The 144,179-nt window shown below is 41.4% G+C and overlaps 1 protein-coding gene and 1 long non-coding RNA gene across 5 annotated transcripts; both read left to right on the top strand.

Moving 5' to 3' along the window:
• Positions 1 to 24,970: 24,970 nt before the first annotated feature.
• On the top strand, positions 24,971 to 138,281 carry LOC116042167 (palmitoyltransferase ZDHHC3-like). Of its 4 annotated transcripts, none has more exons than XM_031288288.2 (7): positions 24,971 to 25,080; positions 37,189 to 37,601; positions 37,790 to 37,914; positions 70,967 to 71,063; positions 83,705 to 83,786; positions 111,526 to 111,656; positions 137,624 to 138,281. In XM_031288288.2, the coding sequence occupies exons 2-7, from the start codon at positions 37,266 to 37,268 to the stop codon at positions 137,825 to 137,827; spliced, it is 975 nt and encodes a 324-aa protein (XP_031144148.1). In that variant the 5' UTR covers positions 24,971 to 25,080; positions 37,189 to 37,265; the 3' UTR covers positions 137,828 to 138,281. The 4 variants fall into 4 exon arrangements, with proteins under 4 accessions (XP_031144148.1, XP_031144151.1, XP_031144150.1 ...); XM_031288291.2 differs by lacking the exon at positions 137,624 to 138,281 and adding an exon at positions 124,074 to 127,232; XM_031288289.2 differs by having other exon boundaries at positions 25,042 to 25,160.
• LOC118496050 lies at positions 39,666 to 49,544 on the top strand. Its single transcript, XR_004898521.1, has 3 exons — positions 39,666 to 39,675; positions 40,963 to 40,968; positions 49,414 to 49,544. It is a non-coding gene; the product is annotated as an uncharacterized LOC118496050 (long non-coding RNA).
• Positions 138,282 to 144,179: the final 5,898 nt, after the last annotated feature.

The following is a 144,179-nucleotide window of genomic DNA, read 5'->3' as shown; positions in this document are numbered from 1 at the left end:
CTGATAAAACTGCTGCCGTTATTGGAAGGTTTTTGGCTTCTTCTATTACATGAAATAGTCTGCGTACATTGTCTGCAGCATGACGCTTGGGTATAAAACCTGATTGGTCGGGGTGGACCAAGGTTATTATAGTTTTGGATTTTTCATTAGTTTTTATTTTTATTTCGTTTTGACTTTTTGTTTTCAAATTCAGTTTAGTTTTAATTAGTTTTTAAAGCGGGTTTGCTAGTTTAGTTTAGTTTTTGTTTTTTGAAAATGCTTAGTTTTAGTTTAGTTTTTATTAGTTTTAGTCTTAGTTTTAGTCTTTTTTTGTAATATGGGTTATTTGTTGGGGGATTCAAAAAGATCAGAAAAAGTATTGTGTAATAATAACTCAACAAAAACATCATACAATTTTAGAAATATGTATTTACAATGTATTCAACATAACACCAGTACATAAAATGTAGCCTACATATGGTCATAAATATGTAAACAGTCTACACAAGATGCAGTATGTGCAAAATGTGACGTATTCCAGGAAAAAAACCTAAATAGCCAACAGACTAAAGAACACATATATGAACAAGTGTTTTCAACTTTGGTTCGAGTAAAGTGGCGAACTTTTTGAAGTCAATCGAGTCACACAGTTGTGTAGACATCCAAGTATCAATCCACATATTAACCCACGCTTCCTCCCGCTTTTGGTGTTCCTGCGTATTCACTAATCAGCAGCTATCAGCTCTGTCCTGCTGTTGTCTCTGTCATGCTGCCTGGCCCTGTATCCATACATCATATACATGTTTTTTCCCACCTAGTTTTCGTTATTTCGTTCATTTTCGTTAACGATTATAACCTTGGGGTGGACTAGCTTCTCGATAAAGCGGAGAGCCAGGACTTTGGAATAAAGCTTAATATCAGTCCCGATGAGGCTGATGGGCCTGTAATTTGAGCAATCCGTAGGATCTTTACCCTTCTTTGGCATAACGGAAATCAGCACGGTGTTGGTTTGTTGGTGGAAAGTACCCTTTTATGGCTGAAGTTAAAGCTTGTAAAATGGTAGGTCCTAATATGTCAAAATACTGTAGAAGAAGTTCTGATGGAATTCTATCCTACCCTGGTGTTTTCCCTTTTTTAACTGTTTTTTAATGCTGATTTAAGTTCCTGATTTAAGTTCCTAAGGTTATCAGTTGACCCAGTTCTTCTTCCTCTTCTGGGTCAAGAAGAGGCAGGTTTAGTTCTCTTAGAAACTTCTGGCACTGTGTCGGATCTGGGTTGTAGGAGGACTCATACAACTTTGAGTAAAAGGATTAAAAAGTGGTGCTGATATCCTTGGTCTGTGCGGATGCTGTTGATAGTAGCCCTGGATTCGCGTTTTAATTTCAGAACAAGCAATTTGCTTGGTTTACAGCCGTTAAACAGTGTTGGGAGTAACGCGTTACAAAAGTAACGCAATTACAGTAATGTATTCCTTTTTGCTGTAACGCAGTAATATAACGCATTACTACTTAAATTTCGGTAATATTATACTCGTTACAGTCTCAGTAACGCAAGTTACAACGCATTTTAACGCAACATTTAGTGGTGCATTGGTTTTTTTAAGAATTCACCAACACCGCAACACATTTCTTCACAGGAAAAAGAAAAGCCGTATTATTTTCCTGTTCCTGTATTCGATGGTTGAGATGACTGCAGAGACAGATACATTTGCGAGATGGATATTATTTTCAGGAGTTATTACGCTGCGTTGAAGTGATGTCCTGTCCTGTTTCTGTTCCCGTGGTCAGAACCAGAGACGGTACGGACAGCATGTATGTCCCAACAGGTAACGGTACGGACAGCATGTATGTCCCAACAGGTGATGGTACGTCAGCGGCTGACAGATATAAACATGTCGGGAATTAATGTTGAGGCTTGCTACACGTAAATATCATAGCATTTTATCAGCGGTGGAAAGTAACTATTCCTGTAGTGTAATGGCTTCGAAAGACGACCAAAAACGCTTGTCTTTTACTGTGACCATTTACTGTTCAATATGTTGCAGTTTTACAAACAAGAAAGTGAACAACTTGAGCCTGACGGACATGTTGCATCCATAGACTGTATAATATTAATATAGTCTATGGTTGCATCTCAGTAAGCTAGCAAGAGTAGCTACACAACAGACAACTTCCGTGTAGCTTACTTCAAAATAAAAGCACTTCCTGTGACGGTTCGCAGTAATACTAAATTACTGTTAAATAAGGTTGTGTAGGCTACCTTTTCACAAATCAGCTGTAAATCAAGTACTGTAAATAATGTTAATAGTGAGTTTTAATCACACTATAATTGAACATTTCCTTTAGAGTGTTTTAAACTAAACAACATGAATTTCTTATTCAAGTGCTATGAACAAACATTTTACAACAATGCCGTACTTTTAATTGAGTATTTTCATTTTCTCCTACTTGCCTATTATACATTTTACTTATCTATTTTTTATAGCTTTAGTTACTTTGCATATTTATATTAATTATACAAAATATGAATAATCTATGAAGTATTAAAGTGGATAAAGAGGAGACTTTATTGATCCAGTGGTGAAAATAACAAGCTAGCTGCCAAATCAAACTTCCCCTGTTATTATGGTGAAAGTAACTCAAAAGTAATGCAAAAGTAGTGTAACGCATTACAATTCAGAGACAGTAATATTGTAATATAACTAATTACTCTCAAATGACAGTAACTAGTAATCTATAATGTATTACATTTTGGAAGTAACTTGCCCAACACTGCCGTTAAAATAGTAATTTTGCCTCACTCTGTGCATTATGAACTCAGCTCTCCTTCTTAGCAGATAATTCAGCTCTGTTCGACTTGTGACTAGAAGAGTTTGTGTAGATTTAGAAAAACAAGTCTTAAGAGATTGCTCTAACGATTTACAGCGTTTTTCCAACTCCGCTATCCTTGCCTCTCTTTTCCTCTTCAAATTGACCGTGAAGGAGGATGTGAAATCTCTAATAAATCCTTTAGTTGCTTGCCATATATATGCAGGGTCAGAAACTGAGTCGGTATTAATTTATATAAATTCAGCCAGTTTGGTTCTAAATTCTGTATCAAAAGCTGTGTTAGGGAATTGAGACCATTCAGCAAAGGACACTGGGAAATAACAAATTCAACACTGGTTGCTATGGACTCGTCACTAGGCTTCCTCAGTCATTGTATATTTTAGCACATAGGTAAAGCTACCGAAGCTGAACATTATAATTCCAGAACATATATGTTTATTTTTAAAGCAAATTTTATATTACATTGTAACAATTTAACAATTCGCCCTTATGAAATCCAAGACGGCTGTCTTGGAATGCAATAGACAGATGGTGGCGGAATGCCCCGCCACTTAAATTCAAATAAAATGTAACAGTGAACAATCAGTGTTCAACCTACAGTCTGTTGAAATGCCTCTCCAAACACAGAAACGAAGCGCAGTCACACCATAAAACGTTAAGACGTTAAAAAGATCCGTATTTTGCCATAATCTAATGAAAAAAAAGTAATCCACAGCGATCAGTAGATCCACAAAAAGGGTCACGGTGTATCCAGCAAGGCCTATACAAGCGTCACATTCACCAGCCAGCTCCAAACAGGTGAACGAGGCCTCTCCACATCGCCGTTTAAACAAAGTGGAATAAACGTATACAAGTCCAAATCTACACAAAAGCTACAATCGATTAGTAAGCTGACATCACATTTATATACATGGCATTTAGGAAACCTTTATTGCAAGGTTGGTACGGCAAGATGTCCAGACTAGTGCAACAGTAATTTTAGTTTTTTGCATCCTGCTGCTCCCATCAGTATATGAAATCAGTATATGAAATCTGATGTATTACCTACCCCCATTTAGTTGTTTTGTGTTATTTAAGATATTTATAAAATATCTGGTCATGCCAGATGTAATTATTCCACTCATTTTTTAAACAATGCAATTATCTGTTTCAGCCACCAGGGGACAGTGCTCCCCCTGCCCCCCAGCAAACTCACGGGTCAGAGCCATCTGGTAGCGAAGGAGGGCCGAGACTGAGAGCTACATGAAAAAAGCCACCACTCCATTAGGCTGGTTACACACTGGATGCGTTGCGTGAGCGTGTTAGCTGCGTGGCGTGTCCATTTATATTTCAGCTCCCATGGTAACAGGTTAGAGCTTACACACTGCCTGCGTGACACGTGCGTCTCAGGCCGAAAACGCGTGCCTGCTAGAAATAGAACCGACGCCTATTTTTCACGCGACACGCAAGCGTGATGGAAGCGTTTCCAGGCAAAATAGAATAGGAAAAGATGTTTATATGTCGTTTAGACATGAATACATTTAATAAATGACATGTTGATGTTTGAAAGTCTCTAGGTTTTGATACAAATACAGATATAAATGTAATAAAAAAAAAAAAAAAAAAGATTTTCTAATATTGCACCTGTCAATACAAAACGAAATATTCTGTAGACTATTTTGCCGTCAATACTGCCAACGTTGTCTTTGCTGTAATCAGATCAGTATATATTTATGTTTAACATGGTATTTCATTTTATCAATGGGAAACATACATGTGTCCAGACAAGGCTAGCAGCAGCAGCGCAGCGTCAGACACGTTTCTGGTGTGTAAAGACATAGAAAAATCCACACAGCCGCCATGCAGCTGACACGCAACAGAAACGCCACGCTCATGCCACGCAGGCAGTGTATGAGGCACGTATGAGGAGCCGCCACCTCATCCAAGTAACCCTGACCTAAAGTGAGATGATAAGTCTCCCTACTTTCAGCACCAGTGATGGTTAGCTAAACTGTGATGTCTGTCTACCATTGCACACACTCTACCATAGCACCTTGTCATGGTCAATGTAGGCTCAGTCCCTACCAGGCCTTTGTAATCACCTCACAAGCTCTGGTTGTATAAGCTACTGGATACATAAATTCCCCCCCTGGGATGAATAAAGTATCTAATATTCTCTCTTTTTGTTTTACAGTGGTCCGGATAAATACAGACCAGCTGATGGCCCTGTTCACCATTTGCCCTGCCTATTGTGGCGAATCTAACGGTAGGGTGGTGCAGCAGGGAGGCACATTTATCAAAATGAAGCAGGTAAGAACATGTTTAAAAAATGATATAGATTTAACCCTTTATAATTTCACGAATGTTTGGATTTTAGTGTTTTCCACAGTGTCCTGATGGGTGTGCTGATAATTTCTATTTTCTGCATATGGTAGGTCTGTGCAACATGTGGCTTCCAGCGGTTCTGGCAAAGCCAGCCAATTTTGCACAGAAACATGCCAGCCTGCAACCTACTTCTAAGTGGGGCAATTCATATTTCAGGATGTCTGGCCACTCAAACTCTGAGAATGCTGACATTATTTGGTCTACAGTGCATCAGCACAAATACATTCTTCCGCCACCAGTGTTACTACACCATCCCCATCGTCATTCAGGCCTGGCAGATAAAGTAAAGTAAAGCCTGGTTCACACGGCAGGATAATTAGGCTGATTTTAGCCCTGATTCACCCCTTCTGACAATCTTAAGGATGCTCCGATTATCGTAAAATAATCTGATCAGATATTCTTGCCGTGTGTGGTGTGTTAAGACTGCTCTCGTCTGCTCGGAAGGACGTCGGGACCGCTCCGATCTCAAATCGGGGATATCCAACATGATATCCAACATGCTGTGGCGTGTAGCCAATCAGAAAGCGAGGTGACGAGGCGGCGAGGAAAGCACCGGGAAACAAAATCAAAACAGCCGGCGGCATGGCGCACCAGAAAGTCCGGTGGACGTCGGAAATAAGTATAGCAAGTATAGTCCATGCTCGCGTTGTCTCCACTTCTTTGACCATCGCCTTTTCTTTTGATAACGTTTTTTTTTCGGTTAAAAACAAACTACAAACTATCGCCACTGCATCCTCTTCGTCCGCCATGATTGTTTACTCTGAAGTCACGTTTGATCTCGAGGGATTTTGCGAGATTTCCCGTCTGACCTGGGAATGCTCGGGAGTCAAATCGGTTCGTGTGTGATGTGTTGATTTTGCCGTGTGCTGCGCACCACACACTGTACGACCAAAACTGTTAGACCCGTGATTTTTTATTGCCGTGTGTGGGGTCTCTCAGGATTGGAAAATCGTCCCGTGTGAACCAGGCTTAACCATAATAGGCGAATTGAAGGAGATGGGGGGTGGCCTGATTGTAGCAGGGGACTGCAGGTAATGCACAATTTGCCTGATGTTAATCTGAGAAATGTTTACAAATTACATGGTCTGATGTGCTATGTTGTGTCTTTAACATAATTACAATTTATAAATCATACCCAGGTCCGACTCTCCTGGACATTGCGTGAAATATGGGACCTACTCGCTGATTGAGGAGAGAATAAACAAGGTTGTCGACCTTCAGCTTGTCCAGGTAAGTGTGATGTTATCAGACAAAGAAATAAGCTTTGTGCACTTTCACCACTTACACTGATTGTGTCATGTTGCAGTGCTCAGAGGTCCCGAATAGCAACTGGTGCGAGTTAGAGGGTTTGAAGAGGAGCATAACCCTCCTCAGGGGGCAGGATCTTCAAGTGTCGAAACCTCATCACCGACAGGCATCGCCAGGTAAATACAAAGAAGATATAGAATATAGATGTATAAATTTTCTCCTCAATTACTGAGTGGTTTCAGTTCTTGCCATAATGTCAAGAGACTCCTGAGACCTGGGAATAAGTAAGTATAACGCTGACAAAGCATATCAGAGCATGTAAATAGTGCATTAACTACAGTCACCTGCAACAATTAGGTCACCACCCATCCCCCTGAGGTCATTGCTTACCACAGCCTGTTCATCCTGCCAGGCCTGAATGATGACAGGGATGGTATAATTACACTGATGCCAGAAGAATGTACTCATGCTGATGCACTGATGGCAAGATAGTGCAAGCTTTCTAAAAGTTTGTGTATTTCTTTTAAGGTTGGCATGTCAGGAAAGGTATGTATCCCGATGTTGGAAGCTTTGAGGTAATTCTTGAAATTACATTTCCATCAATATAATACTTTCCATTTGTTGTAAACAAGGTCTCAGCAAGGCTTTGGATATGGTGGCTAAGGAAAATTACTGCGAGGACCTGAAGTTGTGGAGGCCTGCGATTATAAACCACCTCTACTGGACTGCAGCCTCCACTCCTGATGGCAACCCAGAGGTCATGGAGGCCAAGTGGAAGAGCATGGTGAATCACATACAGGACGTCCATGAGCATGACACTACTGCTTTTCCCTGTTGTGCTCATCTATCTCTGGAGGGGGAGCAACGGAAAAAGGAGTAGCTAGAACCAGGTATACAACATGAAATATGTGTACTCTATGGTTTTATGATGATGTGACCTGAGAGATTTTTTGCTGGAACCTGTGTTTTAATACATTTTAATCAGGGTAAAACAATGTTTTGTTTAGGACTTATTTTTTACCCTATAGGCTCAACGGTTGCCGTAAAACTGGAGGGTGCTGTGACAAAGGCATCCTTGCTGAAGGATGTGAAGCAGTTGTCTCCACAGCACCAAACCTTTTCCCTTGAGGCGTTTCACTCCCTCATCCTGCTCTTCGCTCCCTAACATACCAGGTTTTCTTACCTTGGGATGTACAGTAGGTCAGTGTTGCGCAATGGAGTAACTACATGTCATGTTATTATATCATACAGACACCTGATATTTCTAGCTTAAAATCTGCCTTCATTATGTGATTTTCTATAGACTTCTGTTGGCAGCTCTACACTACAACCATAATGGCAGCTGCGAAGTTGTGCAAACAAGTGATGGCGCTGCAATATATGGCGTGCAATACCCGAGGTTCCGGAAAGGTGAACATGTAGTCCAGCCAATTAAACAGAAGGCCTCATATGGTAAGCAGTTTCAGGCAGTTTCCATCATATTTGGATATGTATGCATGACACCTCGGTAATCAGTGAATGTGACCTACATGTTTTTCATTTCCCCAGGTTATGCATCAGCACTCATTCGATCTTTGTGAGAAGGCTACACCAGATCACCTAAGGCTCTCCGAGAATCTAGTGCTTCCTTGAATAGCAATGCACATGCCCCCATCTCCAAATCATTTAAAGGTCCCATGGCATGGAAATTTCACTTTATGAGGTTTTTTTTAACATTAATATGCATTCCTCCAGCCTGCCTATGGTCCCCCAGTGGCTAGAAATGGCGATAGGTATAAACCGAGCCCTGGGTATCCTGCTCTGCCTTTGAGAAAATGAAAGCTCAGATGGGCCGATCTGGAATCTTGCTCCTTATGAGCTCATAAGGAGCAAGGTTACCTCCCCTTTTTCTGCTTTGCCCGCCCAGAGAATTTGGCCTACCCATGAGAGAGAGACATCATGGCTTTCAAACGAGCAAAGTGGCAGTTGGTCAAGACCACACCCCAACTCTCTACCTTGCCCCCCCTCTCTCCTCCTCAATAGCTACAGACACAGAAATGGCACATACTAAGGAAATCTCATTGTGGGACTGGCTCTAGTGGCTGTAATTCTGCAACAAGGCTGAATTTCGGGAAAGAGACTTCAGATACAGTATTAGGGAACCACTAAGGTCTATATAAAAGCATCCAAAGAGCACCATGTCATGGGACCTTTAATCAAATTCCAAAACAGGAAGCAGTTAACTTTTATCTAACACAGAAATCACGTTTCATTAAAAGCTTAATTTAGAACACGTTTCAAACTCAAGGCCCACGGGCCAAATCCAAGTGTCTTTGCGCACCTACGCCCATCTGTGCACCCATGGGCGTGCTGGTCTTACAGGGAGGTGTGTTCAGGTGAATTGTTGGCGTGTTGCTATCTTGAGGCAGCGGAAAGTGGTCGCGCCATTGACCAACAAAAACCTGGTCTAAAGTCAGTAACGCAGCATTTCATTGTTATTTAACAGCGCAAATATTTTAGGCTTGTGCACAGCGCGCTCACACTATGCTTGTTACACACACGCAGCAGCACACACACATGCAAAAGATTAAAAAAATAAAAAATATTACAATGTGAAATAGTTTTGGCGGCATAGTGCTCATGCCATATATGAGCAGATCAGTTTCTTCTGAAAAATCTCTCCTTCCTGCTTAGCAAATCCGCCATCAATAGCAAGGTACAAAGCGCCTGGCTTTTAAAGGGAATGGGAGATGACACTCTGATTGGTTTATTGCATGCTACGCCCAAAACACACCTGTGAAATAATGAAGACACTAAGTACAACCCTTTTGAACCATGCGCACTGACCATTGTTTACGCCGTTAAACTGGATTTGTGTCAAACATGTCTGACCCTTGATGCAATTCTCATTTCCCAATATGGCCCTTAGTGGAGCTGAGTTTGACACCCCTGATTTAGAATCTTGTAGTGGTTGGTTGTTGGTTGCGCCTTCTCCTTCTCTGTTTGTTCTGTAATTATACTTGGTGGTGGAATCCTGTCACGGACGGATGACTGTCCTGTCATCAGTGGTGGAGGAAGTACTGAATCTCAGTACTTAAATAAAAGTACAAATAAACAGAGATATATTTACTTTAGTAAAAGTAGAAGTACAACAATGACAACCCTACTTAAGTAAAAATAAAAAGTACCTGATTTTAAATGTACTTTAATTATTAAAAGTAAAAGTACTTGCATAACGATTTTTCTCTTAATGTCTATATTCTAATAATTTAAAAAAAAATCAGTATGGGCTGTGGCATTTTAATTAAGTTAGTTTTAGGTTAATGCAATTGTGCTTACCATCTGTGGCCCAGTTTACATTCTGACTTACAATTCTGGTTATCTATCAGGGTGATCTGCATGAAGCTCGACTTTGCATTTTTTTCCCACGGGACAGTGAATGCTGCACACATTTATTTAGCGAGAACACATGGGCTTGGACAACAAGTACGTGGCTTCACAGCTGAGGAGGACTGGGAGTGTTTTTAAGATAAATATACGGGTTGTATATTAACCCTATTTGAATTGATGCTTCACATATGACCAAGCAGAGTATCGGGAGCAGCAGCAGTAATAGTAACAGGAGCAGCGATAGTACGCGTCTGGCCAATAAACGCTATTGAAGGGCGTGGCCATAGTGGGATTCGTAATATCGCGAGCGGCACCGGGAGCTGGACGGCCTCTGCTGAAGGCTTCCCTGCGGACTGCAAACGTGTGACGGTCAGGAAGATGTTTTGGCAGGGGGAAAAACCATAGACATATATAAAATGGACCAACAGATCCCGTTGCTCTGGACGGAGACCAGTGAAGACCGTTAGAAGCACTTTTCCGGTGATGGCTGAGCGTTACTGCGCAGCCTCCAACTGAGAGAGACGACGTAAACAGTGATGCCGGGTAACGCGTTACTTGTAACGCGTTACTCTAATCTGACCACTTTTTTCAGTAACGAGTAATCTAACGCGTTACTATTTCCAAACCAGTAATCAGATTAAAGTTACTTATCCAAGTCACTGTGCGTTACTATTTTTGTCATTTTCCTTAGTAAAAATATATATTTTCCTTTTGCTTTCTTCTTGTGTCTCGGGGAGTGAAGTCACGTATGCGACGACAAGTCACGTTTTCAGCATGTGGACAGTTAACATGTACCACGCAGCGACACAAACGTAAACAACAATGGAGGGAGAAGAGAGATGCGTGTTTTCTAGCTGGAAATACAGTCACTATTTTGAGTTTGTGTCAGCTAAAGATGGCAATATTAAGGTTCGTTGTACTGGTGGCGACAAAGTGCTATCTAGCTACAAAAATACTACGTCAAATTTGAAGAAACATTTGGAGTCGCAGCACCGCACAGTCAAATTTACAGAGCAAGTCCCGCCAGGTGGTGCAAAGCAGAGAGCAGAAGGTCCCCCACCACCCAAACAACGAAAGCTGGACTTCGGTGCAAAACCAGTAAGTGGGGGAGAGTTGAAGAAGTTGGTCGGGCAGTATGTTGTAGAGGAAATGCTGCCCTTAAACATGGTTGACTCGCCTTTGTTTTGTGCGATAATAAACAAGATCCCTACTACTGTCAATGCCGAGTTGCCTCACAGAACAGCTTTGTCACGGTTGTCATTTTTACGTTGAGGCGGCGGGGTGTTGTCAGCAGCTACTGAATGTAACTAAGAAAGTAACTTGTAATCTAACTTAGTTACTTTTAAAATCAAGTAATCTGTAAAGTAACTAAATTACTTTTAAAATCAAGTAATCTGTAAAGTAACTAAGTTACTTTTTCAAAGTAACTGTGGCAACACTGGACGTAAATGTGCCGTGAGCAATGTGTCTGAAAGTTGTAAGTCTTCTGGTAGCTGTGCCAAGAGAAATCTCAATCATTCAGAATATTGCAGAGACGGAGAGCGTAGGTATATGTAAGGAGATAACATAGGCACAGGCTAATTATTGCTAACTAAAATGCTAGTTAACATTAGTAATTACACTTAAACAGCTAATGTGAGACGAAACTGCCTGCGCGCTTCTCCTGAACTATATGGTATCGCGGTCCGAGGAGACGCTTACCCCCTTGAGAAAAACCAAGGGGGTAAGCGTCTCCTCTCAACCCGAACCTCCTATGGCGCCATTTTGATGCTACCAAGCCATCACCTCCCGTTAGCATTCCATTGACTGCCATTCATTTTGGCGCCACTTTGACAGCGAATAACTTTACATCTGAAGCGTTTAAAGACTATATTTGTCCATTGTTTATTTCTAAAGAAACACGACAGTGTATAAAAGGCTCCATTACCTTGTACATCACGTTATGGCTCCGCAGCAGACGTTTTTGTAAAAATAGGCTAACGATTGTGTCATATCCACGCAACTTACTGTCGCACAGTAGAGAAATTACCTTACAGTACAGGAGAAGCGCGCAGGCAGTTTCGTCTCACATTAGGTGTTTAAGTGTAATTACTAATGTTAACTAGCATTTTAGTAGGCAATAATTAGCCCGTGCCTATGTTATCTCCTTACATATATCTACGTTCTCCGTCTCTGCAAGATTCGGAATGATTGAGATTTCTCTTGGCACAGCTACCAGAAGACTCCTCACAACCTGAACCTCCTATGTCGCCATTTTGATGCTAATAAGCCATCACCCCCCGTTAGCATTCCATTGACTGCCATTCATTTTGGTGCCACTTTGACAGTGAATAACTTTACATCTGAAGCGTTTCAAGACTATATTTGTCCATTGTTTATTTCTAAAGAAACACGACAATGTATAAAAGGCTCTATTACCTTGTACCTCGCGTTATGGCTCCATAGCAGACGTTTTTGTAAAAATAGGCTAACGATTGTGTCATAACCACGCGACTTACTGTCTCATAGTAGAGGAATTACCGTATAGTACAGGAGAAGCTCACATTTCAACTCACATTAGCTGTTTAAGTTTAATTACTAATGTTAACTAGCATTTTAGTTAGCAATAATTAGCCTGTGTCCATGTTATCTCCTTACATATACCTGCGCTCTCCGTCTCTGCAAGATTGGGAATGATTGAGATTTCTCTTGGCAGGTTGCTCACGTCACATTTACATCGTCTCTCTCAGTTGGAGGCTGCGCAGTAACGCTCAACCATCACTGGAAAAGTGCTTCTAATGGCCTTCACTGGTCTCCGTCCAGAGCAACGGGATCTGTTGGTCCATTCTTATATACTGTCTATGGGAAAAACCAAGCCCCCAGGAAGAGCGCCATATCTAAAAGCCACCATGGGCTTAGCGAATAATGGTGGTACTGCACCCCATGGCCCAGAAAGACTTTTCACATAGACTTTGCATGACGAAAGAAATGTCTATATTTCAGCGGATAATTATTTTTGGGGTACCAGCCCGAACAATTAAAGGGTCCTTGTTTAAAACGTCACGTTTTTAACATTTTTAACATTCACTAGTAGCCGAATCCAGAGTTATTAAACTAGGTATGACGAACGTGCATAATGAACGCGAGCAGACCCGCGGGACTGCGCTCGCCCACTTACATGACTGTTCTCCCGAGGTCCTGTAGCTGTAATAATGGATATAGCTAATGGTTGTAATTCACCATATATTCTGTTAATACGTCCATGGTATTATCTTATGATACACCTGAGGGATGTATGTATGCTGTAAAGCCTGTAACGTGGATGTAACGTCATGTATGAAGCGTTTCCCAAACTGGCGGGGCTATCGGCTAGTAGCTATTAGCGGTAAGAAAACGGTAATACCATAATTAGCTATATGCCTACATAACGTTACTACAGACATAGTTAGTGATTACATCACCTTGGTTCTCTCTTATGATACATCCGAGGGCTGTATGCTGTAAAGCTTGTAACGTGGATGAGGGATGAAGCCATTGATGAGCTCTGTTCAAGAAACTGCAGGCTAACCTTAATAGCTAGCGCTAGCTAGTAGCTAGTAGCTAGTAGCACGACATAATGATTAAATCTCCTTGGTTGTCTAAATACATCCATTGTTTATTTAGATAAGCATGTAAACGATCAGGAACAACAAAAACACAATGTTTAACGTTAGTGAATATTTTAGACAATAAAACGGCGAGTTCATGAGTTCGCCACTTGTAAAAGACACGAGAGAGGAGCTCATGAACGAGCATGTTGCTACCGGTTGCTATGACAACACAACCAAACTGTTGCTGGTGCGCATGTCCATCGTGACGTCATGGGCCAGTCAACGCGGAAGAGCCGAGCTCCATGTTTGCTTTATGCACTTTTGAGCACTCTTATTGGAATATACGGGGCTTCCCGCCGAACACTGTATCCAGTTCTCTTAATACATCGTGATTTATCAACTATAACTCCTCCTAGACCGTGTGACCGATTGGCATGAAACTTGGCAGGTAGCATCTCCAGATGGGCCTGACAAAAAGTTAATAAAAAGAATTTTGATAGGATAAAAATTGCGTATATTACGCACAAACAAATTTGTGTAGCTAACTATGAAAACACCAACTTTGCCATATCTTGGCCAAACTAAATGCCATCAACGCCAACCTTTAGATTATTGTTTGCCATGACCCTTTGAAGGTCCTCCACGCGCTTTACAAAAATTGGTCACTAGGGGGCGCTACAAGTACAAAAAGTTTATATCTCATAAATGGCTCATCCGATTTTTACGAAATTTGATGGGTACCATCAAATGAGGCCAACCCTAGAGTGGGGTACTGAGGGGTCAAAGTGGGCATGGCCTATGGGACCCAAGTCTAAATTTACTACTTATACTAATGTGAACAACTTTAAATTTAGAGAGTAGATAGACAATGGGTCATGGACCACACCTACCAAAAATTACACGTTACTACAGACACTAGGTGGCGCTATAATGTTTTTTTGCCTTTAACTCCCACGTTACACATTGCACATTAGAAAACCTTACATCCACATCTTCCTTGAATCAAACTGAATCACATGATGTTTTTTCGCAATATCGCGCAATGCCCAAAACCAACTTTTTCGAACTCGTCCTAGGCCGTGCGACCGATCTGCACGAAACCTGGCAGATAGCATCTCCAGATTGACCTGACCAAAAGTTACTCAAAGAATTTTGCTACGTTAAAGTATGTGCATTTGATGACCAAACTAATTTTCCTAGCTAGCTACTAAACACTAATGTAACGCTAGTTATTGTTAGCATTAACTATTAAGTCGTCGTTATTAAATATAAGTACTTTCGGGCCGTGGGTAGAGTAAGAGCACGGAGACCGCTTCGACTGTGTAACTGGTCCACTTTAATGACACTCTTCAAGTGTAGGACAACTCAAGACTCAACAAAACATGCTTCATTATCTCAACATCATATCCCTCTGCCAACATAACTGTTACTGAATTACAGGCAGGGTATAACATGTTAGATAGCTCCTTTGTTAACTCAAGGAACAGAATACACTACGAAGCTACAATTACTGGAAATATATGACTTATTTCAGTAACCCTAAAAAACAGGTCTGTTAACTAAATAGTCACAAAATAAATCTCATCTTACATTCTTCCCTTTCTTCAGATGAAATGTCCCTATTTCAATAAATCTCATCTCACAACTTAAACAATCAGAAAATCAGCACTCTACAAATGCTAGAAAAATTACAATAACATGCACCTGCGTGGAGTGAAAACATTGTGCTTATTCTGCTATACATTGACTAGAATATTTTATAGGTAGTACTGATTTACCAAAATACTCCACTATGTCAACGTCCAACCAGTGAAATACCTTTATAACGAAACCATAAAACTCATTCACTGTATATTGAGTGTCACAATTTTTTTTTTTTACAAAATCAACATAAATGGCAAATGTAAACTTCCATAAACAGTCCCTTTTCAGTTATATAAGTGGGAGGGGGTTGCTCACAGCACGAGCCGCTGTGGTCTCTGAACAACCCGTCCCGAACGAGTGGTATGACATATGTCCCAACAGGTACTGTGGAAGCAGCGGCAGGTAGTTGGTTCTGCTGTGGCTGGACTCGTGAGACCCGTCCTGACGGTCTCCGCAGCAGGGGAACAGAGGGGCAGGCAGGAGCAGAAGCCTGTCCAGGGTCTAGTGGTAAAGAGTACATGGGGAGTGAACCAGACAATGATGTGTACCTGGGGAGAGTGTTCATATGCTGCTGAGGTACAAGTTGTTTCACTGGCAGCGAAGATGTTTCCAAACTAGACCAATAAGGCTTCAATCGATCATAGTGAACAACTTTTGGTCCAGCCTGAGAAATCCAAGAGTTTGTATATGACTCCTTTGTCATCTGATGAGATGACTTTGTAAGGTCCAGTCCAGTTAGGGTCAAGTTTCTTTCTTTGTGTAGTGGGATCGTCCATCCATACCAGATCTCCACATTGATAAGGTTTGAACTTCACATGTTTATTGAAGTAGTACTCACGCTTTAGTCTCTGCTCCTCACAATGAGCGAACAGCCTGAAAAACTGTGTCAAGCCGTTTCACCAATTCTGAGCCATAGTTCTGTGGAGTCTGTGGTAGTATCGGCATAGAGAGTGTCACACTAGCAGGAACACGAGGCTCTCTACCATGAGCCAGAAAATAAGGTGAGTATCCAGTACTAGAATGTGAAGTAGAGTTGAAGGAGAGAACCACTGCTGGCAAATAGTGGTCCCATTCACCGCCATTATCATGAATGAGTTTAGCCAACTGTCCCTTTAGAGTCCTGTTAAATCTCTCAACCATCCCATTTCCACGGGGGTGGTATGGTGAGGTTCTTTTCTTGTTGATGTTCAGTCTCTGACATATTGTTTGAATTATTTCAGATTCATATTGTCGTCCCTGATCTGAAAACAGTTCTTCCGGGACACCATGTTCAGGAATGTATCTTTCACAAAGTAATTGTGCTACTGTAGTTGCTTTCTGATCTGACATAGGAAAAGCATTAACATACTTCGTAAAATGATCTTGCACTACAAGCACATACTTATGTCCCTGGGAAGTGAGTGGGAGCTCAGTAATATCTGTGCATACAAACTGGAAAGGTCTTACTGCTTGTATGGATTGTAGGGGAGCTCTGTGTCGTGGGACAGGTTTTCTGTATGCTTCACATGTATGACACCTATCACAAAAATCATCTATATCCAACCTCATGCTCGGCCAATAGCACATGGTTAGAGCTTTCTTGAATGTGCGATCAGCGCTATAATGACCAGAGCAGGGTGTGCCATGGAGAATGTTCATTGTCTCTGTAATAAGTGTGGTGGGAATCAACACTTGATACACAACTGGCTGTCCTGGTGCGATGTGAGCTTTACGACAGAGCATGTCATGACACAGTACGAGTTTAGGGAATTGCCACCTGAGTTTTCTTTGGATTTTCCCTTTTACCTGTCTAAGGTAAGGACGTTTGTGTTGCTGTACCCATTTGTACACTTCTGAGAGAATGGGGTCAGACAGTTGATTAGCTACTATGTCATTACCTTGACCAGAAAGTGTGTGTTATAACAATTCCATACCTACATTGGTTGTCTGAACAATAGCAGAATCTAGTTCCGCACAGCAAACCTGATCCGTGGTGCTGATCATAGAAGAAGGCTGCACTGGCAGACTGTTCAACTGTGGAGTAGGAGAAGGAGTGTCTAGTTTGACAGGAGAGGAGCGGCGTTCCTGGGAAGGAGTCGCTGTATCCTTTGAGACCACTGGGTCCTGTGAGAGGGGAATCCGTGACATAGCGTCAGCATTAGTGTGTTTCTTTCTCTCCTTGTGTAGTATAGTCCACTGATACGGATCCAACTCCAAAGCCCAACAACCTCGTCGTCCTGTGGGGTCATGTGTGACATCCAGTTTCCGTAGAGTGAGGAGTGGACGGTGATCCGTGATGATTGTAAATGGATTAGAGCTCAAATAGTGTCTAAAGTGTCTAACAGACCAGACAACAGCCCATAGTTCTTTGTCATATGTGGACCATTTTTTCTCTGTGCGGGTCAAAACATGACTTGCATATGCTATAACCCGTTCATTACCATTTTGAACCTGTGAGAGCACTGCGCCCACTGCATAGTTAGATGCATCTGTACTGAGAACGAATGGCTGATGAAAGTTGGGAAATGCCATTATTGGAGGGGATGTGAGTGCATCTTTTAATGTCTGAAAAGCAGTTGAGCACTCGTCGGTCCATTCAGATGGCACATGCTTTTGAGTGAGTCTGTGAAGAGGATGAGCAATGAATGCATACTTGTGTACAAAACGTCTATAATATGAGCACAATCCCAGAAATGCTCGTACCTCTGTGGGTGATCTTGGGACAGGCCACTCACCTACACGGTGGCTGTTGACTGGATCCAGTGTAAGTCCATCACGTGACACCACATGTCCCATATACTTGACTGTAGATTTGCAAAAGTCACATTTCCTTGGATTTAGTTTCAAACCTGCTTGTTCGGAATCTGGTGAGAATGTCTGTCAGGTTTTGAAGATGATCGTCAAAGTCCCGCCCCATACAGATGATGTCATCGAGATAAATGACACATGTTGTCCAGTGGAGACCTCTCAAAACAAGCTCCATTAGTCTCTGAAAAGTTGGTGGCGAGTTTTTCAGACCCATGGGCATTACTTTGAATTGGTAGAGACCATCAACTGTTGTAAATGCTGTTTTGGGCCTGTCTCTGGAATGCATCTCAACTTGCCAGTATCCACTTGACATGTCCATGGTGGAGAAAAACTGAGAGCCGGACAGTGCATCCAGACTATCATCGACCCTCGGGAGAGGATGTGCATCGGTGATGGTGACCGAGTTCAGTTTCCGAAAATCAACACAAAATCTGTATGTGCCATCTTTCTTTTTCACCATGACCACTGGGCTGGTCCAGGGGCTTGTACTGTCTTCAATCAGATCCTGAGCTTTAAGCTCTTCCACCTGACGGCGGATCTCTGCTTTCATTGAAGGAGAGGTACAATAGGCCCTTTGTGAGATGGGAGTGTCACAGGTAGTTGTGATTTTGTGTGTGACTAGGTTTGTCCTTCCAAAGTCAAATGGTTGCTGACTGAACACATCTGAGAATGAGATCAGGGTGTGAAATATCAGGCAGTACAGGTGGCTCGGACAGTGCACGTATCTGAATGTTGACATTACAGACAGAGCTTTCCATTACTGTGTATTCATCTTTGCTGCCGTCAGATGCGGCATGAAATGTGCCTATTTGAGTGCCACCATGTAACATGACTTCCTCACTGGAGGGATTAGCCACTTTCACATAAAGGGAACCTTGATCAGCTTTTGCCACAGTCCATGCAAAACCAACCATTGACTGATTAGTGTAGTGTGGTTCAAATACACCTACATAGTCATGAGGTATCAGTCCCTTAAGCGGTACATCAAGCTTAGCCGAAATTACCATCTCCGACAATTTAGGGACATACTGGTGTGGGCTAACCAGTGGTACTACTTTGTCATCTACCATGAGGGACATGTTTCTGGTGTTTACAATAATGCTATTAGCAACCAGAAAATCCCAGCCCAAAATCAGTGGTTTAGTACAGTTCCTGACAACTTGAAGGGCATGTGTCATCGGCTTGTGAGCAATATTTAAATTGACTGTAATTGAGCCAACAGAGTCCAAAGGGTCACCCGTGACACCAGTGAGAGGAACAAACTGTTTTTCAATGGGCTTTTTGTGGAGAGCATTTGTAGACATCTTAAAATCCTCACTGATAACTGAAATGTCCGCTCCAACAGTGTCCTCAATCACAACTGACACATATCTTTTTGACGCATCCACCACACATAAACTGTCTCTGGTAAAGTCAGTGGGTGGGACATTACTGTCTCTATGGGCCTGGGGAAAGTTAGTAGCTGGCAATTGGCCCCCATTGTCAACTACTGGTAGTTTACCTTGTTTGAGCTGGTGTGAGAGGGAGAATGAAACCGTGCATGTCCAGGACTTTGAGAGCGGTTAGAGGGATGTCTATCCTCATGACGGTCTGGAGAGCAGCCACGCTGTGTGTAGTCTCTGGGTGAAGGGCTGTAGCCACGTGCATGGCGCTCAGATGATCCAGAATGATTGTGTGAATCCCTTCTGTCATACCAGTCTCTTTCATGTCTTGAAGGTCTGTAGCTATCATGGGCTGAGTGTCGGTCACAGGAAGAATCTCTATAGTTGTTTCTGTCTGAGGAATAGTATCGGCTGCGGCCTCGTCCACCGTCAGGAGTAGGGCTTCGCTGATGAGGTCTGTAGTCTGATGAGCCACGCCGTGTGTCTTGTCGCTGGCGTTGAACCTCCAGTTGTAACTGTTCAACTCTTTCTGAAAGTGTCTCCAGTGTTCTCTGCATCCTCCGGAGATCATCTGAGGTGGCAGAGTGGACACCGAGAGCAGTGGAAGAGACAGGCAGGTGAGAGGGTGCCAAGGGAGGGACAGGAGGTGAGACTGTAGGTGTCTGAGAAAAATGTTGCAGAGTGTTTGGAGATGAAAAAACCCTGCTAGCATGATGAGCAGTCTCAATCTGTATTGCAAACTGAAGAGCAGCTTCCAGGGTCTTTACTCCGTGCTCATGGCAACGCAGCTGAAGATATGGCTCAATACCAGCAATGAAACGTCTGAATTTTTCTCCATCTTTAGCATTTTGTCCATATGTAGGAAAAGCTTCCTCTACCAGTCGGCAAATGTCAGCAGCAAACACTGGCACCAGGCAGGCGAGTGTGTGCATTGATGTAACTTTGAAATGTAGCCAGATAAGCAGTCTGTCCAAAAACAGCTTTCAATTTGTCTTTAACTGCAGTATAGTCAGATTTTGTTGCGTCAGATAAGCTATCCCAGTAACTAAAAGCAGCACCACCCAGGCGTGTGGGCAGTAGTTTAGCCAAACTGTCTTCATCATGAGTGGGAATAGCCTCTACCGACACTTCAAAACGTCGGCACCATTTTGAAAAGTCCTCTTTTCCATCTCCCATGAAAACATGAGGAAAATCTCCTTTACAATTATACTGGGGCCTAGCCTGAGTGAAGTTAGAGCCAGAAGGAAAGGGCAGTTCGTTCCAAAACTTATCACTGGCCATAGTTAGTCATATCACATTAAACATGGAAAAACACGATTCTTGAAAAGTAACGTTACGTACAAAGTTCAGGATTCAGATGTGGTTCCACAACTTAACTGTCTTAGCTTAGTGAGCTAACGTCAGGCAAGTCCGTGTTGAGGTTGTAGTATCCAGAGTAGGATGTGAACAACTTTTCCAGGCGCCGTCACACACAGACAGGTGCACAAGCAGAATTCCGGCATGAAAATCCACGGAGAGCAGAAAAATAATATGTCCACTTCACCAGTCTCTGTTACTCACAAGTGTTGTCCGTTGTTGTTATCTTGATGATTAAATGTCCGATAGAGTCCGCCTTTTGTTGCACTCCACCAGCACACCGGCCAAGCGGCTAGCTTAACCTTGTTAGCTTTTAGCGGGAGCAGCCCATGGCAAGGAGAAAAAAAAAAAAACAACGTGCCGTCGTAGAACAGTTACCTTGACAATCCCTGGCAAAGAAACTTGCTAACCACAAACCCGCTGCCACCAGTGTAACGCTAGTTATTGTTAGCGTTAACTATTAAGTCGTCGTTATTAAATATAAGTACTTTCGGCCGTGGGAAGAGTAAGAGCACGGAGACCGCTTCGACTGTGTAACTTGGTCCACTTTAATGACACTCTTCAAGCGTAAGACAACTCAAGACTCAACAAAACATGCTTCATCATCTCAACATCATATCCCTCTGCCAACATAACTGTTACTGAATTACAGGCAGGGTATAACATGTTAGATAGCTCCTTTGTTAACTCAAGGAACAGAATACACTACGAAGCTACAATTACTGGAAATATATGACTTATTTCAGTAACCCTAAAAAACAGGTCTGTTAACTAAATAGTCACAAAATAAATCTCATCTTACACTAACTTTATCATATATCTGCCAAATTAAATGTTATCAGCAAAGGACTGGAGATCCTTGTTCAACATCCCACTACGATGCTCTGTACCAAAGTTGGCCTTTAGGGGGCGCTATAAGCAACGTTTATTTGTTTTGGCCAATAACTCAATGCATTTAAATGGGAAATTGCAATTGCAATATCTCTGCCACAGTAAATGCAATCAACACGGGACTTGTGGTGCTCGTTCGGCATGCCGCTCTGAGGCTCTGTACCAAATATGGCAAAGATTGGCCATTAGGGGGCGCTATAATCAACGTAGACGAGTTTTGGCCCTTTTACTCGATCAATGTTGATGCCATATTTGCAGTGGGAATGTACCACAGACCTTGCAGCTCACACTTCTCAATATTTACTGATGTTTGCCTCCTACCGTTACGTTTTGGTTTTTGCTTTTGCGTGCTCCCCTAGTTTTTTACAATAAACAAACTTCTTAACCCACCTGACAAAGTTTCTACAACCTTCACAGTGGACAAATGCAACTCTTTTCTCTCACTTTTTTCAATCCAAAATCAACACCATTCATAGGTGCCGATACCGTTGGTGCTCCGGAGTTCGAGCACCCACGTAAAATACTGACCACCCACATATGCCAGACTGCCAGTAGGCTACATTCATTAAACATTGCAGTTTGTGCTAAGTGGAGCGTCTGTCATAGTGTGATTGGTTATGTTGGTGGCATTGATTCATAATTTCCCACTAAGCTGATCGTGGTTACGTGTCAGTTGAACTTTTCATCTCCAATCCTATCTGTGTTTGTGAGAAGTGGCGCTGTCCTGAGTTGAAAGCCTACTATACAGCTTTATTATCGAGTTAATAGGCGTGTGTGTTCGCGCCGGCTGCTGTCCATTTCCTAAGGTTCTGAAAAAGGCCGTGCGTCTGTGAGCACCCACGGAGGAAAATATAAATCAGTGCCTATGACACCATTTACAACAACCTGACCACCTCCCCTGCTCCTTCAACCACCACACCTGCCTCCCCCCTCCACCCTTTCAGTCACTCTCTCATTTCTCTCTGCTGTCCCCTGTGGTCAGGGGGGTTAAGAAGTTTGTTTATTGTAGAGCATTGTTAAAGGTAGTCTGTATATGCATGGAGATGAACTGTTAACCGCTACATTTGCAACGGCATTGTACCGCAGACGTCGCGGCTCATACCTCTCGATATTTACCAACGTTTGCCTCCCCACCGCCAGGCTTCGGGTTCCGCTTTCGCGCGCTCCCTGGGGCATCGGGGGCGACTGGCATGGGTGGCTTGGGGCCCGTCATAACTGCTTGCAGTTCTAGTTATTTTTTATTTTTTTTGCTGCTTGGCAACAAACGGGCTTTAGGTCACCAACTGGAATGGAGGGTGCATTATCTTGGTAATTTAGGAGCAATGATTTGCCAAACCTGCTTTTTTCCAGTGTTAACAAATTTGTTCTGATTTTATTTTGTAGTAACGAGTAACTAAGATGCTTAGGGGAAATGTAGTGGAGTAAAAGAAATATAAATAATGAAGTAAAGTACAGATACGTAAAAATTCTACTTAAGTACAGTAGCGAAGTATTTGTACTTCGTTCCATTACAACACTGCATGTTAGTGTTGCTTTGTCTTTTGTTTGCTTGTAATCTTACCTGTTGGGAGCTTTTAGTTGTGATTTTGTGCATGTGTGAGTAACCAATAAACTCATTTTATTGAAATGAAATTCATGTCTTCTGTCTACTGTTTTTTTAAATTCAGTGATTTATTTCATTGAGGGGGTTGGGGATGTAAGCTCCCAACAAAACAAACCACTAAACTGGTAATTAAACTAATCTTCATCCAAACAAGGCCATTCAAATCCTTTGTAGGCACCTTCTTGGAAGTGATGTCGGATGGCTGAAACCAGGCAGGACGATATCGGCTTCCGTATGTGCCTCCCCAGAATACCATATGCCCAACGTACAACCTGCCTGTAAGCTGTATACCTGTATTGCCTAGGGATAGGGATATAGCAGAAAAGTTATATGTTTTATTAGATTAAAAAGTGATGAATGAAATAACTCAATTGTAAACATACTCGTGTGTGCTGGCTTCAAGAGGACCGTGATCCTGCCTGAAATGAGAGTATGCTATTTGCAAAACAAACGGGTTCAGGCAACATGCCTCAAAACCAGGATGCTGCGTGAGGCACGTCAGATCTGCCGGTCACGGGTCGAGCTGTTTCCACTAAACTCCAAAACGCGTTCACCTCACAGCAGCACATACTCTCCACTGCTGATTCCATTGGGTGGCATAGCCCACACAAACACCTGTCAAACACAGCCATAGGGACATCGACCTCTCTTTTTCTTTCTGACAATGAGCATAGTTGTCACTAGTTGCGTTTTAGCACAGGCAATATCGCGTTCTGTCAGCAGATGCCGGCAAAGTGCCATTGTGCCTGTACAGTGTGTGCATCTCTACAGCTCTGATTAGGACTACTAACACCATGTAAGTAAATAATGTCTTCAGTCGTTGTCCCTCCTTGCTATTCTACATGACGGCAAGATTTTGAAAAGACTTTGGCTTGTTCCCTAATGTTATCCGGGTTAAGTTAGCCTAGACTAGCTCTAGCTACTCACCAGGACACCTGGCCAACCCTCCACTCATTTTCCTCACACCAAGCATTTATAACTCTTTGAGGGCCATGATTTCTGGCAATTTCTTCCCCTCTCCAGTTTCTTCTCTAACCAGTTAGGCTGTGGTCCATCAATAATTTAATGGTTTCCCACCTCCTCAGTCTCCCAGTCGTTCTCCATAGTGTAGCCATAGACAGTAGGAATTAAGCGGAGTATAGGTTGCTATGGGTTGCTATTCCCTCATATGACGTCATCACCCAGTTACCGTAAAAAACATGTTACCTTTGCAGAAACCCCAATAAATGTTATTTTAACGCATTTTAAGACAGAAATGTTTAAATATATACATATTGAGCACTAATTGGTTATGGTGGTTAACCTGCACTTTACACTTTAAATATGACCCTGTAGGCTATAATAATGTGTCATAGCGTGGAATGATCGATGTCTGTGACAGTGTATAAGGGTGGGATACCCGCTATCACAATGCTGTGGTCATTTTTTATTTAAAGGGAATATTACGGTGTACAGGAGCATACATACTATAATCCATTTTTCTTATTTGTTTTAAAGGAAAAACATCGGGTTTCAATAAACTTGTGAAGGGAGACAGCCATGTTGGCCTTGGACCTTGGGCAGCAGGCCAGGCTGACATATTTAAAAGGCAGCAAAACTTCCTATGGGTTTCCTGCAACCCACCCATTATACAGCCCTGGAAGTACAGTAGTTTTTTAGATGTTTAGTTAGTTTTTTATTGTTGATATGCAAAATACACACACAAATATGTATGAGGAATATAAACCTCAAATATTCAAAATATCCTATAAAAATATTTGAATAAAGGGATAGCCTAATACATGCAATCGCTTATTTTTTTATTTGTTATTTCTAGCCTTAGACATTTAGACAAGTTTGTAGATATCCATTTATTGACAAGAAAATTATTTTTGTTTGATCAGTTTCAGATTGACTTAAAGTCATGATATTACACACTCCGGTACAGTAGGTGGCGGCATTCACCTTAACGTTGGTTTGTAGCTCGCCAATAAACTAAAGAAGAAGAAGAAGAAGAAGAAGAAGAAGAAATAATCAAGCAGCAACATCCGAGAAAGCCACCAAAGATGCTCGTCTTTCAGGTGAGATTGAGCTAATGATAATTAATATGAAGTGAAGGCAGAGAGACGTCCCCCTAACGTCTACAACGTTACAGTTTAAGGTAAGGACACTGACAGAAATGTGCTAACGGGTCATGCTAACAGGTCAGTAAATGGCTGTTAGCGTAAGCTGAAATGGACTGACGTTAGCTAACGTAGCTAAATAACGTTATTTGTCCTGCTTTTAGATACATTACCTAACAGAAAAGCAACAGCCGACACTCAGATCTTCGTGGTCAAATCAGCCGACGCAGAAATTGTAGTGCACTCCTATACTAGTAGCCTACTTTTGGTAAATGCATTTAACCCCCAATTTCCACAGGTTGCGGAACGCCTCCGGTGTTATAGCCCTACTGGTTTCCACACTAACTGGTTTCCGTATGTTGCGTTTACCTAACAGCTACCGATGTGGTCCGCCTCTGTCATCAGATTCGTCACACAATCACAAACATATTACTTGCGATTTTCAAATCGTTTCCCAGATCTACTGCTGCAAAAATGTTTGTCTAAGTAATCACCACATCCCAGCCACCTTCAAAAAAAAAAGAAAAGATCTAAACACAATATAATCATTTTAGTTCGGGTCGAGCTCGTTTCGATCTTGTTGCATAAATATAATAGCTAACACCTGAGTCCGCAGCTCTACGCAGTGAGCTATCGAAGCTCTATATGAAACCGCTTCCAGTCACATATTTATCAACTACGTCAGCAACCTGGGGCCTGTTTCACAAAAGCAGAATATATAAATCCACGATAACTGATAAAGCGAGGCTTGAGCTAGTCTAATCTGTGGAGCCTGGCTTGGTGCGTTACACGAAGGCCAAGCCAGGCTGAGGAGGAGAGACTAGGTGGAGCCAGACTGAAGTAATTCAGATAGATGCTGGTTCAGTGAACTAAGACTATAATTGGGAGGATTGTACAATTAGGATATGTTCTTTAAATTGTACAATCCTCCCAAATTATAGTCCCAGTTTACTGGACAACACAATTTGTGTGCTAAGAATGCCAAATACAATGCACATGATCCTTTATTGTTAAAGAATTAAAAAAAATTAATCAACTAAAATAATTCAAGGTGCATTGGTCAACTATAGAAATGTACAGCATTGTATGTATCGCCCTTAGTAACAGACTTCATTTAAAACACATTTGAAATGTTATCAGCCTTTTCTACTTATCTCAACAACTGTCATAATATATTCATCAAACTTCTAACAACAATATGAACAGCAGTCTTCATACAGCAATATAACAGTAACAATGACTGTCACATGAATAATTATTAAAAAAAAATATGGTCCAACTTTAAATAATAACAGTACTTAAATGGACGGCAATATGCACTTGTTGTATTTTAATCCAGGCTGATAACAATAGGGTAAAACCACTGCTGGGTGATCAGAAAAGGCTCCAGGATTAATAAATCCTGACTGTTAGCCTGGTCAGGAGCAGGCTAGCTGCACAGAATAAATCTCCATGGTGATTTATGTGCCTCCACTTTCGTGAAACCGAGTCAAGGCTTAAATCATCCAGGACAACTGATAAATCCCGGCTTAATCCCTTATCTTGGTTCTGTGAAACAGGCCCCTGGTAACAATTTGTTTTGAGCTGATCTAAAACAATTGGTTACCTGGGCTTAGTTGAGGAAAACCCAATGATAGTTTTCACGTTTCTTTCCTCGCATCTACGGGCATATGGACTACTACTACTTCATCACAGCCACCTACTAAGCTACACATTGTGACTGATACATATTTTTTAACAGTAACGATAACTCGTGGTCTAATATTGACGATATACACAAGTGTTAACACCGAGTCACAGAAAAGTGGTAATACACTACTCAGTTTGAATGCATGGTCTTCATGATTTACAGTCATTGTCTCTCCTTTTGTGTAGCCTATATGGTAGGCTATGGGATATAGCAATATATACCTCAGAATTTGCAAAACAACGGCTTGTAATACAGTGTTAACCTACTTGAGTTTGGCTGCGAATTAACTAAGCATTGTAATGTGTCTCTAATCGAATCATTCCATCCAAACTGATCTAAAGTTGTTCTGAAATCTAACTCCGACACAGCAAAGTAGCTATTGATATTTTTTAATGAGCTTATTCATATTTAGTGATATGAGTTTCTCTCTGGGTTTAACCAAGTGCGCCCCTTGTGGACAAAATAAAACACCAGCATATTACAACATGAGAAACATCACATTCATAGCCTTAATTATTACAAGCCACTTCCAAAAACTAATATAGGCTACATACTGTGATTGTGGACATTAAGCTATAGCCTACATTTAAAACGTGTTGATAGAGAAATCACAATAGATATGTCGGGTATTTTTCTAAGATATGCCGAAGGGAGGCTACAATATTACAATAGACGCGAGGAAATTATATAGGCCTATTATTGTTTCAGATCAACCCAAAACAAAATGTTGCTTTGATGTTAGCAACACTGTGAGGCGATTAAGGCATATACAGATCAACTTTCTTTTTCGCCTTTCTTGCAATTGTACTAATTCGTTATGAATGCGTTTTTGGAAGTGGCTTGTAATAAAACACAAGATCGAAACCAGCTCGACCCGAACTTGAATGATTATATTGTTTTTAGATTGTTTTTTTTTTGTAGGTGGCTGTGATGTGGTAATTACTTAGACAAACATTTTTGTGACAGTAGATCTGGGAAACGATTTGAAAATTGCCAGTAATATGTTTGTGATTGTGTGATGAATCTGGTGACAGAGGCGGACCACAACGGCAGCTGTTAGGTAAACGCAACATACGGAAACCAGTTAGTGTGGAAACCAGTAGGGCTTCAACACCGGAACGGCGGCGGTGTCAATAGGTTTCCATTAAAGTCAATATGTCTATTTCCACTGACTGCCGAACGGCTGCATTCCGACTGCGTCCCAGCTCCGGTATTATGTCCCTACTGGTTTCCACACTAACTGGTTTCCGTATATTGTGTTTACGTAACAGCAGCAGTTGTTGCTGCCTCTCTCGCCAGATTCGTCACACAATCACAAACACATTACTGGCGATTTTGAAATTTCTTCCCAGATCTACTGCGGTGAATATGATGGAATAAGTGAGCACTACATCACAGCCACATACAAAAAAGAAATTTAAGAAAATATAATGATTGCAAGATTGTGTCGAGGTGGTTTCGATCTCAAATGGGCAAAAACATATATCACTTGTTAACAGCAGCTCTACGCTGTGAGCTACGAAGCTCATGGATCTTCTGCGTTCCAGTCATGTATTAATTAACTACGTCAGCACCAAGGTAACATGTTGTCTTAGTTGATCTGAAACAACTGGTTACCTGGGTTTAGTTTAGAAAATACCCGAACGTATTTATCACGTTTCTTTCCTCGCGGCTACGGCTATATTGACCACTGTAGCCTACATTACAGCCCCACAAATGTTTTTTAAATAGTGACGATCTAACTCAGATAAAACTGTAAACATACAGTACGAGCCGAGCGAGCCACTGAGCCAGGAAAAGTCGAATACAAGTGGTAATATTACACCCACAAGTTCTGAAGGCATGGGCGTAATGATTTACAGTAAAGCTTCATTTATAGGCCTATATTGAATAGTAAAACATACCTCTGTGTTTGCAATACAGTGTTATTTGAGCTTCTGTGTCTATCGAATGTGTCTATCATTCTGCATTCAGTGGAAATCCGGAGTAAACGGCGCAGATCGACGGTCTTGGCATAGTTAGCGACAACAAAAACATGGGATGACTTCCGGTTTTCAAAATAAGGTGCTAAGAAAGTTTATATATATAAAGTACACATACAAATAAGATTATTGGATTAATATAAAATTATTACTGTGTATACATTTTTAGATTTTACAAAGTAATTGTTTTATTTTCTACTGTAAAATGACAGTAACGTTAATACAGCGTGTCGGGGGAATACAACATCTCCTGCAGCAGGGAGTCAAGAGGGACCGCAGCGTTCGCTAACATTGGCTTATTGTCTCATCTGGGGTCTGATAAACAGTAAATTCATCAAAGTCAGTGTGCCTAACGCTATTTTCCGATAAACTGTAGCTGTCTTATTTCACGGGACCCACGTGAGTGCGGTTTTCATGTTCCAGTTGTTCAGTCTCAGAGGAGAGAGAGCCTGAGATCAGCAGAGCAGACTGCTCTGCAGAGCCGTGTATAATAACGACTTTATGACTTTTCATAAACAGCTAATGGCGCATTCATTATATATTATCTTAACTAGCCAAAGTGGAACTAATTGTGACACCTCTATAATGCACACGTTTTATTTTTTATCATCCTATTTTTGTTTTTTGAAGTTTCATAGCATAAGAGCGATTCATGCAACAAATACTTTATTATTTGATGTTATTAGAGTACAATCATTTGCAAAGCTATTGTGAACTAAATATGATTGTTGAGTATTATAATAAAATGTTTTATTAAATTCAGGTGACATTACCTGGTAAATCATTCTTTTCTCAGGCTTAAAATCCACACTGATTTTTCATTATATGGCTGTGAAGTTGGCATTAAATTTCATCCTAGGTGGTATTAAAAAGGTCTTTAAAAAGTCTTAAACTTAACTTGAAGAATCCTGGGGGTACCCTGTATAAACCATACCGAATGCAATTTATTATCCCGTCTGTTAAGACATGTCGACTAGGGGAGGAACGGTACACAGAAGTCACGGTTCGGTTCATACCTCAGTTCAGACATCAGGGTTCGGTTAGGTACAATGGAGGGAAAAGCAAAACAAGAATGCAGAAGGCAATTTTTTTTATTGTGCATGTCTCAGGCTGTTCACTGAGCTAGCTGTAACAGCTTGAAGAGTATAAAGTAAGATGTAAACAATAAGTAGCCTATCCTGCATCATCTCCAGACTCCATCTGTAACGTGTAAACAAAATAAGACAATCAGCTAGTAGTGTGATATGGGAGACAAGCACTGCTCTCGTATGTGAATGCACAGAGCAAGAGCAGCTTCGGTTACACAGAGCAGTTGACGAGTTTTGGTGTTAGCTTCACACGCTAACGACGAAGCTAACAGCTAATGGCGGAGCTAACGGCTAATAGCGGAGCTAACAGCTAACGGCGGAGCTAACAGCTAATACCGGAGCAAACAGCGAAGCAAACGGGCCTGGAGGCCATTTGTGGTCGAGGTGAGAATGGATACAGCTACGTCAGTGTTTGGTTGTATATGGAAGGGACTAGGTTGCTTCGTGTGGACTCACTGGACTGACTGACTCGACATGTAGGCGGAGCTCGGGAGCTTCAGAACTAAGGGCAGGGCTACAGATTAGGTGTCCCTAAAGAACCGCGTGTCTATCAGTAGTTCCGCATTACATTAATTAATTTGCACGGAAGTTTTATTTATTTTTATACCATATACATGTACCGTTCCACCCCTAATGTCCACAATCTTTCACAATTTGGGATGGAAGGTTTTGACTGAGCGTGTTAACTAGGGCTGTCAAAATAACGCGTTAATTTCAATCAATTAATCTGAGAAAAAATAACGCGTTAAAAAAAAAAATAACGCAGATTAATCCATTCCATATTGACGTTCGACCCGGAACCATTCTAGCCACCATTGGACTGTAAAATGAAGGAGGGAGACGAGAATGTGCTGCCTGGATCGTTGATTGGAACATTTACTTGTAAAAATCTTCTTCCTGCCAACCCTGGCTACCGAAATCTGGAGCCACTGATATGTTTGCACTTCTCTCTGATGCTCTGAAGACGACGCAGGCAACACAAACACCGCCGCACGTGACGTTAGTTAACACTATACTCGACAGCAGCTAACGTTAGCCTACCGCTAGCTAGTAGCTGGATTAAACACGGTTACAATGCTGACAGCTAACACTAAACGGTGCAAAGTTTGTCTGTGTTTTACTAGAGGATTCAACACTTGTAACAATCTGGAGCTGCCGTCGGAGAAACAACACAGACGGTGCGTTCAATGAAACTGGTAAACTAGAGCCTTGTGGTGCATTTGAAGTTATTGTAAATGTCCTTTTCCCATCGTTCAACAGCAATTTACTAGTGAAATAAGTTATTGTTATACATTATTATTAAATCATTTAATTTTGACCATATGGCCTTAGCAATAAATAAGCCGTTCTTTAATGTCACCGACTGATGTTTAGTACCCTTTTCTTCTTTTCTTTTTTTTACTTTCTTAAAAAGTATCGGTTCAGGCACCGTTAATTATGTATGCGATTAATTTCGATTAATTAATCACAGAGTATGTAATTAATTAGATTAATTTTTTTAATCGATTGACAGCCCTAGTGTTAACATAAAATTATTTATAGCACAAAACCCGGAACCAGTTTCCTCTGTCTGAGATAGATAAAACAGTGTTCATTGTATTTATTGTTATTGTAAAAAGATTTTTTAGTTTGAATTTAAATAATAAAAAAACTTTCACTGAAAAGTTATATGTTTCATTATTAGTAGCCAGGGCTGCACGATTCAGGGTTTCCCGCAGAAAATTTGTTAGTTAAGGTGGTAGGTTTGCCATCTGACCGAGGGGGGGGTCTGTACTACACACTACACTAAATATTAAATTTAAATAATAATAAATCATTAATAAATAACCAGCTTTTCAAAATAACAGTTGCAATGTGCAATTTTAAGCTCAAACTATTTTCAAAAAAAGTGCTATTACAATTTTACTGGCATTGCTCCCATTATCCTCCGTGACACGCGCTCTTCCACTTTGCCTGACAACTCTTCCCCAAAACAAACTGCGCTGAGATAACAGAGCTCAGCCCATAGCTTCACACACTCCAGCAGATAGTATGCGTGAAATAAAAACAGGACACGTAATTTCACTGTGTAACTACGCTAACTAACCATGTGTTGTGAACCGCGTGCAGCTGTGTCTCAAAGACCAGGCAACAGCCGGGACATTGAGAATCCATGCGCGAGAGGTGATGGATAGTTCCAGTCACTTTGTCATGTATTCACTTCGTTGAAACAAGAGAAGAAAGCCTCATTGATGTGAAGAATAGGACAGAGAAACATATATAAATGTTCTCTGCCTGCCGTATGCCAACGCTCCGGTAAGTCCACTCACCCCGTCTCTGCCCGGGCATGCCCCAGCTGCCACACATTTGTTGACAAACTCCGACGCACACGTTGATGATGCTCTTTCCGTTGTGATTGGTGGTATCTTTACAACTCGCCGTTACCTTGTTTTCTACAGACTGTGTTGATGCGACTTGGGGTTATATATATATATATATATATATACATACATACAGTGAGGAAAATAAGTATTTGAACACCCTGCTATTTTGCAAGTTAGAAATCATGGAGGGGTCTGAAATTGTCATCGTAGGTGCATGTCCACTGTGAGAGACATAATCTAAAAAAAAAAAATCCAGAAATCACAATGTATGATTTTTTTAACTATTTATTTGTATGATACAGCTGCAAATAAGTATTTGGACACCTGTCTATCAGCTAGAATTCTGGCCCTCAAAGACCTGTTAGTCTGCCTTTAAAATGTCCACCTCCACTCCATTTATTATCCTAAATTAGATGCACCTGTTTGAGGTCGTTAGCTGCATAAAGACACCTGTCCACCCCATACAATCAGTAAGAATCCAACTACTAACATGGCCAAGACCAAAGAGCTGTCCAAAGACACTAGAGACAAAATTGTACACCTCCACAAGGCTGGAAAGGGCTACGGGGAAATTGCCAAGCAGCTTGGTGAAAAAAGGTCCACTGTTGGAGCAATCATTAGAAAATGGAAGAAGCTAAACATGACTGTCAATCTCCCTCGGACTGGGGCTCCATGCAAGATCTCACCTCGTGGGGTCTCAATGATCCTAAGAAAGGTGAGAAATCAGCCCAGAACTACACGGGAGGAGATGGTCAATGACCTGAAAAGAGCTGGGACCACCGTTTCCAAGGTTACTGTTGGTAATACACTAAGACGTCATGGTTTGAAATCATGCATGGCACGGAAGGTTCCCCTGCTTAAACCAGCACATGTCAAGGCCCGTCTTAAGTTTGCCATTGACCATTTGGATGATCCAGAGAAAGTCATGTGGTCAGATGAGACCAAAATAGAACTTTTTGGTCATAATTCCACTAACCGTGTTTGGAGGAAGAAGAATGATGAGGACCATCCCAAGAACACCATCCCTACTGTGAAGCATGGGGGTGGTAGCATCATGCTTTGGGGCTGTTTTTCTGCACATGGGACAGGGCGACTGCACTGTATTAAGGAGAGGATGACCGGGGCCATGTATTGCGAGATTTTGGGGAACAACCTCCTTCCCTCAGTTAGAGCATTGAAGATGGGTCGAGGCTGGGTCTTCCAACGTGACAATGACCCGAAGCACACAGCCAGGATAACCAAGGAGTGGCTCTGTAAGAAGCATATCAAGGTCCTGGCGTGGCCTAGCCAGTCTCCAGACCTAAACCCAATAGAGAATCTTTGGAGGGAGCTCAAACTCCGTGTTTCTCAGCGACAGCCCAGAAACCTGACTGATCTAGAGATCTGTGTGGAGGAGTGGGCCAAAATCCCTCCTGCAGTGTGTGCAAACCTGGTGAAAAACTACAGGAAACGTTTGACCTCTGTAATTGCGAACAAAGGCTACTGTACCAAATATTAACATTGATTTTCTCAGGTGTCCAAATACTTATTTGCAGCTGTATCATACAAATAAATAGTTAAAAAAATCATACATTGTGATTTCTGGATTTGTTTTTTTTTAGATTATGTCTCTCACAGTGGACATGCACCTACGATGACAATTTCAGACCCCTCCATGATTTCTAAGTCGGAGAACTTGCAAAATAGCAGGGTGTTCAAATACTTATTTTCCTCACTGTATATATTTTTTGAAGACTCAGTTAAGGTGGCATGCGCGTGTTGTTAAGGTGGGCCGCCTAAACTGCAAAGTGCTGCGGGAAACCCTGCGATTATGGCCAAAATGATAATCACGATTATTTTGATCAATATATTGATCACGATTATTTGTTGATTTTAACTAAAACTAATTTTATTGTCACATAGGCTAATTATAACTGTTTTCACATCCATATTGTGCTACATTCCTGCCAATACATCCATATTGTGCTACATTCCTCCTTTGATGAAGGATACTATGAAGGAGTATGCCATTTCAGCTGTTGTGCAACCGCTTTCCAAACATGCACGTTTGCCGTGAAAAGATACAGGCAATGCAATTTTCTGTTCACGTTAACGGCGCATGTTAAAATCCGGTGACAATAGGGCATCTACTGGACGAAATAGCAACGCGGATTATGGTGCCACTTAAATGTCTGTGTTGTGCTCTGATGCTCCAAAGCAGACGTTACAGGCAACAGAAACATTGCTGCATGTCACATGTCGCATGTTAACACTATACTCGACAGCAGCTAACGTTAGCCTACCGCTAGCTAGTAGCTGGATTAAAAACGGTTAAAATGCTGACAGCTAACACTAAATTGTGTAAAGTTTGACTGTGTTTTACTGTAGAGGATTCCAACACATGTAACAATCTGCAACTGGCGTTGTTGGAAAAACAACACAGACGGTGCGTTCAATGAAACTGGTAAACTACAGCCTCGTGGTGCATTCAAAGTTATTGTTAAATGTCCTTTTCCCATCTGGTGGTTGTCGTTCAGCAGCAATTTATTAGTGAAATAAGTTATTGTTATTGTTATACATTATTATTAAATCATTTCATTTTGACCATATGGCCTAGCAATAAACAAGCCTTCTTTAATGTCGCCGACTGTTGTTAGTACCTTTCTTGTTTTTTCTTGTTTTTGTTTTTTTTACTTTCTTAAAAAGTATCGGTCCAAGCACCGTTAATTATGTATGTGATTAATTTCGATTAATTAATCACAGAGTATGTAATTAATTAGATTACATTTTTTAATCGATTGACAGCCCTAGTTATTATACATCTCAACCCTGTGCGCACCTCCTAACTCCTGTTAAATCATATTATACTAGGCTATCTAAAGTTAATTCTTGTTCATTTTGGTTGTTGTAGATCATTGTGTTTTAATCCGTGTTTTGGGGATCCTAATAACATTAAACACGCTATTTTGTACTCATTAAGATCTCATCTGAACAGATTTCTGTCATTAAAACAACTCTGGATTTAGGGCTGAAATGATTCCTTGAATAACTTGAATAATTTGATTACAAAAAATCCTCGAAGAAAAATTCTTTGCCTCGAAACTTCGTTAAATCAATGTAATTAAGGTTGTACGGCTCACACGTTTCCGCACGGAGGATTATTACTAGTGCACAACAGGTTGACGCTTCTGTGGACACAAGACTGACGGCCCAGATTACAAATGAAGGAAGACGAAAATAGCGAGGGTCTAAGAAGAGACAGGCGAGAGAAAACGACAGAAAGTTTGGGATCATTTTATGCTGCAAACATGCTGCTACATCATCTAAGTAGAAAACATCAGTCTACTCATCCATTCCACGGAGCGAACCCGACACAAGGTAACATTAATGTCTGCTGCTCTCGTCCACCGCGCTGTTTTACACAACTAGCCTACAGCATGCTACTCTGCAAATAGCCATGTTTTCCCAACAAGCTAAAACGAAAGCTGTCGGTTTGTAGTCTAACTGTTTATTAGTTTGCTACTAATCTTTGGAAACTTAGCTGCTGCCAGAGACAAACTAGCACCTCCCCCCAGCATGGCCACTTAATATGCACGTGAATGACGTCATCATGCCGGTGATGTCTGCATTCTTCATTCTTTCTCCTCACTCAGTATTAGGCTTCTGAAAATGTGTCCGCCAGAACAGTGTAGTTGAATAGCCCTGCTGTAAGCTTTGTACCGTCACATTTACCCTCTGGTTAGTGAACAGCTCTTTTGCATATCCAGTGCAAAGAGCCAGAGGTCCTGGGAGATGATGGTGCCCAGGAAGTGATGGGACTCCACAGTGTTGACAAGAGCTGTCAATCTTCCTCTATATTACCATTCAAATTTAATTTATTTTTTATAATAAATAAATAAATAAATAAATAAATATATATGTAAATAAAAAATATAAATAAAGAAAAAAAAGAAAATAAATAAATATAATGCTCAAATCTTGCAGATTGTCACTTGTTACTGAGAATACAGCTATTAGAAGGTAATATATGAAGATGAAGCTAACTCTGACAGCTGTAGGGCAGCCAACATAAATATTACCTGTCTCCATGAAGCTCCCAGCTAAGCTACTATAACTTGCGACGCAGTTAGGAAACAAGAACGAGCTAACTATTGATAACAGAAGCATTTTGGCTTGGTGGATGTTTTTATTAAAGTCGTCATGTTAAAACAATTTCCCATCCTTTCTCCGATTCACTCCCCCTGTACTAACATTAACTCGGTACGTAACGTTAGCTCCGTACGTAAGACCTCACAATGTCTTTCTCACTCCGGCCAACTTATTGTTCATCAGACATGAAATGACAAAAGCATTTCGTTTTCACATGCGGGTAGGCCAAGGCAAGAAGAGGGAGAGTAGCTAACGATGAGCTAACATATTTATAAAAAAAAAAAATCACATTCGAATAGTAATTTCAGCATTCGATAGTATTGATTTTTTTACTATTCGAATTATATTCGACTTTCAGAATTTGTTTCAACAGCCAGTGTTGACTGTGGAGTGATGGGGGCGGGTGGGGCTGCATCCTTCCTAAAATCCACTACCATCTCCACGGTCTTCTGAGCATTTAGCTCCAAGTTGTTCTGACTGCACCAGGTCACCAAGTGGTCAATCTCCCACCTGTAGGTGGACTCATCTCTGGTGGGGATAAGTGGTGTCGTCTGTGAACTTCAGGAGAGATTTTTTATGTTAGTATAAGTTAAGTTATAAGCCGCCAATTCTAGGTAATTAGTGGGAAACACTGAGGTGTTAGGACTGTTGGTCTGGCAAAACAAAAACATTTCAAGAAATCACTTTGGGCTCTGGAAAACTGGGATGGACTTTTTTTTCTGACAAGTTTTTAATGCATAAAATGCGTTCCCCCTTCTCTAGAGAACCCAACCTTTAACTTGCTTTTAAACTGCCACCTTTTTGCTCCTCTTCAGTATTCGGTGACTGAGACTGAGTCCTAAAGGCACAGTGGAATCCGGTAGCAGCAGCAGGCATCTAGCTTAGATGAAGGATGAAGAGCCCGGTGCACAGATGCAGGGATGTGGAGCATGGGCGTGGGCAGGGCATGGCTGGGGCCAACTGCCTACAGGCCGAGCAGCGTATCCCCATCTCCAAAGACGTCATCACTTCCTCCTCTGCCTCCGCTATGTGGTTCATCAGGGACATCTGTGGCATTGTGTGCGCCGTCATCACTTGGCTGCTGTTGTTGTATGCAGAGTTTGTAGTGCTGTTTGTGATGCTGCTGCCCTCCAAGAATCTGATGTACAGCATTGTAAACGGGACCCTGTTCAACATTCTGGCCTTCCTTGCCCTTGCCTCACACCTCAGGGCTATGTGCACTGACCCTGTAAGTGGAACTTGTTTGGTGTTATTTATACACACAAATTAAAAATGCATGCAGACAAGTTTGGAGTCTTTATCTTTATATAATTTAATAAAATTATGAAAGTACGTTTAGACTCTACCTACTTCATTATAATGATTAATGAGCTGCAAATTATGCTGAAGTTATCTACTGTGTGTTCATGTTACTAGGGGGCAGTGCCAAAAGGGAATGCTACTAAGGAATACATAGAAAGTCTTCAGCTGAAACCAGGACAGGTGGTCTACAAATGTCCCAAGTGCTGCAGCATCAAGCCTGACCGAGCACACCACTGCAGGTAGGGCATGACATTCTCACTGCCCTATTAGGGCATTCACAAACCCAATTCCTGCTTACAGCTGCAGTGTTTTGATAAGGGTTGGGTATAGGGCTGCACGATTTGAAGAAAAATATGTTGTGATTGCGATTTATAATACTGCATTTACGATCGCGATATAATGGTATCATGAGTCTACTTGCTTGATTATCAAGGAAAATGCACAAAATACCAACATTTTGAAATGTTTATTTCTCAACTTAAACATACAAAGTTAAATGAGCATAAAAAGAAATACATAAACAAAAATGTGCAATACTTTTTTAAATAATATTTTACAACTTTATATAACAAAAAGCAGTCTTTTCAAAATAGACATTTTTGCTCTGCTCAACAGTACAAATTAAATAAATAGAACAATAATATGTATATAGAAAAATACAAATTAATATTAAAGCTGCAAGCAGCGATGGACGGGCCCTCGCTCCTCTGCGCGCGTCGGGGTCACCGGCGGTCGCCGCTCCTTGCAACCGTGCATTTGCGCGGCACTCAGACACCGCAAATCGTCACCAATGAAAAGGGAACTCCCTGCTGCGTTCAATGATACCTCACACAAGACTCTACCTTAGATGGGTCAGCATTTATGAAAGGGGGCGTGGCTAAATTATAGGGGCCGGGTCAACCCATCACCAATTAAAAAGGAAGTCTCTGCTGAGTTCAATGACATCTCACACAAGACTCTACCTTAGATGGATCAGCATTCATGAAAGGGGGCGTGGATTAAGCATAGGGGGTGGGCCAAACATCACCAATGAAGAAGCAACTCTCTGCTGAGTTCAATGACACCTCACACAAGACTCTACGCCATACAGTTCATTAGATGTGAAAGAGGGCGTGGCTTACGCATAGGGGGCGGGCCAAACCATCACCAATGAAGAAGGAACTCTGCTGAGTTCAATGACACCTCACACAAGACTCTACGTCATACAGTTCATTAGCTGTGAAAGAGGGCGTGGCTTACGCATAGGGGGCGGGCCAAACCATCACCAATGATGAAGCAACTCTCTGCTGAGTTCAATGACGCCTCACACAAGGGTCTACCTTAAACGGTTCAAATGTTATGAAAGGGGGCGTGGTTTAGCAATAGGGGGCGGGCCTAACCATCACCAATGAAGAAGCAACACTCTGCTGAGTTCACTGATACCTCACACAATGGTCAACCTTAAATCGTTCAAATGTTATGAAAGGGTGCGTGGCTTACGCATAGGGGGCGGGCCAAGCCATTACCAATGAAGAAGCAACTCTCTGCTGAGTTCAATGACACCTCACACAAGACCCTACCTTAAACGTTCAAATGTTATGAAAGGGGGCGTGGCTTAAGCATAGGGGGCGGGCCAAACCATCACCAATGAAGAAGCAACTCTCTGCTGAGTTCAATGATACCTCACACAAGGGTCTACCTTAATCGGTTCAAATGTTATGAAAGGGGGCGTGGCTTAACCATAGGGGGCGGGCCTAACCATCACCAATGAAGAAGCAACTCTGCTGAGTTCACTGATACCTCACACAATGGTCAACCTTAAATCGTTCAAATGTTATGAAAGGGGCGTGGCTTAAGCATAGGGGGCGGGCCAAACGATCACCAATGAAGAAGGAACTCTCTGCTGAGTTCAATGACACCTCACACAAGACTCTACCTTAAACGGTACAAATGTTATGAAAGGGGGCGTGGCCTGAGTAAGTGGGCGTGGTTATATTATAGGGGCCGGCTCATTATCACATGTAGACCACACATTCTAAGTTTCATGTAAATCGGATGTTTGTCATATAAGGCGCATTTCCTGTTGCCTTTGGGGGGCGCTATGACCAAAAGTCAAATATGGCCGGTAGGTGTCCTCAGGCCTGGACCCTTGTCAATCTTGACAATTTTCGGGCAGATACGACAACGTACACTCAAGTTACAACAATTTATTTGTTCATCGCTCAACACTCAAAATGGCCGCCACACCACGCCCACACCGTCTGACGAAAAGTTTTTCATCTTTAAGGTGTTGGGATGATACAGACCAAGTTTGAAGTACATCGGATGAAATCTCTAGGAGGAGTTCGTTAAAGTATAGCACCTTGCCTTTTAGGCCTACTTCCTGTTGCCACTAGGGGGCGCTATGACTTTAAGTAAATATCGGCCTTTATTTGTCCTCAGGGTTGGACTCTTATGAATCCTGAAAAGCTTCGAGCCAATCGGACAATGTACACTCGAGTTACACCCACTTCCTGTTTCGGCGGCGAAACGCACAAAATGGCCGCCCCGCCACGGCCATGCCCTATGACGAAAAGTATTTCTTTTAACAACTTTTCATCTTTAATTCTCTTAACCCTTTTAAGCGCCAAAGTCGCATAATTGCGACATGACGGCGTACTGAATCAAACAGCTGTTTTCTCTGAATAGTGTTATGTCATTCATACTCCCCTCCACTAGTTGGCAGACATCCCGTACTTGGACCTTAGCTCAGAAATACGTCATGCTTCAATGCAAAATGTTCGAGAAAATCCCATCCAAACGTGACTTTTTTTGTCAAAAGCGACTAGCGACTTTTCTGGTGTTATTGGAGACTTTTCTGGTGTTTGGAGACTCGTGAAAGCACGTATCACTCTGCAGTTATGTGCTCAACGAGGAGCGGGTGCTGCCGTGAGCCCCTCCCCCGTCCAAAAGCCCTCACAGGCGGTCAGTCTCTCAGTAGCCTCGCGCAGCGAGCAGAGAGGAGACACACAGCGCTCCGCGTCCAGGCTGCATTGAATCACGTATGCAGCGCCGTTCTTGCCCTGGCTTACAGAGCGGGGTATAAATGTAAATGTTTCTTCACTCTTACACAAAATAATTAGGGACACGACGCGGTACTGAATCAAACTGCTGTTTTCTCCGAGAAAAATTTATACGAGCAGCGGGTGCTGCCGTGAGCCCCTCCCCCGTCCAAAAGCCCTCACAGGCGGTCAATGTCTCAGTAGCCTCGCGCAGCGAGCAGAGAGGAGACACACACACCACTCCACGTCCAGGCTGCACATGAACAGCTTTCTGTTTACATGTATATGCTACTATATGGCACAGTAGTCATAATTTTGAACTGTTGGTTTTACCATATACAGTTTTCCTGTCCATTTGTTAGGCTTTGTGGTTGGGTGGGGGGGGGGTCTCAATATTGTTCATATTGTCTCTGTACTGTATAATAATAATGATAATAATGAAGAAGAGAAGAAAAAAGAAGAAAAAAATAAAAGAAAAAGTGTCCTCCATTAGCGTGGTGGTGGGTAAAAAAAAACAAAAAAAAACTAAATAACGCCTACTGTTTACATGAGTTTTGTGGTGTAGTAATAGTTCTAGTTTACGACTGTTGGCTTACAATTTACTTTTTCCCTGTTCATTTGATATGTGGACAACATAACAAATGGATGGAGGGGGGTAAATCTGATGAAATAAGTTAAACTCTCTTCTAAAATATCAGGTATTTCATGGAAATTACATAATCCAATATGGCTGCCACTGTATGACGTCATAATATGCAAATTAGATGGGAAAATTTACTCCCGAGATAAACGTTAGGTCATTCTCAATATTTGTCTCATTTACACTTTGTCTCTATCTCAAACCACTTTCAAGCCAGAGCCTTCTGAAATTTAGGTGTCAAAATCTAGTATTTTTAAAAATAATACCCGGCGCCTAAAGGGTTAAGATGGCACAGACCGAATTTGAAGTTGATCGGATGAAATCTCTAGGAGGAGTTCGTTAAAGTACGACATGTGGAAATGGCCAAAATCGCACTAATTTCGAACTTTGAAATCAAAATGGCGGACTTCCTGTTGGGCTTAGGGTATGGCTTCAATGACGTTTTTGTACATCTTGACATGATACATATGTGTACCAAGTTTCGTGAGTCTACGTTAAACGCACTGCAGGGGCTCAATTTTTTTAACATTTTAGGGGGCGCTAGCGAGCCATTTTTGCGCGCATGTTCCCGAAACCCTTAAAATACGTAAATTTTCACCAGACTTGATGCGACCGCCAAATTTGGTGAGTTTTTGAATATGTTAAGCCCCTCAAAAAGCCAATTCATTTGCCGGGAAAATAATAATAATTCCTTCAGTTTCAATAGGGCCTTCGCCGCTGTCGGCGCTCGGGCCCTAATTAAAACAATACATTTTGTATGCACTTTTAAACAATGACTTTTAAAATGGGAGTAATATAATAACTAGTGATCAAGTTACAAAATGTACACTGTAAACCCGAATGTTCAAAGTAATTAAATAGATTAAGTGGGGTATACTCAAAATTTTAGAAAAAGTTATACTAACTTAATTTTGTCAAGTTGGTGTAACATGTTCTTCATTTTTGAGTATTGTTAACTAATAATTTTTGATTAAATGGAACTATTTTGTGTATAAGTAAGCATAACTTAAAAACATAACTTAAGTGCAACTTAATAGAATTAAGTAATTACATACTAAGAATGATAAAGTCCTGTTATTTCTATTGTTTCAAATAGGGGTGATTTAAAAAAAAAACTTAATTTATATAGCACATGTTAAAATACAATAAAATCTCAAAGTGCTTCACCAAATAAGTAAAATTGATCATAATAAATAAATTGCAATCAGCAAATGGTCTGAAATGCATTAGACATTAGTGGAAGACAACATGTATTTATTTTATTTATTTTTTGTATTTTTAAAACAGTAACAATTTGATTGAGGCAAATGGTCTGAAATGCATTAGACATTAGTGGAGGACAAAATGTATTTATTTTTTGCATTTTTATTGTCATCAATTTAATGTTGCTTATATATTTTTTATTTTTATTTAAGTGTTGAGCAGCTGCAGGGATCAACCTGCGAAGCAGAAGGTGGTGCTAATATGCATACTACCTTCCTTAACGCTCTTTGGAAAAAAACAGAAGAAGAAAAGTTTGAACAACGCAGCAAGGCGGGAAGCAACAGACAGTAGGCTTGCAGAATTTACTACCTAAGCAGCAGCAATCAGCCTCACTGGACTTACTGTAAGTTTTGAATGTTAATATTCATTCACTTTTACTTCTTTTATACATTATACATTTTTACATGCGTTTGTCTCAGAGAGTGTAGAACTTCTCCAAGCCCCCGCCCTTCACTGGCTTATCACGGAAGTCTTGTAGGGATTGGCAACTTGTCAGATATAGGTTAGCTGCTAAAGAGCTAGCTAGCTAGCTAGCTAATTAGCGCGACCACTAACGTTACACACTCCAGCAGCACAACTAGCGACCTACCACTACCAGACTCACTGAAGAATTTTACGACGGATGAATCTAGTAATCACACGCTCATTCCCCGCTTAAAGGTGGTGTTAGAAAATGAGTTGTTAGTAGAAGCACTAACAGACACCTCATATGCGATAGTTAGTTTTTTGTTGATGGAAACTTTCAATAGTGCACCGCTAAGGTCTAATATCATATTAAAAGAGCATAAACGAGCATAATGAGTCAAACTGAGTTCCTACACTGCAAGTCCGCGCTCCCTGTAGCTTCTAGGGACGCTCGTTTTAAATTCTGTGTGAGCAGACTGTCTGAGACACGGAGATTGCTGTTAACAGAACACGAGTCAACTGCCCGTGCTCGCCCACTTGTGTTGCGTCGGTTTTAAAACAAACGACCCTGCTGGAGGCAAGCTGCTTTTCATGACAAAGATGAATAAAGTAAAAACCCTTAACAGTAAAGCTTTGGTTTGTAGAAATGGCATTATTGTTGATTAAGCATGCAGTAAGGTTCAAGTGCTGCTGCTTTTCTTTACAGTAATGTTAATTTTGCTTGATGGCTTTAGTAACTTCACACTTTAGGGATCAAATGAAAAGATCATTAACAGGGAACATTTATAAGTATTTATAATTCAACACTCTTTGAATGCTTTTACTTGTTCAGTTTCAGATCAGTTTATGCCTTTGCATCTCTCTGTTCCAGTTTCAAAAAGTTAAGGAAGATAACTGGAGATGTGATAAAGATACCAGGTAATCCAATGAATCTCTCTCTCACACACACACACACACACACACACACACACACACACACACACACACACACACACACACACCTCTAAATACCAGTAACTTAAATTGTTTTTTTTTTCAAACAATGTTTTAGTGTGGTAACCCTAAATCATACACACTCCCACATACACATATCATTTGTTTATTCTACTTGCCTGTTTGATCAAAATAATGCTTTTTGCCGTATTCAAGTCAACAGTTCATGAATGTCTTCTGTTCACGAATATCATCTTCCTAATTGATATTTAACCTTTGGCACTGAACAGATCATATTTTACTTTGTATTTGCTTGCAAATATTGTTGAAGAAAGATGATGGAGACCACATTCCCCCTATGCCGACAGACCATAGTGATATCCTGCCCACCAGTGAATGAGCTCATGGACCTCTGGCCTGGTCTCAAAATAGAGTCTGAGGTAATATGGATCAGCTCTCTCTTTTAAAGTGAAAATTGTGATTCTTACTCATTTGGCCGATATTTTTGCTTTATAAATGTGTGCTAGATTCTTCAAATTGGACTGTTTTTTTTAAGTGTTCTCCTCCTGCTGTTATTTCTATGCAGTTGTATGCAGAGTTCCAGCGGATTACAAATCAGAACCTGCCCAACACATGCTATCCTGAGCTTGACCGCCATCTTCCTCAACCGATGACCTTATTCAGACAGAAGGCATCAAAAACTGGGAAGACAGCAGATGCTCTGGCTAAAATTAAAAAAAAATCAATGATGAACAGGTTGACCCAGTGGAACATTGAACAGGTTCAATGATTCAAATGAGCTTTGTGAATTTTGCAATTAGTCCACTTTATGTTTGCCATTTGTCTGATTGCATTAAAGATGTGAACAGGTTAGAAAGTGGTAAACTACCACCAAGGTTGCAGACCCTCAAGAATGGCTTAATGATGTAGAAACTCATCTGAAAAAAGGCTGCAGGGTAAAGCATTATAAAAGGCTAGTTCAAAGTTATCTCCTTTTGTCTAAATAATGCCTCAAAAAGTTAACTGCACTACTTTGCAGGTGTTCAGCCAATAGGCCCAAACTACACAATATGCCTTTGTTCTCATTAATATAATGCAAAAGTAACGCTAATGTTTTGTATGTTTTAATGTTTTTCTTAACCATTGTGGGCTGCACAAGATGACCCACATTTCACTGTGCATTTGATACTGGTTATGTAAAACATTTACATTTTAGAGTTTTAAGTGAAAATGTTCTTAAACAGTCTATAGAATTTTTGAAATTTCACCCTAATTGCTGCCCTGTTGCCTTACTCAGGAATTAACCAGGAAGCCAAAAGCAGTGTTTTTTTTTCTTTTATAGCTGTAGCAAACAATAATTTCATTTTGGTATTATTTATTATTGTTTTTGATTACTCCGATTATTTTCCTGACTATCTGATTAGTTGTCTGGTCAATATCAGAAATTTGTGATACATATTTATTTCCTAGGGCCTTAAAGCAACACGCCTACTTATTGGGGCTTATTCCCCGTATCCCCCAGAGTTCGATAAGTCCATACATACCCTTCTCATCTCCGTGCGTGTCGTAACTCTGTCTGATGCACCCACGCCTAGCTTAGCACAGATCCTGGAGGTAACCGGCTCCATCTATGCTCCTAATAAGTGACAAAATAACGCCAACATTTTCCTATTTACATGTTGTGATTTGTATAGTCACAGCGTGTACGAATAACAAGGTCACATGAGACACAGCCATCTTCTAACCGTATACAAACTGGGAACTATATTCTCAGAAGGCAAAGCACTGCTACTTGGGTGGAGTGATTTGCTTGCAGAACTCCAGGCGAACTCTCTGCTCCTCACCACGGGGCTTCTCAGGTGCAAATCACTCTGCCCAAGTAGCAGAAGTATCAGTGCTTCACCCTTTCTGAGAATAGTTGTCAGTATGTATACGGTTAGAAGATGGCTGTTTCTCAGCAGCTAGCAGTGGGTGTGTCAGACACGCACGGAGATGAGAAGGGTATGTATGGACTTATCTAACTCTGGGGGATATGGGGAATAAGCTAAAGTCCCAATAAGTCGGTGTGTTCCTTAAGTGACCAGGAACACATTTGGAAGGCTAGAAGTTTTTCTTCTTAAAAATCTCTCAAATGTATTTATTTATTTATATACAATTTATTTAAGTATATTTTAAAATTATTTTTTTATTCTATTTATTTTAATTTATAAATGTTTATTTATTTTTGTATTTAATTTTAAATTTAAATGTTCAAAAGCGGACTTTCATGACTTTTAGATATATTAAGTTAGGTAAACTTAATGTAAGTGAGGCAATCAGTTGCCACAAAATTTTTAAGTTTTGAGTCACATGTTTTTAAGTAAACAAACTCAACATATTTGACTAATGTGTACTTAAAACAATGACAACACAAACTAATAAACATTGAGTTTGGTTAACATAAACTGGTGTGGTTGTGTACTTATTTTTTTAAAGTTCTGTGAACTTATTCCTGTGGTTTGTAAACTCAAAACTTTAAGTCATAATAACTGAAAATAATTGAGCTGCCTTAACAGAAAACTGTAAGTCATATTAACTGCAAATATTTGAGTTGAGTTAAATGAGCACTTTTAATTTAATTGTTATCAAAAGGTACATGTAACAATTCATCCAACCTTTTAAGTTCTGGAAAATTTTGACTTTTAAGTTAATCAACTTAAAAAAATTGTGGCAACTGATTGCCTCACATTTTTTGAGTTCTGGTAACTTATTCGGGTTTACAGTGTACTTTGTTCAGCCTCTTCTTAAAGTCTGAATGCTTGAAACCCTCTACACTTCTGATACTCACGTGACCATACGCGACACATGTACGGCATGTACGGTACTGCCTTAACAGACTGACTGGTCATATCTTTTTTGGATGTTTTTACGACGGTATAGCGCTTAATACATCCATAGGGTAGAGTAATTCAGAGGACAGATTCAACGTAGATTTAGTCGACATTCCACTTCCGAGATCGCTCCGTTGCCGTTTACACTTTTTTTGGCCGGATGTCCGTTACCATACGCTTTCTTTGTGTTGGAATTTTAAACTCCGGTCGATTTTATGAGATCTATGGTTAACCACTCCTCAGATTTCTGCAGGGTAAATCGAGACAGCTAGCTAGACTATCTGTCCAATCTGAGTTTTCTGTTGCACAACTAAAACTGAACTTACACGTTTCACCAAAACAAGTTCCCTCTCGAGGCTATTTTGCAGCGGCACGGTGGCTCTGTCCGGCGCTTAGTGATGATTGTGATTGGTTTAAAGACATGACAATAAACCAGAGCACGTTTTTATCCCATCCCAGAATGCTGTATGGAGTAGCCAGAATCTCATACGCAGCGCTGTGGAGGAAGGTCTGGCAAAGCATGACTAACGTAGATTTTTTTTTTTTTTTTAAACCTTTATTTATCCAGGTAAGTCGATTTGAGAACACTTTTTTTTTTTAAACAATACTTTATTAAGTTTTTCACATATAGAAAACATTCAAACAATGACCACAGCAATACAAATAATGTATAAGTTTACTATACAACAAAACAATCAAAAGATGAAAAACAAATTAAATAATTGTACAAATAAAATAAAAGTAAATAAAAACGAATAAATAACTGAAAAAGCAGCAGTACTGATGATTCTTCAAGTTAGTGCAACATTCTCATCCTCCAAAAATTCCAAAAAAGTTTTCCACACTTTAACAAACTGTTTTCTTTTCCCTCTAACAAAATATGTAAGTCTTTCCAGTGCAAGGTATGTTGCAATCTCCTTCAGCCACAACTTTACAGAGGGCAACTGTATATTTTTCCAGAAAAGAGCCATCAGTCTTCTAGCTTGAAGAAGCCCAAAATCAATCAACACTGATTGTTTAGAATTGACGACCAAATTTTCAGGGTACATACCCAAGAGACAAAGTTTTGCTTGCAGGGGAACAGTCTTAGCCACCCGGTTGCGGAGGGGTAGACGGTGAATGCTCAAGCTCAAATATCTCTTCATTTGGTTGCCGCAATTTGGAAAGGCACAAACTGGAACCATTTTCTCATATTAGTCCTGATCTAACTCCAAGCTCCATCTATCAGCTCTGTGAGCTCCTCCCCCTGCTGCCGTTGCTAGGTTACCTAGCTGTTGAACTCTTGAACTGCAGCTCTGCTCGCTCCACTGTGGTGTCAGGTTACAGCTTGTTGATACATACGCATTACTATGGAAAGAACCTCGGCAAATCGTTTTTTTGTGGAAAAAATACATTTTGGAATATTGGATTGTATGAGATCGGCATTCGACTAGTGTGGGCTTCACCATAAACCAGGAAATAAACAGAGGTATGGATTAACACAACTTTTATGGCTTTCTGTCACATCTACTGCAGTCAAATTCGCTGTGTTCCTTTGGAAGGAATAACTGCACATGGCTAAGCACTTGTAATGGCATTTCGAGCATGTTTAGAGGCTAAAAACACGTTTAAAACTTGCCCTGTTTAAGCCTGTTGGGTGCTAACGCTAGCAGGAGGATAACTCTGTGTAGGCAGCACCGATTGGTTTCGTTTTTCTCGCTACTGACAGTACTCCTAATTTACAAACAACAGAGCTACGGGTTGGAATCGACCGGAATTCTCCTTTAAATGCTTCCCATCTGGTACAAACACTAGTTTCATCAGTATTTAGTGCAAAGAAGCTGTTCATTTCAGAGTCAATAGTGTCAACAAAAGCTTGATCTTGCAGCCATCTCACCTGGAATCTCCAGTTAGGTGGGCTATGGACAATTTTGTCGATTTGGATTTTGAGTGATACAGCAGCATGGTCACATCACGATACCATTATACCAGCATTCGTTAACCTTGGGTAAGAGTTCCCTGGAAATAATGAAATAGTCTATGCGGGAATGTGATTTGTGTGTACTTGAATAACAGGAGTAATGATTTTTATCAGGATTCCGTTCTCTCCAGACATCAACTAGATTAAGATCCTCTATAAACTGTTTCAGTAGTTCTCTAGTTTGTGTTTTACCCGTTTAGTAGCCCGTTGAACGATCTATTGTTGGATTTAAAGCGCAATTGAAGTCCCCTCCTAAAATAAAAAATCTGTTCATGGTAGATAATTAAGTCATGAAAAATATTCTTAAAGAAACTGGGGTTATCCTTATTGGGACCATAAATACTAACTAGTAGGGGTGGGCGATATATATCGTCTACGATTATATTGTCATTGTTGTGTTAACGATGTGCAAATTGACATCAAGTATTTAAATTACTTAGAAAAAAACACTTCAAAACAAGCATTGGAACGCTACACATTCACTAATGTCAACAAAGATGGCAGCGCGTTGTGCAGTAGCACTAGCTCTCCTGTCGGTGTATATTTATACAAGTACAGCCACACTGAACTAATCAATATAGGACTACGATACAACACAGCTGTTACGAGAGCCTCCCAGGTGGCTCATAACATCCCGGAGGACATAGCATACATGAAAATCACTCACCTTTCGGCGAAATTCGCCGTTTTGAAACCAAAATAGGTGACCTACGTGAATCGTGTAGATTCGATGAGAAAATGTTTGGGGGGGGGGTGGGGGTAGGTACCAGCGATTCAGTGAACTGCGACCAGTTTCTTTCTCTGGGAAGGTAGGGGAATACCATTACCTGATTGGTTTACAAGCAGTTCGCTTCGCTCGTGCTGACCAGCGCGTGCACACCAAGGAGTGCAGACCACCATCAATAAATAAAAAGTCCACATGGGATTTGTTTTGATGCGCTGGATTTAACCAATCATCGAACTTCCACCTACCAGTGAAACAAGTTCTAGCCAATCGGATGCAAAGTAGGGTGGGTCTTTGCCGAAATGCTCACCTGGGCCAGTCAGATCACATCAAACTACTCCTGATCCCAGCATACAGCCTGGTCAGAAGGCCTATACAGCCAAGTAGAAGGACTATCAAAACCTGGCCTGACACTCCCCTATCACCTCAGCCATCAAGGTACTCAGTACTTCATGTTTGAGCCTAGTATGTACAGACTGAAGAAGCATGGCATCCAGGATCCGCCTGGCTATCCCAATGAGTCTTTCCCACGATCCACCCATGACTGAGAAATGTGGGGGATTAAACTGCCATGTACAGTTTTTCTCCTGAAGGTAGCTGTTTAAAGTAGCATCACTGTGGTTGATTTTCAATTAGTGCCTATGTCAGAGTGAAGAAGCTTGGCAGGTCCGCTTACTGAGAAAAATCTTCTCAATGCATTTATGAAGCTGGATGTGGACATGGATTCCACAAGCTCAATGTGCACAGCTCTAGTTGCCATGCATGTGAAAAGTACCGCTCGCTTTTTATTGTCTGCACTGCCTCCCCGATGTGTTATCACCATCCATGGACCAAAGACATCAAGTCCAACGTTGACGAGCCTGTCAGCTGGTAAGTTGACCATCTTTTGGATCTGTAGTGTTCCTCTGTAGTGTCCCAATGATCCATAGTTCTGCAGCTCTGATTGCTCCCTCTGTGATGTGACATCCCTGGTGCGCCGCCTTCTCATGGTAGTATCTCACTAAGAATAGCGATGTGTCGTTTCCAGACATTTGTATTCTTCCCTAAATATTTCAGACTAGACAGTGAGAATAATTACAATTTTTGGACGAACAATCTCACTTACGGTACTTGCTCTGATCTAAAGTCTTCTTGAATGATCTTGCCACACGGATGAGCAAAGCTATCGTGCGGCACAGAGTCATCCAATGAGAGAATCTTTCAAAACGACGTGACTTTCTGAAGTTTTTGTGATCAAAGTCGTTACATTAGGTCGTATCTCCACATCTACTTCAGGTTCCACTAGAGTGAGGTCTGGTGGCATGGTCTGCAGTATTGTCTTTTTTAGAAATGTAATGCCACTGTTCAACATAGATGGCGCCGCAGAATGGCAACACGGTGTGTTGGTACGCTCTGTTTTGTTTTGTGTTTTAACTTTGTTTCTTGCGATGGTACCTGTATCTCATTCACAAGTGAAGAGCTTGTGAACTTCAGGGGAACAACACCATCAGACTTATTTCCCACTTTTCTTCTCCCTTCACTGGAAATTGTGGACATTCTGGTCAAAGGTGCGCTCACCTTTTCTCACGCAGCGAAACGCCGGAGGAGAGGGAAACGGGCCGGTGCGCTGGTGTGTCTCCGCCAGCGAGGATCACGCACACTGTTACCTGGAATATTCCTCTCTAAAGTGCGCTCTCTGCCCAACAAAGTGGAGGAATTACAACTGCTGTTGGGGGGAAACAGGGACTTTTCTTCATCTGCTGTTTTGTGCTTCACGGAGACGTGGCTCTGTGGATTAATACCGGACTCTGCGCTGCAGCTGGCAGGCTTCCAGCTTTTCAGAGTGGACAGAGACACGGACCTCTCCGGCAAAACTAAAGGTGGAGGAATCTGTTTCTACATCAACAGCGGTTGGTGCAACGACGTGACAGTGATCCAGCAGCATTGTTCTCCTGACCTGGAGTATTTCATCATAAACTGTAAGCCTTTTTATTTTGCTTCATTCATTCTGGTCGGTGTTTACATCTCACCGCAGGCCAACGTGCAGGACGCGCAGCTCATGCTTGCCGACCAGATACTGTGTGTGGAGCGGACCAACCCGGACTCCCTAGTTATTGCCCTTGGTGACTTTAATAAAGGGAACCTCACTCATGAACTCCCTAAATATAGACAACATATTAAATGCCCGACCAGAGAGGAGAACATTCTGGATCACTGTTACACCACAGTCAGGGATGCTTATCACGCCGTCCCCCGTGCTGCACTTGGTCATTCTGACCACGTCATGGTCCACCTGATCCCCACCTACAGGCAGAAACTTAAGCTCTGTAAACCTGTAGTGAGGACATCAAGGAAGTGGACCAGTGTAGCTGTGGAGGATCTCCAGTCGTGTTTGGACTCCACTGACTGGGATGTGTTTAGGACTGCTACCAACAGTCTGGATGAGTACACAGAGGCTGCGACGTCATACATCAGCTTCTGTGAGGACTGCTGTGTTCCATCAAGCACCAGGGTGAGTTACAACAATGACAAACCCTGGTTCACAGCCAAACTCAGAAGGTTAAGGCTGGCTAAGGAAGACTCGTTCAGGAGTGGGGACAAAGACAGATTTAAAGAGTCAAAGTACAAATTTAGCAAGGCAGTGAAGGAGGCTAAACATTGGTACTCTGAGAAGCTCCGCCAGTTCTCAGCTAACGACTCTGCGACTGTCTGGAAAGGACTTAGGCAGATCACCAACTACAAGCCTAAAACCCCCCACTCCTTCAATGACCGACACCTAGCCAACGACCTGAACGAGTTCTACTGTCGATTTGAAAGACAAAAGGACAGTCCTGACACCATCCCCCCCGCTACAGCCACTGTGCATCACCTCCACCTCCCCCACCTCAACAGGGTCCTGCCCCACCAATGCCCTCCTTAAAGGTCCCCTCCACCTCCACCCCCCCTCCCACCTCAGTGACGACTCTCTCCATTCACGAGAGCGACGTCAACAGACTCTTTAGGAGACAGAATCCCAGGAAAGCTGCTGGACCGGATGCTGTCTTCCCATCCAGCTTGAAGCACTGTGCTGATCAGCTGTCTCCAGTGTTCAGACATTTTTAACACCTCGCTGAAGACATGTCACGTGCCAGCCTGCTTCAAGACCTCAACCATAATCCCTGTCCCCAAGAAGCCAAGGACCACAGGACTTAATGACTTCAGACCCGTCGCCCTGACCTCTGTGGTTATGAAGTCCTTTGAGCGCCTTGTGCTTTCACACCTCAAAGACATCACCGACCCCCTCCTTGACCCCCTGCAGTTTGCCTACAGAGCCAATAGGTCTGTAGATGATGCAGTCAATTTGGCCATCCACTACATCCTCCGGCACCTGGACTCCGCAGGAACCTACGCCAGGATCCTGTTTGTGGATTTCAGCTCTGCCTTCAACACCATCATCCCGGCTCTGCTTCAGGAGAAGCTCTCCCAGCTAGGCATGCCTGACTCCACCTGCAGGTGGATCACTGACTTCCTGTCTGACAGGAAGCAGCATGTGAAGCTGGGGAAACACGTCTCCGACTCACAGACCATCAGCACCGGATCGCCCCAGGGCTGCGTTCTTTCTCCTCTGCTCTTCTCCCTGTACACCAACAGCTGCACCTCCAGTCACCAGTCCGTCAAGCTTCTGAAGTTTGCGGACGACACCTCCCTCATCGGACTCATCTCTTATGGAGACGAGTCCGCCTACAGGTGGGAGGCTGACCACCTGGTGACCTGGTGCAACCAAAACAACCTAGAGCTCAACGCTCTATAGACAGTGGAGATGGTTGTGGACTTCAGAAAGAACCCAGCCCCACCTGCCCCCATCACCCTCTGTGGCTCCACAATTGACACTGTGGAGTCTTTCCACTTCCTGGGAACTACCATCTCTCAGGACCTCAAGTGGGAGCTGAACATCAGCTCCATCGTCAAGAAAGCACAACAGAGGATGTACTTCCTGTGGCAGCTGAAGAAATTCCTCGTATGTGCAACGTACTTGGCAATAAAGCCCTTTCTGATTCTGATTCTGAACATATGTGTAAACTCTCCTAGTGCTGTTGTGAATGTATCCAAGGACAATCTTACTGTTTTGTGAATAATTTCACAGCATCCACCTTGTCTATCTCATCTCTGACTAGCTCATAAAGCTCCACAGCTAGAACCACTGCATGGTATGTGTGGTTTGTGGGGATAGTTTAGATTTGCTCATAACGAATCCAAGTCCATCATCAACATAAAAATGTCTTAAAACAAACTGCTTGGCATCAGCACCATGCTCTCTCTCACCCTCTGCTGCAGCGCGCCTCATGCAATAAATAGCCACAGCTGGTGAGGGGCTATTTCCAAACACATGGACTTTCATTCTGTAGTCCCTCACCTTCTTGATGAGATCATTGTCTTCATACCAAAGGAACCTGAGGTACTCTCTGTGTCTTTGTGTACAACAAAACAATAAAACATGTCCTGTACATCAGCTGTGAATTCAATAGATTCTTTTCTGAAACGTAGAAGAACCCGAGTTCATCCGAGTATATATGCAAGTTTTCGTGCCGATCAGACTCACGCCCCAGGAGTAGTTAGACAGAGTAGGCTTCCCATATATCAATATTTTGCTGATTAATTTAAAAAAATTAAAACCGCGTCATATAATGGCCGATTGATGCCGAGTTTGGCACAGATGCTAAACCGGCCATGATGAACAACCTTGTCAGTTTTCGGGGCAATCGGAATAATTTTTGCCAAGATAATGCAACTTCCTGTTTAGACAGAAAGTTGCTGTAACTTGCAAATTTTTTCAACTATCAAAATTCTCTGGATAACTTTTCGTCATGAGGGTCAACAGATACTACCTGCAAATATTCAAGAAGATTGAAATCACGGCCTAGGACGAGTTCGAAAGAATGTAAAACACCTGAAAAATGCATAATTAAAAATGGCCGCCTTCCGGTTGGGCGGAGCTAATGAAGGTAAATGGGAAATATGTTCGCAATGATTAGAGCAATATCGGTATTAAATCTAAATCTTTAAGGCGCACGTTAGGGGGCGCTATGGAGCCCCCTGGCAACGCCCGAGCCCAATCACTACAGAACTTTGCAATTTTCACCAGTTGTGACATGTGTGCAAATTTTTGTGAGTTTTCGTGCATGCTAACCCCCTCAAAAATGCAACGAGGAATTGGTTAAAATAATAACTAGAACTGCAAGCAGTTATGACGGGGCCCAAGCTACCCATGCCAGTCGCCCCCGACGCCCAGGGGAGCGCGCGAAAGCGGAACCCGAAGCCGGGCCGCGGGGAGGCAAACGTCTCGAAATATCGAGAGCCGCGAGCCGCTACGCCTGAAGGTACGTCGCCATTGGAAACGTAGCTGTCAGCAGTTCACCGCCAAGCGCATACGGACCACCTTGAAGAATGCTCTACAACAAACAAACTTCTTAACCCCCCTGACCGCGGGAGACAGCAGAGAGAAATGAGAGAGTGACCGAGAGGGTGGAGGGGGGAGGCAGGTGTGGTGGTTGAAGGAGCAGGGGAGGTGCTCAAGTTGTTGCAAACGGTGTCATAGGCGCCGATTTATGTTTTGCTCCCTGGGTGCTTCGTGGGAAATTAAGCATCAATGCCACCGAAATAACCAATCACGCTATGACAGGCGATCCACTTAGCACCAATTGCAATGTTTAATTGCACGGTATCGCCGCCTTTGAATGGTGTTGATTTTGGATTGAAAAAGTGAGAGAAAAGAGTTGAATTTGTCCACTGTGAAGGTTGTAGAAACTTTGTCAGGTGGGTTAAGAAGTTTGTTTTATTGTAAAAAAACCAAAGGAGCAAGCAAAAGTAAAGACCAAAACCTAACGGTAAGAGGCAAACGTCAGTAAATATTGAGAAGTGTGAGCTGCAAGGTCTGTGGTACATTTCCATTGCAAATATCCCATTAAAATTGAGTAAAAGGGCCAAAACATGTATACGTTGATTATAGCGCCCCCTAATGGCCGATCTTCGCCAAATTTGGTACTGAGCCTCAGAGCCGCGTGCCAAACGAGCACCACAATTCGTGTTGATTGCATGTACTGTGGCAGAGATATTGCAATTGCAAATTCCTCATTCAAATGCATTGAGTTATTGGCCAACACAAATAAAGGTTGCTTATAGCGCCCCCTGAAGGCCGATCTTCGCCAAATTTGGTACAGAGCATCAGAGTGGCATGTTGAACAATGACCTGAAGTTTCTTGCTGATAACATTTAATTTGGCCGAGATATGATATGATACGTGTGTGGTAGCTAGCTATGAAAATTTGTTTGGTCGTCAAATGCGCATACTTTAACGTAGCAAAATTCCTTGAGTAACTTTTGGTCAGGTCCATCTGGAGATGCTACCTCCCAGGTTTTGAGCTGATCCGTCGCACGGCCTAGGATGAGTTCGAAAAAGTTGGTTTTGCGCATTGCGCGATATTGCGAAAAACATTTTAAGCAAAAATGGCCGTGGCCTATATCATGTGATTCAGCGTGATTCAAGGAATACGTGGATGTAAGGATTTCTAATGTGCGATGTGTATTGAGGGAGTTAAAGGCAAAAAAACATTATAGCGCCACCTAGTGGTCCACATGTGTAATTCTTGGTAGGTGTGGTCCATGACCCATTGTCTATCTACCCTGTAAATTTAAAGTTGTTCACATTAGTGTAAGTGGTGAATCTAGACTTGGGTCCCATAGGCCACGCCCACTTTGACCTCTCAGTACCCCACTCTAGACCTGGCCTCAGGAGTGTCCCTAGATGGTACCCATCAAATTTTGTAAAAATCGAATGAGCCGTTCATGAGATATAAACTTTTTGTACTTGTAGCGCCCCCTAGTGACCAATTTTCGTAAAACGCGTGGGGGACCTCCAGAGGGTCATGTCAAACAAGAATCTAAAGTTTGGCGTTGATATCATTTATTTTGGCTGAGATATGGCAAAGTCGGTGTTTTCATAGTTAGCTACACAAATTTGTTTGTGCTTAACATGCGCAATTTTTATGCTATAAAAATTATTTTTATTAACTTTTTGTCAGGTCCATCTGGAGATGCTACGGTCCAAGTTTCGTGCAGATCCGACGCACGGTCTAGGAGGAGATCGAAAAAGTAGGTTTTTGATAAATCGCGATTTTTCACGAAGAAAAGTCTAGGCGGAAATGGGCGTGGCCTATATCACGTGATTCAGTTGGATCCAGGGAATACGTGGATATATGGTTTTTAAATGTCCGGTGTACGGTGTGGGAGTTATAGGGTCAAACGCGTTTTTTCTGCTATAGCGCCACCTAGTGGTGGAAGTGGGTCCATTTTTGCGCCTGAGGTCCTTGCGGAGTTTGGGACCAGTCGGGAAAATGGCAACCCCCCACCATGTACGGTTTAGGCTGTAGTCGGAGTTTTAGGCGGAGAAGAATAATAATGAAGAGGAATCAGTAGAAAAACAATAGGGTTCTACAGCCCTGCTGTATGAACGGCATAGCTTTGCTATTATGCCTGTTCTTACAGACTCGGGCTTGGACCCCTAAAAACTAGAACTGCAAGCAGTTATGACGGGGCCCAAGCCACCCACGCCAGTCGCCTCCGACGCCCCGGGGGAGCGCGCGAAAGCGGAACCCGAGGCCGGCGGCGGGGAGGCAAACGTCGCTAAACATCGAGAGGCGCGAGCCGTGACGTCTGCGGTAGTTTGGGTTACACATTTTGTTACCTAAGATCAAATTTGAGAAGAAATATATTAGCAAACATTTTATTACCTTGCTGCCTAGTCTAACAACTGTCCAGCCATCTTCTGAGGGTTGTGATGCAGCAACCCAGGGGGAGGACCTTTGAGGGACCCTTCGACGGACCATTGGCACTTGATTTGGCTTCGACACAAAAACCTGGAGATAGGACGCCATAAACAGAGAATGCACCAAGATTGGGTTATTAAATTTCTCAAGATCACATTTAAGTCAAATCTAATAATTTACAGTATATTACAAAAATATATTCACTATATAACAAAAATCAACCAACCTCCTCCTGCTGAACGTCCCTCTTCTTGGCAGGAACACCAGACTTGACAGCTGGCCGAGACTTCTGCAAATATAAATATATTTAGTAACAACAAACACCGGGAAATTTATGAAAATACTACATTAGCACTGTATTACCTTCCTGCCTGGTCCAACAACTCTCCAGCCAACTGGTGCTGGATCTTGCCTTGGCTCCAAAACCTGGACATAGCAGGCCATGTAGAGAGCATTCACCAGGATTGGCATTCCATGGTTGTCGCTGAGATGAGTCTAAATACATGAAGAATCACTTTAGACAACAGTTTCCACAATAAACTTGCATCGGTCTAATTTAACTTGTTAAACCCACTACAGGAAACTGAACATCACACTTATACATATACCATAAATTAGCTGATCAAACCTACCCCATCTTTGCTCCACAGTTTAAGGTTGTTTAACGGGAACCTCTCATCAACAGGGTAGCAGCGAATACCTTAGAAATGAAGAATAGAACAATAATTAGGCATTTATTTAAAATGTCTGCTTAAAATGCATATCATCCTGTAAACCTGCACACAAATACACTATTTGACTTCACATACCCAACGGAGCTGCAACACGATGGTACTCCTCACGATAATGCCGTTGTACGTCCAGGTCAATGTTCAAACGCGGCGGAAAGTCGACAACAAAGACCTTAACATATACAATAGAGTTAAGACTTTTACAACACATACAAGAATGGTATTACAGAAATTATAAAAAAAAAATCATACAACATAAAAAGAGCTTACCTTAGTACAAATGTTGATGGTGCTGTCCACTAGTTTCCGGAAATCCGCCGCTGCTTCACTGATGGTTTGGTTAGCAGTGAGGTTGTTGCTAGGTGCCAAGAGACAGATAGCATCTGGGATCCGGGGGAGAAGAGCGTTGTCCAACTCGGCTCTCAGGTCTGCAGCAGTGCCCCCAGGCGCAGACATGAAGCCAAACGACAGTGGAATGTCCTGTGACTTTGGCATGGGAACAACCCCGTCGGCTATAGCCCGCAGATGAGAATCGCCAACAATCAGAATGAACTGTAACAAGAGAAAGATTTGGTCAAACACACACACACACAACTACATTTCTCAACACATATAGAACGTTTTAATGAACTTAAAAATACCTTCTTGTCTGGGACCTCTGGAGGAATGATGAACTTGTGTTGTTTTCCTGTAACCTTTGACCGTGTCCATTCTTTGACTCGGTGACGAAGCCCCGTACCACAACCTAGTAACGAAAAACAATAAGAAAATTAACATTTAATTTACCTTTATAAAGCAGCGATTGAAAAAAAATTAAATAAACATTTTATACCCTGGCAACACACATGTATACATATATGAATACTTACATGGTTCACATGCACCACCACGTGGCACCAGAATCACTTCAGGAGTGGGAAGCTGAGGAGTGTTCCGCTTTGTGTACTTCAACTTGCCAGCCAAAGACCGACGATAACCTTTTCCTCTAGGCATCTACAGAAATGCAAATACATCAAAAGATTAGATCTATACCACAATAACTGAATTCAAACAGAGAGACCAAGCAAACATGCAACGAGACACAGAAACAAAGCCACACACACCACACACACAAATTATTATTATTTTGTCTTAAATCTACCAGCCATTTCTATATTATACCAACATTTGCAGCATCCTGGCTACAGTATCTCACAAAAGTGTAAATGTATGAAGTGTACAGCTTGTTTAACAGTGTAAATGTGCTGTCCACTCAAACTAACTCAACACAGCCATTAATGTCTAAACCGCTGGCAACTGAAGTCAGTACATCCCTATGTTAAATTCCCATAGAGGCAGGCAGACTTTTATTTTTAAAGGCCAGTTATTTCATGGATCCAGAATACTATGCATCCTGATAAAGTTCCCTTGGCCTTTGGAATTAAAATACCCCCACATCATCACATACCCTTCACCGTACCCCCACATCATCACATACCCTTCACCGTACCCCCACATCATCACATACCCTTCACCGTACCCCCCCCATCATCACATACCCTTCACCATACCCCCCCCATCATCACATACCCTTCACCATACCCCCCATCATCACATACCCTTCACCATACCCCCACATCATCACATACCCTTCACCATACCCCCACATCATCACATACCCTTCACCATACCTAGAGATTGGCATGGGGTATTTTCCATAAAATCATCTCTTAATGCGAATCAAACCAGTTATTAGGCTAACTGAAATAAAACCATGCCAATCTCTAGGTTTTGCCAGCGGTTTAGACATTAATGACTGTGTGTTGAGTTATTTTGAGGAGACAGCACATTTACTGTTATACAAGCTGGACACTTAATAATTTACACTGTAGCAAAGTGTAATTTCTTCAGTGTTGTCCCATTAAAAGATATAATGAAATATTTACTAAAATGTGAGGGGTGTACTCACTTTTATGAGATACTGTACATATAGCAACACTGCCACACACAGTGACACACACATAACGCGCACAAACAGCTACACATGACCAAACACACAAAAAGAGACATTGACAAACATAACCACACACAAAGAAAAGTCCGTTCATTCGCATTCACAGATCGGAGATTTTTGACTGGGAAAATGGCGGATAGTGTAAACAACTGCTAACGTGAGTTGCTGAAAACCTTTTTTAGTAGCTAAACTCTGGGTACACAACCAATGTTGTCAATGCTTTGGTTAAGGTGTAGAGCCCCTGGTGAAAGTCTCATGTTGTGTCGAGCCTTCTTAGTGGTTTAAAAATAGCTATTTTGAGGCTAGCATCAAAGTGCCCCTAGCTCTCCCATTCAAAAGGCCATTTGACCCAAAAACGAAGATACGGTAAATCTTAAAAGTGGCGATTCCGTCCTAAATATGCTTTTAAACGAAAGTTTGACTCCTGTACATTTAAATAAAGACCCTAGGTTGCATTTTGGCGAGAGTTACGCTTTAACATATACAAAAGGAACCAAAGTAAAACATGCTATAGCTAGCTAGCTAACGCTAGCGTGATAAGAGGTAACAATGGACCTCATGTTAACTAGGTAACGTTCAAGTCCGGTAACACAACCAACGCATTTACAATTAAAAGTAAACTTACCTTAGTAAGACAAGTAGTTAAACTTATAGAAAAGCTCTGTAGTTCTGTGAAAAAAATTCACTGTAGCCGACAAATACTGTAGATCTCAAAACCCACGTCTGGACACTGCCGTGTTTCAACAGTGAGTATCGCTCAAAGGCGAAGTCACGTTATAACAACATCATGGTCGTGACGTAATTCCATTTCCGGGACAGAAAACACGACTGGTTTTTGTAGTAACGATTTTAAACCTCTTAACGTTCACTGTGCCGTCTACGGTACAGCTTGTGGCTGTGGCTTTACTGTAACCTTCATTCATAAACGTTTTTATAACTTTAAAGCATTAAATCTTCAAAATATACAGCCATGCCACACATAAATTGAAAGCTTAGTGGCTCATGATTCCATTAAGCCCACACACAAAGCATAAGATGTTTTATAGCAGTTATACACAAAGCATAAGATGATTTATAGCAGTTACACAACTGCTACAAAGTTATAGAAAATTAAATAATACAGCGTAAACAGCGCAGCTGGCGTGTAGTGCATCCTTACCTGTTTCCTTGTCCCTTTAGCCACTGCAGGGATTTTTTGCCCAAAACTTTTTTTTCTTAAATCCCCAAGAGTCCAAGGAAATGGAATATCCAAGCCATTATATCCAAAACGAGCTGTTCGCCTCACAATCTTGACGTTTCTGGCCGAATCACAACGGAAAATCGCTTAACTGTTTTCATTTCCGTATTTGTATTGTTTCCTCGCGTCTCTCCTGAGGCTCCTAGCAACTTGATGTGGGCGTCACTCTATTCTCTGACTTCTAAGGTTTCCATAGAGACCTGGTATAAGCCAATCGGTGCAGGTTTGCCTGTGATACACCAATAAGAAAGCTGAAGACTCCTCTGACGCGATGTGAGCACCACGTGTACTCGAGTGACATTTGCTAGGACCAGTTAGATTTAAATGCTCAAAGACCCGTCTACATTTGTAGCCAATGAGCAGACAAGTCGATAGAGACCACATTTGCCAGTGAAATTTTAACCCTGTAATGGCTGGAGCTGTGTCAAAGCAAAAACGGCCTCATATAATCATTTCACACCCTGTGCAATGTATAATTACTTATTTCTATATATTTATGTATATAGTTATTTCAAGTATGTGTATGATTGATGTGGGTGTGTTTGTGTATTTGAGAAGTGTTTTATTTTGTACTTTATTGGCTTTTTTCTTTGCACTTTTCAAATGGAAATCAGAAAAACGCACAGACATATATGTAGAAAAAAATTCATATATTTTTGAGTCTTTTGGCTTCTGGATTTTTTCTGTAGTAAGACATGTGGCTCAACCTAGTTTAAAAAAAAACATAACTCTCCCGCGATCTTATGGGAAAAAACTACACTACCCACAATTAACAATACATTGCCATGTCCTTACTGTGAGACACCTAAGACAGTGCTACAGGGAGACAGGAAACACAGCTGGTCATCCTCGCAGTGGCAGACCACGTGTAACAACACCTGCATAGGATCAATACATCTGAATATCACACCTGGGCCCCGTTTCAGAAAGCAGGTTTAGTGAAAACTCTGAGTTTGTTAACCCTGAGATGAGGGAAACTCTGGGTTTTCGGTTTCAGAAAGAGAGGTAACTTCACCTCAGAGTCAGTTACTATGGTAACTGAGCCTGTGAACTTAACCTGGTCAGGAGCAGATTTTCTTCAAGAAACCTCGAGTTTCTCTCAGTCTCCTCCCTCTGACACAACAGTCTCTCATTTCCTCATTCATTCAGTCAGTCTGTATCAGGCACATTTTAGACCAGTTTGTTATCGGCATGAATAAAATACATTGTGTTGGTTTATTAACCATGTTAGGCAGACTATAAAACTTTTTTTTTTTCTAAAAACATGGCATTTCCTTGTGTCGATGATCCCGTTGATGAAGAGGCTGCTTTACTTTGCAGGATGTTACATGTCATGAGATGATATTGAAGCCCCGACATTTTAATTTTCAGATAACTTCCTATCTCAGCGGTATCATTTTTCTTCCCAGTCTGTTCCCAGTCCCAACCTTATCCGTCCTCATTTCACTAACGTCACCCATCTTGGGCATGCTCTACATCCCAGTAGATTATTTGTGTCACATTCATTTTTTTTTTGAAAACAGCAGTTTTCTTTACAACATTGATGATGTGGAACATTTTAGTAAAGCCACTGTAGCACCATCAGAAGAGTGTGAATTGCTCTGAAATGTGTTTTAAATGTTTTTTCTAGTGTTCCCTGGACACAAACCAGTAAGAGCCATTAAAAAGGAGTTCCACAGGATTGTTGGTGAATGATGTAAACCCTTTGAAATAAAAGATTATGAATTATAATTCAGTTAATGATGGTGCAAAGCCTCAGTGGGATTAGTAGGCGTAGTACTTTTTCAGTGTTGCACCTAAATGAAATGGATTAAAGGTTCAATACCATTTCACCAGTAATGTTAGGCTATACTTATGATTAAATATGATACACCATATTGGAATATTTACTCTAGCAGCAATTTTCTCCCACACAAATGGGAGCCAGCAGGACAGTTACAGAATGGCAACAACAAATGAAAGAACTGACCAGTCTGGCGCATACTTTGCCCCCTAATGGCCGATCTTCGCCAAATTTGGTACAGCGCCTCAGAGCCGCATGCCAAACGAGCACTACAAGTTTCGTGTTGATTGCTTTTACTGTGGCAGAGATATTGCATATGCAATTTTCCCATTTAAATGCATTGAGTTATTGGCCAAAACAAATAAACGTTGCTTATAGCGCCCCCTAAAGGCCGATCTTCGCCAAATTTAATACAGAGCATCATAGTGGCATGTTGAAAAAGGATCCCAAGTTCCTTGCTGATAACTTTTAATTTGGCCGAGATATGATATGATACGTGTGTGGTAGCTAGCTATGAAAATTAGTTTGGTCGTCAAATGCGCATACTTTAACGTAGCAAAATTCCTTGAGTAACGTTTGGTCAGGTCCATCTGGAGATGCTACCTACCAGGTTTCGAGCTGATCCGTCGCACGGCCTAGGACGAGTTCGAAAAAGTTGGTATTGCGCGATTTTGCGAAAGAGATTTTAAGCAAAAATGGGCGTGGCCTATATCATGTGATTCAGCTTGATTCAAGGAACACGTGGATGTAAGGTTTTCTAATGTGCGATGTGTAATGTGGGAGTTAAAGGCAAAAAACCATTATAGCGCCACCTAGTGGTCCACATGTGTAATTTTTGGTAGGTGTGGTCCATGACCCATTGCCTATCTACCCTGTAAATTTAAAGTTGTTCACATTAGTGTAAGTGGTGAATCTAGACTTGGGTCCCATTGGCCACGCCCACTTTGACCCCTCAGTACGCAACTCTAGACATGGCCTCAGGAGTGTCCCTAGATGGTAACCATCAAATATTGTAAAAATCGGATGAGCCGTTCATGAGATATAAACTTTTTGTACTTGTAGCGCCCCCTAGTGACCAATCTTCATAAGACGCGTGGGGGACCTCCAGAGGGTCATGGCAAACAAGAATCTAAAGTTTGGCGTTGATAGCGTTTATTTTGGCTGAGATATGGCAAAGTTGGCGTTTTCATAGTTAGCTACACAAATTTGTTCGTGCGTAATATACGCAATTTTTATGCTATAAAAATTCTTTTTATTAACTTTTTGTCAGGTCGGTCTGGAGATGCTACGGTCCAAGTTTCGTGCAGATCGGTCTCACGGTCTAGGAGGAGTTCGAAAAAGTAGGTTTTTGATAAATCGCGATTTTTCACGCATAAAAGTCTAGGCGGAAATGGGCGTGGCCTATATAACGTGATTCAGTTGGATCCAGGGAACGCGTGGATATATGGTTTTTAAATGTGAGGTGTACGGTGTGGGAGTTATAGGGCCAAACGCATTTTTTCTGCTATAGCGCCACCTAGTGGTGGAAGTGGGTCAATTTTTGCGCCTGAGGTCCTTGCCGAGTTTGGGACCAGTCCTGATAACGGCAACCCCCCACCATGTACGGTTTAGGCTGTAGTCGGAGTTTTAGGCGGAGAAGAATAATAAAAACAATCAGTAGAAAAACAATAGGGTTCTACAGCCCTGCTGTATGAACGGCATAGCTTTGCTATTGCCCGTTCTTACAGACTCGGGGCTATGCCGTTCATACAGACTCGGGCTTGGACCCCTAATAAAAAAATCTTTAGAAAAACAATAGGGTTCTACAGCCCTGCTGTACGAACGGCATAGCTTTGCTATTGCCCGTTCTTACAGACTCGGGCTTGGACCCCTAATAATGAAAAATCAGTAGAAAAACAATAGGGTTCTACAGCCCTGCTGTACGAACGGCGTAGCTTTGCTACCGCCGTTTCTTTCAGACTCGGGCTTGGACCCCTAATAATGAATAATCAGTAGAAAAACAATAGGGTTCTACAGCCCTGCTGTATGAACGGCATAGCTTTGCTATTGCCCGTTCTTACAGACTCGGGCTTGGACCCCTAATAATAAAAATCTTTAGAAAAACAATAGGGTTCTACAGCCCTGCTGTATGAACGGCATAGCTTTGCTATTGCCCGTTCTTACAGACTCGGGCTTGGACCCCTAAAAATGGCCGCCTTCCGGTTGGGCGGAGCTAATGAAGGTAAATGGGAAATATGTCTGCAATGATTAGAGCAATATTAAAATTATTAAATCTGGTGAAGATTGGAGCAATTATGTCCAAGTTAAGGCCTTCCAGGCTTTAGGGTGCTATGGAGCCCACTTACAGGTTTGGGCCATATGGCTGTACAGTCTCGCAAAGCTCCCAGGTGTTTATGTGGGTGCCAATTTTTGTCTTTTTGTTTCCGTATATATTTAGGCCGTCAAAAATGTGCCCAAGTGCTAAAACCAATTAGGGGGCGCTATAGAGCAACCATACCACTCCCAAGCCTAAATGTGAATTCAGATGAAAGAGTTTACTATTGTGCACATGGCTGCAAAATCTTGAGAGTTTTCGTGCATCCTAAAGTCCTCAAACAAGTGTTCGTAAAATGAAGATTTTTACACGAAAACCAATATTTTCATATACTTATGTTCCCTCAAAAGTTGGTATATTAACTTATTACTTTTGTCCAATTTAAGGCGCACGTTAGGGGGCGCTATGGATCCCCCTGGCAACGCCCGAGCCCAATCACTACAGAACTTTGCAATTTTAACCAGTTGTGACGCGTGCAAATTTTTTTGAGTTTTCATGCATGCTAACCCCCTCAAAAATGCAACGAGGAATTGGTAAAAATAATAATCTTATGAAAAACAATAGGTTCCTTCGCACTTTTGTGCTCGGGCCCTAATAATCTTATGAAAAACAATAGGTTCCTTCGCACTTTCGTGCTCGGGCCCTAAAAATAAATAAATTATTAAAACAATGAAAGTTTAGCCAGAATTGTGAACTTTCTCTTTTAACTGCCGAAACAATAAATGCTAAACTGGCAGTTTTTAGCTAAACATGTTCACAACAAATTAAAATTAGAAACAGCTGAAATGTTTGAAAACACTTGTAGCCTACCCGATCGAAAGAAATCCAGTCTTTCACTCTGCTTGTGTGCGTTTTAGTCTTTTCAAATTGTGTGCAATGAAAACCAACTTGTTAACGTTGGCCGGCAGCAGTGCGCTCCTGGTTTTACTGATAATAAATCCAGCCTTGGAGAAAATTCTTTCTGATGGTGTAGAAGTAGATGGGATGCTGTGGAATCTCTTTGTGGCCCTGGACAGCTTTGGGTATCTCTCCTCGTTCTTTTGCCACCATTCCAGTGGTCCTGTACTGCTTTTTGTAGTGTCTTTTAAATAAGCCCTCATCTCACTGTCCCCTGGCTGTTGCTCCTCTTCATCACTGGACAACAGCATCGACATCACTTGGTCTTTCTCTTTTTCTTGTCTTGAAGGGCCTGCAGTATTACGCTCCTCCACCAATTCACTGTCATCACCTACCTCCTGTACAGGCCTGGCAGCTAAACTCTCAGCCAGATTTTCCACCACAGTATACGCCTCATTCCTTTGCTCATCATCAGTGAAAAAAGAAAGCTGGAAAGTGGGTCAAGAATTGCTGCCTTGATATAAACACTGGTCTCCAAAAGACGGCCTTTAAAGCAGCCATATTATGCTCATTTTCAGGTTCATAATTGTATTTTAAGGTTGTACCAGAATAGGTTTACATGGTTTAATTTTCAAAAAACACCATATTTTTGTTGTACTGCACCGCTCTCTCTCACTGCTGCAGATCCTCTTTTCAGCTGGTCTCTGTTTTAGCTACAGAGTGAGACCTCTTTTCTTCTTCTTCTTCTGTACTATCTTTGATTGCACTTGCACATGCTCAGTAGCTCAGATGTAGATCATGTCAGCTAGCTAGCTCCATAGACAGTAAAAGAAAGGCTGTTTCTACAACTTCGGTCAGTTACAAGGCAGGATTAGCTGGGAGACTTCTAAATGAGGGCGCACATGTAAGTAGTTCTTTTGGAGATTATGGTGAACTTGTGTGTGTTGTAGCAGTGCTTTGCTGTTGAGAATGAGGTAGCAACCATTAGCTACGAGCTAATGGTTGCGGTTAGTCTGCTGGTTTCGGCTTGTGACATCACAAGCCGTGCAGATTTTGAACAGCTCACCCGGAGACTGAAGGCAGGACACATTCAGAAACCGTATCTCACTCTAAACAGCATGGATGGATTTTTTTTCAAGTTTGTATGTGTGTGGAAGCACCAGAGACACATCTTCATGTACCACCAAGGGTCGTTTCTTAATGTTCATAAGCATCGGAACAGTGGCAGACAGAGATGTGTTCATATCTTGTGACAAAAGCTCTGTCAGTTTGATCATTGGCTTGAGAACATTGACTATGTCCTCTGCCATTCTCCACTGGGATGTTGTGAGCTCTAGATCACGGTCGGACCGTTTGCTGACACTTGAATCTGTCAGCACAGCTGAAACTGCACCCCTTTCTAACAGGCGATCGAGCATAAGATAGACAGAATTCCATCGAGTGGCACATCTTGCACAAGTTTATGCTCTGCAACATTCAGTTCTCTTTGTTTTTCTGCAAGTGCTGTGGTGGCCTTTGCACTTTTTTTGAAGTGTGAAACAAGGCGCCTTGCAGCAGCAACAGTGCGGCACACGGGATCTTTCTTTAATGCGCTGTTAATGCACAATTGCAGCGTATGCCCCGCACAACGGACTCCCTGTACAGTTCCCCACGATGGGTCTTGGGCCACTTGATTGGTGCATGCAACCATATTCGTTGCATTGTCATGGACAACAGAAACGATCTTAGTACCTGGAATGTCCCAATCAGAAATGACTTATTTCAGTGTTTGTGAAATATGTTCTGCCGTATGACTTTCCTCCATTTTTTTGTTGCTAACACAAAATTTTCCAGTTGCCAGGCGTCAGTAATAAAGTGGGCTGTAACGGTAAGATATGCCTCCATTTGCAGCGAGGTCCAAATATCTGTGGTGAGGCTGACTGCTTTGCAATTGTTTATTAGCATGAAAACCTCCGCGCGTATGGACGCGTATTTCGCATCCACCGCATGCATAACCGTCTCTCTTTTGGGAAACTGTGTATCCTGGCTCAAGTGTGCACATTAATTCTTTAAAACCTTCACCGTCCACAACATTCACTGGCCTCATGTCAAGCGCAATAAACTCTGCAATTTTGTCCGTGATTTCTCTTTTCCTTTTCTCGGACAATGGCGGTCTCAAATCTAGCTTTCTTTGAGTTAGTTTTGGCGCAGCTCTGGTACTACTACTAGATGAACTGCCCTCGTCAGTCTGATACTGTGGGTGGATCTAGAAAAAATAACATATTTTAAGTCCCAACATATGATATTGCTATTTGTAAATTAAAAGCGCCATTATATATGAAAGAGTGAACCGTCTTTATTGGTAATAAACTTACCCGTTTTAAGTGGAAAGCCATGTTTGTTGTTGATGAGTGGTAGGACATGAGCTGTTTGCACAACTTGCATTTTACTTTTTTTGGATCATCTTTTACCATTTCAAAGTGCATCCACACTTTAGATTTTCTTTTTCCAGACATTGTTAAGTAACGTTAATCCCTGCCGCCAAGACCGTACAAAACCAGTAGTTCTGTGTGAAATTAGACATTGAGCACCCCCATATTGCCAAAATGGTATGATCCTCGTTTCATAATAACACCCGCGAAGATTCGACTGTGAGATTGGTGGTCGAATAAGGCTCCGCATATCGATGCATCGAATCTTCGACTATTCGGGGTCACCCCTAGGTAAATTACAATGTTTGATGTGATACCAAATGGCAGTCTGCAGTATCTGAAAAGTTCTTTATGTGTATTAATAGTCAGCATTTTACGTGACTCTTCCACATGCATTTGTAAGTAAGCCTGATTGAGGTCGATTTTGCTGAATTTTTGTCCTCCACGTAGTTCAGCAGACAAGTTATCAATTAGAGGAAGGGAATACTGCTCCGCTTTTAACACAGAATTTGGTGTTATCTTAAAGTCTCCACAGGTCCAGATTCCCCTGCCTTCTTTGGTACTGGAACGATGGGCGTGGCCCACTCATTGGTTGTCACAGGCTACCTAACTCATCTCGAAAAACCTTCTCATGCTTTTCCAGTATGGCTTGCAGGCGAGTGGAACTGTGTGACAGCTTCCTCACATCTTGCCAGTCAGGTTGGAATTTCTTTAGCCACACACCCCATTATAGCAGGATAATTTCTCTTAGTAATGTAAACTGGCAGCTTGGCAGTTTGGCCATTACAGTTAACAGTCACCTCAGTCATTTCTTTCATGGCCATTCGATGTCCAGTATACCCCTTAAAAACTGTGTCTGAGGGTCTCAGTGGCAGATGCTTCATGCTCTGTCACATATGCAGAGAGAGACAGACAGATGCTCGCGCTTACATGCTCTCATGTACTGGAAGTTGGCACCGTTTGGCATCGTTGAATTAACGTGAATCTGTCCTCTGTAGTACCGACGTAATTCGGTTGATACACAAAAAAGTACAAAGTTTGGTACCCAACCCTGGTTTTGATGCAGTGGAGAAGTCAGACTGTCATCATCAGTTTTGACTGTGGTTAATTTGTGAAATAGAAATTGCTCTTGAGAGTAGCGCAGTGGCTGTTCAAAACGTGCCAATTCGGAACGGGCTGATTGCTTGGCCTCCGGTATTGCTGCTTGTAGCTTTCTCCCAAACCATTGTACCTCCAAACAGGCCCGTCTCCAGGATTTTAGCAATACCGAGGTCCCATTTTTTATTTTTTTTATTTCCCTGATCTAAATACACACATTCTAAGACATTTGGAGAGCAACTAATGTAAAACAGTAGCTTCAAAACCATGTCAGTGTGGGCAGTAGCATAAATAACAAAGATAATTAAGTAAAATAATATGCACCTTAATTTCATCTTTGTGTTTGAGTTTGCGTCATTTTGTATTTGAATTATAGAAACAAATGCAGATGCGTTCCATACTTCAAAACTGACTTTAGCAGTTTAAAATGCACTTAACTGTCCAGCTGTTATTACAGAAACGTGTACTAAGCACAGACACTCAACTGTCCTGCTGTTATTACAGACGTGAAGTAATCAAAGACTTTTGCCTCATTCATGAACTCGTGGTAGTGTGCTGATGCAGAATGTAACACTAATGTATGTCGAAGTGCCTAAGTTTTTGATCATTCCGGCCCACTTTAACCCATGGATGATTGATTAAGAATGCAACTTTGCAGTTACTCTGAATACTCTCAGTGATGCATGGTTCAGTTGTACCCATCCGGCCCGTTATGACAGCAAATATGCAAAAATATGCGTAATCCACCACCCAAACCAGACCGAGTACAGAGACAGACTTAGGAGTGTGTGTGCTTGAGAAAGAGAGAGAGAAACAAACAATCTTACTGGCTTGACAGTTTAAGTGTGGATTTAATTAGCGGAGGTATTTTTCGGGCATCAACATTATTAGTGTTATAAGTTAGTAAACTTAAATAATTGAGTTGCAGTAATGTTTTTCAAATAGGTGTAATTATCACCGGAGCCCACTGTGGACAATATGCTTGACTGTGTGCCGCTTGCGTTTTTTCTTTTCTTTTAAACTTTGTTGTGCGTTTCGCTTAGTTTTTCTTTACTGTTAATTAATATTAAACGGGTGCTATCAGGGGGCAGACCTAGTCTGTCTGTAAGAGGAGTGTCAAAGTCTTTGTTGAAAGATAGTACACACCCTCCATGTTTAATTCCGTATATCAGCCTGCTGCATGTAACTTCTTTTCTTCTTTTCTACAGTTATTGTTATTGTCTTGAAGGGTTGATGCAGTATACATTTTATTTATTTTTCCTTAACACTTAACTTGCTGTCTCTCCCACAGTGTTTGCAAACGCTGCATACGCAAGATGGACCACCACTGCCCCTGGGTCAATAACTGTGTTGGGGAGAACAACCAAAAGTATTTTGTGCTTTTCACAGTAAGTTCACTGCAGGAATGAGTCTGCTATTAAATGGGCTGACCAAACACTTTTGTTATAAACTGAAGTAGGTTGCTAAAGACCAATTTTACCCTTGGGCAGTAAGAAGTTGCCATTAGATTGTTGCTTATTTGAAATGGGAACAATTTAAAAACAATAAGAAAAAAATAAGAAACTTTGGCAAAAAGATGTCCCACTAAGAAAAGTGCTAATTCTGTTGGAAATTAATAACATTTTCATGAATAAAAAGAATCAAGGTTATAATCAGGGGGTCCTTTGCACATATGTATGGTTCTTTTATGGGTTTTTTTTTAAATTAATTTAATGATTATATGCTGGCCCATTGCCATTGCCTCAGTTGTCCTCGGATAGGAGATAATCATTTCAACTTGATTAAAAAAACAAAAATAATTGAATTGAATAATATCTTTACCACATGAAAGAGTACATTGTAATATGTATTAAAAACTACAATGAGTTTTTAACAATATTTACTATTTTGTGGTTGCTCAGAATGTGTCCCACATATTCGTCACCACTGTCAGATATTTATAAAAAGCAATAAAATCAGGCAACTACAAGGTCAACTACATTCCTCAGGACCCCATTTTCAAACCTTCAGCTCTGCTGCATGCTTCAAGATCACTCAAGCTCCCTTAAGTTTGCTATTTTCTCTTAGACTTGTTCATATTTTTGGACACCGCTACTGTCACTGTCACAACCATAACATGTCAACACCGTCTCTTTTGTATAAAAAGATATTAGATTAGATTATGACATAAATGTATACTTTTTAAGTAGAGGTCTGAAGTAGCTAGCAACAGAGGGGAAACAAGATGGCTAATGTGAACAACTCATGCATATCATGTGAAAGGGTAGGTTTTTGTCACCACCGTCAGGTTTTCGTGGATATCCTCAAGGCTGTGGTTCGGCCTTGAGGCTTTGGCCGAACCACAGCCGTGAGCCCATATTTATTGTGATCAGCAATTATATTCTAGCCTCTGTTGAGGACCATTTGGAGGTTTTTGTCACCACCGTCAGACTGTACGTCAGACAGAAAACCTGACTGTAGTGACAAAAACCTACTCTTTCACATAATATACATGCTCAGGTTTGTTATTTTTTGGACCCAATAGTTAAATAAAGTTGTTAAGCAAGAAGCCATTGACTTGTGTGGTATACATTTTGGAATTGTATGTTGTAATGAGGCCACTGTCACCAGATTAGTGTCACCACCCTCAGTTATAAAGTCTCCACCATCAGAGGGAGTTTTATTTGTTTTAAATGAATATGCTTACAATATGTTTCTTCAGTGCTGTTGAGTTATTAAAGTAATAGTCTCTTTTAATACAAAAATGTTTGTTAAATAAAAAAGCATTACTTTTTCTATTTAGCTTAAAGTAAACGTTGTATGATATTAGATATTTTAAAGTACTCACAAAAGTGAATATTCAACATTTAACAGCATATATGTGTACTACGAATGCCAGATAATGATTTAAAAACTCTAAATACATATTAGACCAAATAAATAAAAATAATTTGCTTTTTATTTTGTCTGACGGTGTTGACAAAAACAAAGTAATAAAAGGGTTAGAGAAAAAAAAAGAAAGAAAAACGTCGATTTTATGAAAAAAATACAAAATGAGGAGGTTAAACCGGTACATTGCTGAACAGCCAAGACCTTGGTCTATAATGATATACCTTCAGACTTTTTATTTTCAAAAATATATTTTTTAGTTTTATCCAAACTCCCAAGAATCAGTGATTTGTTTAACACTTGTGTAACTAAGGAGGTGAAATCAGTAGATGTTGTAATGCAGTACATATGAGAGGGATTCCTTTGTAAATACTAGGAGTATGACAAGATACCCAGCTGACGAGACGATTCACGTGCTTGGGTTGACGAGAACACCATTTTCAAGATCAGTGATGAAATATGACTGGAAAAATTGTCTTTTATTTAATCGAAAGTCACAAAATTAATCATGAGCACTGTGAAAGTTTTTTTTCCACAAACTCAAATGACTGGCTTTTGACCTCTATACCTAACCTCTTCAGACATGATAACTGCAGCGTGAGTTTCTAACTTCTAATTAAAGCTGTGTGACCTTCTAACTGGATTACTTTAGTTTTCTCAAAAAAACAAAAACAGTAAAAATAACAAAAATAAATGTCTAAATTATTTTTCTTATTTTTTTGTGTAAGTGCAAACCATAATCAAAGTAGTACTCGCTCAATCAAAGTGCATGTTCTTTTTATGCTTGGGTTATGCTAATTTCGAGGTCAAAGCCAGGAGCCCCTCTGGTGAATTTGCTGTAAGTGGTCAGCTAAGCAGTCTTAATTAACTCGTACATTTGCCTCAAGTTTCATTAACACGACTGCTCCAATGGCACCAAAACCAACCAAGCAGACGCAAAAACTTTTGAAATTTGACTCCACGCTGAGCCCCTCGAAACAAGCTAACGAAGAAGCTAACAGCGCTAGCGAAGCAGCCTCGGGGACTAATGTAAGTGATTCCAACCAAATTCTGACTGCAATTCAGGCGTTGAAGGATGACTTCGCAACGAGGTTTGATGGGCTTCTAAGTTCGATGCAAGGGCTTAGGCTGACGTGAATGCGATTATAGTCCATGTAACGGAGGCTGAGGACAGAATTGGCGCCAACCAAGATGACATTGTGTCGCTGCTAGCGGACAACACGGCTATGAACGCTACTATTAAGGAGCTAGCGTTCAAGGTTGATGACCTGGAAAACCGCAGTCGACGGTCCAACCTACGCCTGGTAGGCATTCCCGAAGGCAGGGAAGGGGCTGACATGTCCGTGTTTCTTGAGGGATGGCTGCCAAAGGTACTGATACTTTCCCTGGACCCTTGCTAATCGAGCGAGCCCACAGGCCCGGTAAAGCTAACGAGGCTAGCATGGCTAACAGAGATGGACTGCAGCAATCAGCACGGCCCAGGGTGATGATAATGAAGCTAATGAACTACGCAGACAAGACACAAATCATAAGAGCAGCCAGGCTGAAGGGACCCATACTGCTGGACAACCAGAGAATAATGTTTTTTCCCCGACGTCTCCGCTGACCTTCTCAAACGCAGGAAAGCCTTCGACCCAGTGAAAAAAGACTTGGCTGCCCTCTCCGTCCCGACCCTGAGATATGGAGTCACTTTCACGCTATTCATCACCTACAAGGGGAAACGCCACACTTTTGACGCGGTGAGGATGGCGGAGGATTTTGTGAAAGAAATCAGCAACATGGAGAATGTTGAACTTTGTCTGCTTGGCTGTTACTGCCTATAATACTGCAATGGAGGCTAACGGGGGGGCTCCATGCTGATTGCTGGGCATGTTGTTCCTCCTATGTTGCTTGCTCAGGTGGATCAGTGCAGCTCCATGATTGAGCTCCTTTGGATGTGTGTACTTTGGGATGGGTGGGTGTATTTCAGTTGGGGAAGTACACTCTTTTTTGTTTGCATTTTTTCTTTGATATTGTGTGGGGAATTATTTTTACCTTCTGTTTCTCTTATGATTTTTTTATGTATTTTTTAATGTTTGCAGCCACTTTACATTTATCTGTCAGGGCATTAATGAGGTGAACATTCTCAGTTATGGCCTCTGATCTACAGTTCACATCCTGGAATGTGAGAGGACTAAATAAGATTGTCAAGGTTAAACAGGTTATGAACAGGCTCCGGCAGCTCAAAGCCAACATAGCCTCTTTTCTGGAAATCCAGCGGTCCGCTGCGTGTATGTATGAGGCCATCTCCCCGCATCCATCTGTGAGGTTGTCAGCTTTGTGTCTGCCTGGCTCAGAGCGCCGTCTAGCAAAAAGCCACGAGTCTTAAAACGCTATCAAAAGTTAGCTTTGGCTGCTTCTCGCTTGCCATGATTACTCTGCTACCAGCCTCTGTCACGTCCTGTGTGGAGCTTGTGAGCGCGCAGCTGAGAAGGCAGTGTCGCGGTCACATCTGTCCCTGGGAAAAGTAACGTTGCGCCGAATTGAAAAAGGAACTACGTTTCGTTACCTAATTTTCAGTAGTAGACTACTTTTTACCCGAAAAAGTAGTTACGTTCCTTTGTAACGCGTTACACCCAACACTGGATAAGGGTGAGGAGAAGATGGCCTGGTCAGGTGTTTTCAGCCTCTTTTAGCTCTGCTTTGCCTGGCCAAATTATCATAGGTGGAGACTTAATTGTACACTCCAACCCGGAATTGGTCAGATCCACCGGTGTTGACACCTCTCACCCCTTGACTAGAAAAGAACTGCTTCAGTGCATAAAATATTTTAATCTGGTAGTTGTATGGAGAAGTAAATATTCTATCCAGAGAACATTTTCTTGTTACTCCGGTACTCATCAGGACCTTTCTAGAATTGATTATTATCTGGTCTCAGCACAGCTGATTCAAAAAATTCCAAAATGCTGGTATGACAGCATCCTAATCTCAGATCACGCTCCAACCTCGCTTCTTATAAAATTTTTGAATGTGGTATCGCGCCCCTGGTGGCGCTTACAATCAGCTTAGGGACCCAAGCTTTGTAGAGTATATTGGTAGACAAATAGATTTATATTTTGAAAGCAACACTAACCAGACAACTGCATCTGTGAGGTAGGAAGCATTTAAAGCCTTTCTGAGAGGTCAAATGATAAGTTTCACCAGCTTTAAATGTAAATCTCATAGACTAGAAATGGAGAAATTTGAAAAATCAATTAAAGAAACTGAGGCCGAAATTTTTGAAAATCCCAACCGTCTACTTATTATGGAACTTAACAAACAGAAAGCAAAGTATAATGTTTTGTCAACAAATAAGGCGATAAAAAGCTTGATGAGATTAAAACAATCGTATTATGAACAGGGAAAGAGTGCGAGTAAGTTACTTGCCTGGCGCATAAAGCAGATGCAAACCGAGAGGGCAATAAAGACAGATAAAGGAGACACAACTTCAGACCCAAAAGAGATAAATGACACTTTTCAATGTTTCTACCAGAACTTATACGGCTCTGAATACTTAGGTTCGGCCCCAACTGTGCAAAAAGATTTTTTGTATACACTGAATTTTGACCTAGTAGATAAAGAATTTTTAGACCCATTAGACCGCAACCTTGAAACTGGGGAAATATCTGAGGCCATATCCGGCTTGGGGGGAGGTAAAACACCAGGGCCAGATGCAGTCCAATTGAAATATATAAAAATTTTAAATCCAAATTAATACCGCCCCTTCTTGATATGTACAAGGAATCATTTGATGAAGGATCCCTCCCTCCTTCACTAAACACAGCAATAATGTCATTATTACTGAAGCCTGGAAAGACACCAACCCAGTGTGGTTCTTATAGACCGATCTCACTTCTAAATAATGACCTTAAAGGGGTGATAGAATGATTATATAGGGTATTTCACACTGTTCCTTAAGGTCTCCTAATAGGGTATGTAACATTGGTTGGGCTGAAAATTGCCCAAATGCTATTTTATTAGGCCCTTAACTACCCTGTGAATATGGCTCTATTTGGAACAAGAGCTTTTCTTCCAAATCTGGTATGCTCATGAATATTTAGATGAGCTGCGCGCTGATTGGTTTGCGCGAACCCCATAGAAACACATTGGAGACGAGACAGCAGGTCGCATATTTCAGACACTGCAAAGTTATACGTTGTTTGTCGGGCTATTTCGTTATTAAATTCACTTCTGAGACTTTTTTATGCGAGAAATCAACTATATAAAGCTCAAATATGGGCCGTGTACAGATCGCGGCTAGTTAGCTTCACTTTCAGCATAATTAAAGTATATTCACAGTTTGAATTTCATCAGGCCACTTATATAACATCTACTCCAAGGTCTTATAAAGCTAACAATGGTGTCCGATTTCAATTGAATGCATTTTTGTGAACATTAGCTTGGGATTTCGTTAGCTGCTACTGTCCCTTCAATCCTATGTGTAAAGATCGCGGCTAGCTAGATAGCTTCACTTTCGGCATAATTAAAGTCTATTTACAGTTTGAATTTCGTCACACCACTTATATAACATCTACCCCAAGGTCTTATAAAGCTAACTATGGTGTCCGATTTCAATTTAATGCATTTTTGTGAACATTAGGGATTTCGTTAGCTGCTACTGTCCCTTCAGTCCTATGGGTAAAGATCGCAGCTAGCTGCAGGCCCTGGAGCTCCATCAGGCCTCGGCATTTTGTAGTCCAGTAACCCAGAACCGGTGACTTTGCGCGAGTATGGAGCGCCGCTGGCTTCCCTTCGTGACGGAGATCCAGCTAGCTCACAGCGAGTCTATGAAGTAGGACACGCCGGGCGGTGAGGCAGCACCGGCCGCTGTCACGTAGCCTGCTGAGCTCCTGCTGAACTGCGACACACAGTCGGACAAAATTTGCAATTAGCCATCAATTTTCGTAAAACGGCCCATATTTGACCTCTACATAGTTGATTTCTCGCATAAAAAAGTCTCAGAAGTGAATTGCGGACCTCTGGAGATCTGCATGACCTAGCTAGATTCAGAAGACTAAGCTGACCTCAGGTCAGTGGTGTAGCTTATGCAAATGTTGGGGCGTGACAAAGACTAGGATTTGGGATGCTTAAATCAGCTTCCAGCTTTGTTGAGATTCGCCCGTTTTCAGCGGCAGTTTCAAAATGTGAGATTTGCAGAGGATAGGGGTATCAATGGGATTTTGAGCTTCTATGTATATCCTATTTACCCACCGAACTGTCATTATTCAACTATGACAAGGTAAAATCGGTTTTGCATTCTATCACCCCTTTAAGATTTTATGCAAAGTGCTGGCGAGGAGGCTGGAACCAGTCTTACCTCAAATGGTCCATTTGGACCAGAGTGGATTTGTACAGGGTAGACAGGGCTTCCACAATACGAGGAGGTTGCTTAATATTATATTTAAAAAGTCTGGCCTCCCTGACCACTCTATCCTGTCATTGGACGCAGAGAAGGCCTTCGACAGGATAGAGTGGCAATAACTATTTGATGTCCTGCAAAGATTTGGTCTGGGTGTAAATTTTCTCAGATGAGTCCAGCTTTTGTACTCCAACCCACAAGCTGAAATACTAACTAATCCACTGGTGTCAATGCCATTTATGCTTAACCGAGGAACGAGACAGGGCTGCCCCCTCTCTCCCTTACTCTTCGTCCTGGCTATTGAGCCACTTGCCATGGCAATTCGTAAGCATGCTGACATTACAGGAATTAAAGTCGGAGACCTAGAACATCGTATCTTATTCCGTTCCAGATTGGAAAAAACACTACCTAGCCTGCTGATGTTGATGAGAACATTTGGTACCTTTTCAGGCTATAAAGTATACAATAGTAAATCAGTGATAATGTTTTTGACAGAAAATAAGAGAAATAGTCCCCCGATCCCTACACCATTTACTAGGGATGTCCAGATCCGATCACGTGATCGGAAATTGGGCCCGATCACGTGGTTTCAGACTCGATCGGAATCGGACGTTACCTCCCGATCAGGACTCGGATGTATATGTATATATATTCTCATTTATTTTTTTAACACATCTATAGTTATGCGGTGGCACAGAGTTAGACCCTTTTGAGTCCAGTTTTTTCTTTTTTTTTTAACTTTATTTCAAAACTTAGATTACAAAGGTTCAGTTATTGCAATGTATATACAAATAAAATACAAAAAATATATACAAATTATAATATCGAAGTAAAAATGAGAATAATAAATTAAACAAAAGGAAATAAAAGTACAAAGAGGACAGACTTCCAAAAATCAATAGTGTAGACAGCAGGAGTATTTAAACAAATAAATTGGAGTAGACATCAGATATTAATATAGCTTTCTTATTGGATACCAACTTAAGAGACTCAAAGTACATCTCAAATTCAACCTGGAATAATTTGAAGCATGGTTTTGAACTAGAAAATTTAGCCTTATGAATATGAAACTTACCTAGTAAAATAAAGAGATTTACAATATTACATAACTTTCTATCTTTACTTTCAAAATAAGTAATAATATGTTTCCCTTCAAGTGTGATTGAATGTTTTGTTTTAGATACCATATAATCTTCAAAGCTTTTCCAAAATGCAATACAAAATGAACAACCATAAAAAAGATGGGTTAACGACTCTTGTTCTGTTTTACAAAAACTACAATAGTTATCAACAGGCATGAATTTCGAGACAAATAGGTTTGTAGGGTATATATTATGCAATATTTTCAAATGTAATTCCCTAACTTTGTTTGTGATACAATATCTAAAGGGAACAAGCCACGCCCTATGCCAGTTAACATCAGTAAAATGAGAATTCCAGAAAAATTTCCCACGAGGTGTTATTTTCTTTAAATTTAGAAAGCATTTTCTAATGTGCTTATTAGTACAAGTGCTGCTCATAATATCCATACCGTTTATATAAAGAGTAAAATTAAATCCAGTAACTTCATTTTGTTTTTTATAACTTTTCATTAATTCTAATATGCCATTAGGTATAGATTTGAAAACTGAATTATATTCCTTGAACGTTATTGGGAATGCTTTCTCTCTGAGAAAAGATTCGTAATTAAGTAATTGACCATTACAATCAAAAAGATCTTTTACGAAGATAATATCTCTATTGATCCATTTTTGCAAATAGAGTGACTTGTTCCCCCTAGTAATGCATTCATTATTCCATAAGATAGACTTGTGTGGAGAAAAGTTGTGAGAATGACAGCTTCCAGGCCAAAAGAGCTTGTTGATAAAATTGGGATAGTTTTAACGGCAATCTTGTAATATTGTAGTTACATTTCAATACAAATTTAAGACCTCCTACACTATTAAAAATGTTATTGGGGATAAAATACCATAAAGACTCTGGTGCTCTCAAACATTCCTTCAGCCATTTCACCTTAAAGGTGTAATTCAAGTCCAAAAAGTCCAGAAGTTCAAATCCACCTTCAACCTTACAGCCTGAGAGCACCGCTTTTTTTAAATGATGGTGTCTGTTTTTCCATACAAAATTCGTAAATATGGAATTTATATCTTTACATGTTGAATCATGGACATTGAGAGAGAGGGCAGGGTAGACAAATCTTGAAATCCCTTCTGCTTTAGTCAAAAGAATCCTTCCTAAAATAGAAATGTCTCTTTGAAGCCATAAATTCAGTATTGTTTTAGTTTTCTTCAGTTTAGACGAAAAATTAAGTTGTTGACGTTCCTTGTGGTCCTTGCAGATATGAATACCTAAATATTTTACACATTTCTTAACCGGTATATTAAACATTTTATCCTCTTCAGTCTGATACAGACATAAAATTTCACATTTAGATTTAAGTGTTAAACCCGAAGCAGCTGAAAATTGGTCAATTAGGGATATAGCATATTCAATCTCATGTTTATCACTCAAAAAGAGAGCTGTATCATCCGCTAGTTGAGTAACTCTAATTTCCTTACCAAAAATACACAAACCTTTAATAATAGGATTATGTCGAATATGTAATGACAGTAATTCAACCACCAGTAGGAACAAGAACGGTGAAATAGGGCACCTTTTGAGTCCACACAGAAACAGCAACGCGTGCGGCATGACATCACTTTGTTGCAGAGACGCTATTGGTTAAATGCCGGCAAAGTAGAACACGGAAGCAGCTTGAAGCGGAAAGCGCAAGTATGTCTGCGGTCTGGAGGTATTATAAAGTTGAATTATTATAGAAGTATCGGATCGGGACTCGGTATCGGTAGATACTCAAAATCAAATGACTCGGACTCAAGGGCAAAAAAACCTGATCGGGACATCCCTACCATTTACTGTGTCAAAACAGGGTTTTACTTATTTAGGTGTTAAAATCACCCCTACTATTGACAAAATGATTTCAGTTAATTATGAACCCCTTGTGGAGAACGTCACACAATTGATAAATAGATGGACCAAATTACCCATATCCTTAATCGGACGCATTAATATCCTAAAAATGTCAATTATAAGTAAATTTGTATACCTCTTCCAGTCAATTCTACTCTCTCCAGCTCCTTCCTTCTTTAAATTGCTTAACAAAACATTCACAAACTTCATTTGAAATAACAAATGGCCTAGATTCAGACTTTCCTTGTTGTATTTACCATATGACAGAGGTGGACTGCAATTTCCGAGTTTCTTATGGTACTTTTGGGTTTTACTTTGTCAATGACCACCCCCCAGCTTGGGTTGCAATGGAATCCCAGAATATCACAGTGCCATTACATTTGTACATGTATTCAGCAGATAAAAAAAAAAAAAAAAAAGCTTCTTAAAAATACCAAAAATCCTTTCTTGAAAAATACGATAAGGATTTGGCATAATGCCATTGCTTACTGGGGTATGACAAAACGGCTTTCCCAATTCACGCCCATTTTTGGTAATAATGACCTCCACCCAGGCAGGGCAGGCCTGGGTTTTAAACTTTGGTCCTCCAAAGGTCTTGCTAAAATATCTGATTTGTACAATGGAAAGGAATTTATGTCATTTGAAGATCTTAAATCCAAATATGGCATTCCTACAAAATCTTTTAAAATATTTCCAAATCAGAAATGATGTTCTATCTAAGCAGTGTAATAGCCTGGCGCTCCCCCCCATGTCCATTTTAGAGGACATCACTTTAAAATATTTAAGAGCAAGGGGACAGGTGTCTGTGCTTTACAATCAAATACAAATACAAGTTTGTTAGTGGATCTAATGAGTCTTCAAATAATATTTTACGGGCCTGGAATATGGATTTAGATGAAAATGTATCAGAGGAAGAATGGTCAGAAGCCTGCTCTTTGGTAAAAACCCAATCTGTAAACACACACATATACTGTTGCAATATAAATGGCTGAGTAGACAGTACATTACTCCTATCAAGCTGCACCACTTTAACCCAAATATTCCCGACACGTGCATTAAATGTAGCCATCAGAAGGGATCACTGTTTCACTGTATGTGGAGCTGTCCACAGGTTGTACGCTTCTGGAGAACGGTACTGAAGATTATTGGTCGTATTATTGCAGGGTACCCGCAGGGTCTTAAAAGCATTGAAAAAGTCTTAATTTTGATAATCTTAAATTAAGGTTTAAAAGCCTTGAATTTGTTATACAAAGTCTTGGATTTCGCTACAAAGGTATTATATTTTTTTTTGCCTTTCCTAGGATTAAGTTCATACCGTAACAAAATTAACTGTTACTAATGTAGGCTAATTAAAAACTGACCGCAGCCCGTCGCTGGACGCACCAGAGGACCGAGACAGAAAGTAAACACGCCTCTTTGACCGGTACCGGAGGGATAGCGGTTAAATTGAGCAGAGGATGTGCGGAATGCGTCAGTGTTTTCGGAGCCTGGCTGGCCGCTCGGCGCCTTCAGACAAAGCTCAAGCTAAAAGGCTAATGGCTTATTAGCTAGCCAAACACCGAGCGGTAACAACTGCAAAGATTGGATCTGTGAGCGCATTAATCTGCTCAGTGTGCGTCTTATAACAAACAGAGCGAGCAGCCGTCGGACTCTAACATCTGTTGATCCGTGCAGGACTTCAGTGTGAGTGGACTGTTTAGAGACGAAGTGACCGGCAGGTAACGTTAACGGTTATCTGCTACTGTAGCAGAGCTGCTAGTAAACGCTGAACTGAGCTGTGTGTTTTCAGTGTTAAACACTGCTGCAGGTTTTCATGCACGACTGTTGTTGGTGATTTACAGAGGTGGAAGACTTACTCAGATCATGTATCGCAGTAAAAGTAGAAAAAAAACTGTGTTGTAGAGTTACAAATTACTTGTCAGTTACAAGTCCTGCAATCAACATCTCCCTGAAGTTAAAGTACAAAAGTATTATCAAAATATACTTAAAGTACCAAAAGTAAAAGTGCTCATTATGCAGTGTAATATATCTTATTTTATTGGATTATATTATATTATAATCCAATAAATTGTATTAAATATGACTGATAATTTAAATAAAATGTTTTATTTAATTCAAGTAGCTTACTTATTTTCTAGGGTTGAAAAATGTATACAGATTTTACATTTTCCCCTCATACTGTCGGAATGGGTACGAAGTTGGCATTGAACTTCCTATCTGGCACTGGAAAAGATAAGTTATTTCACAAAAAACAGGATCGATAGGAGTATTTGGAGAGTTTTTTATAATTTAATGGAAAATGAAAGTACACGAAGTGATGGAGGGAGTGATGAACTGACTTGATTGTTACTGTGGCCTTTTTTTTATTTTTTTATAAATGTATTCATAATTTGTTTATTCATTGTGTAAAGCCGTGCTCATGTGCACATATATAATTTTAGTATTGTAGTGCATCATATGTGTATATGGATGCAGAAAACATTTACATACTTATATACTACTTTCATCTCCATTTTGTATTAATTTAACATAACTGTTGTGATCCCTTTGTTGTGAGGGTGGGGAGCGCTATGTGCGATTGCTCTGTTTGTGTGCGTGTTTGTGCATGCTGTCTGTTCTGTTTTTTGTTGCCGTGCTTGTTGCTATGTTGTAAAGAAAACACAAACCCAATAAATATGTTTGAAAAAAATATATATATTGCTATATATATTGCAAGATCTCATGGGACAAGATCTCGTCACACCTCTAGTAAACCCTCTGTTTGCAGTTAGTGTATGTAATGAATGGTCCTTTATTGTGTCCTTTTTTTTAACCTAGATGTACATTGCACTCATCTCCTTCCACGCTCTGCTCATGGTGGTCTTCCATTTCCTCTACTGCTTTGAAGATGATTGGACAAGTGAGTTTTTTTATTTTTTATTAAACCTATGTAGCTCTTAATTCCCTTTATTCATCAAAAGAAAAAAAGCCTTTCTTTTAGTAGGCCTACTCAAAACTGGAGTTCTTAACTGACAATCTTCCTTTAAAATGTTTGTGGCGGGATGCCCATTATATATCATTAAAATAAAACTATGTATTATGCCTAACTTTATACAGAAACTGAGTTTTTTTTATCAACATTGATGTATGTCTATATCCACTATTTCCTTGTATATGCTTTAGAAACACATGCATTTTGTCGTCATGCTAATGGCAGACAAACCGAAAGAGAATCATTCATACATTAAAACAAACAAACAAACAAAAAGTAAAAATACAGCACTGTAGGAATAATATATTGGGTCCTCTCCACAGCTATCAAAAATACAATATTCACAGGAATGAATAATATTTTGTGCAAACTCAACATTCCTGCTGGACTCTAGTGTTGCTTCCTTTTCCTGTTGTACTGTAAAGGATCTGGGTTGCATAGCAAGCTGTGAACCTTTTTATAAGTTGAATGTGATCAGCACATCAGCAGACAGCATGCATGCCACATTTTCATTATTGTCTTGTGGTAAAGTGCACTTACTAGAACATGAAACCTCTAAAGGCCTTAACGCTCCATGAACCTGTTTTGTTTGCCATCCTGGTGTCATACAGTCCTACTAAGGGTGTGACGAGACACTCGGCTCATGAGACGATACACAAGATTGGGTTCAGCTAACTTAACACTATTTTAAAGAAAACTTCAATGAAGAAATATGACAATAGTCTTTTATTCAATCGAAAGTCATAAAATGAAAAACGAGGACTGTAAAAAGGTTTTGCAAAACTCAAATGACTGGCTTCTCTCCTGCATCACTAACCTCTTCAGACCAAACTGCGGCGTGAGCTTCTGACTTCTAATTTAAGCTGTGGGTTACTTAACTGGACTACTTTTGTTTCCTCAAATAAAAATAACGTTTTTTTGTCTGTTTTCTAAGTGCAAACCATAATCAAAGTAATACTTTCTCAATATTCAAAGTGCAACAGAGACTTTCTTCAACCATGATACACTGCTCAGCCTAAGATATGGAGATGTTTTTTTTCAGGAATATGAACATATCCACGTTCTCTATCGTATCGAGACTAATTATCCGCCGTTACATATTCCATATGTATGGTGAAGAGAGAGCAGTATCCATTCATGACCATTTGAAGACGAGGGGAGAACATTTCTTTGTTTAATATCATTAACTGTAAAGTTAGACTTTGATGTCCGCTTCCCGACTCATTTAAAAAAAAGACAGAAAAAGGGAGCAATCTGCGCGAGTCCGTGCCACACTAAACTGCAGGGTGTAGCTGTGCGTGTGTCTCGGGCGAGAGAAAAGAGTTTAGAGGGGGGGCATTTTTTTTTTTTAGGCCTTTATTTGACAAGACAGCTGAAGACATGAAAGGGGGGAATGACATGCAGCAAAGGGCCGCAGGTCAGAGTCGAACCCGGGCCTGTTACGTCGAGGAATGAACTACATATGGGCGCCCGCTCTACCAACTGAGCTATCCGGGCACCCTCTCTCTAAAGTTCTAACGCTGGGTTTTACAGGCAGCTTTTTTCCAATTGCAACTCCGATATTGCTCTGCAAAAGTTAACTCTGAGTCTACTTTGGACACCAGGCGGTGGATCTTCTATGCTAATTTTGAGGTCAAAGCCAGAGTCATGGATGTATTGTAAAAGACCAACCAGTCATGCTGGCTGCTGCTCTGCACTTGTTTACTGATATCGCGAGACAACTTTTTACCTAGACAAGAAATCTCGTCATGTTTTAATACACCTCTGTCTTACTAGGATGTCCGCTTCCCGACTCGTGTAAAAAAAATAAATAAAAAAAATAAATAAAAAAAGACGGAGAAAGAGAGCTGCGCGAGTCAGCGCCACACTGAACTGAAGACTGCAGCCATGTGTGTGTCTCGGGCGAGAGAAAGAGAGCGGAAAGAGTGGCGGTACCCTCTAATGTTGGGTTTTATATGCAGCTTTTTTGGGCCCGAGCACTGACTTGTCGGTCGGCGATGGCCAGAGATGTATAGTGACGAAGTAAAACTACTTCACTACTGTACTTAAAAGTACTGAAGTACTAAAAGGCTGTATCAGTACTCTACTGGAGTATTTTTTTTTCTCCTACTTCCACTTTTACTTGAGTACATATTTTCGATGAGTTTAATACTTTTACTCCGATACATTTTTTCACGTGCTGCATCGTTACTCATTACAACCAATCACCGTGAATTTTGTGTGACTCGTAATTTTGACAAATCACCGCAACTTTTCCGCAAATTTGACCAATAACCAGAGTTTCCCATGACTTCAACCAATCCCAGCAGTCCCACGTGCCAGACTTTGTATCAGTATGTGACTCTGAGAGCTAATGACCAAGTGAATTCATTTCCTTGTTTATGATATGAAGATGAGACATGTGTGACTTGAACATCTCACATTTACCAACAAAACGCACAGCGAAAGACTGTGCAAAACATTTCAGACCGTCCTTCCAACCTGTAGGCCTATACATTTTAACATCAATGTAACGTTTTTTCACTCTAAAGTCGCTGAAAGCTGCTGCTGTTTCAATCCTGTCGGCTCTCTGCAGCAGGCGAGACTACAGGATGACCTAAATTGAGGACAGCTGCGCTGGTTATTGTAAGTGCAATGATAAGTTAAAGTCTAATAAGTACTTTATCAAACCGTATGAATGTGTGTCCCAGGCTGCAGGTTAAGAAATTAACTAACAATGTAAAGATCAACAAGCCACTGACACATATGTTCAAATTTGATTCATTCAATAAATTATTATTTTTTGTATTAAATCCACCATCCATTTTCATATTATATCAACATTTGCAGCATCCTGAGCTTTTTGGTAAGGTTACTAGGAAAACTCAATTTTATTCTCCCCAAAACAAGTTTCCTTTTTATTTTCAAAAAATTGAAATAATATAAACAATATGATATTCAAACTTTTGACTGCTTTCTTTAATAACTACATAACACAATATTTGTACTTTTACTTTCAGTACTTGAGTAGTACATTTTAAAATAAACTACTTGCAATACTTAAGTACAATTTTTTTTTTTAATACTTTAGTACTTCCACGAGAGTCCAAACCTGGAGACATCTATACGCCCATATTGAGTCAGGTTCTTAGCACTACCTGCTGGCAACAGGAAATCAGCCTTATGTGACAACCATCATCTGATTTACATGACATTTTTATTGTGTGGTCTACACATGATATACAGCAACATGACGTATAGTGTGTGAAAAGACAACCAGCATCCCGCCAGTACCCCCAATGTGCAGGGAGGGGCGAGGGCCCTTTCATCGCTGCTTACAGCTTTAATTATTCTTCTGCGCTTTAAACACATTTTTGAGGGGTTAGACGTGCATGGAAACGTGTAAATTTGCACATGCATCAGAACCGGCAAAAAATATTATATTTTATGGGTCCTTTGTTTGGGTGTAAAAAAATTGCTTGAGAGCGCCCCCTTTCCATACAGCCCCGGCGGTGCGTCTCACCTAGTGTATGAAATTTGGTAGGCATATGTATCATGGCCAGACTTACAGAAAAGCCTATTTGAACCATACCCTAAACCCAACAGGAAGTCTTCCATTTTGAATTAAACATGCATTTTTAACCATGTGCAGACGTACTTTAACAAACATCTCCTACAGATTTAACATGATTGACTTCAAAATTGATTAGTATAATCTAAAGATGAAAAGCTTCGCAATTTAGCTTTGCGAAGCTTTTCATTTTTTATCATACGTGTAGGCGTGGTAAGGCGGCGAGTTTTGATGTTCCCTCGCCAAACAGGAAGTGGTTAGTATCCCCCAAACCTATCATGCTTTACAAGAACCCTGGCATCTACATGTCAGTATTGAGTTATAGTCATAGCGCCCCCTACTGGCAACAGGAAATTACAGGCGTTATACTTTGATGTGCTCCTTTTTAGGGGGTTAACTAGATCCATCTCAAATGTGTGCAGGAAAGCCTTAAGTCTGTGTTGAAGCACATGGCTGTGGTGTCATGGAGAACTTTGATGTTACGCCATGAGGGAGGAAGTTGTTGTAACTTGAATGTACATGATCCAATCTGCCCCAAATTTTCATGCAGGATGACAGTCCAGTCCCGAAGACAACCACAGGGGTCACGGTCTTGGGTGTAGTACATTGGCTCAATAGTGCCCCCTACAAACTTTCAAAGAAGAAGCCCTTGCAGTGCATTTCACCTACATGTATGAAATTTGGTATGCATATGTATCTTGTTCAGACTTACAAAAAAGTGCATTTTCTTAACGTTTTGGACCATTTGCAGGTGTTGTACTCTTGTTGTACCCTCTGAGGTCTAAGGACGTTTTAACATATCTTCTTAAATTTACCTTTTTAAGGTATTTAAATATAACTGATCCCCAGGTGTTTCATAACAAAATGTTCAGAACAAACGCAGCTTTCCGTATAGTGACGCCCACCTTTTTTCTAGAGCAATGTGTAAAGAGATAATTTGGCGCTAAAGCTGAAACGTTGATGTTGACTTTTTGAAAGTGCTCAAATCTCTTTTGAAAACAAACCTTAACCGACCATTTTGGGGAGATATGGACATTAATGGGGGGCTGAGTGACGTCACTGGCCAGAAAATGTAAAGTTTAATTACTTACAACTCTTTTTACGGCAAAAACCGGCACAAACGAATAGCAGTGTTTTTAATAATTTTTGGATGACATGGGGGGCCAGCTTCACGCAGGTTTAGCAAACTCCTCCTACAGTTTTAACCTGATTGACTTGCAATTTGGTCAGTAAATTTTTTTTTTACACTTCCGTCCAACGGTGTGAGCATGGCTAGGTGTCAAATTATACTGCCGCAAAACAGGTACTCGTTTGTAACTCGAGTGTACATTGTCCAATCTACCCCAAATGTTTTATGCTTGATTAGAGAACAGGCTTGATAGCATGTACAAGTCAATAAGTTATAAGCTATGTCCCAGTTCAGGGGCTGCATCCTTCAAAGTCTAGCACTTACCCTTGCGTCACGAAGCGCCGCTCCTGTCGCCTAGCAACCTTGACAGCTGCAGCTGATCACTGGGGCCAAAAAGCGAGAGGACCATGGAGAGGTAAAATAAGATAGGCTTAAGTAGTTAAAGTGCTCATATCATTCTCATTTTCAGGTTCATAATTGTATTTAGAGGTTGTACCAGAATACACCATATATTTGTTGTACTGCACATTGCTGCAGCTCCTCTTTTCACCCTGTGTGTTGAGCTCTGTTTTAGCTACAGAGTGAGACATCTTACTTCTGTACCATCTTTGTTGGGAGTCACACATGCGCAGTAAGTACTGCTAGCTAGTCAGTTGCAGAGTATGAGGAAGTGCCATGCTAGCAGCTAGGCGAGCATTATAACGTGTTACAAAGTGACGTCACGTTCGTCACAGAAGTAAATGCTGGACTACAACAGACCTGTTGTAGTCCAGCATTTATTTGTGAACAGTGTTTTCTCTGGAAGATGGTAAGTCCCTTTGGGGTGGACTTTGGGCTTTTTCACTTTGTAAACCTATAACGTGCACAAAAAGATATATAATACAATAAAGGAAATGGGAAAAGCCAAAAAGCATAATATGAGCACTTTAAATCAAACAGTAATGTTAATATATATTCTTGCATTCAGCGCGGTCGGGGCGCTGCGGATGACACGCATGGTCACTACGAACCGTATGGACTTTCATACTGATTTCGGTCAAAGCGGCTTAAAATACGGACCTCTTCTCTCCTGTAGCCAATCATTGCAACGCGGTATATGCGACCGCGTCCGCATTATTCAGGGGAGTGATTCTTCCGGATATATCCGGAAATCCAGCTTTTCCGACCTGAAAATGAAGCACTCGTAAATCATGCAAATCCGCTGTGAAAGAGGATGAGGGCAAGGCACGGGTTGGGGGTATTGGTAAACATAATGACCGGTCACTGCTTACTTATTTGAATAAGAATGTTGGACGTGTGGGGGCGAACTATCTTCTTAGCTGAAGCCGACAACAGGACAATATTTTTATTTGGTTGCAAGCTGAAGCGACGTAGCAGATGACATTGAGAAGTTGCAGTGAGGAATATTTTAGGAGCACCATTTTCGGCAGTGCAGAGAGGTAGTGGCCCACACTAACTTAGTGTTGAGCCGGGAAACATGGCTAAAAGAGCTCTACAGCGAACAGATGTGCTGGGCGAGCCGTCAGTCGGTGGAAGCTAACAGAAGCTAGCTGGCGTATGCTGACAGCTGACCAACGCTACCAAGTGATCGGTGGAGACAGGGAGTATGTGTATTTGAAAGAGTCCGGCAGTTGTGGTAGACAAAGGTCCAGTCGGGAGTTTGGATGGAGAGTCCACTGAAGTCCACTGTGGTCTGAAGGGCTAATCCTCGCTAGATCACTAGCTAGCTGTAACAGCTAGTCGGGAGGTTGACAGCTAACAGTCGATCGATGGTGAGTATGGTGAGTAACGTACGTTACACAGGCTGGCAGCAGCACAGAGTCTAGAGTTGATAAGTGTGGGGAGGGGTAGAAAGGTGTTGAGAATGACCAACACCTAATCTTAAACTTTGGGTACTTAATTTACTACGACCCAATCAGAGGTTACTTAAATTGGGACGTTCAGTCAAAATCAAGCACGTCACCTTCAAACGGGATCTCTGTTTGCAGGGTTCAGGCTGTACCGGACCCTCTCGGTGATCATGATGCTCTGCTGACGGGCGCAGAGCTCTGCCGGAACTCTGACTGCTGTCTGTCCGCGCGGCCGTCTGATGGCATCATTATTAAATTGAGACAGTTTCATTACCGGTTAAAAACGTCTCGTTATCGCGTTAAATAGTAGTCTAATTCGGTACAGTTGGTTTTAACGCCTGATGCGAAGTGTAGGCCTATAGGAGTACACATGACAACCCTGAACAAGCAGCGTCGCTCTGCTCCGTCTTTCTGCTGTGCCCCATTCACGTAGTAGTTTTCCACTATGTAGGTTAAACTCTGCAATTAAAGTCAAATGTTGTCGTATCCGGCCCATGTCGGATGTGAAAGCCCCCTTACTGGACTACTGAATATAATAATATTCCATTATATTTTGTATTTTGAATTGTTACCTGCCACCAGAATTTTGTGATTTCCTTGCAATAAATATTGACATATTTACCATAAATTCGTGCCTAAAAATTTATCAGAATGCAGGAATTGAAGTCTTCTACCCTCAAAACCCCAGACCCCCTACCCCCCTGCTTTGTGTGTTCCTGCAAAGACAAATTCTGAGCAAGGAAAAACCCTGAAGTATAATCACAGAGCCATAAAAACATTTAAATTGCAGAGTTAGAGTTAAAACTAGGGATGTCCAGATCCGATCACGTGATCGGAAATCGGGCCCGATCACGTGGTTTCAGACTCGATCGGAATCGGACGTTACCACCCGATCAGGACTCGGATATATATGTATATATTTTCTCATTATTTTTTAACACATCTATAGTTATGCGGTAGCACAGAGTTAGACCCTTTTGACTCCACACAGAAACAGCAACGCGTGCGGCATGACATCACTTTGTTGCAGAGACGCTATTGGTTAAATGCCGACAAAGTAGAACACGGAAGCAGCTTGAAGCGGAAAGCGCGAGTATGTCTGCGGTCTGGAGGTATTATAAAGTTGAATTATTATAGAAGTATCGGATCGGGACTCGGTATCGGTAGATACTCAAAATCAAATGACTCGGACTCGAGGGCAAAAAAACCTGATCGGGACATCCCTAGTTAAAACGGATGAAAAGATAGAGAACCAGACAGACAGTATGTACAGTGTCAACAGAGAGAAACATGGACAATCGAACAGACAGACAGTGACAACAAAGAACAAACAAACGGCATAAATAAAAATTTGTTATAACATGTGCTCTTTAAAAAGTAGAAAGCATTGTTTGCCAGTTACATTAAATGTTTAAAAATCTGTTACATAAGGTACTGCTTATATTATTTCACAATCTGTACACAAATGTAATTAGTGAATGCACATGTCCGTGGGTGGGGCTGCATGGGCGTGGTAATGTCGGCTGGTGTGGCTACAGAGCCAGGGCTGAATTTTTGTCCGTGTATGTGGGTGTGGGTGTGTGTGTAGGTGTGGGGGTGTGTGTGGGGTAGTAAAGAGAGAGAATGGGATAAGGAAGTTTGTGTGAGGTGGACCTGGTCACCACAGACCCAAATCTTCTCAGCTGTTGCTACTGTCATATGCGGCACTGTCTCTTCATGTGGCACATTATTAGGGCCCGAGCGCCGACAGCGGCGAAGGCCCTTTTGAAACTGAAGGAATTATTATTAGGGCCCGAGCGGCGACAGCGGCGAAGGCCCTTTTGAAACTGAAGGAATTATTAGGGCCCGAGCGCCGACAGCGGCGAAGGCCCTATTGAAACTGAAGGAATTATTAGGGCCCGAGCGCCGACAGTGGCGAAGGCCCTATTGAAACTGAAGGAATTATTATTATTATTAGGGCCCGAGCGCCGACAGCAGCGAAGGCCCTATTGAAACTGAAGGAATTATTCTTTTTCCCGGCAAATGAATTGGCTTTTTGAGGGGCTTAACATATTCAAAAACTCACCAAATTTGGCAGTCGCATCAAGTCTGGTGAAAATTTATGTATTTTAAGGTTTTCGGGAATAGGCGCCCAAAAATGGCTCGCTAGCGCCCCCTACAAAGTTAAAATAATTGAGCCCCTGCAGTGCGTTTAACGTAGACTCACGAAATTTGGTACACATGTGTATCAAGTCAGGACGCACACAAAACGTCATTGGAGCCCTGTCCTAAACCCAACAGGAAGTCCGCCATTTCGAATTGAAAGTTCGAAATTAGTGCGATTTTGGCCATTTCCACATGTCGTACTTTAACGAACTCCTCCTAGAGATTTCATCCGATCAACTTCAAATTTGGTCTGTGCCATCTTAAGACATTAAAGATGAAAAGTTGTTAAAAGAAAAACTTTTCGTCATAGGGCGTGGCTGTGGCAGGGCGGCCATTTTGTGCGTTTCACCGCCGAAACAGGAAGTGGGTGTAACTCAAGTGTACATTGTCCGATTGGCTCGAAACTTTACAGGATTCATAAGAGTCCAACCCTAAGGACAAATAAAGGCCGATATTTACTTAAAGTCATAGCGCCCCCTAGTGGCAACAGGAAGTAGGCCTAAAAGTCAAGGTGCTATACTTTAACGAACTCCTCCTAGAGATTTCATCCGATGGACTTCAAACTTGGTCTGTATCATCCCAACACCTTAAAGATGAAAAGTTATTAAAAGAAAAACTTTTCGTCAGATGGTGTGGGCGTGGCGTGGCGGCCATTTTGAGTGTTTAGCGATGAACAAAAAAGTTGTTGTAACTTGAGTGTACGTTGTCGTATCTGCCCGAAAATTCTCACGATTGACAAGGGTCCAGGCCTGCGGACACCTACAGGCCATATTTGACTTTTGGTCATAGCGCCCCCCGCTGGCAACAGGAAATGCGCCTTATATGACAAACATCATCTGATTTACATGAAACTTAGAATGTGTGGTCTACATGTGATAATGAGCTGGCCCCTATGATATAACCACGCCCACTTACTCAGGCCACGCCCCTTTCATAACATTTGAACCGTTTAAGGTAGACCCTTGTGTGAGGTGTCATTGAACTCAGCAGAGAGTTGCTTCTTCATTGGTCATGGTTTGCCCCCCCCCCCTGTGCGTAAGCCACGCCCTCTTTCACAGCTAATGAACTCTATGGCGTAGAGTCTTGTGTGAGGTGTCACTCAGCAGAGAGTTGCTTCTTCATTGGTGATGGTTTGGCCCGCCCCCTATGCTTAAGCCACGCCCCCTTTCATAAAATTTGAACGATTTAAGGTTGACCATTGTGTGAGGTATCAGTGAACTCAGCAGAGAGTTCCTTCTTCATTGGTGATGGTTTGGCCCTCCCCCTATGTTCAAGCCACGCCCCCTTTCATAGCATTTACACCGTTTAAGGTATACCCTTGTGTGATGACGTAGAGTCTTGTGTGAGGTATTGTTGCACTAGGCAGACTTTTCATTGATGACGATTTGCGGCGTCTGATGCCGCGCAAATGCACGGTCGCAAGGAGCGGCGTCCGCCGGTAACCCCGACGCGCCTAGGCGCGAGGGCCCGTCCATCGCTGCTTGCAGCTTTAATTATTATTATTTCTGCAAGTAAATTGGCTTTTTGAGGGGCTTAACATACTCAAAAACTCCCCAAATTTGGCGGTCGCATCAAGTCTGGTGAACATTTACGTATTTTAAGGGTTTCGGGAAGAGGCGCACAAAAATGGCTCGCTAGCGCCCCCTAGAAAGTTATAAAAATTGAGCCCCTGCAGTGCGTTTAATGTAGACTCATGAAACTTGGTACACATATGTAACATGTCAAGATGTACAAAAAACGTCATTAGAGCCATACCCTAAACCCAACAGGAAGTCCGCCATTTTGATTTCAATGTTCGAAATTAGTGCAATTTTGGCCATTTCCACATGTCGTACTTTAACGAACTCCTAGAGATTTCATCCGATCAACTTCAAATTTGGTCTGTGCCATCCTAAGACATTAAAGATGAAAAGTTGTTAAAAGAAAAACTTTTCGTCATAGGCCGTGGCGGGGCGGCCATTTTGTGCGTTTCGCCATCAAAACAGGAAGTGGCTGTAACTTGCGTGTACATTGTCCAACTGGCTCGAAACTTTTCAGGATTCATAAGACTCCAACCCTGAGGACAAATAAAGGCCGATATTTACTTAAGGCGAGACACGGCATGCAAAAACATCATTTTTTTTTCACTGGTCAATTTTGAGATTTTGGGCTATTTGTCTTCAATAACATGTCTTCTTTCAGACTTGTGGTGAAATAAAGTCCGGAATACACATTTAGGTCTTTATTTTACTACACTTTGTCTGTTTGCGGCGGTAGATTTCACCTAAATTCAACAAAAGTTGGCGTTCTAAATCATCGCGCTGCACCGCGATCGCTGTCTGCACCCTGAGCGGACTGTTTTGTGGGAAAAGTAAGCTGGAGCAGCAGCAAGTATGGCCATGAAGGTGCCTCTGCCATGCTTTCTGTTATGGAGAAGTTGTGGCTTCAGAGCACATGTGACGGTCAATTCAATGAGAGAAACTGATATGCTCAGGACCTCAAAAGCTGAGGCTGTCACAGCTGCCAGTGTAAAACATAGGCGCAAGAGTCCAAGCACAGCTAAAATACATATGGTGCTGAAATGGACAGTTGGACTTTAAAAAAGCTGTTACATCCATTGTTGGTCTTGTTCTGTGTCGGTCCGTGTACTTGGTGGCCAACGGATTTTCGTTTTGAAAGGAAAAAAACAAAAACGAAAAACGGCCAGTTTCCCAATTACCATTAGTAAATAGGAAAACAAAAAACGGAAAACAACCCATTATTCGTTTTTTGTTTTGATATTAAAAAACGGAAAACGAAAAACAATCTTGTTATCCGATTGTCGTTGATGTATTTGTAGATGGAACTCGGAAATTAAAATACGTGTGTATAAGTCGTATTCCTTAATTTTGCATTGGCATTTTTTTCGTGACCCGGAAGTTACTCCCGCCACGCCAAGACCCGCCCTTCAATAGCATTTATTGGCCAGTACCGCCTGTAAGATCCGTTCTGTGCATGCACATAATTACGTAGTAGAAAACTAACAATGTCCCTGTGCGATTTGTAACCATAGACTGTATATAAGTAACGTGTCAACACTTTACGACCAAACATTACAACTTTTTTATTAAATCTTTTTTTATTAAATCTTTATTATACAATAGTCATTGCTACAAACATTCAAAACTTGTCACTGATCCAAAACCGTGTAGCGACATCGTTGTTGTGTTATTTACATTAATGTTTTTACCTTTAATACTTCGTCTTGACTAATAACCATAGACTGTCTATTATTAATGCGATGAAGTGTAAACGTACATAAGTGTCCTTTTGAAGATGGGATGACAGCTTTCCCAGCCACCACTGCTGTATACCACTATAGTAGCTACATGCTAACGGCAGTAAACACTATAGTAGCTACATGCTAACGGTCATCTTAGCTGGCAATGTTGTTAAATTCTCCCCAATTCCAGGTCACATTCCTGCTGAAACATGTCCGATTGTGTAGTGTTTGGTCTGCGATTTTTGACGTTAGAAAGTGCTGCTTCGTTCCGCTACAATCTAACGTTAGCATACTCATAGCTAACTATTGTAGCTGCATGCTAACGCGACATAGCGGAGCATATATAGCTAGCTATGTACGTATATAGCAGGACTTTGTACCGTAAAAAATCACCAATAAAGGCTTCTAAACCAAATACTAAACAAATACAAATACAGTAAAGTGACCGGAATTAGGGGTGAAATGTCCAGCATTGAGCTACATAATAGTTTGCTAGGAGTATGCTGGTCTCTCACAGAGATCTCATTTGTAGCCCTGTTTTTACCTGATAGTTTCATAAAAGTACAAACACATGAAGTGAGAGGTATACACATGCTTAAACTTTATTTAAAACATGGTTAACCTGAAGCAGGACGGAGTCATGACTTATAACACCAAAGCAAGGCTTCTAGCTCAGGCTAGCTAGCGTTAGCAAATTACCTTCAAAGTTGTAAAGAAATGACGAAACGTAAAATTTGAAGCCTTTATTTAATTTGCTACATGGTGTTGTACTGGATGGCCAGACGACGCTCCGTATATCATTAACAGATACTTTAGGCAACTCCAGCAAACACCTTGTAAACTTCATCTTTGCCATCATAACGGTCTACTGTCACTGTCTGTTTTCTTCCGGTAACCGGGAATGTCCAAACATCCTTACGCCAATGCGTGCATAGAGCTGTGAAGTTTGCCGGTGTTCGCGCAAGCGTAGAACTGATCAGGCAGTGCACAGAACGGATTTTACAGGCGGTACGGATCGGGTACTGACAAAGGAATAAGATTTATACACACATTTTAATTTCCGAGTTCCATCTACAAATACATCAAAGAAAATCGGATAACGAGATTGTTTTTCATTTTCCGTTTTTTAATATCAAAACAAAAAACGAATAATGGTTCCGTTTTTTGTTTTCCTATTTACTAATGGTAATTGGGAAACTGGCCGTTTTTCGTTTTTGTTTTTTTCCTTTCAAAACGAAAATCCGTTGGCCACCAAGTACACGGACCTGTGTCCATACACCTGTCCAGCGTGGGTTTCGTCTGCAACTTTGTGCATGATACGCCAATGTTAATTCATTGAGTTACTGCAGTTGTAGGCCTTATATGCCTGCCATTTTATTAAATAATCAATTTTCATGAGCTTGAAATATTCTATATTATTATCACTAAGGGCCTGAGCATTTATTCTGTTTTTGAACAATTTTCCCAATAGAAATGTATTAAATTCCACTATTTAAATCTTTAAATGCCGTTTTCTCAAAATGAGTTTTTTGTCATTCTCCAGTATAAACATCTCAGCCTATGTACACCAAACTTTCCAGTTATACACTTAGTAGTATTCTGAAGATATCTACAGAGGGATTTGTTAATAAATCATTCCTGCCCTGATTTATGTGAAATTTTAAGCTAAAAAACATGGCGAAAATCGATTTTTTTAAGGCTATGGACAGTATATTTTGATTTCCTAAGTAATGAAAGCAGATATCCTGAAATCCCTCTGTAATTTTGTTTTCATCTTGTGTGAAAACAAAATGAAAAAAGAATTTTGCACCTGGCTTTATCATATGTTCAGATCTATCTACCGAAAATATATGCAAAATCATGCATATTTAATGAGAAAATGCCTAATTTGCATAATTAAACATAAACATTTAAAAAACTTGTAATACATTTTTTTATATACTTGTGTAATTAATCAACTGAGGAAGTTTCATGGAGATATCTATTATGTAAAAATTTTAGCCTATTCACCTGTAGTGTCTCGCCTTAAAGTCATAGCGCCACCTAATGGCAACAGGAAATCTACCTTATATGGCAAACATCATCCGATTAACATGAAACTTAGAATGTGTGGTCTACATGTGATACTGAGCCGCAACCTATAATATAACCATGCCCACTTACTCAGGCCACGCCCCCTTTCATAACATTTGAACCGTTTAAGGTAGTGTCTTGTGTGAGGTGTCATTGAACTCAGCAGAGAGTTCCTTAATCATTGGTGATAGTTTGGCCCGCCCCCTATGCTTTAGGACGCCCCCTTTCATAACATTTGAACTGTTTAAGGTAGGCCCTTGTGTGAGGTATCATGAAACTCAGCAGAGTTCCTTCTTCATTGGTGATGGTTTGGCCCGCCCCCTATGCTTAAGCCACGCCCCCTTTCATAAATAATGACCCGTTTAAGGTAGAGTCTTATGTGAGGTATCAATGAACTCAGCAGAGACTTCCTTTTTAATTGGTTATGGTTTGATCCGCCCCCTATAATCTGACTACGCCCCCTTTCACAGCTAATGAACTGTATGACGTAGAGTCTTGTGTGAGGTATCGTTGAACTTGGCAGGGAGTTCCCTTTTCATTGGTGACGATTTGCGGTGCCTGAGTGCCGCACAAATGCACGGTCGCAAGGAGCGGCGTCCGCCAGTAACCCCGATGCGCACAGAGGCGCGAGGGCCCCTCCATCGCTGCTTGCAGCTTTAATTTATATTATAACAAGGTAATGCAATGTGTAATCAAGTGATGACTGATTAACAGTAATGTAAATGCTAAATGCCCTAATACCTGTTGATACTACAACAATGCAAAGTATAGGCTCTTAACCTTGCAGTTTTGCACATATCATGTAAGACTCAATTTCTCCATTTCTTTGCACAAAACTCTCCAGCAAGTGCCATTTTATGGTTTATTTTTCAAAAAAAAACCCTAGGGAGAGCCCCCCCACATAACAAATCCCAATTTAACCCCTGCATACAACGTTCTATGCAAGTAATATTAATGATTACTTTCATTGAATTTGGGGTGTTTCATTCAATTTTATAGCATTTGAAAAATAAATGGGGGCGGAGGTGCTGTCACAGCAGTCATGGGTGCGGCGTATATTTTCCTGCTTTTTTGTCCTTTGCCAATCACACCTATGATTATTACAAAATCTTGGTGCTTGCCGATTAGACCCTCCGCAGTCGCCCACCGCTGACCGCGCTAAATGCAAGACAGCTTTTAGCTAACGGTTAAGCGAGGGTCAACAGTTAACAACTTTTAGTAGTTTATATGGCTAATGTCATTTAACTTTTACAAAATAATTACATTTTATTTAAAAGGAGAAGGCACAGAGACATGGATGAGGTGCCACTATCGACCATGGTGTTTTTGCTCTGGCTGCCAAGTGGGACATCATACAGGGTGGTCTCCAGAGTGTTTGTGATGCCTCGATCCACTGTCCACCGCATCGTCCTCAGTCACTGAGGAGGTGGTGGCTATTCGTCATCAGGTCCTCCACCTCCCAAAGACCCCAGAAGACCTGGAGGCGGTGTCTCGTGGGTTTGCAGGGCTGGCGAGACACCGAGCCTTCAGGAAAGCAGCTGGGGCAATCAACGGCTGCCATGTCCGCATCAAGCTACCCGGCGGCCCTGGTAGTCAGTGCTACAGGAACAGGATGTTTCATTCCATCCTGCAGGCTGTGTGTGACCATCAGAGTTGCTTTGTTTGGGCTGGCCTGGGTCAGCCCAAACAAAGCCACAACTCCAGAGTGCTCTACTACAGCCCACTCTACCGGCGGTCACTCTACCCTCCTCCAGGGCACTTCCTCCTTGCCGACTGGTGGGTACCCATGCCTCCAACATCCACTCCCCCTCATCACTCCCTACCGGATGACTGTACAAGGTGTCGGAGGCCCAGCGCTTCAACATCCCTCACTCCTGGGCACGCTCTATTATAGAGCGTGGTTTTGGGTTGACGAAGACCAGGTTCCCGGGCCATCTTCCTGCAAGTGCTGGAGGTGCACTACACCTTTGTACCTTACGTAAGTATTCACTCAAAGTGTTTTGTTATATATATATATAATGTATATGAGGTATACATTTTCCAAATTATTTTTTATAAATGCGTTTTTTAGACATTCATAACATCATGTGCCATCCTCCACAACATCTGTCTCTGGGCTGGTGACATTGTGGCCCTGGAGGATGAGCCTAAGGAGGATGTGGCAGAGGATGAGGGGAAGAATGATCTGGAGGCAGTAAGTGGTGTTCCCTGGCGTAACCAGCTAACTGCAGAGATGTCTGCCCTGGAGGAGGTACCCCCCAACCACGTTTATTTTTAATGGGCAAGTATAAGAATTGTAAAACTATTGTTCCTATTTAAAATATTTCACAAAACAACAATGTTGCCTATTACAAATATTTCATGGTGAGAGATATCAGATGTCAAATAAAGCTGTGAAGTAATATTTTCTGTCTTTTATTAATTTATTACACGTCTTAGTGACATGGCAGCCAATTGACTCTGTGGACGATGCGGTGGAGAGATGCATCCCAAAAAATCTCTGGAGACCACCCATACCCTGTATGATGTCCCACTCCTGGACAAAGACACCAGGGTCTTTAATGCGGCACCCTATCCAGGCCCACCAGTGCCACCAGGGACTCCCTGCTCAGCCCAAATATGTATATAGGAATTAAATTATTTAGTTTAAGATTATTTTGTATATTTTATTATTGTTATTATTATTATTATTATTATTATTATTATTGGTATTATTATTATTCGTTGTCTTCTGCCGCATCTCAAATTACCGTGAGCTGGAATGAGCCAGAAACACGAAACTTGGCCCAATGATTGGAAATGCATTAGGTTCCCAGGAAATATGAGCCCAATCTGCCACATGGTGGCTCTATAATTAAGGCTTAAAAACATGATTTTTGAAAGGCCACGCCACTTTAAGTCCGATTGACTTGACATTTCTCACACACGCCTCTTGGATCATAAAGGTCCGCCATGGTGGATTTTTTGCTAATTTGCATAATGTGAAAAACAGTCAAATGAATAGAACTTTGTAAATTCTATCAACACCAATATTGGTATGCAGCCTTGCGGGATTGAGATACACATTTCTAGTCAAGTAAACTTTATTGTCAATTCTGCAATATGTGCCAGACATAGAGCAATTGAAAATACGTTTCTATCTGACCCACCATTGCAAAAACGACACGTCCAACAACATTACAAGAAATATAGGAAATATCTACAAATAAGATAAAAAAAGATAAGTTGTATTTACAATTTAAAAGATAAGTAATATGTACAATACAGTAATACATTCTAAATAGTGCAAATGTAAGGCAAAATTAAACAGTACAGAACACCAAAGATAAAGATAGTGAAATGTGCAATATAAAAGTAAGAGTTCCTGAATGTCTTTATTATAAAGTGGCCGGTGCTGATCCTGATTGGGGGGGGGGAGAGAGAGAGAGGGGAGGTTCCTGACAGCCTGGGGAATCGGATGCTCTGGTACCTTCTCCCAAATGGCAGGAGGCTCAAGAGGCTGTTTGAGGGGTGCCTTAGGTCACCCACCATGCTGGTTGCTTTGTGGGTGAGGCAAAAATATGGTCAAAAAAGCCTTTTGGACCATAAACGTCTGCCATGATGGTATTTTGCTAATTTGCATAATGTGAAAAAAACGGTTAAATGAATAGAACTTTGTCAATTTTGATTCTGTCAAGACCAAAATTGGTATATGGCCTTGCGGGACTGAAATACACATTTCTACTATAAATGAGTAAGATGCGACATAAAACATGACCGCCATCAATCAAAGAACTTCCTAAAGGGTGGGGCTAGGGGAATTGCCTTGCTCAAGTTCTGCCATAGCAATCCTGTCTAAAATTGATGGAGACATTTAACACTACAACTTGAACGTACGTTCCAAGTTTTGTTAAAATCATATAAAGGGGGCAAAATGGCGGGACTTGCTGCATCTATTGTAGGTGATGAAACAGGTGTGTGGTTGGTTTCTATGGCGCATTAAAGCATCTGAAGTGGTTTTGCTCAGCTTTGTGAAGCTACAAACCCGCTCATCTCTGCTTGCGGCTTTGACTTTTGGTGATTTGGATCCACTCAATGCTACTTGCTGCTTTGACTTAGCGGTGTAGCCTACGTGATACGCAGGTATACGCAGCATACCCACTAAGAAAGCTGTAGAATTTCCATATACCCACTGAAAAATGTGCAATGGCACGTAACATACTTTCCATTATAATTTGGATAAGTTTTGAATTGTCATCTGTTTTTTTTTTCTTCGCATAGGCTAAATAAAGGTGTTTCCACCGTAAATTGGTGCATAAAAATGTGTCAGAATGCAGAAAATGAAGTGTTTAATGCCCAAAATTTCCCTGGGGGAGGACACCAAGACCCCTGCAGGTCACTTTCTCCAGAATTGTCCTAATCACAGATAGCAAAAGAAAGACAAAAAAAATCTCTTATCACACATGAATGCAAAGGAAAATTTGAGGAGTTTGTTGGGCTTGCAGGGCGGTCACTTTTCCCTACAGGCCCGTTTTCTCCAGAATTGTCCTAATCACAGAGAGAAAAAGAAAGACAAGAAAATCATTTATCACACATGAATGCAAGGGAAAAGGGTATATTGCCCCATCTACTGGCTGTCTTATTATAGTGGGCTTTGAATAGGGGGAGGGCTAGTTTCACTGTAACCTTAAGGGCAAGATGATCAAAATAAGATTTTACAAATGGGTTACAACCTTGCGTGTTTGGCCCCAGTGAATAAATGGTCATTTTCAGACCTCATTTTTATAAGTAAAGCAGTATGATCCCTAAAACAAACAACATATTTAGGGCCCGAGCGCGGACAGCGGCGAAGGCCCTATTGAAACTGAAGGAATTACTAGGGCCCAAGCACCGACAGCGGCGAAGGCCCTATTGAAACTGAAGGAATTATTATTATTATTATTACGGCAAATGAATTGCCTTTTTGAGGGGCTTAACATACTTGAAAACTCAACAAAACTGGCGGTCGTATCAATCCTGGTGATTATTTACATATTTTAAGGGTTTCGGGAATAGGCGCAAAAAAAATGGCTCGCTAGCTACAAAGTTCAAAAAATAATTGAGCCCCTGCAGTACGTTTAACGTACACTCAAGAAACTTGGTACACATATGTACCATGTCAAGACGTACAAAAAAGCTCATTGGAGCCATACCCTAAACCCAGCAGGAAGTCCGAAGGAAGTTTCATCCGATCAACTTCAAATTTGGTCTATGCCATCTTAAGACGTTAAAGATGAAAAGTTATTAAAAGAAAAACTTTTCGTTATAAGGCATGGCCGTGGCAGGGCGGCCATTTTGTGCATTTCGCCATCGAAACAGGAAGTGGGTGTAACTTGAGTGTACATTGTCCAATTGGCTCGAAACTTTTCAGGATTCATAAGAGTCCAACCCTGAGGACAAATAAAGGCCGATATTTACTTAAAGTCTACTAGTGGCAACAGGAAGTAGGCCTAAAAGTCAAGGTGCTATACTTTAACGAACTCCTCCTAGAGATTTCATCCGATGGACTTCAAACTTGGTCTGTACCATCTCAACACCTTAAAGATGAAAAGTTATTAAAAGAAAAACTTTTCGTCAAATGGTGTGGGCGTGGCATGGCGGCCATTTTGAGTGTTGAGCGATGAACAAGAAAGTGGCTGTAACTACAGTGTACATTGTCATATGCTCCCTCTGTGCTTAGCCACGCCCCCTTTATTAAATGGTGACCTGTTTATGGTAGAGTCTTATCAGAGGTATCAATGAACTCAGCAGAGACTTCCTTATTCATTGGTCATGTTTGGCCCGCCCCCCTATGCTTAAGCCACGCCCCCTTTCATAAATGGTGACCCGTTTAAGGTAGAGTCTTATGTGAGGTATCAATGAACTCAGCAGAGACTTCCTTTTTTATTGGTAAAACTTTGGCCCACCCCCTATACTTTGGCCACGCCCCCTTTCACAGCTAATGAACTGTATGATGTAGAGTCTTGTGTGAGGTATCATTGAACTCAGCTTGGAGTTCCCTTTTCATTGGTGACGATTTGCTGTGTCTGAGTGATAAATGCACGGTCGCAAGGAGCGGCGTCCGCCAGTAACCCTGGCGCGCGAGGGCCCGTCCATCGCTGCTTGCAGCTTTAATTAGGGCCAGAGCGCCGACAGCGGCGAAGGCCCTATTGGAACTGAAGGAATTATTAGGGCCCGAGCGCCGACTGTGGCGAAGGCCCTATTGGAACTGAAGGAATTATTATTATTATTATTATTACGGCAAATTAATTGCCTTTTTGAGGGGCTTAACTCACCAAAATTGGCGGTCGAATCAAGTCTGGTGAAAATTTACGTATTTTAAGGGTTTCGGGAATAGGCACACAAAAATGGCTCGCTAGCGCCCCCTACAAAGTTAAAAAAAAATTGAGCCCCTGCAGTACGTTTAATGTAGACTCACGAAACTTGGTACACATATGTAACATGTCAAGACGTACAATAACCGTGGATTTCCACAAGATGCAGAACGTCTGCGAACCGGCTCCGCTGCGGAACGGCTGCGTGCTCTGCAGTCCGTCAATACCCACCAGGTCCGGATTTGTTGCGTAACGGCTGCGGCTAGCCAACCACGAGATCTCGCGAATTGACGAATGTTCGCGCGATATAACAGGATGCAGTTTCTATAAACAGAACCACAAAATCAACAACAGTTTGTTTCCATCCAGAGGAGTAGAGGGGAAACAACTCTGTGCTGTGCTTTCAAGGTGTAGTGCAGGGAAAATGACCTGCCGTGAGCAGGGTGTATTTTATTTTGAAAAGTAACCGGATGTTTTATTTTGTTTCTGTGCTCGACTTCCTATCCCGCACAATCTGAATTGTGCTGAATTGCTACGGAGCTCTCCGTCGTCCGTCAAAAATAGAAGCTCTGCGTATCTGCTCCGGAGGGCTGCGGACTGACGGAACTGGGACGGAGTAGGGACGCAGACGTTCTGCAGTCAGTGGAAATACACACATTGACTTTAATGGAAACCTAATGACTCCGTCGACGTTCCGGAGACGTTCCGCAGACGTTCCACATCCAGTGGAAATTGCCGGTAAACGTCATTGTAGCCATACCATAAACCCAACAGGAAGTCCACTATTTTTAATTGAAAGTTTGAAATTAGTCCGATTTTGGCCATTTCCACATGTCGTACTTTAACGAACTCCTAGAGATTTCATCCGATCAACTTCAAATTTGGTCAGTACCATCTTAAGACGTTAATGATGAAAAGTTTTTAAAAGAAAAAAATTTCGTCATAGGGCATGGCCGTGGCGGGGCGGCCATTTTGTGCGTTTCGCCATCAAAACAGGAAGTGGGTGTAACTTGAGTGTACAAGCTTCTCCTCACAACCCGAACCTCCTATGGCGCCATTTTGATGCTAATAAGCACTCACCCCCCGTTAGCATTCCATTGACTGCCATTCATTTTGACGTCACTTTGACAGTGAATTACTTTACATCTGAAGCGTTTAAAGACTTTATTTGTCCATTGTTTATTTCTAAAGAAACACGACAATGTATAAAAGGCTCCATTACCTTGTACCTCACGTTATGGCTCCGTAGCAGACGTTTTTGTAAAAATAGGCTAACGATTGTGTCATAACCACGGGACTTACTGTCGCATAGTAGAGGAATTACCGTATAGTACAGGAGAAGCTCGCAGACAGTTTTGACTTACATTAGCTGTTTAAGTTTAATTACTAATGTTAACTAGCATTTTAGTTAGCAATAATTAGCCTGTGTCCATGTTATTTCCTTACATATACCTACGCTCTCCGTCTCTGCAAGATTGGGAATGATTTCTCTTGGCACAGCTACCAGAAGACTTCCAACTTTCAGACAGGTTGCTCACGTCACATTTACGTCGTCCCTCTCAGTTGGAGGCTGCGCAGTAATGCTCGGCGCTCACCGGAAAAGTGCTTCTAATGGCCTTCACTGGTCTCCGTCCAGAGCAACGGGATCTGTTGGTCCATTCTTATATACTGTCTATGGTCCAACTGGCTCGAAACTTTTCAGGATTCATAAGACTCTAACTCAGAGGACATTTACCGGACAAAATTGACTCAAAGTCATAGCGCCCCCTACTGGCAACAGGAAGTAGGCCCAAAACTATACGTGCTATACTTCAACGAACTCCGATTTCATCCGATGGACTTCTAATTTGGTCTGTACCATCTCAACACCTTAGAGATGAAAAGTTATTAAAAGAAAAACTTTTCGTCAGACGGTGTGGGCGTGGTGTGGCGCCCATTTTGAGTGTTTAGTGATGAACAAAGAAGTTCTTGTAACTTGAGTGCACGTTCTTGTATCTGCCGACGATTGACAAGGGTCCAGGTCTGAGGACATCTACAGGCCAATATTTACTTTTGGTCATAGCGTCCCCCGCTGGCAACAGGAAATGCGCCTTATATGACAAACATCATCCGATTTACATGAAACTTATAATGTGTGATCGACATGTGATACTGAGCCGCCCCCTATACTTTAACAATGCCCACTTTCTCAGGCCATGCCCCTTTTCATAACATTTGAACCATTTAAGTCTTGTGTGAGGTGTCATTGAACTCAGCAGAGAGTTCCTTCTTCATTGGTGATGGTTTGGCCCGCCCCCTATGCTTAAGCTTAGCCACGCCCCCTTTCATTACATTTTAACTGTTTAAGGTAGACCCTTGTGTGAGGTATCATTGAACTCAGCAGAGGCTTCCCTTTTCAGTGGTCATGATTTGCCCTGCCCCCTATGCTTTAGCCATGCCCCTTTCATAACTGGTGACCCATTTAAGGTAGAGTCTTGTGTGAGGTGTCATTGAACTCAGCAGAGAGTTCCTTCTTCATTGGTGATGGTTTGACCCGCCCCTTATGCTTAAGCCACGCCCCCTTTCATAACTGACTTGATACGTATATGATACATCACACAAGACTAGAGTATTGTGTGACGTATCATTGAACTCAGCAGAGATTTTGGTTTTGATTGGTGATGGTTTGGCCTGCCCCCTATGCTTAAGCCACGGCCCCTTTTCATAACATTTTAACCATTTAAGGTAGACCCTTGTGTGAGGTATAATTGAACTCAGCAGATAGTTCCTTAATCATTCGTGATGGTTTGTTCTGCCCCCCTATGCTTAAGCCACGTCCCCTTTCATAAGTGGTGACCCATTTAAGGTAGAGTCTTATGTGAGGTATCAATGAACTCAGCAGAGACTTTCTTTTAAATTGGTAAAGGTTTGCCCCGACCCCTATGCTTTGGCCACGCCCCCTGTCACAGCTAATGAACTGTATGACGTAGAGTCTTGTGTGAGGTATCATTGAACTCAGCAGGGAGTTCCCTTTTCATTGGTGACGATTTGCAGTGTCTGAGTGACGCGCAAATGCACGGTCGCAAGGAGCGGCAAACGCCGGTAACCCTGACGCGTGCAGAGGAGCGAGGGCCCGTCCATCGCTGCTTGCAGCTTTAATCAGTTGTGTTTTCGCACCACTAAAGCAAACAAAAAGCAGCTTAGCAAAATAACATAGTTCAGGTTAGCCATGTAACATTAAAATTAGAATTAAATTAAAATGTTTAATTTTAACCGTTAATGTTACTGACATTAGATACAAGTCAAGTTTAAACACTGAGTTTTGATAATGAAGGCCTTAAAAGTTTCATTTTCAGATGTGGGTGGCTGAGCTACAGTAACGTTAGGGGTACATTTTTAAAACAAAAGTGTGAGGTATCAAGCTTTTTTTTAAACATTTGTATCGTTAGTTAGCTATTCGAGTTAGTTAAATCCCAATACCTACATTTAAACGTGTATTCCTCCTCTTGTACAGACGGGCTAGGGGAAGCCATAATGTGAACTGTCCCTGTGTATTAAAGTAACCGATAATAAATTAACATTTATAAGCTTTTGTCTCAATTAACGTTATCACTTTATGTAACGTTACAACTGTCTATCTGCCATACAGAAACACTAAAATATGTATTTATGTAACGGTAAGGAAAAGCGAATAATGTTTATCGATATGTTAACATTAAGTTACCGTAACAATAACAATACTTATAAACTGGAATATTGAGTCTAATTCAAATACATGTACTAATTTCTTTACAAGTCTACAAGGAAATAAATAAATAAACTGTCATGCACATGACATCTACGAGACCAGGAGAGAGCTCCAGTCCGCACACAACGGGCAGGACAAGCTGGCCAGATATCTAGCTACCTCCGCAGAGCTAGCTGGCGTTATGGAGCTCCTCAACTCCGAAGCAAATCTTCTATTTGCCATCAGTTTTTATAACACTGCCTATATTTGACATCTACACAGTTAATGTTTCGCATGAAACGTTTATCGGTGTTTTAAGCCCCCAATGTCTCCTTTCAGGCAGCGCTGCCTGGAAGGAGATGTTGGGGTCTTAAAACACCATGAAACATTCTCGGAAGTGAATTTAATGATGAAATATTACAAAACTTGTGGGTGAAAAAAGAACTTTGTCAGCTGCCTTTCTGCTGAATGCTGAAATGAATGCTGGGAATCCTGGCTGCGAAGGATACAACAGTTGCATCCTCAGAATTCTGTAAAAGGAGGTCGCATTTATGGACCGCATTTGAAGGAGCCTTCGAAAATAAATGAAATGGGACAGCCTTCGTCACGCTGGTGTGACGCAATCAGTCTATTAGTGCAGCCTGGAAGGCTGCAACCCCTGAATTGGGCTACAGTTAATGTGCCACCTACTGGCAACAGGAAGTAAGCCTGACGAAAATCATCCGATTTACCTGAAATTTACATGGTCTGGTTTAAACATGATATACAGCAACATGACATAAAAGGTGTGTGTTGTGCTGATTTTTCATGTTTCGCCATGACACAGGAAGCGGTTAGTGACTAGACTTTACATTGTCCAGTCTGCCCCAAACTGCTCAGGGTTGATAAAGGTCCTGGCCTGAAGACATGTACATATCAATATCAAGATATCATAGCGCCCCCTACTGGCAACAGTAAGTTACAGTCGTTACACTTTGATGTCCTCTACCTAACGGATTGACCAGATCCACTTCAGAAGTGTTCAGGAAAGCCTTAAGACCTTGATGATGCTTCAATTTGGAGATTGTGATTTTTTTGTCAAAGAGCGTCGCTGTGGCGGCACGGCGAACTTCAACATTACATCATGAAACAGAAAGTTGTTGTAACTCGAACATACATCGTCCGATCTGCCCCAAATCTTTCATGATGTTGTACGTGATGTTAGTCCAGGCTCAATAGCACCCCGTACAAAACTTCAAAGAAGTATGCTAGAAGTGGCTAGGTATCAAATTACCATATAATGCCGCAAAACAGGTAGTTGTTTGTAACTAGAGTGTACATTACATGTCATTTAGCTGACGCTTTTATCCAAAGCGACTTACAATTGCTATATATGTCAGAGGTCACACTCCTCTGGAGCAACTAGGGGTTAAAGTGTCTTGCTCAGGGACACATTGGTTGATGTATCGCAGTGGGATTCGAACCCGGGTCTCCCACACCAAAGGCATGTGTCATATCCACTGCGCCATCACCACCAACATCAATCTCCAATCTGCCCCAAATTGTTTATGCTTAATTAGAGACCAGGCCTGAGAGCATGAACAAGTCAATGAGTTATAGTCATAGCCCCACCTACATGCAACAGGAAATAACCCTGACAAAAATCATCAGATTCACCTGAAATTTACATGATGTAGTTTAAACGTGATATACAGCAACATGATGTATAAATAGTGGACAAAGAAAGTGGTGCCGAATTTTAAATGTCATTTCCAACGCTATGCACTATATCGAGGGAATTCATTTAAATCTTGTGTGCAGTGTCCGACGGTCACAGAAATACACGGCTGCGTCGACTGGGAGCAGCTTTAATTTCCATTGTAATTTTCTTTTGTGAGTAAGTGTCTTTAGTGTGACCACTACATTAAAAAAAACAATGGAAATTTTACATTTGATTTACAGTCCCCCCACCCCACTCAATCCAAGGTTTTTCTGCAGCCAACATCTGGCTGTTTTTTTTCTAAATTTATTTTCTAAAAGTTTCCCTTTGTATGTGTTTTAAAACATATAGACACACATTTTCTTACTAGCTTAACATTCCAACCTAAACCTCCTGATCCCAAACACTACCCTACTACCAGGCCCCACATACAGCGCTCGGCTGCTCCACTGATTTTGTCCAGTAGCCACTGGTGGTATTGCAACGAAAAATCCCTGTGCGGAAACAATTTTAACCATAGACCACCATTGTTAGAGATGTGTGTTAGGGCCGTTTCACACTGGCTGCGTGGCATGAGCGTCTAAGCTGCATGGCGTGTCTGTTTTTATTTCGGCTCCCATGTTAACAGGTTAGACCTTGCACACTGCCTGCGTGACACACACGTCTCAGGCGCGACTCAAGCCGCACCAAAAACGCGTGCATGCTAGAAATAGAACCAACGCCTATTTTTCACGCGACACGCAAGCGTGTTGGAAGCGTTTCCATTCAAAATAGAATAGGAAAAGATGTTTATATGACATTTTGACACAAATACATATTAATAAATGGCATGTTGATGTTTAAAAGTCTCTAGGTTTTGACATAAATGCAGATATAAATGTAATTTAAAAAAATAATAATTATCGATTTTCAAATATTGCACCTGTCAATACAGAACAAGATATTTTGTAGCCTATTTTGCCGTCAATACTGCCGACGTTGTCTTTGCTGTAATCAAATCAGTATATATTTATGTTTAACATGAAGTATACTACTGCTTGAGTACAGTAAATCAATGGGAAACAGCAGCAGCAGCACCGCATCAGACACGTTTCTGGTGTGAAAATCCACGCAGCCGCCACGCAACTGACACGCAATAGAAACGCCATGCTCACGCGACGCAGCCAGTGTGAAACAACCCTAAAACTGCTGCCAGGTCACCTCCAACTGCAAACAAGGTCAGCTATGACTCTTTCTATTTTGAAATGTGTGACTTTTTATGTTTGAGAACTTAAATTGAGCCAGGAAAAGCGATTTTAAAACCTGTGATGTCACCACAATGTAAAGCATATGGAACAAGTGGGAACTCGCAGGCAGGGCCAGCGAGACAAACACTAGTGCGCATAGTCAGTGGTCACTTCTAACGGAAGTAAACCTGGAAGCTTAGAAACTTTTTTTTTTTTTCTTCTTTTTTTTCCGATTATTTTTTGGGTATTTTAGGCCTTTATTTTACAGAACAGCTGAAGACATGAAAGGGGAGAGAGGGGGGGGAATGACATGCATCAAAGGGCAGAGGTCGGAGTCGAACCCGGGCCCACTATGTCGAGGAGTAAACCTCTTTATATGGGCGCCCGCTCTACCAACTGGGCTAACGCGCCCAGCTTAGAAACTTTTTTGATGGCTGTGCCACTGAGCAACTCCTACGAATAAACGGGGCACCGCCATTAACGTTGCATCCATGCCTACTACCCACCACCCTTCCCCCTTTACGATTAACACCCTTAGCAGTGGGGACACCTGTTGACATAACTGTTTCAATGCTTAACATCCTAATTGTAATGTTGCAGATGGGTTAACAGTAAAGTGCAGTTGGTTATTTTATTGTAGTGTATTACAGTTCCTCATATGGTCCTCTTTTTTTTGGCCCTTCACTTCTCTTCCTCCATGTCTCTTCATCTCCCAGAGTGCAGTTCCTTCTCTCCTCCAGCAACAGTCATCCTGCTCATACTCCTGTGCTTTGAGGGTCTCCTCTTCCTCATCTTTACCTCTGTGATGTTCGGCACCCAAGTCCACTCCATCTGTACAGATGAAACCGTAAGTGATCCATTTAGAGACCCACAATCCTTCCTCCTAACTACCTCCTTCTGCTTTTCTCTGTGCTGCCACCCTTTGCATTTAACATTGGCTTTTTTGAACTTCTACTTCTAATTTGAACTGTAAATGGCTAAGTGACATCTGTCATTCTGCAGCCTGATGTAGAATAAATGCAGCTACACACCGGGCCGATAATCGGCCGTTGGACAGTCTGGCGAGGTCAGTGACTCAAGTCTGTTCGGTGTGTTCCGTGCCGTCGTCCGTTGGAGGAGCTGTCGGCCTTCATTTTGGCCAACCTGACATGCTCAGTCGGAGACAGGGCAGTCGGGACTCACCTGGAAATGGCAAGCGGGATGACCGTGACTAAGCCTCTCAAAATCTGACGAAAATCTTTTAAACTGACCTTTGTCGATCTGAAATGAAGACAGATTCAGCAACAGCATGGCCTATTTCTCGCTTAAAATGTTTTCAGAAACACGTTTCGGTGAACTATTTTAGTACAATATGAAATCGTATTCTGAATTAGTCGCCATTAATGGCTGGTTGAAAAATCCAAAATCCGGAAGCAGCAGCCAGACCCGCGTTCATCCAATCAGCTGCCGGTTTTCATTTTTTGGGCGACAATACAGATTAGCGCCGCCTGCTGTTATGGAGACGTATTACGTCTCGTCGCTTTGGTGTGTTCCGAGGCACTTTTTTGACCAACTCGGGGAGACTGATCAGTCCAACTGCCTTTTCTGCCAAAGGTCGGCCATCTGGTTGGTCTGTAACGGCCTTTAGGTGCAGCAAATTCCCTGCAAGTCATAACTTCGACTTAAACACTAACTTTTTGGCAGTTACTTACTTGTCAGACAAACAACTTCAATATTAGAATATATTAAATTTGTGGTGTCTGTCTGACATCAAGGATCCATTGTGTAAGGATCCATTGCGCAAAACAGCCACTGATCATTGTAAGCCTCATATTTTCTGCACTAGGATTCATTTCTTGACAGGCGTAGCAACAGTAACTAATACCCCTTTCATACAGAGACTGAGGTGCAAACTCTAACATATTTAATGTGCGTAGGAGTTGGGACTAGGGGTGGGCAAAAACATCATATTACATTTTTTCAGGCAGAATCACGATACACAAATCTATCAAGATTCTTTTTCATGTTAGTTTTTAAGGTTTTTAATTAGCAAGTTACTGATTAGTACAAAAAAACTAATTTCCCCATTTAAAACAATACAAGGTAACGGCCACCAAATCCATTCTCAAATTTAACACTTTAAAGTTTCTTCAAATACTTATCAGTTACTTTTCTAAATATGTATCATTACTTTTCGAATAGTCTGGATTGACCAATAGTTTAGGCATGGCAGTTCCGCCGGATGTCCCTTACCTTCCGCTTTCTTTGTGTTTACATTCTATACTCTGGTCAATTTGATGAACAGCAACTGGAACTTCCGAACTACCAAGCAACGTTATGCGCTGAAAATGGCAAGTTTTGAAGAAGATTTGGATCGTGCAACAAGGCAGGCCTGCTTGGTTCTTTTGGGAAATAATTAAAAAAAGATTTATAAAGAATATGTTTACAGCATTTACTCTCTAACTGGGACATTTTGGGACCTATTGGCTGGGATTTGCTCTGGACAAAATACCCATGTCGATCACTGGTAAGAGCAAATTCCGTCTTATATCCAGGTAATTTATATAGCTCACGTTACTGTATTGTGTGAACATTTAACTTCATTAAGAATTGTATGTGGCGTTTTCTTTCGCGGGTGTCAATGTTCCCCCAAAACAAGTTCCTTTCTGAGACTTTTAAAGATCCACCATATTTGGGACCAGATATTAGCGCCACCCACAATGATTGTGATTGGTTTAAAGAAATGCAAAAAAGCCTGACCATTTTTCATCTATCCAGGAGTGTGTGTGTGGAGGGGCCAGACCTTGCTCCGCAGCGCTGTGGAGACATGTCTGGCAATGCGAGACTACTTTTTGAAATATGAATAGGTCCACTGTACACAGGGTTTCCGCTGGGTCTTAAAAAGTCAAAAATTTAAAAATCTAATTTATTAGGCCTTAAAAAGTCTTAAATTTGCTTAAGTATTGTTCTAGGTTTTAAATCATTTTTAACGGATCTTAATTTTCCTACATCCATGTAACGCTACCTCTAATGCTCATTGAAATGTTCCCAGAGCGCTTTACAATGTTTTTTTTTAATTCCGTGGTGTTGTAGTTCTTTCTGTCGCTAGTCCAAATATAATTCACTGTATTACGACTACAAATGAGACCAACATACAACTTATATTGCAGCCAATCTAGACATCAGTCCTATAATGCCAATGAGGAAATCAGGGAATTGTTTTAGACAATGTTTCCAGACTCTGACATCTGACTTTGTTTTTGATGTCGTGGTAGAGGTCTTAAATTTCATTCATAATGGTCTTAAAAAGTCTTACTGTAAATTTGACTTGGTAAAACCTGTAGAAACCCTGGTACAGCACTCATTCACCGTTACTCCTATTTCCTTTTTCCAAAACAGTGGTGAGCAAATGCCAAGAGTTGAGTTCTCATTAAAATAAAATTAAGCCATGTTAAGTGCATGCCAAATTAATTGGAATTAATCAGAATCACTATTATTGAAAATGTTACCTTGATTACGAGTAATGAACAATTATTACTTTTTTTCTTTTTTCTGCCTTCATAGTTCACTGACAAGGTTTGTACTGTAAATAACGGATGTTATGCTATTATAACCCTAGTTCTATAATTGCAGGTGAAGCCCTCTACTGGACTATAAGGGTAATACTACGTTCGCCCACTGAACTTTGCATAAACGTAGCCGGCCAATCAGGATGTGCCTACTTGAATCTGTGCAGCCAGCACAGTATTAAAGGCATGCATCACACATCCTACGCCCTCTCCTGCGACGGCATAGGAGTGACAGGGCCCCTAGGTAGAGGGCTTCACCTGTGCTTATATAACTAGGGTTATAATAGTAATAATAGTTTTATATTTTTAAACATACAGAACAGACAAACACAATTGAACAAGAACAACAACCCTCTCCCACCCCCCACCCTCTGTGTTCTCAAGGAAAACAAAAACAAACAAATAAACAAAAACAGAAATCACACCTTGCCTAGTCTAGTAGAGCCCCAACGGTGCCTTGCACTGAAAGTGCGAAGGAACCTATTGTTTTTGGTCAGATTATTATTATTTTTCCCAATTCTTCGTCGCATTTTTGAGGGGGTTAGCATTGCACGAAAACTCACAAACATTTGCACACATGTCACAACTGGTGAAAATTGCAAAGTTCTGTAGTGATTGGGCTCGGGCGTTGCCAGGGGGCTCCATAGCGCCCCCTAACGTGCGCCTTAAATTGGACAAAAGTAATAAGTTAATATACCAACTTTTGAGGGAACATGGTGCTATTTTTAGAAAAAAATTACAAAATTCTATAATTTCTGAAATATTGGTTTTCATGTAAAAATCTTCATTTTATGAACACTTGTTTGAGGACTTTAGGATGCACGAAAACTCAAGATTTTGCAGCCATGTGCACAATAGTAAACTCTTTCATCTGAATTCACATTTAGGCTTGGGAGTGGTATGGTTGCTCTATAGTGCCCCCTAATTGCTTTTAGCACTTGGGCACATTTTTGACGGCCTCAATATATACTAGTCTAAGATGGCGCCGCTGTGTGTGTCTCGCCGCTTACCTCTGCTGGGATTATTGTTGATTTGCCTGTTTCTATTGCTTGTCACTCGAAATGTGTCACAGCTGCTGGTGTATGACCACCTGACTCTTTTAACTATATGTAAGTCTGCAGAGAAAGTTCCAATCTACGGCTCTGACGGTCAGTCAGGTACGCCGCCGCCGCCCTTCCTGGCGTCCATTCCTGCCTTTCTACGGAGTCAGCCCTGTCTGCCGCTCTGCAACAATCGCCGCAGGAGACGCGGCAAGAGAGGAGGAGTACGTGTCCGGCTCAGAGCATACCTGGCATCATCCTCCACCCGCGATCTGGGCCATCCATGTGTCCGGTTTCCCACGGAGTTCATCGGTTGCAATCTGCGGCGTTCTCCGGTCCACCGTTACCGGTGGCTCCAGCCGACTGTACCGGACTCCGAGTGCCCGTCTTCCCGCTGCTGGAACAGGAAGCGCTCCAAGCGAGGCTGCGTGCATGGGAATCTCCGCCCGCTCAGTCGTGCTTCCCAACAGACTGAAAGGCGCCCGATTCGCATGGCGCTGATCAACAATAGATCACTCACAAATAAGACTTTTATATTGAATGACTTTTTTACGACAAATATGCTGGACTTTCTGTTGTTGACGGAAACCTGGCTGAAACCAGGTGATGACAGCGCCTTCTCGGAGCTCCTCCCCCCCAGCTGTTCTTTCCTCAACTCGCCCAGAGTGTCAGGTCGAGGTGGTGGGCTGGCCACTCTCTTCAAAGATGAGTACAGATGCAGGTTGTTACCTGCACTCATTTATAATAGCTTCGAGCTTCAGCTGTTTGTGGCTGACCTGGATTCTCCTGTGTTATGTGCAGTTGTTTATCGCCCACCAAAACTCAACAAGGATTTTATATGTGAGTTTTCTGAGTTTTTAGCTGATGTTGTTCCTAAATACGACAAGCTCCTGGTTTGTGGGGATTTCAATATCCATGTGTGTTGTCCCTCAAACCCCCTTTCTCAGGATTTTAAAACACTTTTGAACTCTTTTGGCCTTTATCAATGTGTGGAAGGGCCGACACATCATCTAGGCCACACCTTGGATCTCATCATCTCCTATGGGCTTTCAGTTTCTCTTGGAGAAATAACAGAAACTGGTATCTCGGATCACTTCCCCATCAGGTTTGAGATCAGTGTTCCACCACCCGCTATTAAGCCTGTCTCCTCAGCTTCTAGGCGCCGCTGCATCACCTCCTCTTCAGCTGGAGAGTTTTCTTCTGCGTTTGTGGGCTCACAGTTTGGTCTGGTATCTCCCTCTTCCCCAGATAACATTCTCTCTGTGTTCCACTCCACATGCACTGAAATCCTAGACTCTATTGACCCTCATCGGATTAAATCTATTAAACCTAAGGCGGACCCCTGGCTAAATGATACCACAAGGGCCCTTAGGCAACACTGCAGACAAGCTGAACGAAGATGGAAGAAGGACAATTTACATGTATCACTGGGTTTATTAAGGGACAGTCTAGCCACATACCAGAAGGCTGTGAAGGTGGCGAAGATGCACCATCTCTCTTCCGTCATAGCTAGCAGTTGCCATGAACCTAGAGTGTTATTTAATACTATTAACTGTTGTAAATCAATGCACCTCTGCTCCGGCAGAGTAGCATCTGTCAGGAAAAATGCCAGTGCTAATTTTAAAGTGTTTGTACCTGCTTCTCCTGCACACTCAGCTGTGTTTGAGGAATTTAAACCAGTTTCTCTGACGTTACTTAGTGAGGTTGTACAACACATGAAACCCACCAATGGTCCCCTAGACATTGTTCCTGCCAGAATGGTAAAGGAGGTTTTTAATAGCACCATTGGGTCGAGTCTTCTTACTTTTTTTAATTCTTGTCTTAGTTTAGGTTCTGTCCCAGCTGCCTTTAAACATGCTGTGGTCAGGCCCCTACTTACGAAGCCTAATCTTGACCCCACAGTGTTGTCAAATTTTAGACCAGTCTCTCATCTGCCTTTTCTTTCTAAGGTTTTGGAAAAAGTTGTTTTCATACAGTTACAAGCCTTTCTACAGCAGAACTCTGTGTTTGAAAAATTTCAGTCTGGTTTTAGATCACGTCACAGTACTGAGTCTGCACTGTTGAGAGTACATAATGATATTGCCTTGTCTGTAGATGCCGGGAATCCTACTGTTTTAGTGCTCTTGGACCTCACAGCGGCTTTTGACACTGTGGACCATGCAGTCCTCCTCACTCGCCTTGAGCATTGCGTAGGCATCAGAGGCACGGCACTTGAGTGGTTTAGCTCCTATTTGGCTAATAGGAGCTTTTCTATCATGATTGGTGACCTCTTCTCATCAGCTGCTCCTCTCTCTTGTGGGGTTCCCCAGGGCTCAATTCTTGGCCCCATTCTGTTTTCTTTATATATGCTGCCTTTAGGGGCTATTATAGGAAAGCATAACCTGTCATTTCATTGTTACGCAGATGATTTGCAAATCTATTTGCCTATGAAAGCAAATGACAGTGTCACACTAAACTCCCTGCTTAGTTGTATCACTGATATTAAGCTGTGGCTTTCAGAAAACTTTCTTAATTTGAATGACGATAAAACGGAGTGTATTATTTTCAGTACTTCAGGCACGCAAAATGGTCCAGCTTTGAGTTTGGGAGCTCTAGCATCTTACACTAGGTCAGCTGTCAAAAACTTGGGGGTTACTTTTGATTGCAGCATGAAATTTGACAAGCAGATCAGTAATGTTGTTAGAATGAGCTTTTTCCAGCTTCGTCTCCTGGCTAAAGTTAAGCCTTTCCTCAACAGGCACGATCTAGAAAAGGCAATTCATGCCTTTATTAGTTCAAGGTTGGATTATTGTAATGCTCTTTATGTTGGTCTGAATCAGACCTCCATCTCACGTCTTCAACTTGTGCAAAATGCTGCTGCTCGCTTTTTAACAAACACATCTAGACGTGCACATATCACTCCCGTTCGCTACACCCTACATTGGCTCCCTGTGCGTTTTAGAATAGATTTTAAGATTTTATTGTTTGCTTTCAAGGCCTTAAATGGTCTGGCCCCGGAGTATTTGTCCAAAATTTTAACTTTGCGGGAGCACAACCGGTCATTGCGTTCTTCAAACCAGCGAGTTTTAGAAGTGCCAAGGTCTAGATATAAACGGGGGGGTGACCAGGCTTTTGCAGTTGCTGCCCCGAGACTCTGGAACAAGTTACTCCCTGATATTCGCACTATTACAGATGTAGCTCTTTTTAGGTCCAAACTTAAAACGTATCTGTTTAGTCTGGCTTTTAATACGTAGCAGTGGTGTGACAATTTAATTCTTCTGTTTCTTTGTAACTATTTCTGATTTTACTGTTTTCTATGTTCTTTCTTTCTATTGTATGATATGTGTTTTATTCTTGGTTTTGATGTTAAGCACTTTGGATACCTGCTGGTTGCTGTAAAGTGCTATATAAATAAAGTTTGATTCATACAAAAACTCACAAAAATTGGCGCCCACATAAACACCTGGGAGCTTTGCGAGACTGTACAGCGATTTGGCCCATACCTGTAAGTCGGCTCTATAGCGCCCCCTAATCCGTGGAAGGCCTTAACTTGGACATAGTTGCTCCGATCTTCACCAGATTTAATACCCATATTTAGGGCTGCACGATTATGGCCAAAATGATAGTCACGATTATTTTGATCAATATATTGATCACGATTAATTATCACGATTATTTGTTGATTTTAACCAAAACAAATTGTATTGTCAAATAGGCTAATTATAACTGCTTTCACATCCATATTGTGCTACATTCCTCCTTTCTTGAAGGAGTATGCCATTTCAGCTGTTGTGCGACCGCTTTCCAAACATGCGCGTTTGCCGTGAAAAGATACAGGCAACGCAATTTTCTGTTCACGTTAACGGCGCATGTTAAAATCTGGTGCCAATAGGGCACCGGTGCCCGGTATCTACCGGACGAAATAGCAATACGGATTACGGTCCCACTTAAATGTCTGCGTTGCGCTCTGATGCTCCAAAATAGACGTTACAGGCAACAGAAACATCGCTGCATGTCACGCTAGTAAACCCTAATAACACGTTACACAGCAGCTAACGTTAGCCTACCGTTAGCTACAGTAGTAACTGGATTAAACACGGCTAAAATGCTGACAGCTAAACGGTGTAGTGTGACTGTATTTCACTGTAGGATTCCAACAGCGGGACGTACAACAGTCTGCCGCTAAAGCTATAAGCTAAAAGACTCAAACTAGCACTGGTCACTGCTGTTGTCTGAAAAACAACACAGACGGGACAAAATGTTGTGTTTACTGGTAAACTGGTAAACCTCGTGGCGACTTATGACCGACTGCTATCTGTTGTGGAATTTTCCTCACGTTACTCTGTCCTCTGTGACTGTCAACATCTAAACTAAACTGCGCAGTGCAGGCAACAACTCTGATTGGCTCATGGAGGCACGTGATCAGAGAGTGGTTTACGGAGCTTTGGAAAAAAAAAACTTTGATACAGAGCGTTCTATGAACGGAATGAAGCAATTTAAATATCGCTCAATCATGTGAATTTGATCGTGGGAAGCCAAAATCGTGATCGTGATTAAAATTTGATTAATTGTGCAGCCTTACCCATATTACTCTAATCATTGTGGACATATTTCCCATTTACCTTCATTAGCTACGCCCAACCGGAAGGCGGCCATTTTTAATTATGCATTTTTCAGGTGTTTTACATTCTTTCGAACTCGTCCTAGGCCGTGATTTCAATCTTCTTGAATCTTTACAGGTATTATCTGTTGACCCTCATGACGAAAAATTATCAAAAGAATTTTGATAGCTAAAACAATGCGCAAGTTATGGAGGAACAACTTCCTGTAGGTGGCTGTTAAAACATGAACGGTTGTATCTTGGCAAAAGTTATTCCGATTTACATGAAACTTAGAATGTGTGGTCTACATGTGATGTTGCGTCTGCCAGTACCCCCGACTGCAAGAAGGCGAGGGCCTGTTCATCACTGCTTGCAGCTTTAATTCCAATTGATTTTATAGCCGGAGATTGAGCCAAATTTGTTAAAGATTTTAAGAATTTTTGGAACAGAGTCCTCAAGGTCAGATATGTACAGTAAAATACAATAAAATCTGTGTTTTGGGGAACGGAATTATTAAATTGCCACCTTCTAGATCTTTCTCTTAACCTATCACAATGGAATGTGGTTATCAGTGCATTGTGGTCAGACAGGATTGCTGGTTCTATTGCTATTGTGTGGAACATTGCCTTATGTTCACTGGAGCACAAAAAATAATCAATGCGGGAGTGGGTGAGGTGACGTGTGGAAAAGAAGGTGTAAGTAGGATTGTGCATCCTCCATACATCTGTAAGATGGTGGCATTCCACAACTGCTTTAAACATGTCCGATATGTGTTTTTGGGCTTTCGTGTGATTGACCCCTGATCTATCCTGAGTCTTTACTGCTTTTGTCTATGGTAAGTGCGGATTTCCACGACAGCAACACGATGGAGCCCTTGGTTTTGATGTTGTCACCAGATGAGGCAGCAACCTTAAAGTATTTATTTTGTAGACGATTTACATCTCTTTTATGTAAGTGTGACTCTTGTATAAGTGCCACGTCTATGTTTTTCCTTCTTAAATGTCCAGGAATTTAGCTCGTTTAGCCCCCTGAAAGGACTGAAGGCTCAGCCATCTTCAAAATGTAAACGCATACGTGTCTTGAGTACCCTACCGGATTTTGCTGACAAATCTGTAGCAAAGGGTGAACTGTTAGCTCTGAGCAAGGTGTGACAAAAACATAAAAAGTAAAATAAATCCCCTAACCCTCTGAGACCGCAGACCCCCTCCCCTATTTGTAAGATGCGTGACCACATCAAACTAAGTTTGCGCAAAACTCCAGCTCAAAACTACACCTCCTGTCTTAAGTCACAGGTTAATTGAAACAGGTCTAGTGAATTCTTATGTTAAACATGAACAATATTATAAACACCTTAAAACTATTTTGGACTAAGCTCTGTGAAAAACAGACCAATCTAGTTGGAGCAATAAGCAGACTATGAGCTGAACAGACCGTATCCCTCATGTTTTTTCAGTCTAGCTTAAATGTTAACAAACATAGACTGTAAACTGACCAGCTAGCATTTATCATGTATTTTCAGTCTGTTTAAGTGTCCCTTTAAAGCTCGGCTCCGAAACTTACATAGCGCATCCTCAGGATTCATTATCTTCCCTTTTTTCAGCCCGATTAAGTGTCCTCAAAAATATAGATTGTAGACTGTGTAGCCAGCATTCATCATTCCTTACAGTCTGGTTAGATGTCCCTTCAACGGTTGGTTTCAAAACTTGCACACAGCGTCCTCCAGTCAAACTTAGTACAGTGGACCAAATACCGTTAGTCCACAGGTGCTGAGTCCTCCAGTCGCGGCCCCGGCATTGAACGCAAAGTCCCACCACCGCCCTCCGGTTCCTTGCGGCGCGGGACGGTTCGTGCATATAGCGCATCCTCCTCCTCTTCTAATTCCAGCCAGAAAACACCTGGCCCCGCAGCTGCAGCCCACAGGTCGCTCCCAGGGCAGCGCGGCAGATGAACGAGTCTGAGTTGCGTTCAGCGTGCAGCTCGTGTTGTATCTCTTCAGGCATCCAAAGCCGCTGGATCTTGAGTATGACGCAGTCAGATTGGTTCAGCTCACATACCATGATTTCCTGCATCTCAGGTTCTACCTCGATGTGTTGCTGCGAGGCATCAATTTCGGCCAGCACTTCACTGATTTAAGCACACTTAGCTGCTTCTCCAAGACCCAGTCGATTAATTCCTCCATATTAGAAAACGTGTTCACATTAGCTACCACTCCATTAGCCGCCGACATGCTAGCAAATTTCTCCAAATGAGTAGACAGCCCAGGCGACAACGAGACCCGTTCTTTCGTGCCTGCAGGCGTTTCACCGAGTCACTGTGACAACAGACAAAACGATTTGGCGTCGAAGAAAAAGTAATAGACCTGGTTATTTAATGAGATACGGAGGCGAGTGTCGGAGCTCAGTCTCTTGCAACCATAGCGGTTGCTGGTCACTTGCTTCCCCAATGCAAAGCAAATTTGACTTCAAGATGTTGGAGAGGATGCGGTGAGCATCTGCCATCTGGCAAACCACAGTCATACATTTTGGTCATGTAAAGGTATAAGTGGCTTCTGGGAAAATTCTATTAAAGAACTTAACATTTTTGACATTTCTATAAATAAAAACCCACTAATCTTATTACTGGGACAAAAAATAGCAGAAAAGGTCGAGAAGAAAGACTCTCACTTGTTCCACCGCTCCCTGTTCAGATCCTCCAATCAGGGCCGGGGGGGTGTTTAACTTGCGTTTCAATCACTGCTCATGCACACGCATTCATTCTCCCTTGTAGGAGACCGTTTTGGGCTTTAGCAGAAAAGGAGAAGGGACTGAGAAGTTGTAGATGTTCAAATTCTTTGGCTAAGTCCTGGATTTTCCCAATCCTACCTACAGCACCTTTAACTTAACATGGAAGGATCTTGTAAATTAAATATATGGAATGGGAAAAAAAATACTAAAGAATTAGAAATCAAGTTCAAATCTTTGGAAAAGATAGGAAAAATGGATGAGGTATACAATGCATATTGCTAACGATCTTCCTGTTGTGATAACTAAGAGAATAATGGGATATGAGTTGTATGTCTATCTTCTTGAAGAAATACATAAATGCAATAACATATGCAATAACGGGTGTGTGAATATGTCTATGCATGTGTGCGCACAGACTCACGTGTGTATGTATTGATGTGTGTGATTATATGTGATTGTGTGTATATCTACCCCGTTGTTGTTAATGTATCCTCTGACTTGAATGTATCACCAGCCAACTATATTTTACACACTGATATTTAGGTAATCAGCTATTCTTTGTCTTATTTTTTTATTCCCCTCCCTCTAATTTCTTTCATTCTTATATTGTCATTTTAAATTTATTTGTGTAACTCTAGCAATACTATGTTACCAATTTATATAATTTTCATAAAATGCAAATAAAAAAATAATAATTTTGTATGCTGGTGTCACCCCACACCAGTGTCAGTAGGTAGTCATCTCAAAAGTCAGTATTGAAGGCCATAGATAGAGGTGTATTCCTTTATCTTGGCTAAACTTGGAACAATCTGCTCATGAAATCAATGGCTTTTTTCTACAGCCACATAGGTAGTGGATATTGTGTAAAACCACTAAGTGATGTACTTCAAAGATACAAATGTATTTTCATAGAAAGGTAAATTTGTCCGTGTATCAGTAGAAGAAGGAATCCGTACCCCCTATAGTAGTTTGGTGCCATCCTAAAATCATTTAGCCTGTTGGTGTGCCTGTGTATTATAGTTCATCAAACCAAACTCCCTCTCCTGCTTTGAACTTCTTTTTGTCTGCAACTCTAGGTCAGATATATGGGAGACATTTGATCATTTAATCAAGGAGAGAGGGCTTTGACATGTAGGGAACTGAACAACACAGAGGGAAAGACAATAGGATACAAGCAGCTACATTATGCTTGTAGAGAATGCATTGAAATACTGGTTTTGTGACCTGGATGATTTTTAGAAGGGGTTACAATTTTCTTTTGTCTTTTTTATTTATTTAGTGGCTAAAAAAAAAGTTATTTGGGATTTGGTTCATGATTACTGACAAGGTCACAAAAGCACACCAACTGAAGTTTGGTTGTCTCTCATTTTCAGGGCATAGAGCAGTTGAAAAAGGAAGAGAGAAGATGGGCTAAAAAAACTAAGTGGATGAACATGAGGGCGGTATTTGGACACCCTTTCTCCTTATTGTGGTTTAGTCCTTTCTCCACCCCTGACCATGGGAAGGCTGAGACCTACCAGTATGTGGTGTGAGAGCTCAGCGCATTGAACGAGGCGGCCAGGTCAAAACCAAAGTGTGAAAACCTTCCCAGCCCCATAGAGCTGACCTATGGCAGTCTGTTGCTTCCAATGATTTACATTTTACCTCTCACACGAGCCATCTACAGATTTTCATCTGCTTTTTGTTCTGCCATCTGTGCGCTTTGTTTTATTTTTTGTTGCCTTAAGTAAGTTGAGTTGCAGAGAAAAAGAAAGCACTTTCAGTTTGTGAATCCTGTTTTAAAACACTGTGATACATCTGTTTTTTTCTGAGCGGTTTCTATTTCTGTTGTTGTCTGTTGCTGTTGTATCAGAAGTCTTCTCTTTTTTTGCACTGTTGCTTTCCCCTAAAGGGTTAGTTCAGTTAAATTCCAAAACAAACACTCCATGCTGATAGTTTTAGTTTTGGGTGTTGAAAACACAATACAATGGAAGATAATGGAATTTAATATATGGCTTTTATTAATTTTATTATTTTTATATTTAATTTAATTAAAATGAATATTAAAAAAAGTTGATGTGTTTAACTTGCTTGTTTTGTTCAACCAACAGAAGTTTTACATTAAAAATATAAGCTATTCGATTTACTACCATAAAAGACAACACAAACTAATTTCACATTTGAAGAGCTGCTTTGTCTTTTTTTGGTTAAGAAATTATTAAACAATTATCAAATATGTTTTAGAATAATTTTGTTTTGAGTGACTTAATAGACAAATTGTTTAAACTATAATTTAATTTTTGGTCAAAGCATTGAAAAATGTCATTGGGGAAACTCGCAGAATTGATATCTTGGTTACTAAGAGTGATTCACAGACATTCCAACAGTTTTCACATGGACTGTTCTTTGGTAGATAGTAAATTATTTATTTTAAGTGAAATATGTGTAGTAACAAGGTATTTGTTTCTGGATATAACACTTGCAATTCCATTCACCTCCATTATACAAGGGTGAGAGCAGAAAATTCTAATTCAGGATAAATAAAACCAAAACTATCTGCATGGCTACAAACTACTAGTCAGTGGAAACATATGTATTTTTGTAATTTGGATTAATTTACCCTTTAAATCATCCTCTTGTCAGACAGTAATCAGTAGTGTGTTCCAGATATGGACAAAAATAAACATTTCAAATAGGTTCCCACAAGAATGGATTAAATGAATGGTTAGGTTAAGAGTAACAGTCTCCACAATCACATTCCTTGTGGGAGCCATTCTGCAAACATCCATTCTTAGGCAGACCTTTTTAAATGGTGCCAAATAAAGCACTGTCAAGGAACAGTTTGCTATCATTGTGGATGTTTGTGAAAATATTTTAGATACATCCAGTTGGGCAAAAAAAGTTATTGTTCTGCTAGAAGTAAAGTTGTGGCTTCTTTCACTCATTCTTAAAATTGATTGAAAGAGATGCACCAACCCATGTTTTTTCCTGATACCTTAACTCGGGGCAACTGCCAATATCGATTCCCAAGGTCTGTTTTTCACTTTCCTTTGGATCATTTTTATGGTGTATCCCTATTCGCTAAATGCATGCAATACCCATTTATTGTAATACTGTGATAACCCCCCCCCCCGGTGAAAAAATGTAAGTGGTAAATTGATGGGTGGTGTTCAAAGTGTCCACAGCTTACCTGTGATTAGACACTATCATACCATACAAGAACATGTGTTTAAAGTTCCTTTAAAGTGTAGTATTTGAGCTTCACATGACTGAGTGAAGGATCCCTTTGAGAAAACTGCATACAAGGCCAAATAATTCACACAGCAGTTTAATCATGTTTTAAATTACTTAAATATCTACATTTTACCCAAGTATGGGACATTCACCTGATTCCTCTCTGATACATGCTTAACATGCACAAAGACTTTGTTAGAAGACAGAGATTTTTTTTTCCCTACCAAAAGCCAGGAAGTTTCTGTTCGTCCCACCAAACAGAATCAATTCAGAATGAAAAAGCCAGCTTGCTTTGGTTTTGGCAGGTTTTCCTAAATCATTCTTCCAATGCTCAAGGAGGAAATGAAATAATTCATGTAATCAGTACATATGTCAGCTTCATGTCTTTAAGCAGTAAATCATGGTTGTTAGATTTGTCGGTAGAGTTAGCAGGCTGTCAACAACCATATGCTCATTCTCCCTTTTTTGAGGAAAGGATTGGCCTCTGTGTGTGTGTGTGTGTGTGTGTGTGTGTGTGTGTGTGTGTGTGTGTGTGTGTGTGTGTGTGTGTTTTTGTGTGTGTGTGTGTGTGTGTGTGTGTGTGTGTGTGTGTGAGCGAGCTTGTTCCAAATTGCGTGATTATTTAGAAAAGCAAAAATGAAATTCCTCAAAAAAGGACACTTTATTAAAATTTAAAAATATGAAAACCTGTGTGGAGAAAGGGAAGCATAGTTTAAAAATGTATTGCTCTGCATACATCTTATTATGCAGCAGCGGGCTATTAGCTTGACTATTTCTGCACTACTGCATTTAACAAAGTATTAACTTTCATCATTCATATTTACACTATTAAGTACTAAATATGCTAATTCGCACTTTGTATTTATTATTTCAGATTTCTCCTGTGTGAATAGTTCTGTTCTAAAATGTGCATTTTAGTCTTTTCTTTGTATACATGATATATATGTACTGTATCCTTTGTTTTCAAATGCATGGTTTGTAACACTGCTGGTTTGATGATGCCAAGTCTTTCTAGTAAGAGTGATGGAGATGATTTGTTTTATACAGAAGTTTTAATTCTTTCTAAATATTCTGAAAATATTTCAGCACATGCACAGAGAATAAATACCTCTCTGTTGCAATGCAAAATGGTATGCTTTCTTTCTAATGTTTTTATTTCTCTTGTATTGTGAAGGGTCTACTTCACCAAAATGTTTCAACTTCAATTTTTATGTTTAAAGAATAGAGAAAATATTCTGCTTTCCCTGCATACAGTCCGCTCACACCCTGCATTATTAAATTTCCACTCTGTCCTTGTCTTTCATTCTATTCCAACTTTACTGTCTGTAATGTGCCTCTTTCCCATGCAATGTTTTCTCTACACACGCATTTGCTTTTGTTGATAACTCATTCTGCCGAAAGCTTTCTGAAGCAGACAATTCTTTGTAATCTTGAGGAGAGGTAAGCTAAGTAACAGAGGTCACATTAGCTGTCCCATCAAGCTTAAAGGCCCTGACACACCAAGGAGGCCGTCGGTCCAAGTTGGGCCAACGGTGACAGACCATCGCCCTAGTTTTTCGATGTGTCCCGCATCATTGCCACGTTTTTTTTTTTTTGGCCAATCGTCGTCAGCCATCAGCTGAATAGCCAATCCATCTGATTGACTGTTCAGCTTAAATCGGTAGTGAGGAAAGCAAACAAACAACTGTGAGAGCACACACAGAAGGCTCTTTATCATCTCATCTGATCTATCCAATACACATAAGAGCTGTCAAAACTGGCCAAACAGGACATTTGAATGTTCCTTCTAAAAAACACATAGGTTTGAATAATTGGAATATCAAATTTTGCACATTATGTCCATAAGATAGCAACCGAATGTACAACGACATACATAACTACTTGTGTAGGTGTATTTATTTCAACATAAACATGTATTTTAAAAGATCGAGATATGACAACACAATGTTACTTTCACGACCTCTTGTCACATCTTAGGAAAGCACATTGCTATCGTCAGGGTAACAACTTTGTTTGGCTCATTTTCTGTGTAGCATGATGGCATGTTAGGTGGGTAGAAGTGGAAAGCTAACGTTAGCTAACGAACATTAGCCAGCGCACCGCCGCTCCTACAGCTGTTTATGAAAAGTCATAAAGTCGTTATTACATGACTCTGCAGAGCTGTCTGCTCTACTGAAGTCAAGCCAACGGTCATCCGCTTTCTCTCCCCTTTGAGGGTGAGCAATACATCTATGGTGACAGGACGTCATCAAATCATGGCAACCAAATAAACAACAGCGCTCCTCAGGCAAAGTGACAAACGGCGACGAAAGCCGCAACATTAAAACCACACTCACGCGGGTCCTGTGAAATATGACAGCTACAGTATCTTGAAAAATAGCGTTATGGACACTGAATATGATTAATTGACGGTTTATCAGCACCCATATGAGACAAGAAGCTAACATTAGCGAACGCTGTGGTCCCTTTGACTCCCCGCTGCAGGAGACGTTGTATTCCCAACACGCTTTATTAACGTAAGCTACTGTTTAAAAAGTTTTCCAGGTTTATGGGGGTGCCTAACGTTACCGCTCAAAACCAATTTGAAAAAACGTAGTAATGTTCTTTTAACATTTTGTATTGTTTCTAAACTGTGTGTAAAATGAGCGGTGACCCACCTAAATATAGACGGCACCCTAGAGTACCGTCCATTTGCTGGATTGTTCCGAGGTAACGTTCGGTAACTAACGTTAGCAAATAAGCCCACTGACGAGGGTATTGTTCATATTTTAGGCACAATGTTTAGTAATGACCATAGTAGTGGTCATAGTGAGTGAAAATGTGATGTGAGATGCAGCTTGCAAAAAGTGTTGTATCTGGAATTGTTCATTAGCTATGTGTGATATCTGCAAAGCCGGACTCAAAGTAGTAACATTAGGCTAAAACAGATTTTATTCTGATCCAAAGACTGTATGAGAGAGGACAGAGAGGGGGCACTAACATTATATCCTGCACTGGGTTGCACCAGCTATGTGTAAGTTCAAACGTAGACTAGTTTGAACGTAAGTTGTAACTTAGGTCAGAGTTTACACGCTACTAACATTTTGAGGGTTGCACCAGCTGAAATAGTTCTAACGTAGCAAGTTACAACTTAACTCTTATACCAAGCACTTGGTAGGTGTAAAGTCCTCCGTAAGATCGGTTGGCATGGCGCATCGTTTTGAAAGGTGGAATAACTTGGAGGATGAGGAGGAGTGACCGGCCCCTTGGATATCAATGATGATTTTGATTAATACTCACACTTTTGTTTTCTATGAGCGGAGCTACAGAGGATGACTGCTGGCAGCAGACTTGGGTTAGATAACCATGATTAATGTGTTAGTAGTTGTTAATTATAACAACTACTAACATTAATCATAACAGTTTAGGCTATCATCATGTGTTTGTTTTTATAACGTCACAATTTAATCTGCCCATAACGTTACGGGCTACCCCATGTTGTAGTTGACGTTTCACCACTCAGTGTCACTGTTGTTATTTTGTATTAACGTTAGCTGTAGGTTAAGGTTGTCTAGTGATCACCTAGCTAATCATAACGCTTTGTCCTGGTTTATGTACCTTTCTGTGGCTGTTTACGTTGGTAACGGTGATTAACGTTACCAACATTAGCTATTTTTAGCCGTTAGCTTCTTCGCTATTGTTGAGCTAATGTTAGCTAACTGTTCAAAGACAATTGGCAAGATAAATACCCAGGTAACAATAATAATAATAATAATATAATAATAATAATAAAACACTGCATCAAGAATTCTGCTTTTCACTGATTGGCCACGGAAAGAAAAACGTAATTTTTTTTGCGACAAAATTAGTATCAAACTAACTAGTTTCAACGTTTTGTTTAGTGTGGACTTTACACACGAACTTAAGATAGAACTTACAGCTGGTGCAACAGGGCTGCAGGTGTTGTATTTAGGCTACGTAAATAAAATTCTATGAAAAACAAAGTCTTGTGCACAACAGTTTGATAAAACAGTGGCCAAAACATATCTTACGTTATACAGATATGCTATGTGAAGATCGCTTTTACACAACAAAACCTTAACTAACTGTTGTCAAACAAACGGAATGACCATTTTACGGGTTGCGCAACATCAGGTAAATATTGTCACATTTATGCATCATTTTTTGTAAAATAAACACTCTTACGTGTCTTCAAATGGCTCTTTGTTGTTGCAATATTCATCTTTGTCAGAGAAATAAAACCAGACAGCATGTAATTATAAGACATATGCTTTTGAGAAACGATTGCAAATATAGCAAACTGTTGCTAAAACCGAACTACATGCTGTTTTACTTAGGTAACATTACTGTTGACGTTCAAACTCCCACGCTGCAGAAAAATATTCTAGCGGAAAAACTGTTCTTAGCAACGTCGTTACTAACGGCGTTACTTTTTTTCAGTAACGAGTAATCTAATTGATTACTCTTCCCATCTTAATAACGCCGTTACCGTTACTGCCAAAAAATGCGGTGCGTTACTATAATTGAAGCTGTTTTTTTCATCAGACCAACTAGATCTCTGAGTCTGAGCCGAGAGGCAAATACTTGTTTTTGCTGTTCTTCCTTGGTTAGTGGGCAGTGCACGACGCAAGCGCATACATGCTGACGATTGGCTGAGGTTGAGTAAAATGTCATGGTAAGCCAATCAGAGGTAGAGTTGGGCAGGTGTTCGAAAGCACGCAGAGTCGGACACACAAGAACAACACAAGCGAGTCAGTCAACGAGAGACTGTAGGTAGACATCGGTAGACTGAGGTATGGCTCTATGAAATCAAGGAGAGGGTTAACTTTTCCTGCTACAGATTTTCCACCGTGGTCAGAAAGAACAGGGGAGACACTTTGTTTCTCTTACTATATGACTCTAGAGTCGGTACTCGCTCGAAAGCTAATCGCCGTCACTCTCTCACTTCTCCCTCGCTCTATCACCTACTCCCCACACACACACATGCCGGCTCGACGCACACATCAGCTCACAAGTATAAACATCAGGCCACTTATGTTATTTGCACTACAAAGAGTGTAGATATTTGTTATTTTTGGTATAGTGCTTAACAAGCATAATTTAATTTTGCCCCATTGTGGCCTGTTGAGGTGTTGTGTTATTTGTATCGATCTACTATATAAACATAATATCTACATACATGGCATTTGATTGGAGGCTAGTCTCACTTTGTCCCACAGAAACATTAAAATACATTGTTTCTGTTAATAATGTATTGTATTAAGTGTCCATTTCATTATAATATTCAGATTTATCATAAATAATTGAACATGCACATGTATTTTAAGTTCCATTAAAGAGAGGTAGGTGGAGGTGGGGTCACATTTGAGTATTTCAAAATTTACTTGAAAGTAACGCAATAGTTACTTTCTGAAGTAACTAGTTTCATAATTTGTAACTGAATAACTAATTTAGTTACTTTTTGGAAGAAGTAACTAACTAATTACTTTTTAAAAGTAACTAGCCCAACACTGCCTTTTAGAATGACAAATAGATTACTGCTGCTTGCTGGTATGGAGAGTTATTTCCTTGCACGCATGCGAGAACGTACGTGGTACTTGGCCATCTGCTGTAGTTTCTGTCGGCCTTCGTCGCACCTAGTTCTTGGCCGTCGGCTTGGTGTGTTGGGGCCTTAACACATCACAAGCATGCTGAATTCAATTTGAAGGGGTAAAGTGCACCTCATTTTTTTCTGATTTCTTTTTTTGCTGTTTCACATTTAACCAAACATTATGAATGAATGAGTGAGCTTTTTGCGTAACAGGATGTATGCACCATTTGACTTGTTTGCTTCTTCCGCAGGGGTTTATTCTTTATTTTTAAAGTGCATGTAAGTCATGTTGTAAATTATTGATTTTGAGTGTGTTTCTTAGAAAACAAAATAATCATATCTAATATGTTTATGTACATCGAAAGAGTAACCACTCCTGTCTATACTGGCCATGAAAAGATCCTTTCACAACTACACTGCAAAAGATGGAGGACAAAATCCACACTCTTTGCACTGCGCAAAAACACAATCCAAAGTTTAGCCTAGGCCGTGCCAGAAATGGGCCGGAACTCACCGGTACAGAGTACCACCACCTCCTGCGGTGAGTAGGTACGCACCCCTAAACAACTGCGTCTCTCACATAGCAGCTGAGAAAACTGAGCTGGTAAAAATGTCCTTGTTAACATCGATAATTGTATTAGATAAACATATGCTGCTGACTGCTTGAGTGACACGGAAGTGCATGTTCCAAACCGATTTCAATTAATCATTCACACCCCTGCACCACAATAAGGAACTACTATTTTTAATGTCTGTGTCTTAATCTGTTGCATGTTTTTCATACAAAAAAGAGCACACACAGATGAATATTTCATTTTGCTGGTGAGCAAAAAGGTTCATGTCAAGCCCTAAATGTGTGCAATGAAATGCATAAGTGATATATTACCAAGACATGTGTATAAAGATAAATAAATCTAAGACACATGATCATGTCATGCAACTGCTGGATTAGAGTACCAGCACCTTTTTTGGTCCAATTCAGGCACTGAGCCTAGGCTAAAATTAGGCTTCAGCCATCTGAGTAAAACAGAAGATTCCCACTTGCTTTGTCAAGGTCACATGTTCAAAACAATCAAGTAAACTTTAGAATTCATGTGTACATGTGGGAGACAGGAGACATCAATTAGTTTGAGTCAAGTAGTTAGACATTTGCCAGTGAAGAATGTTGATTTCTTCTCATGGAGCCAACATGAAAACTATTTTAGCCAGCCACTGTGCTGCTATTGACAGACGGCAGAGACGTTTACGGAACACGGAGTCAGTATGGATTGGATAATCGGATCAAATAAGGAGGCAAGGTAGTGATTGGTGGGCGGTTTTACAGGATTAAGCCGCCTACACATGAGCCACGGTAAAACCACTCTGCACTGGCTGTTCCATTGTTTTCCTATGGGGAGAGCTCGCTGCGCTCAAAATTCAAATTATTTCAACTTTGACCTCGTTACGGCTGACCTTTCAAGACACAATAAATTCCAGAATGTATACCTGCGCTTTGCCTCTCTGCTCTGTGCCCTACTTTGCGGTTTTACCACGAATCACGTATAGGCGGCTTTACAGCTGTACAGATGACAGAAATAGATCTGGACAAAACACCGGCACTAAACCTATGCGATTGCCAGGCCTAACTCATTCATGCTGAAGCCTCATATCAGACATGTTAGCTAATCTGAGAATTATACTAACCACAAGTGGCATGACTCTTGAGATGGCAATGTTTGTGTCTGTCAGTCTACCACTTTGGTCCAGAGTGAAATATCTCAACAGCTGTTGGATTGATAGCTATGCAATTTTTAACAAACATTCATGGTATCAAGAGAATGGATAGCCATGCAATTTTTAACAAACATTCACGGTATCCAGAGAATACATTTAAGTAATACTTACTTTAATGATCCCTTCGATCACTTTGTGGTTCTCATTGGCTGGTGAACGTGTGTCCGTCTGCATCAGATAGTGCCACCTACCATAAATAGTGTTTGGATGACACAGCGTCATTCATATGAGGGAGTTCCAGCGCTTCCCCTTAGGCTGGACCCCGTTCATTGCGTGTGGAGGGTGTTGGTAACACAGTGTGTTATGGCGCTGCATCACTGGAGAGTCCCGTCTTTCATGAACCAAGCATGGGGTCCATCCTTTACAGGAAAGTGGTCAGTACAGATGCAAGTCTGTCGGGCTGGGGCGGGGATACACAAGGGCCAGTTTGTTAGAGGCCACTGGAGCAGGGTTCTCCAGCGGTCTCACATAATCTTTCTGGAGCTCTCGGCGGTGTTTCTGTCCCTGAAACAATTCCTTCCGTCGCTTGCGGGTCATCGCGTCTTAGTGAGGACGCACAATACAACGACAGTGGTGTATATTAACCACAAAGGTTTGCGCTCCCAGCAGTTGCACATGTTGTTACGCAAACTGATCCTCTAGAGCAGGAAGTGCTCAGAGCGAAGCTCCCGTCGGTGTAGACGCACTAGCACACGCCCGGCTATGTAAGCTGGTTTATGCATTCTCTCCCCTGGCCTTGATTCCTCCCACTCTGTCTAGGGTGTGGGAACAGGGTCACATGCTGATTCTGATCTCCACCCTGGCCTGCTTTGCAATGACTCCAGAGATTTATCAGATAATGCATGCCCAGCCTTAGCAACTCCCGCTCCGCAGGGACCTGCTGTTCCAGGAAAGGGTGATGGTGTTTCAGCCACAGCCTGGAGCTGTGGGCTTAGTGCCTTGATTTTAACGTTCTTACAGGACCTGAGCGATAAACGAAAAGCCTTTTTCGCGGTTAAGGTGTTTTTGGCAGCCATCGCTGCTGTCATGTGGGATTTTGAAGGAAAAAATGGTGAGCCAGCATTCCCTGGTGTGCCGTTTTATTAAGGGAGCGCGCAGCTTCTCCCGGTTCTAGACCACTGGTGCCCCCATGGGATTTGTCTGTGGTTTTTTAGGGACTTAAGGGTCCCCCCTTTGAACCACTCGAGGAAGCTGACTTTAAACATCTGTCCTTAAAGATGGTGTTGTTGTTAGCTCTGGCCTTGGCTAAATTTGTTAGCGATATTCATGCACTCTCGGTGCACCCTTTGTGCGCTCAGTTTGCCCCGGGGATGCCCAGATGACATTGAAGCCCAACCCGGCCTTTGTGCCTAAAGTGGTTGGTTCATGTTCTCCTATGAACCTGGCGACTTTCGCAGCCATGACCTGGCAGCTTTCGCAGGCTTGCCCAGTGGGCAGCGGGGGTTAGCATTATGTCTGGTCCGTGCTGTGCACACTTACATCGATATGACAGGGTGTTTCAGACGGAGCAATCAGCTGTTTGTTCCCTGAACTAATCCTCACAAGGGGGAACCTGTCACAAAGCAAAGCCTCTCCCACTGGATCATGGAGGAGGCTATTGCCTTGGCAATACCCTGCCTTGGCCCCCGACCCGTATAAGTACGGGTCGGGGGCTACAGCCTCCCGCAGGTCTGCATGCGCACTCGACTCGTGGCTTGGCCGCATCCTGGGTCCTTTAAGGGGTGGTTCTGTTTGGGACATTTGTGCTGCAGCGAGCTGGTGCTCGCCTCTCACTTTTTCTCGCTTTTACATGCTGGACGGCTCAGATCTGTGCGTGGCGCCCACGGTTTTGGAGTCCTAGCTGGAACAGAGTGACTCTCCTGCAGGTTGGTGGACGCTAGATAAGCTTGTCTGGCAATTCGGGAGCTACCACATCCCATAGTGAGACATCGAAACAAATTTTATGAAGAAGAACTTAAGGTTATATTCATAACACTAGTTCTTTGAGTTATATGAGTGATATGTCTCACCAGACAACCCTTCTTGCTGTGGGTGAGAAGAAGTTGCTTATCTTGAATGACGCTGTGCCACCCGCACACACTATTTATGGTAGGGGGCACTACCTGGTGCGGACGGACACACGTTCACTAGCCAATCAGAATTGGCATAATGAGATAAGTGCTTCTGAGGCATCTCACTCATATTACTCAAAGTACCGGGGTTATGAATATAACCTTACGTTTTGTGTGAAATAACTGAAGAACATTTCAGGATGAGTTGCAACTTTTATAATCCTTTCACTTATCATCAGCGCCATCAGGTCAACAAATTTAATTTGCCCATACTACAGTTTTTTTTCAATTGCTAAACGACAGTGGTCACAACTGAAGCCACATGTGCAAAACTTTAACTACAGTCTGCACTACCAACAGTCACCTGAGCTTAACAGTTCACATCACCTGCTAAACTCATTCCAAGCAACACAACTCTTCATACACGTCTCAAAGACTCAGTGCAGCCAAACACTATGAACAATCCTCACTGAGATAACACACGTCAAACACCAATACAGAAATTACAAACTTTCTCATCTTTACAGTTTGAACAATTTGAGTGACTTCACACCACTCAATAGTTTCTTTAAAGAAAATATATATATTTTACAATATACCAATTTTTATGTAAGGTAAACAAGAAGGAATGGAAATCAGCAGTTTGCTTCAGTACAGTATTTTGTCTCTAGTAATTTATGTAATTACTCGAAAAAACTAAAGGTACATAACAGTAATAAAGAATAGTGTGACTAATCCTGCCTCTCGCAGCATCATGCAGTAAGTTTTCTTCATCACATTGGATGTCTGCATCATCTCTAAATAAAATTGAATGTGGTGTTTCCACTGCTTTCACCTCCATTACTTTCTGAAAAACAGGAAGTCTACAGTTTTACTATAGTAAAGGTAGTGTTTTTCACTTTTTTTATAGCTGGGCATGTAACCTCAAAAATCTTACCTGGACATGTTGGTATCTTTGCTCTTTTACTTGTTTCTCTCAAATGGTATAATGTATAATTGTTTCATTCTTATTTGGTGTTTGCGTACAAAAAAGGCTTTCTAAGCTTTATACATTATTAGCTATATAAATACCGTATATGTTCACTAACTAGTCTAAAACAAGACACCTGCTTAGGCAGTGTTTGATAGGCACCAGAAATCTATTCTGTTTTGAATGTGTGGATAACAGTTTTGACAGCAGTGTTTTAGCATTTGAACAAAGTGCTGTAAATCCACAGTGTTGTGCATGTTGTGGTTAAAGTCATGGGATAAGTGTGTAGAGTTTTGAAAATGGTGTTCAAGCAATGAAAACTGCCACATGAACTGCTGCTGTGCAGACTGTAGATAGAGTTTTGCACATGTGGCTTCAGTTGTGCCCACTGTTGTTTAGCAATCGAAAAAAACTGTAATACATTTGCTTATGACATTCCCATCAGCCTCAGCTGTACTTTGTGTCACACTAGGAATGGATTGCTTATGGCCAATATGGACAGGACGACTGATTATAGGGACCGATAACTCCTTTAACATTGCTGTATGCAAGCATTTTTTAGTCTGGACATTTTTAGTCTGATTTGTGTCAGAGAAACGGGGCAAGGGCGCTACATTAAAACATGTTTTTTTTGCAGTTTTAGTTGCACAGGACTAGTATTACCTGGGGACTTCTAGTAATTTGTAATAATTGCAGAGGTCATCTATGATCTTAACCCTTGTGTTGTCTTCCCTTCAACCTTGAAAAAAACAGAAATCTAAGTTTTTTTTGCTAAGTTTTACATTTTTTAATTTTTCTTCTACACATTTTCAGCACTTATTTCTACGTCCCATATTTTCTGATAAAAAACAAAAATTTAAAACGGGTCAATGTGGCCCAAAGTCAACACAAGGGTTAATCCCCTGTGAATATGCCATATCTGTAGTTTGTCAAGTAAAAATTCCACCGCAAATTACCTACCATATTCGGCAAACAGATAGATTGTGTGAAATTAGTTCCGTGCAAATCGGTATCTCTGTGATTTGGGGTGGTATTGGCTGCGTTGGCAATTATAAATGAAAGTTTTGACAGAGCCTTGACATCATATGCAGGGAGTAATGTCAGTGAAATACAGACTTTTCTTATCCAGTGCGAATGCGCTGCACAAAACACAGTCGTGGGGGGGGGATTTCTAAATCAAATGAGGACCCCTGTTAATAATAGTCCCGTGCGAATAAGGCTTTAGTCATCAACTTTGTGCGATAGTTGTGATTGATAGTGCATGTAGAAAAAGACATCTAGCTCAGCTCTGTTCACCTCAGACCCTCATTGTTGTGTCTTCTCCAGGGAATCGAGCGTCTGAAGGGAGAGACAGGAAAGTGGGGGAAGTTGCCGAGTTGGGAGGCCATGCAGATGGCGTTCGGCGGCCCGTTCTCTTTATCCTGGTGCAGCCCCTTTGCAGGGCTGAGCTGCAAGAGCCTTTCGGAGCATGTCCCCGTCCCACAGGGGGAGATCATCGAAGAGGACGTCATAGAGATACCACTCAACTAGCACTTCCTGCATTCAGGAAAGCCCTTTTTCTCAGTCTGGTAGTGCTTCTCTACAAGCAAAATTTCGAATTTGTGGACTTTATCAGGGATTTCTAAATAGCGAGACTCCACCTGGAATTTTAATTTATATTTTTTATCTCAAATACTTTATATGTGAAAATATCACGGGTAACTCATCCACTTTCTTTCACAGTGTTAATGCAGCTATTTTGCAGGGTGCATGGGGCAGTATACTTACATTTTGTGAATATCTTTACCTAACTAGCAACTTGGTTCTTTAAAATAAAGTACAATAAGTAAGTAATGTACATACATGTTCTGCCATTGCGCACACAAAAAGGAAGCTAATGCCTGGTTGAAATTACTTTTTACTACTTAACTCATGCTGCTTAACCTGCAGTATTTTGCTCAAAGCATTGTGTAATAACTTGTGCACAGCAGGAGCTCTGAGTCTTTCCAGCTCCTTCACTTTTCCAAAGTGTTTCTGACTTAAGGTGAGAAGACGATTGATTATAAAACATTTCATTAAGCTGTCTCAGGAGAACACCACTAATAGTACTAATGTGTCACTGAAGCATGAGCAGTTTACTTTCAACCATTTTCCTGTCTCTGATGCCTTTTTTAGGATTTTAATTCACTTTGTGCCTTAAAGGACAATTCCGGCACAAAACGAACCTAGAGGTTATTAACAGATGTGTACCCACTCTGTTGCTCTCTGGGACATGTTTTCATGCTAATCGAATGTGTTTGTAGCTTGAAAGAAGCTAGCGCGGACCGCTGATTAGCTTACAACGCTAGTATTCGGGGCACAGGGAAAGTAAAAACAAATCGCTATTTATACCACTAAAAAGGCTCAAAATATCACCACACTTCAACGGTAGCATAATGAGGGTCCCTACATGTTAACCGAAGCATTGAAAACTTTGTAAGTGTACAGACAGTTTATTGAAAAGATACATTATAAAGACACTCGCGTTCATGTTTACATGCCACCGCCGTCTTGAAAACCAGTCATGACTTACAGCTGGCGATGCAAACTAAAATCAAAGCAATTTGCTCAATATATCTGAAATAATCGCACTCTGCATAACTTGTCTAGTGTACTTACTCAGTGGATAACTGTCCATCTGGTCCCTCCAGTCTAGGTCGCCGTCTCCAATTTATTTTCGGGACATGGAAAAAAGTTTCAAGTTCAGCCCTGTTTATCAGAGAGGGGAAATCTTCAGACTGTACCAAACACTGCGTCTCTTGGGTGTCGCGACGCAACAGGTCCCACTCCGTGCAACACAGACACTCTTGTTCGGTGGCCATAGCTTCACAATGTCCGCAGGTACACCACCAGTTTCCCGAAGTACAAGGCGGTAGCTCTCTCTCTCGTAGCCCTTTCACGGAGCTCCCGCAGCTCTTCGTTCAATAAACTGTCTGTACACTTACAATGTTCTCAATGCTTCGGTTAACATTAAGGTGGCTCAGTCCGTAGGGAGTTGGGTTGGGAACCGGAGGGTCGCCGGTTCAAGTCCCAGTACGGACCAAAGTACGGAGTGTGGATTGGTAGCTGGAGAGATGCCAGTTCACCTCCTGGGCACTGCCAGGTGCTCTTGAGCAAGGCACCGTACCCCCCCAACCGCTCAGGGTGCTGGTCCAGCACTGGCAGCCCACTCACTCTGACAAACAGAGTGTAAATTGTAATTTCCCCACTGGGGATCAATAAACAGTATAAATAATAAATTGAAATTATGAAAACATGTCCCAGAGAGCAACAGAGTGGATACACATCTGTTAATAACCCCTAGGTTCGTTTTGCACCGGAATTGTCCTTTAACTGTCTTGACAAGCAAATGTTAGTGTGGGGAGAATCACTTTGTATGATATATTGTTCAACTACTCATCTGTCCAATTCTGGTGTCTGTGTCTGGATTTGCCATTTTCATCTCTATTCCACATATATGTAATACATGGTTATTGTTTAATTGAGTGAACTTCTGGATAAGGGCTTTTAACTGTTAAATGGGTGCCTGATATCATGGGACCCCTCATGTTTACATTTTTTTAACAAACTTTTATCATTGTGTAGGTTTCATTTTAAAATCCTGAAATAAATGGAAATATTTCATATATCTGTACACTACGATCAGTATTATTTGTAAGATTGTTTCTGTTAATCGAAACGGCATGGAATGACTGAGTATATTTCACAAACTTATCTGCACAGTTTTACGTGACATGCAAAAAATTGAAAACTTGACTGTTGGCTGTTCTATTTCATCCTTACTGACCGCCAGAGGCAGTGCTTAACACTGAATATATTTAGTATTGAGCTTGCGCAGGTTGAGTATTTATATCAACAAAGTCTCCTGCGACCTCGGTATTAAGTTCCGGTGTCATCCCCAAGCTCATTCCTTTTTCATCTTCTCGCCCTGCTTCTCGCTATGCAGGTCGTCTGCCATCTGTGGTAGCATTAGCATTAGCTTTAGTTGAAAACTGTGAGAAGGGTCCAGCTGCGGCTTGCGGCCGCTCACGCCACGCCCCCCCAGCCGCTCACGCCACTTCCGACTTACAGCTTCATCTTGCCAGTGAGTACCAGGTAAGCTACTGATAATAGAGTTATTTAGCCCGTTATGGCTTGTTTAATATTAATATTAGGCTACTGTCTACAGCTATTGATTTCAGGTTGATGATAGCTTATAGTTAACAGGGTGTGTTAAAAGTATGCTAATTTTAGCTTAAGTTAGCTGTGTGTCAGCAAATCATGGGCGTAAATCTGATCTAACAGTAGGGGGGGGAATAAACATAAAATTTCTGAAGAGCAATTTTTGAAGGGGACACAAATAATACAGCCACAATTATACTCGTAGAGGACGTGTACACAGAGGAAAACCTTAATACTATCATTAGTGTAGCATGGAGACTGTACCATTATCCTTCTTTTCAGTGTTTCTCTTGATTCAATGAAAAAGCTGACTAAATTGACCAAAATATTCTTCTTTAAAACCATATATTTATTTTTAAGTCGTTTACAATCAAGCCACAATAATACCTTAAAACATAATGACTTATTTTGAAAAAGTGTCCCCATATAAAAGAAATACAATACTTTTGAACACTTGTTAAATTAGCTGATCATAATGTAAATTAGTGAGCTACTGGTAAAGCTCACTAAGACTCTACACCTGACTGTCCCTGGTCTCCCTGTTCCTCAGGTCTTTCTGTCTCCTTTGCCTGTGACATAGTTGTGTTAGTATTCCCATAAGCACCCATTCTTATAAAGATGTTACCAAATTGTCTTGATATGAGGACTTATTGTACTTACTTGGCGCTTTGGTGTAGGCCTACTGAATAAGGATCTTATGTCTGTTTTTCTTTTCTCTTGTCATTTTATCTGGGCAACAACACAAATCTTTAACATCAGATGTCTAAATATGAGTTAGTTTCATAGGTTCACCACGCAGTCATATTATAATTCTAAAATGATCTTGCGTCCTCCACATAAATATTAGGTTTCGTCTGGGACAGAGGATATATATTTAACTGATCAGCCACTTAACTTCATATTGAGCAAAACACAACTGTAGATCTTCAATATTAACCCTAATATCAGTTCACACACATAACGTTAGGCTTATCGCCGTGGTAACGTTAGTTGTAGTGGGTGCATTTCTATTAAACAAGCTAGGTAACGTTACATTATATTACACTAACATAGCGTACTTTTTTGTCATGACTAATTCATTAATTACTCAGCATCATTTCTATTTGAGGAAAGAAAAACTTCATCCGATGTTTAATGTGAATAAAACAGCCTTGAACCGCCTACTTACTACATTCCTGTCACTACCCGATGTGACTGTGACTGTGAGTCGAGTGCAGATCCTAACGTACAGCATGCAGTGGACCAAACCACTGTGAGGCAAGGGAGGGGGAACTCAAAATGTTTCTAAACTTAAAACGCATTTTTTGGGGTTTGTATTGTTTTACTACTTACACAGATATTTTAAGTATACATCATTGTTATTTACAATACACAGCATTGTTTTAATGATATTTCTAGGGGGGGGACAACCCGTAGATGGGGGGGGGGGGTCCTGACCCCCCCGACCCCCCTGGGATTTACTCCCTTGCGCACATTAGAAAATCTTACATCCCCACATATTCCTTGAATCAAGCTGAATCACAAGATATAGGCCACGGCCATTTCCGCTTAAAATCGTTTTCGCAAAACCAACTTTTTCCAACTCGTCCTAGGCCGTGCAACCAATCTGCACGAAACCTGGTACGTAGCATCTCCAGATGGACCTGACCAAAAGTTACTCAAAGAATTTTGCTACGTTAAAGTATGCGCATTTGACGACCAAACAAATTTACCTAGCTAGCTACCACACACATATCATATCATATCTCGGCCAAATTAAATGTTATCAGCAAAGAACTTGAGATCATTGTTCAACATCCCACTACGAAGCTCTGTACCAAATTTGGTGAAGATCGGCCATTAGGGGGCACTATAATCAACGTATACGAGTTTTGGCCCTGTTACTCAATCAATGTTAATGGCATATTTACAATGGGAATGTATCACAGGCCTTGCAGCTCACACTTCTCAATATTTACTGATGTTTACCTCCTAACCGTTAAGTTTTGGTTTTTGCTTTTGCATTCTCCCCTGGTTTTCTACAATAAACAAACTTCTTAACCCACCTGACAAAGTTTCTACAACCTTCAGAGTGGACAAATGTAACTCTTTTCTCCCACTTTTTCAATCCAAAATCAACACCATTCATAGGCACCGATGAAAATACTGAGCACCCACTTGTGTCAGACTGCCAGTAGGCTACATTCATTTACAATTAAACATTGCAGTTGGTGCTAAGTGAAGAGTCTGTCATAGTGTGATTGGTTATGTCGGTGGCATTGATTCTTAATTTCCCACAAAGCTGATCGCGGTTACATGTCAGTTAAACTTTTCATCTCCAGTCCTATTTGTATTTGTGAGAAGTGGCGCTGTCCTGAGTTGAAAGCCTACTTTAGGGCTTTATTATTGAGTTAATAGGCATGTGTGTTCATGTTGGCCACTGTCCATTTCCTAAGGTTATGAAATGCAAACAACTTTTGACTACTTTTTTTTTTTTTTTTAAAAGGCTTGCGCCTGTGAGCACCCACAGAGGAAAATATAAATCGCCGCCTATGACACCATTTACAACAACCTGACCACCTCCCCTGCTCCTTCAACCACCACACCTGCCTCCCCCCCTCCACCCTCTCAATCACTCTCTCATTTCTCTCTGCTGTCCCCTGTGGTCAGGGGGGTTAAGAAGTTTGTTTATTGTAGAGAATTGTTAAAGGTAGTCGTATATGCATGGAAATGAACTGTTAACCACTACATTTGCAACGGCAATGTACCGCAGACCTTGCAGCTCACACCTCTCGATATTTACTGACGTTTGCCTCCCCATCGCCAGGCTTCGGGTTCCGCTTCCGCGCGCTCCCCGGGGCGTCGGGGGCGACTGGCATGGGTGGCTTGGGCCCCGTCATAACTGCTTGCAGTTCTAGTTAATAATTGAATTTCCTTATTTTCTCACAAAAAATGAAAATGATCATACGATCGTAAATGTGATCTCACAGGGGTAAATGGCAAATATGAACCATAAATGATGTCATTGGTAATTGAGCTAAATCTGTTAAATATTGACTGTGTAACAAAAATATGAACACCACACAAGGGTTAAGGCTTCCAAAATGGATTTTGTTTCGATGTTCTACCTCTGTTAGGAGCACCTCGATCTCACAATCACTGAATCATGTTTTTCCCCATTTTTTCATTTCATGATTGGTCATCAAGGGCTTCTTTACAAGCTGCAATATTCATTGATTGATTAACATGGACCTTATTAAGACAAATATGGGACGACCTTGGGAGGAGCGTGACGCTCGTGCACGACCGCATAAGGTAACGCACGTCCGTATTTATAACGAGAAGAGTGCGTACCGGTGTGCGCCGCAAGGTGTTATAAATCAGAATTTTGTTTTTGAAAATTCTGACTTTTTGGCGCACAAAATCTTTCAGAATAGAATCTACGCACAGTTTTCTAAATGAGGCCCCTGGAACGGGAGTTATCCTCCCTCCTGACCAAGGGTGCAGTAGAACCTGTGGACCCCCTGTCTCAGCCCGGGGGGTTCTACTCGATTTATTGTCTGGTCCAGAAGAAATGTAGCGGGCTTCGCCCAGTTGTGGATCTAAGGGGACTCAACAAATTTTTAAAGTGTTGCCATTCCACATGTTGAGCACAGCAGATGTTCTTCGTGCTGTTGCCAAAGAGGAATGGTTCACATCCATCGATTTGACGAATGCTTATTTT

The sequence above is a fragment of the Sander lucioperca genome, chromosome 10, assembly GCF_008315115.2.
Source record: "Sander lucioperca isolate FBNREF2018 chromosome 10, SLUC_FBN_1.2, whole genome shotgun sequence".
NCBI classification, from domain to species: Eukaryota; Metazoa; Chordata; class Actinopteri; order Perciformes; family Percidae; genus Sander; species Sander lucioperca.
The sequence above is the reverse complement of the archived record's forward strand: the minus strand, read 5'-3'. Positions and strand labels throughout refer to the sequence as shown.

What these genes read in the sequence shown, in the direction of transcription:
- LOC116042167 (XM_031288288.2), top strand. Translation starts at nt 37,266, where the DNA reads ATGAAGAGCCCGGTGCACAGATGCAGGGATGTGGAGCATGGGCGTGGG. An exon ending in CTTTGAAGATGATTGGACAA is followed by an intron (nt 83,787 to 111,525) that starts GTGAGTTTTTTT and finishes TTCATCTCCCAG; the next exon opens with AGTGCAGTTCCTTCTCTCCT. An exon ending in CCATCTGTACAGATGAAACC is followed by an intron (nt 111,657 to 137,623) that starts GTAAGTGATCCA and finishes TGTCTTCTCCAG; the next exon opens with GGAATCGAGCGTCTGAAGGG.